Below are 140,824 nucleotides of genomic sequence, written 5' to 3' on the forward strand. Positions count from 1 at the left end.
GCAAGACTGTCTGACACCCAAATGTGCTTTTTTTTATTTAAAGTAATAAAGATTATTCTAACAGAACTTTGTAATAAAGGAAAATATTACTGAACAAGATATTCTGGGGAGAGCAATGGAAGCATTAATTAAAAAATAGGCACTAAGACTCAAACACGGCAGACCTAGTTTAAAAGCAAAAACCAACACCCCAGCATTATTTTGAGAGAACTACAGATATTGCAGTTCCACAATATCTGTTTGTAATTTCTGTATTTTCTTCAGTCAGAGCAGGAATTATGATTAATGCCCTTCTACAGGCCAAAGAAGGGACAGAACCTTACGAGGACAGCGGTTGTCAGGAACATGACCAAACACGTGCACGTCCACGTCTGTGAGGACAGCGATCTCGACCTTGCACACCTCCCTTATTTACAGGCAGGGAACTTCTCTGACTGCTTGGCAATTGCTTCCTTATGAACTACTATTAAAAGCCCAAGAGAATTAGATGCATCATAAAAAGAACTCAATGTTAAATGCAAGACTCCCAAGATATTATCTAAAAAATACCCCAAACCAAAAAACCTGTGTACATAGGACCTGAAGTATTAAAATTGTCAAGAAAATCTGGTTTGCAAAACAGTCTTTTATTGTATCCGTGCCACACATACTAGTGAAAAATAACACTCCTAAAAAGGGAAAAGAAAAAGAATGCTACCTTTCCACAACATTTCTTTTAAATAAAACTTCAAGTACTCTTACATTAGTACAAAAAAAATTCCGATCTATCTGCCCCAACAGGCCACCACAACACACAGTAGATAAAACACAGTGGTTACAAATGTCTTCTTTTGTTATTCTGTGACAAGGCAAATGGAGGAAATGTTTCTATGAAAAAATACTGTGTGCGTAGGAAATTGTCACAATTTTCTTCCACATGGATACAAATAATGATTATACTTGGATTTGAGGCCGTGGGGGCTTGAAATTATATAACAAAATAGAAAAAATGGAAAACTAATATCCCCTACACCCTGTTTTAAAGGCAGGCACTACCAAGATTAAGGAGACTCCACAGTGTTGGTAGAGGATAATTACTGTACAAGCCATAGAGCTATAATTACCTTAAGACTAAAATAAAATGCTACCATCCTCCTAAGGCATAAACAATAATGTCTGCAAACAATATGTACACATCATACATATTTAAAACAAGACTTAATATAAACAATAATGAACAGTATATACATGTCTCAATTTTTCTTCACTGTCTTGAAATACAATTTAACTACACAAGTGATGCAGCAACATATATATAAATGTACTTGTAACTCTACAGTAAAGTTTAATTTTTAGTGCCTTCACAGCACATCAGTGTAAACAGTTTTACTTGGCTTTGTTTTATATTTTAAAACATTCCTTGTTGTATTTTCAATATTTAAAGCAATTTTCTAGTTCTTCCTTTTCACAGAAAACGAAGATTCTGAATGCTGTATAATCATAAATAATTCATAAAATTAAATACATTCACTAAAAAATAAACTACAAAGTAAAAAAAATGAAAAATAGATATTTATTGAAAGGGAAAAGAGAACCATTTCCCCAAGTAGAGCTCTGGTGGTTGAATATTCAGTGCGTTTTGATAAATTGCTATTGCACTATAACACCCCTTTCTTTGAAATTCTTTGGGTGTGCTTCCCTGTTCTACCTAAATTAGTTTGTTAAAACACACAAACCAATAACCAAGGGGCCATGGTTGCTGTAGGAGTGAAGCCTTTAAAACTAGTATCACAACTCCGTGATATTTTGAAGGAAAAAATTAGTTACGTATGTGCCTTGCACTTCCATGTAAATATAGTTCACATTGCTGGTCTTATCAGTCCTCATTTGAAAGAAGGAAAAAAAAAAAGAAAAGAAAAAAAGAGTCCTAGTAGCTTCAGCTCACTTTGAAAATCTCTGTCCATTTTTTTTCAAAATATTTCCTCATGTTATGGCCAGCCCTGCCTATGTCAGAATCATCTTCATTGAAAGTTTCACAGTTGTCAAAAACAAGCCTGACATCCAGCGAAAATGCTTCAAGATTAGGGTACCTAAAAAGAAGAAAAAAGTGAATGATTTTTGGAACACAGGGAATCACAGAGGAAAAGTATTTCAACTAAATGAGAAAATATTTAAGTTAGAATTTAAATTAGAATTTCTAACAAGAAAATGAACATCAGTGAAAGGAAATACTCTCTTGTCACTGTTTTGTTATTTTCCTCACAAGTTTTGTAAGGTAGAATTTCATGCCTGTACTCGAAAATAAACTTCTAGAAAATTAATTCCTCCCTCTCTTCAACAGCTTTCTAGCTAAAATGCTATGGCTGTTTTTCATTTATGCATCTATTCTTGCATTCAGGGTCCTTTCAAAATGTTGAATAGAGCTTAATTAATCTAAATGAGCAACAAATGTGTGCAAAAAAAGGCTGCCCAAATAATCTTGTGATCACTATCTTTGCTAATTCTTTTTATTATCCTGAATATACCCCTGAATGGCCCAAAGAGTGTTCTACTATTCATAGGAACTATTAAAAATAATAGAAGTTACAAGTCTAGTGATATGAGCACATGGGGAGCATTTAAACCTCATATTCATGGGAGAAAAAGTCTGAAGAGGTTAAAAAGCTCCTTGTGCTATCCTAGGGAAGTTGCTGGTGGAGCAAACAGACACTGCAGAGGGTCCATCTTCACAGATCCATTAGAGCATAGGGATACTAACAAGGAGGGAAGGTAGGCACACAGAGGCATGGAAGTGTGGTCTTCTCTTTTAAGAATCCATGCAGTTTAATTTTAGGACTATAAAATGATTAACCACCATTACAGGAGCGTTACCTACAACAGAGCTGGCATTTCACTCTACAGCCACATCATTTACAGGGACTCCAGAAGCTTAAAGCCTACACAGCTGGTTCTCTTTGACACGCAATAACAACAAGGTGTCTCCATGAAAAAAGGTTCCTTTTGATTGTTTTGGTGCATTTGACCTGGTAGTTTTATTGTTTTTCAGCCAGTTCCACACATTCTCCTATCCAACATGCTATTTCACTTGGATATGGCAAAGATAAAAGCATACAATGAAGAATTTTTATTTTGACTGTAAACATAATCGCAGATGTGTCAGAGCAGAACAACATAGTTTGGCTAATTTTAAACATGTATTGTATTTCAGTGTTTAAATATTTTTAAAATGTAAAGTACAATTTACAATAGGTTTACTTACTGTCCACTACTTAGCTTGTCTCTAATGGTAGAAAAGTCCATAGGTTTTTTAATAACTTTCTTATAACCAGGAACAAGTTTCAAGTTTACAGGAAGTAAGAAAGGCCAGGCATCTTCATGAGTTTCCAATTCTGAGAGAATCATACTAAATAAGATAAGGTTTCGAATCAGTATTTTTATATTTTATTCATACATTCACAGTGTTTTCACTATTACATGAATTCCTATGAACTGCCAACTATTCATTTTACAAAAGGAAAACTTTACTCTGCACCCTGTTGAAGGCTGAGAACAATGTACATAGAGACAGACAACTAAGTAACTAATACAGCATTAAGTTCTTTCCAGGCGACCTATGTGAGATGAAATTCTAATGATCAACATTCCAAAAGAAAACATGGTCCTGCAACTACGATCCTCAGTGTAAACCATCTGCAAACCAGCTGCTGAAACGGACTTTCCAGGAGTGTGACAAGGCTGAACAATGTCCCTCCCTTCTGACCGAGCAGCAACGCTGCCACAGCAGATGGTTCAGGTGTGCCCGTCTGGACGAAGCAGACATTGTCTTTGATACCCTTGAGAAAGGTGTCAGTGCTGCTGGGGCTGGGCTTTACTCTTCTCCCAGAAGACACACGTGTGTAGGTATAAATACATACACACACACACACACACAACGTGTATAGTACATTTGTCAAAGAACAACATTCCTGTTTCCCAGAACAGAGAGAAAAAGGGTCAAGTACTGCTTGTTTCAGTAAGACTTACCCCTAAATTTAGCATCTGACACTTTACCTGCATATAGCCAGGTCCTTGGAGTCACCATCTCTCTTAGGTTTTTTAACAGCAGTACAAGTTTCTTGCTTTAACTGGCTTACACAAACATTTTCATCCATTTTTCTTTTTTTAGGGTCTGTTTTTCCTCTTTTTAAGGCAACGCTTGTAGTTGCAGAGTCTTCATCCTCTGTTTCCCCTGCTAATTTCCTGCTTCTCTTTTGTTCATTACTTTTTTTACCTTTAATTTGAAGTTTTTTTATCTTTAGAGTTTGACCACTTGCCTACAATAGAGACAACTGAAATAAGTAATAACCTAGAAATTACAGAAACCTCTGTTATCACTGATAGACAATAATGAAGATCAGAAACAGAAGCACCAAAACAAATTAAATATTTCATATTAGAGATAATTCACTTTTTGCTCTTCTCTGAAGACAAATAAGGCTGCAGAAATTCCTGGTACTCATGACCTAGACTCTCAGCTTGTGACAATACAAAAGCACTTGGCATTCAAATTAGTACAACAATACCTCCTAACAACCAAGTTGGCATACTTTTAGACAAACATTAGTCCATTGCTACATGACTGATACAAACATACAAAAAAAAAAATCACAAAGTTTTTTTCTGATTTTTCTTTTGAAACAGAACCTGACACATTGGTCTGTCAACACTTAATGATGAAATTTCAAAGACAAATACTGAATAAATTTTAAAAAAGAAATTAAAAAATATGGCATTGAATAAGCATGAAAATTCTGACCTACTTCCATTTAAAAGCCAATAGTTTAGAACAAATAAAACTGTAGCCTTTACTGCTACTAAAATACAAGTTAAATAAAACTACTAATTTCATAATTTAATGAGAGCTCCCCATAAAATATACAGACCTTTATTTTCACTGAAAAAAGCACTGGTAGACCTGTAACTCTACCACATATAATAAACCAGTCACTTGCTCCAGCCCCTCCATCCTGACAGGAGTGTTACCTTTGCTATGCAGGCAGGACAGAACCAGTCCCCATCTGGGATAGTGCTGATCTTGGGTCTGTGGCAGTAGGTGTGACAGCCTTTATCACAGCCATCACAAAGGAGAAGCAGTTCCTCATTATCTCCCTTTCGACAAATTTGGCAGTACTGTAATTGATGAAAAATGGGTTTAATTCAATTTTTAAAATTTGAAACACATAAATGGTACCTAAATTACCCTTCTCCTTCAAACATGTAAATTCACTCTCAAAAATACTTTCATTTTACTTCAGTCAGAATCTGCTAATGCTCATACCCATAGAAGAATATGTGGAGTATGTAAGGAACTAAATTAAAGGCTACATTTGGGGAACATCTTGGAAAAGCAATTTATTTATTATAAGACCAGTGTCTCTAGAGCACAAAAAAAGATGAGCACTTTTTATAATTCATTAATGTCAGTGAGAAGTAAAGGTACACCTATCAAAACCTCTTGGCCCAAACATACTATCTCAGAAATCTTCTCTTCATTTATGCCCATACTGTGTATGAACATTGTTATTTAATAAAGACAATTTATACTTTACAAGGGCATTCCCACATAATAATTGGTAGGATCTTACCTAAGGGCAACCATGAACAAATGCAGTAAAGCAAAACAAATGATCCCAGCACTTCCTAAAATTCACACTAACTTACAAGTATCTAAAGGACTGCCAATTTTCTTAAATGCATTGTGTGATTTTGCTAATTACCTTCTTTTTAGACATATTTTTCACGAACTTAAAAAATCTTCAAATATTTTCACCAAATACATGATTAAACATATTAAACATACACCAGTATGTTTAAACATACAGCAGAATGTTTATTGGTATCACAGAATACTCTGAGTTGAAAGGAATGCATGAGGATCATCAAGTCCACCTCTTCAGTGAATGGCCCATACAGGGACTGAATCAGTGACCTTGGTGTTATGAGCACCCTGCTCTAACCAACTGTGTTGTAATTAAATGCAAAGAATATTTAAATGAAATTGAGAGGGATACATTTTTTTCTGAATAATATATTACTTCATGTTGAAACGTTTCAATGCCTTTTCAGGTGCTCCTACCAAATTCATAAGCGTTTTGCACTAAAGCTATTGCTTAAAGCTAACAGCTATATAAACTCAAAAGTACAGCCTGACATTACAGCCTTTATTTAAATCATCCTTTAATTGTCCAGATGTAATTAGAATTTATATAGGAGTGACAGAAATTAAAAAATTAGGAAAAGGACCACAAATGGAAGAATCACTTTTGCCACCCTCTACACAACACTGATCATACTTGATCACATCATAGTCACTACTGCTGTAGTAATAAGTTTTGTGCTCAGGAATTTGAGGTTCAGAGGTCCTTGAAATTTTGACATATCCCCTTCGTGTGCTTTTTTTATATATGTAGTTGACACAGATTGACCTGCTGAGTGTACATGGAAACAGGTATTTCAGCTTGTCTCTTCACACACTAATTTGTATGTTCAGTTGTGAGAACTCTGCATGCAAAGAAGCTGCATATTTGGAGCATCTCAACTTTCTGAAAAATGAAATCCTTAATGAAGGATATATGATGTTGAACCTCCATAAAACTTGCGTCATGGGTGAGGTTAGAAACACTCCATTAGAACGAGTGTATTTCATCAGATGGAGCAAGATGACTTTTACCTCTATGTCATCATCAAAGAATAATTACCATCTTAAATAATGTAACCATTTACAAGAGCTTTCTATCTTAGCAAGTTCAGGATGCTGAATTTGGCAATCAAGGGACAATCTTTTCCATTAGGCTTATTCATCTGTGCACAATGTACAGTTTAACTTTGTGAGGTTTTATGTGAAGTAATAAGAAATACATTAACTTAAAATGTCTGAAGTTGGAACACAGGATATAGCAAACACAGTTTAGATACTTACAACTTTCATAATGGATTTTTCCCATGCTATTGATTTCTGTAACTGCTGAATGCACAGAGCTACCTGGGCAGCACTGCGTGCTTCTGACAATGCCCTTCTCCACACCCTTAGCCCTGGAGCAATATCCTCTTCAGCTCTGCATTAAAATACAAGCAAATTAAGTAGGTCACGCCTGTGTTTGTTCATGTTTAAATGTGAGACAATCATTATCACACCGAAAGCCAAGCAATGACAAAACATACACAGCCAATAAGTATAAGGTTTAAGCAACTAAATTTGATGTAGTGCACAGACTGTGGCTACGTGCCTCAAAGCTTAGTCACAACCAGTTAAATGTAAGATAACTTTGCAAGAATATTAACAAACATAACAAAAAATTCTTTACAAAGCACCATGCAGAATAAGATGATCCGTATGGATCACAGACATACAAGAAAGTACATAGATAACAGGCAATAAGAAAATAGGCTCCAATTAGCAAAGAAGCACAATAATTTTTCAAGTTAATCTCAATAACCTACCCGTCACCATCACCACTAATAGATGGTGCAGGAGCAGGGACAGTAACTGTGCCCACATTATCCAGTTTGATCTGAATGGTGGTACTTAAGGGGCTCTTCAGATACCTTCGCTCTATGTTCCGCTCCAAGTCAGCGAGCCTGGTTACAGCTATATCTAGAGGGTTGTCACTCCTCCGCTCTAGAGAGCTGGCACTGCCTTCTCCGCCTCCAGCACAATCTCCATCGTGCTTCTTGTGCAATCTAGTAACTGACTTATGTTCACGATATACCAAGTCGTCTCTCTCTGATGCAGGTTCAGGACACAGCCAACCCTATGTCAATAGAAAGGTTTGGGCATTTATTGGTTGCTGTTAACTCAGTGTGTAATCAGAGGAACTGTTTTATGGAATCAAACTAAGTAATTGAAGCGCTGTTTCCAGTAGATCTTGGTTACTTGTAATCCATCTGTAGAGACATTTTCCAAAATATCCAGAAAACTAAAATAATTAATCAAGAAACACAAGCATTACTGGACTTTCTGAAGGGACCTTTCTGCAACAGTCTGCATTTTTATCCCCTTGTGAAGTATCCTGTTCTCTTGGCTGAAACATCAGAACAGGTCTACCTGTTCATCAGGCTCAGGAGGCAGTATCAGGACACAGGAAATTAACATCCATCTCATGCCAAAAACTAGATCCCAAACACTGCACCTGTACTATAGCCAAACATATGCAATTTGATAACCTTACACCCACCTTGGAAAAATTCCAAAATCTAGAGAATTCTTAACTCTATCACACTCATAACCATTACATGTTCTCCATGGCTCTACAATACTCAAGCAAATTATTCTCATGTACTTGTAGATATTTCTGAAAGCATTAACAGCAAAAATCACACAAACCAGGCAGAACTGTGGCAACCCCCCAAGAGTTAAACAGTCTCTGTGAAATACGGTCTTTGCATTCAGAGAAGGTTAACAAAATGTACATGGAACTGCACTGTAGGAGAACGTTCTCCCGGAACTGCCATTCTGAACATCTTCAGCTGAAGACTGAACTGCAATAAAATGTTTCAAACACAAATCTCCATGATACTGCACAGTGTATTTATTTCATTTGTAGGCAATTAGGATGGAATAAGAAGGCACTTACCAATACACAAAGACTGCTATCTGCTTTAAATTCATACCACTTATTTTAAAGAGACATTTTACTGAAAGTTGGTTTTACCTTAACTTGTAAACTAGCTGATGCAACTCTCCTCTCTAGATCTTCCACCTGCTGAAGAACAGCAAGATCCATCTCCATAGCTTGCTCTTCTACTGACCAGTTTTCCACAACATCCCGAGTTACCTGGTTATCTTCATTTTCATTGATATCAATAATTGCAACTGTATTTGAGAATCACATTTTTATTATTTTAATTAACATTACAACTGCACTGGTAAATTCAAGCTGATTTACCCGTCACTCCAGTCAAATGCTGAAAAACTGTTGTGAAAGTATACTATTCTTAAAATACCCAATATGAACAACAAATTCTGTATGCTTTCAAACTTTCAATTTAAGGGCAAGAAGGGGAAGGAGAGGCCAAGTGTTAAGGAGATGGAAAGAGCTTCAGAAGGTTACCAAAGCTTAAGAAGGTTACTTATATCACGCAAACTATTTACATTACATGGCATTTCTCTAATACAGTAAGTTTCCAGAACAGGGCTGGTGAAAATGCAGCTACAGATGGGGAGACCTTTAACTTTTTTCTCCAACCATTACTTTAACTCTCCTGCTAAACATACCCCAGGAGAGTTCTATGTCTGTTGTCTGGTGCCCCAACACCATGTGTAACATAAATATCAACTACATACCATCCTTGTTTTTGATGCAGGCCAGAGTGATATAATCCATGTGTTTCTGTATCTGCTTTTGTAAGGCCTTTTCTCTTATTCCCCTGAGATGCAGCACTTTAAGCAAAGATTTTAGGTCCTCTGGATCAGTAATCCTCCACCATCCATACTGCATTTCTAAATCAAGACAAGCATATGAACACTTTGCAGGTGCTTTTTTTATGTGATCACACATGATCAGATTAGAAAATCAATAGGCAAATTATTAAAACAATTGTAACATGATAGAGACACTGCAGAAATTATCACCTTACTGTTGCATTACACTTACCTTCTGGTATAGGCTTTGGGTTAGGAAAATCTACAGGCTTGGCTACTTCAGCTGCTGTAGAAGGGGCAGAAGCTATTTTTTCAGCTTGTAGTGCTGGTGATTCACTTTTACTTGCAGGAACACTAGATGCCAAGAATGAGTTACCATTCACTTCTGATAATCCCAGCCCTGATCCAAGAGCAGGTAAAGGAGATGGAAATGGAACATTTGAAGTAAGAACTCCTGTAGGCCATCCACAAAACTGAAGTCCCATTATAGGTAGTCCTGTCTTCATCTGCTACAAAGTACAACTACCATTACTATAACCAAGAAACCTGAATTATGATTAGGATGCTATTTGTCAAACAATACTCAAAACACAAAGAAAGCCTTTACTCAATACTTCAGTTAGTTTCAGAAAAACTAATGTAACACTGACATGTAATACTTATTAGGGCCCTGTTAATGCTAAAAAGCAATAGCCTCTAAAGGTAGGGTTTGGTGTGTTACACTTCCAAGAACTAGTTTGTATTTACTTGCTTTTCATTTAATACCAGTAGCCGACACTCTAAAAGCCAAATTAATTACTGAAATGCATGTACAAAATCATACATTGGCTTACTCAATACATCATAATCTAGTATTACAAAATTTCTCTATTTAGTTACTAACATTTAGAAATAGAAAAAAATAAAGAAATGCAGATATAATGATTGCAGGTCTGTGAAATGATTTGTATAAAGAGACATCCTGCGCAAATAAAGTCTGCAAATTCAAGCTATTAAAAAATTAATTTATTTACCTGCAGCGGTGACAACGCAAAAGGACTTAATCCCATGGGACTCTGTGCAGAGGCTGAGCCCAGGAGAGGAGATGGAACAGGTGACGGGGAGTTTGATGGTGGATGTGACTGAGGAGTGAGTGGAGCTGTAGTAGCTGGTGTGTCCACATGGGTGACTGAAGTGTCATCACAGGGCACCCGTGGTAACAGGCTGAACCACTGCCTGCTTTTCTCAGTAAGAGTCTTTAACAACTGATCATTTGGAATTAGTGGAGAACTGTAAAACTTTCCTGTCCCACTGGCATTAGGACTGAAAAGATTATTAGACTCAGGCTTCTCGATGGAGCTTTGTGATGCAGGGGGTTGAAGACTGCAGAGAGAGTTTTTTGAGTTATTTGGGTAAGATAATGTGCAGCCATTTGCTGCACTGCCGTTAGGTTTTGGGGACATAGTATCAGACTCAGGTGGCATTTTTGCTACCTCTAACAGTTTGCTTAATTTTGAAAATGACCCCGGCTTTTGCAAAAACAGGTTAGTGCTGTCCTTTTCTTTCAGATTTTCCTTTTGCTCACAGTGAGTTGTAGCTAAGCAATGCAATTTTTCTTCTGATTCAAATTCTTCTTCTTTGATATGCATACTTTCTTCCTTTTTTAACTTCTCTTTCTCTTTTGCAATTTCTTCTAGACCTAAAAAGGTGCAAGAAACACAGATTACCTGTAACAGATCAATTATTTTATGAACTTTTTATAATCCTAGTTTGAATTAAAAATAGCTTTGTTTTTGGCTCAACACATGTTAGATTCCCATGTCTTTGCTGTTGTTGCTATTAATGAAATCCCTTCTCACTTCACAGCACACTTTGCAGAAGGAACAAGTTTCTAGGCATACAGATTTAAACACTACTAAACACCTCTAGGAAAAATCACCTCAACATGGCTAACACACTACTGGATTCAACCAGTACTACATCGGAAGCAGTTTGCCAGTGCAAAGTCTGTGAACAGGACAAATTTTTGCCAACCTCCATGCCTCATCAAGAAGCTTCTCTGGTGATATCAAGAGAGTGCAATGTTTTCACCCCTAAGTTTATTTTTGCAACTGATTGTTTCAATAAACACACAGCCAACTATAAAATGGAGAACCAAAATTCCTGTTACAAAAATATTTGCCAAATACCAAAATAACATTAAACATTTTACTTCTTTCAATACAAATCATTAACAACTTTAACGGTGCAACAATATCAACAGTCTATGAAGTTTAATTCTCTTTCAAGAGCCACCCAGCATGACTGGAACTCCACACAACTAAGCAGACAGCTAATATCTAATCAATTTAAAGTACAGCAAGCAGAAGCTGATTTAAAAAAAAAAAAGTTTCTTCAAACATAGGAGGTGCAAAAGATCTGAAAATCTAGCTTTTATGAAAGGAAAAGACTTTTTTTTTCTCTGCACTACTAGTCTTTCTTAACCGTTTCTCTTCTACCCTTATACTGACTGCTAATTCAGACAAAAGGTCTTTAAAAGTATAAAATGCTTTTAAATAGAGAACTGTTAGCTTAAGGGGAAGGAGGTAGAAAATCCAACTCCTTATTTTATGTTCATCAGATAACATAATCACAAATAAGCACACAGCTTTCAGTTCATGGCAAGCGCATCTACAAATATTTACTTGCTTCTGAAAAACGGTAATTTCTACCAAGAAGTTACATCCCCTCCTATTAGAACTCCAATATGTGTTCATAGTTATGGTCTGTATCAAGATATAAACAATTTAGGTATCAGCATAAACATGAAAATGACTACACAAAAGGGATAGAGAAGTTTTGTTTAAATGGACAGACCATTCAAGACTTTATGTCTCCTATTTCCAAGGGTTAGGGTTACAGAATTAGAAATAGATAAAGTGTAGAATTTACATAAAGAGGCCAAACTAAGAGCTGAAGGGAAAAGCAGGTAGGTGAGAATATAAGAATACCTCTGCTTTCCTTTTCAGGGAGATTAAACTTTCATTAAGACAACATTAAAAAACAGGTTTGCCCTACAGCTCTTGGCTAAAACTTTGTGTGGGTTGGTTTGTGTGTGTTTTTTTACTATTTTAAGACAGGTAAGTATATGTAAACTATCTTCTTTGTGTATCATTTCCAAAGTGTTTGGGAATTCATCAGGTTAAAATATAATGAAATATGGCAAACCAAAGAAATGCAAGCAGCACATTCTGTATGCAGCTACTTGTGCAAAACTCTCCTAACACAGAGCATAACTTAATGTGGAGCAAGAGACAGAGGGGAGAGCACTTTTTATGCTACCCATTTTAGAAAGAGAACTTGATCATGATTACATTTAGGAGAAGTTCTAGGGCTTATTTTTGGACCACAAACCAGGCTCAAATTTCCTACTATGCTGTACTGTTACAGTTAATTAAACAGCTCTCTAGAATGATGTAATTCTCATGAGATCATTCAATTCTGATGTGCATCAGATCTTTTTCTTGTTATTTTTTAAAGGAAAAAATGTGAGAGAAATGAGGTTTTGGTTCACCTATATGAAAATTAGGAAGGATTTCTCTGTGGCCAAAATGAAGGTTTATGTTTAAAAATTCTAATACCAACAAAAAAGTCAGGTTAATACAAAATTTCTGCATATATCCAATTAAAAGTGTGTGAAAAATTCAACCACAGTTAACATACAACTGTCACAAGCCCAAAATTACATTTTAGTTTTAGCAAAGTGATTTCAGCGATTGCTGGCTAAAGAAACATCAATTGGTAAAATACAGACACTAAATCATGTGGCTTATTAGAAAACAAGGTACTTCACTTCATGAAAGTAATTGTCATATTTTTGCAGACATCTATCCTATTTTCATGCACAGAAGAGTCTGTGCATTTGCAGAAAATCTGAGGATGAAAATTTTTTCTGCATTCTATGGTCCTCCTGATTTTCATACACAGAGATCATTGCCATAGGGAAAGGTGAAATAGTTCAGAATCAAGAAACTTTGCAGGTAGGTAAAAGCATAACAGGTAGAAGTATAACAACTGAAAACTTCCAAAATACCAATCCTTATTTTGTACTACCTGATCTTTCATAACCAGAAAGAGATACCAGAGAACCACATAAAGGCTGAGTTCTATTGACAGCAGCCTGAGGGCATCTGGCTGAGGGTGAAGACCTTGCTGCACAAAGCCAGCGCCTCCAGAGACGGGCAGCATGTCTTGGCCTTGTATGCCTGTGTGTGCCACCATTCCTTTATTGCTCTTACCTTCACCACTTTCCATGCCTTCTACAAAAATACCACCACACTGGGGCAGGATCCAGTACCGGCGCCTGTAACGGTCCTGACCAAACATCATTGAACGCAAACAGTGGGAAGCTTCAAATAACTTCTTTCTGTACTGGCTTTGTTGCTATTTAAAAAAGGGAGAGCATTATAAATCGGTGGGCAGGGAAAAAAAAAATCTCATTATTACAGAAAACATCTGGCTGCCAGACTGAACAGAAGTTCAAGGGTCAGACAAGGAGGCCCTCAGAGACTCGGGATAGTGGTGTGTCTGTGTGTATCTGTGTGATATTCTACTTGCAATCGCTGCCTTGATGATTTTACTTACAAAACTTCCTTTTAAAAAAATCCATTAAAGCACTCCCTGGCTCAGCCCAGGTTTATCCTCTAAAAACACACTGCAATGGTGCACCTTGTCTTTTTATCCCTGACACTCAAAAAGCAGTGGATTAAAAAAAAAAATCACTGCACAAGAACAGCTGAAATCCTAATAATTACACAGCATCAGCAAGTGGTAAACAGAGCCCCGAAGACAGATGATAATGCAACTATTTATGGGAGACTAGTGAGATATTTTAACTGTTCATAAAAGAATGACAACAACAATACACAAAAATAAACTCTGTCTTTGAACATAACACAGCTCTTTAGGGGGGGGCAACAAGAACTTCAGTTAGTTTATTCAGTTCTTGCTCTGCTAAATTGACACTGATGGGAGTCAGGTGGAATCCTGGACTGCTAATTTACTGCAATTTGGAACATGAGAGAAACAACACATGAAGTCTTAAATGACAAATAGGAACAACACATGAAGTCTTAAATGACAAATAGGAACAAGTCTTAAATGACAAATAGGAACGAACATGAGAGAAACAACACATGAAGTCTTAAATGACAAATAGGAACAATAAAAATATGGGTCATGAGTACCCCCAAATACAGTATTATAACTTTCTCATTTACACTGCCCTTCCAATTCTATTGCTGCTTCTTTCAAAATGTGAAGCCCAGACAGTTCTGTACTGGCTTGGAGCACAACGTTAGAAATCAGCATGAAAAGAAGGGCATGAGAACAACAATCCATTGTATAAGTGAAGCCATTGCTTCTCACATACAAAATTTGTCATCACTTTCTAAGATCAACAAACAGGAATATGTGAAGTAGATCTGGATAAAAATTACATTATTCTCTGAAGTGCAAATATATTATCAACTATTACTATTAACTGCCTTTTGAGTGACGTCTACTTAGTGCCACCGGACAAAACTCACAGTTCAGGTGTCACGAATTGGAGCGTTATTCATAGTTTCACAAAACAAGAGTAGATACTTATTTCAATTTATATTAACTTGGAGCATTGAAATTTATGTTTAATATACTAACTCATAACACCCAGTGATCACATTTGTAGTAGAAAAAAGAGTAATGGTCTCTCACCTTTGTCAGTTTTTCAATCTGCTTCTCTAATTCTTCAACACTTGCTGTCTGATCCCCATCATCCTATAATCACCAAATATACTGTCACACCATATTTATTACAAGATAAAATCATACCACTATGTCTTATCATTATTACAGAAAAAAGATGTAACAGAAAATGAGAGGAAAATACTAAAGAAAAAAATAAGTTCAAATTGTGTGCTTGTGCAATATATTTCACTAGCAACAACACAATTGAAAAGAGAATACACCTTGAATATTTTGAAACCACCCAGACATGGACAAAGGAGAAAGCTCATGTTTGCTGAAAACTGGAAGTAACTCAGTTTGTGCATGACACAATACTATAGAATTTAATCTTAGTTTCTGTGAAGCTTTTTAGATAGTCAAAATAATTTTAAGTGTTTCTCATGCATGAAATAATGGCGTCCCTTAAAATCCTATCAGTAAATCTTTGGTCAGTCCACATTTGCATTTTATTTCAATGTCTACATGAAATTGTAGACATTGAAATTATAACTCTGCTATAAAAGTTACAGCATCAATCTTGCTGATTTTTTAAGAGGAATGAGTTCATGATTTAAGTCTGTGGTTGCCTTCTTCTTGCCTGTTTAGAGTCTTTTCTATGACAAGAGTTTTAATTTAGTTGAAGAAAACCTTTGGAAATAGTAGTAAATTTCCAAAAGAATATGGCCAAAATTATCTCCACCATAAGATACCAGTCTTGTATTTCTTGGCTTCGTAAAAGTGTACCAGAGTAATGCCGTCTGAAATACTACATAGAATACAAATGCGATGAATTTCTGGTAGATCAGAAAATTAATTTCTGTACTGTTACTGGAATTTTGGCTATGAAATGCCCAGTGCACCAACATAAGAGATTGTACAAGATGGAAAAGGATTGAGGGATCAACTTGAGATTAGAAATCTAAATATTAATCTTTTAAAAATTCTGAATTACTTTTAAATACTTTGGGCTGTTCTTCTAAGGTAGTCTCTTAAATTCATACAAGTTCTAGTACTTGAAATAAATCCACAATAGCAGCACTAAGGGCTATTCCTACACTAGAAATTAGCTGGGTTTCTAATTAAGGGTGTATGCAAACCTCTGAGTTCACGTATGTTGGATACATGCATTGTTCAAGCAGTCTTAAAAATCTTCGAACCTTGTATGAATGGATCATTTTCTGGCAAACAGAAAATACCCAGTGCTGCATCAAGTGCTTTAAAACGTAGTATTTTCTATTGCTTGTGCCTTGTATCAGGTTCCATCCAGTGGAAGCCTGTGCATTTCCATTAAAAACCAGCTCAACAAGGTAAAAATCTAAAAATCTTTCATTGATACTTCCTGTATTATATCTGACACTGATAAATAAAATTTATCATCTTGTGATCAAATCAAGTCAGGCAGTAATCATGTGGGGGAAGTTGTGAAAAAAATGCACAAGAAGATCACTCAAGCTTCAAAACAGAGAATGTTAAAGGCAACTGCGTTGTTCATTTTTTACATTTTTACATTGTTAACAAAATAATAAAAACTAATAAAAATTTCAAAACACTGGAAGTAAGTTATTCTTCCCTCCTTTTTATGGCAACATTTTTGGGAAACAGTGCCATATTACAGAAAAACAGAAGGAAAACAAGTTTTAGCTTATTTGCAAATAAAGTTTCACTATACTGACAATTCCCCACCTCATCCTCACAAACTTCTGCCTTTTTTCCTTTTTTATCATCTTTGTCCTCTTCATCCTCATCATCTTCATCTGCCTGGTCATCACTGTCATCATCATCATCATCGTCGTAGTCACTGTCCCCTCCCTTCCGCCGGCGCTTGCGGCCGGGCGTGGGCGTCTCCAAGGAATGGGGTTCCTCGCCTCCGTCCCCACTCCCCGCAGCATCTCTTTTACCAGTTTTCTTGGCATGAATGATTCTAAGCCTTGGAACACATGAGAAAGGGTGAAATGATGGATTATGGCTGTAGCATAAACATACCTCTCTTCCTATGAGATTGAAAGAAAATCATATATTTCAGATTTGAATTAGAGCTTCTGATCTATCATGACACTGTATTTTCTCAATATTTATTGTCACTAGTCAACAAGAAAAACTGATGTTATAAAACCCTTACTACTCGTGGTTCTGTTCTGAATAGACTTTGTTTCTCCCAGGTCAATTTTACTGTGTAGCTGTTCAGAGGAAATGAAACACAAGAGGGATTTTGAGAAGTCAGGAAAGACGATATAGAAGAAAGAACCATTTCAACTTCTTTATCTTTTATTTAATGCACTTAAGAACATGATGACAAAATACTTGTGTCTGAGCCAGGGAGAAAAAGGCAAAAATCCTCACTTGGAAGTATGAAATTATATACATTGCATGGCAACAGCAGGTTCTACTAAAGATTACTCAAACTGTCATTTTTCCTTTTATGAAAGAAAAGGGAAACTTACATACCAGTTATTATGGTTGTAGTAGACCTCCTTCTTCTATAAAACCCCTATAAGACAAGATTCCACACAGCAAAAATTACAGTTCCACCTATCAGGGAGCTTGCAGGCAAACATGCTGAACCACAGGAGGTGTATATAGCCAGGCTGAACCAGTCACTTATCACGCAGACCAAAAACGCAACTGACTTAGAAGAGATTCATAAACGTGTAGAAAAGACAAAGATTTTTAAAGAGATGACTGAAGAAGGTAGGATGGGAAAAGCAGAACGGTAACGACAAACACAATTACCAGGACGTAATTTTTCCTTGTCGTACTCCTCTCTTCCCATCCTACAGAACAATATTCCATACAGCAAGTGGCTACAAGTACAATGAGTGCTGTCCAAGTACTCGTTCCAGGGAATACTGACAAATGGACCAGCCTTCTTAAACACTGATAACCAGAGCCAGTTGTCAACAGCACAAACTGAAATGAAGGTGTCACTGTTCAACTGGGAGCAGCGCATTTTTTAGAAAAAGACTGTTAGCCAAGAAATCATCAAAGGGACTTGAAAACTGCTGGGCTTTGGTTTCTTGGTATGGTTTTGTTATTGCTGTTGTTTTGGGTTGGGTTTTTATGCACTAGTTAATACAACTGGAGAATTTATAAAATTTTATCCATTTATTTTTTCCATATCAAGGGGATGTTTACCTGTTTTAGTGATTTAAAATATGTTTAAAAAAATCTCAAGCCTTTCAGTGAATTTGGAAGCAAATAACATTTTCAGGTATTGTGCAAAAACCCTCAGTCTCACTGCGCATCAATACCACTCAGGCTTTTGATTAAGTTTTTTAGAAAACTAATTTCCTTTTCAAGAGGATAACTTCAAGCTTCTTCACGTAGACTGGAAATTCCTGCCAATAAACAGGACTTAACTATCAAAATCACTAGTTAATGACTGGATTGTCTGCTGCAGTGCTGGATGATTTTAGAGACAATTTACATACACTAAGATGATCTTGAAGACAACTCAGTAATAAAGCTGGCAAGCGAATGACCTGCCAACACCTCTTTCAAATACCTAAAGGAAATCAGAAGAAACAAAAAAGGCTACTTTTGCTGAAAGCAAAAATAAAGATGTAATGTTGTCAAGCACTAAAGGAAGCTTGCACAATACTGCAAATTATCAAGCATGCAAATGAATCAAAGATGCTCTTCTTTGATAGCACCACAAGCAGAAGAAGGCAGCAGTCCCTACTCAAAGCAGTGCAGAGGCAGAAATGAATGCCAGCATAACTTTAAAAAGGTACAGTTATTTCAAGAAGCAGCATCATTTTTCTGTTGTTGCCTAGACATATGGCTCACTGAGAGAAGAAAACCCTCACTTAGGAAACTGTTCTGTCTTTCTCACTTTCAGGTATGGACCAAGCGTGCATCTGCAACTGCTGAGAGAATCATAAAGTCTACTGACCTATAAAAAGAGTGGGCGGCCCATCAGAGAACCAGATGATTGACTTAAGCCTGCTCTAATCTCATCTATAATGCTTACTAGATCACAGAAGGAAAATTCACCTTCTGATTTAGTGTTCATGCCTTCCCCATAATTTTTGCATGTATGTAGTAGGTAGTACCAAGGGAAAGAAATTCTGAACATTGTACTTTTCACATAATTCACCTTGCATCTCAAAAAATTAAAGTTTGGTAAAAAAGCATTAGCATCTCCTACCTAAACTCAGGGTGTAATTTCTCCCCTTAGGGATGCCGCTTTTCACATACCATCAATCATTTAGAGTTGAAATGGTTTCATTCAACAGAAATTAACTTACACAGAGCATACAAAAACACTGGCATGTGAAAAGAATACTGTTGCAGTGAAAAACTTAAGTCCTTTATAAAAACGAATTATTATAATCAATGAATTATTAAACCAAATTATTATTACCTAATTCTTTAAGAGGCAGTATTCCATTTTTATTCTGTTTTATGTTGATCTCGCTACAAAAGAGATGCCAAAGAGAAGCCATGTAATAGAAAAGGAGATGCTGAGACTTTGATTATCTAGTTAAAAAAAATCACAGAATCATCTCAGGTGAGAGTCTGACCACAGCTGTCACACAGAAAGCACAAAGAAAGATGACTTGATCATATGAGATAGGTGCCTTTACAAAAAAAGGGATTAGTACCAAGATTCACAGCAAAATGCAATAGAGAAGGAATTAGATGCAACCTCTCATTGACGATCAGCTAAGCAGAAACAGTCCAGGCAGTTCAGAACTCAAATTTCCAACCATCTGTATTACACTTATTAAGATCCTTGAGGGAAGGAGGAGAAAAGGAGGGAAGAGCGGGGAAAGGGGTGAGAGGCAAAGCATCCCTTAAAACAAAATACAATGATTCTGTTTTCCAACCTGGGATTTTACTGTTGCTTATTTGCATCTGTCAAGAACAGGCTTTTGCATTTATTTTTGCCCTCCTTCCCAGCTGAGAAGCTTATGTCCTTAAAAAATGAGAACATAAGTGCAAAAAAAAAAACCTCCTTCATCGAACACATGTGATGCAGATAGAATCTTTTCTCATCCCCCTTGAATATACTTGTAGCCAACCTGGACACAGTGGTTTGAAGATTAATGACAGCAAACACTGGCCAAACAGGCTGAGATTAAATAAACCCATTCCTCAGCCTCCGTTACTCATCCCCTGCGCACTTCCAGCAGGAGGGGCATGTGCTGAGGGGCACGTAAAGGTCTGCAGGCATGTGAAAAGAGGTCACAGCTCTTGATCACACAGCGAGTACCCAACTAACCAGTTATTGCCATGCAAAACTCTTTGGGACTGGGATGCTTAAACATTAGATCAAGATGTGAATGGATGGGGAAGATAAAATGTAAGAATGAAGTCTGGAAGCAGAAAAAAATAGCAAAAAGACTGATGTGTACAGATTTCATTTCAGAGAAGCCCCAGAACAGTTGTAAGGGTTTATGGAAAACATAATTGACATAATAAAGAAGAAAATATTGTTTAAAATTGATTGAAGAAGAGTCTTCTAGAACCTTCTTGGAATTCATCAGAAAAAGTGGAAAACTCGAAAATTTTTAATCAAAGATCGAGAGAGGTGAATCAAGCTCATTGAATTCAAAGAAGCAGAAGAGCAACATTCCTGAGCTCTGCTGCAATACTTGCACTCAAAAATAGGGAGAGCACTACTAGACCCCAAAATCCACACATGAGGCAGAAAAACTCAAGAAATGGAAAAATTATTGTAGCAAGGAGGATGAGCTTGGGACTTCAGAGTATGATGCTCACTACTTGACAGGGAAGAAATGAGAGATTATAAGGAAAAGGGAAGATCCTACATCTACAAGTACTTACAGTTTGATGGAGGGAGAGAAAGACTAAGCAGGCCCTAAGAAGACAAGAACAGGGAAGGGTCCCATTTTGCTAATGGTAAATTGGCTACATCAGAACTTCATAAACACTTCTTAAACCATATCCCATAGAGGGGACACAGATGAAGACAGGGAAAAAGTAAGTGGGTTAACCTAAAGGTTAAAATACATTAACTCTGTGCAGACTGGGATTTGTAGTATTAGTAGAGAATGTCTTTTTATTGGTCTAATTTTTTCCTCTACCTCCCTCTTGTCCTTCTTCTTTACTTCTTTCCTTCTTCCTTCTGAGATATATTAAAGGGAAAAAATGGAGACATAAGATTAGAAATGAAAGTACCTAAAGCAAGGACTAAGAAAGGATTTACCATTCCTAGCAAGAGGTAAAGATGACAAAGAAAAAAAAAAGCAGAGTCTGGCTATGTGTTTTTACCCCCTGTGATTCATTAACTTTATGCCGTCCAGCTTCCTGATAGTTGGAGCCAGTATGGTTGCTGTATGGAATTTTGTCTTGTAGGATGGGAGAACAGTGAATATGAAACTGACAACCTTTAAGAAGTTCAAATTTTACCTTTAACAGAAATATAAGAAATATAAAAAATAATCTCAAAGCTTGCATTCTACATATGATCCCTAGCTATAGGGAACGACGTGACATTGACAGATGAGAAACACTAAGATAACATAAATTAGCAAAATTCAATTGGCAATTGTTGTATGAAAATCACATTGTCTTAAAATGCCTTTCAGAATGAACACTGGAAATTATAGTAGGTCCAAATAAACTTTGATTATGTCAATAGCAATTTTATGGCTCCTTTAATATTCCAATTAAAAAGTTTTTTGTTTCCTCCAAAGAATACAAAATTAGACTTGACTTCGCTCCAAATCTGAGTGACACTACCCCTCTGAATCTCATGCATCTTTAATAGACTGTAAAAGACTGGTGCTGCAACATCCTAAACTCACATACGTCTTAATTAAGCAGTTTGATTACTAATGTCTTGGTAAACCTGTAACTTAATCGGCTGATTTTATGCTCAGAACCAATTTCCTATAGAGCAGTGTATGTGAACAAAGGCAAAAAAGCAAAATATGGTAATATTTAAGGAAATGAAACTTACTTCCGAAGTTTGCCTTCAACCATCCATTTATCTCTCCTTAAGTTTGACATATAATCAATGTTTTTATCAATTTCACTGTCAAAGATGAAAATAATCCATTAACTGTGAACTTAGGTATCTTTTTTCTGATAGACATTACGTATAGACATTTTTCCCTCAAATAACTATCTTTTGAGAAATCCTTAAAATTCAAAATAAAAAATTTTAAATATAGGAAATCACAATACTAGGAACACCAATGTAGCACACTGCTGTACTTATGTCAGTCTTTATCCCCAACATCACCTCAGCTTTCTTTCCACAAGGAGCATGGCACTCAACATTTCTTTTCATAGCTCTAGTTCAGAGTCAAGCCTCCAAATGTCTTTGCCACAAAGCATGTAGCCCTGTGATGAAAAAATAGTTACCACTGGTACATCTGAAGTATTCTACCTAGGATCTCTGGGACCTACAATCCAACATTCACTTTTCACTGCAGAAACTGAAGAACCAAAAGGAGGACTTTGGTACAGTCACCATCTGCGTGCCCATGTCCGAGACATCCCAGCCTCAGCAATTCAGCAGATTACCGTTGTTTCTATGATCAAAATATAGAAACTCAAGTTCTAAGTGATCATTTCTACAAATAGGACCTAAGAGTCATCTGCAACAAGAGGAAGTTTCTTTCTATGATGAATTTGACTGATACACATGAACTTTCTTGAACAGTTATGCACAGCACTTGCACTGCCCACTTCTGCTATCTTCCAACTTCGCAAAATCTGAAGCATCTCTTCCATTCCTGCTTTACGCAACCCTGATTAACTTTTGCAGCACAGGGTACCAAACCCAGCAGAATACACCAAGAAACAAAGCAGCACTCAATTAGGTCATGAAACACTTCAGCATAGACAGTCTGTGGAAGAACAGGCCTCCCAGAAAATGGCATTTCCCAACTTTTTGTTCCACATTGGTGGGTTTTGACAAGTTGTTGAACATAGGAGGGACTTAAAATTATGAAATACTATACACTACTGACCACAAATGCAACATATACACCTTCTTGAATTACTACGATGATACATCAAGCTTGCCACCTCAGCTTATGACCCTACTTAAAGAAACATCTTCAAAACATCTTCAAAAACAAAAGGAAAAAAGGGAAAATAGTGTACTGCAGAAGCCTTAAACAACTCTTCTAAATTATTCCCTAGAATACCTACTAAATTTCTTGGCAATCAACCTCATCTTTTATTCCTAAAATTGCTAGAGAAATTTTGGTTCAAGCTTTGAAAACAAAATTACAGACCAAACATGGAAAAGTTATATTCTTCCATCATATCAACAGTACATAAAGGTAAGAAGCAGTAACTCAACCAATTTCAGCTTCCATTGTAAGAAGAACATAAGTAGTCTCCCTGTAATGGAATACAGTGAATACACAGTATTTCTGAACTACAACATTTTTATGATCTTATTTTCACACACCTGTTTGGGAAAAATCTTACCTTACTACACTTTTGCTGCAGGCTAACTCATTGACCAAAAAAGCAAGTACGGATGCTTTCTGAGCTGGAGAATGTGCCTGAAAAGCTTTTGTCTTCAAGCTCTCTGTCAGCTCTGTTTGCCCACAATGAGCCTCCATGAAAATCTGCAGAATCTCAGACACATTATCTCGATTGATACCAACATTCAGTAAGTGTTCTCCAAGAATAGTTTTAGCCTAAAAAGAACAAAGACATTTCAGACAGTCATGTTTTAAAAACACCATTTTCCTTTGTAGGCTATTTTATTGTTCATAGAGGACGATATGGGTTTCTTTGCATTTTTACATAAGTATATCAAACATGATTATTCTTTGAGACTATTCAAATGTAAATCTTAAATCCAGTAACAAATTAGAATGTCTTCACCTCTAAGTTTTTAAAAACAGAGATAATATTAGCAATAATTAAATGGATTACATGTAAAAAGGCATGGTCCAACTGAAAATTGATGAATACTGCTGTGCACAATGATACTGTGAAGAGCTCTAGAGTGGAAGAAAGCTGAAAAAGAAGGCCAGTAAGAGAGAGAGTCATGACTGAATTGGGGTTTTGATGCAGTGACCTAGACAGCAGACGTTAGGGAAAGAAATAGCAAGATTCACTGAGAATACAACATGAGGATAAGAACGCAAAGGAATGGATGGAAAGGAGTTAAAAGACATGGCCACAGATGTGACAGTGCCCTACAGAAGATCCAAATAAAAATGGGATGTGTGTTTGTGTGAAGAGAAAATGCATTGAAATTTATCATGTCTGGAAAATGGGAAGGCTGATGGGACACAAAGTTTTGGAGTAACATTAGAACCATGACACTGAAGAAAAGAATTAGGAAAGTCAAAATAAATCCATAGGAGAGAGGTGTCAGAGACGCATTATGAAGAATGCATTTGTATGTACAGGGTGTTTACTATGGATTTTTTCTTTTTACCTTGTATCCTGTACCAAGTCCAGGATCGCACACAGCTGCAGAGACAAGTTTCACAAGCAAGTCCTGTACTTCTCCCATGCTGTCCCCTATGTTGAGCAAACCCTCTTGAAGAACACTCAGGGAGGGAACATCTATGGCCACATCAAAGCCAAGAACTTTACCAAAGTTACGCAGGAACTGCACTACCATAAGACAATCAGAAAACGTGCTTCCATCAAGAACAAGGCCTGGGATGCGAGGCAGCTCTGGGAAAGGCTGGAAAGCAAAGAAAAAAAGTGAAAGATTCAGTAGCATATTTCAAAAGAAATTCTTTTTATAACAGCTGGGAAAATTGATTGACACTTCCTTCTGACCTAGAGCATGACAATGCTGGAAGGTACAGGCAACCTTCCTTCCAAGGGGTATCCTGCACCCCTTGCCCATTCAATGCTGAAACACATTTAAATGTTCACAAATTATAGAAGGCAAGAGATCAGGAAGTACTTCCTTTTTGGCCAGGAGACACTGTAAAGATCTGTTCTGAGTCAAATTACTGTAAAAGGTAGTGTAAAATTATTTAAGGGAAAAAGGGAAGGAATTTCTCTGGAACAGACTTTGAACCCAACCTTCGTCAAGTCCTTACGGACAAAAACTAAGAAGTTGGAAGACTGGGAGAGTAATTCTTTTTGAGCAACAGGTTGTAAGAGTTCTCTAGATAACTATACAGTGCCTGTGTACTGAGACATGATGCACATTCCTGGTGTGAAAACAACTTGAGTAAAGAATTTTTAAAGGCAATCATGTTTTTAGGAAGCAGGCCTCTTTTTGTCGGGTCCGGCTGTCTGTCTCTGCCCCGACACGGGTAGGGTGGTTCTTGGGTGGCACGCGTTTCAAAGGACGAGTCTGGACTCTTCAGCTTTTCGATCTTCTGATTGTTTATTGTTTCTTATCTACAAAATTTTCTGTCTGCCCAACAGAGGTCTGATCTGCAAGGCAGCCACAGGCACTCTCTGACCACCCACGGGGCGGTCATGTCTTTTTATACTAAAATCTACCTACATGATATTTACCTTTATTTTCCAATACTTTTCACCCATGTTAGCAAGTGCACCTTCACCATAAACTAATCCTCAAGTGCCAACATCACTACAGAAGATGGAGGACAAGAAGAAGAAAGAAGAAGGACGAGACACGCCCTGATCCCTCCATCTTGTCTCCATAACCCCCCTGTACCAAAAACCTTAAAGTTTATATTTCACCCTCTAAATGTGTCCCTTTTACACCCTTCACTCTAAAGTGATTCTCATGTCCTCAAATTCTTGTCACTTCTGTGGATGGATCAAAATCAAGCCACCAAACACTCTTGGCAACATTCCAGGATTTCCGAGACCCCCAAGGGTTCTCCTGGCATCTCTGGACATCGGGAACGATGTGCTGAGATCCCACATCTTTTAAACAAAAAACTTTTACATAAACATATGCTACTGTGTCGCATTCTAGTATCTTGTATTTGTATATATTTCAAATAGCTCTCTAATTACCTCAATTAAAACTTGAATGCTTTGAGTGTGACTGCAAGAAGAAAGTTATTGACAGAATTATAAAATACAAAAACAAGAAGCAAGAAAGTAAGTCTATGTTGTTGTGATTACCTTCTGGTCTGCTAAGCACATATCTTCATTAGGCTTCTTTAGCTCCTTTGCCATTTCTAATTCCAATCTTCGCTGTTCCAGTTTACGTTCCTTATTTAATCTTTTTTCATCACGTTTCTCTTGCTTCAGCCGCTCTTTTTCCTTAAGAGAATTAAAAGGGAAAAAAATAAACCCCACATATTAAACTTACAAATGAACAATCTAAGAATTTGAAGAGCACTAGTTCTGTAACCTTAAGAATCGCCACATCAATTAAGGAACCTGCATCAACGTAAAGGGGAGGGAAAAACTAGAACAAAATCACTGAATTTGTAAAGCAATCTAAGATTCACTTTTTTCTCTCCTGTCCACAGAGACACAGGTTTCAAGTATGTTTGCAAAGAAAAACTCTTTGACGTACCATTTAAAAAAGATGACTGAGTGAAAATATGGCAAAGAATTGCCATGCAAGGCACCTGATTTCAAAGGCCCTGCTTACACCCCAGTATTGTTAATCTGCACCTGCTACAGCAGAGACCACTCAAGAAATCTCTCTGAACAATACATGGCTGAAAAAGTCCCACAATACATAAACTAGACATGAATGCCTTATAAAACACAACCAATCTTTTCAAACACAAGTAGCTTCTGGCCTTGAATTACCATACACTTTGCATGCAACCTAAAACTGAACATTTTGTCCTTTATGTCTTATATGCACAACAAGAACACACGCATCATCAAGTGAGAAGTCAAGCACCTACTGTCTCTTCGACACCCTCCACAGTGGAGTCACACCAATACTACACCAACTCTGTAACATGCCAAGACTATGAACCTAGAGCTCCCGTGGCCTTTCCCATCCCCGGTGCCAGGGTTTCTGCTGCCAATCCACTGTCCTGATGACACAACTGCCCACACCCCCCCAATATCAAGTGTAAAATGTATGGAATCTGCCACACATCAGCACCACCTGTTCAGAGCACAGAACTGTGTGTATAAACAAACACACGTATGTGTGTGTGCCTCCACTCAAGAACCTGATACAGTACAAAACTGAAGATGCTGCATGTGCTTTTCACCTGTGGACACAGAAGGGCTAAAGAACCAAGCTAAGATGCCTCCCATTACTCAGAACCACTCCCTACTATTCTGTTAGTTTAAGAGGTCACTCTAGTCTCTTCCATTTACTACCACCATATTTTGCAACAATGAGAGTATGGGCGATACTAAGTCAGGGCTCAGCTGCATTTGTAGGTCAGTATTAACCACTGACTTCTCTGGAGAGTTCTGGCAGGCCCCATGACTTTTTATTCTTCCTTTTGATTCTACATGGAGTATTATCAGACCACTAGTGACACCTGTGGATAACCACTGTGAGTGCACAGGGATCATGACTTCTACTACTACAGTCTTTAGTGGATAGCAAGATCGAATTTCATATTACACACAAAGAACATATTTGGACCAGTAAATTTACACTGGCAGAAAAAAAATGCACTGACATTCAGAACTACCCATCTGCCCACCTGCTTGCTACTCTACAGCTGTGTAAGCACCCTCTGTACTGCCCACGCAGGCCCTCTTTATCTAGCCTGAGTTCATAAGAGACATCTTGTATTGAAAAATCACAATACACTAAAGCAGCACACAAAATCCCTAACTTGATGCCCTCTGATTTGCTTTTGGAAACTGATTTATTGCCTTTTATCTTAGCCTATGTCAATGTCCCAAGGTCAGCTGGCATTGCTTACAACTTGTTTTTGCCAATTTGAAATGCTCTACAACAGAAGAAAACCAGAGATGTATATATGGATATTTATGTGTCCACACAGTAATTTATAGTTATGATTAAAACTGAAAACTTCAGGCTGCACTACGTTTCATAAATCTATTTAAACATTACTTCTACTGGTTGAAATAAACACTGTTCTATATCTGTTAAGAGTAAGAATACATTTAGACCACTGGATCAGACTAAATGACCATTTAGCCTGGTATCCTGATTTCCAACAGTGGAATGGCTGCTCGGGGTATCATCTTCCTCTACGTCCTTGTAAGGAAGTATTATTCAGTTTTTCTTGGGTTTGGTCAGTCGCTTTTATTGAAATTTGCAAATACATCCTAGAGAGAAGTTTTAACAATTTCCTTAACAACTACTTGCTATAATGATGCCTATCTTATTTCAATATCCTCATTATCTGCACTTTATTTACAAAAGTTTCAGGATATGGACTTAAAAAAAAAGGATACAGAAATACATAAATGTAAAGCAAAAAGCAAATGAGTAATTGTGGGGTTTTTGTATTTTACTTCTGTTTCTTCTCAAAAACATCCAGAACTCTCAAAACTGGGCAATCTGTGCCAATGTTTAACCATCTCTCTCCAAGTAAAAAAGGTTTTTAAGTTTGAACAGAATTTCCTGTATTTCAATTTGTGCCTAATGTTTCTTGTCCTACTGCTGCAATGTACACAAATCAAATTATACATAATGTAAAAGGACACTGCTCTTCTACAGATGACTGCAGAACAAAACTACGAAAACTTCAAACTTTCAGAGTTAATACTCACTTCTGCTTTTTTACGTGCTTCCATGGCTTTCATAAGCATCATATGTTGTCTTCTCCGTTCTCGTTCCTATTGAAGTGGGTAATATTAGAACAAAACTAAACCGCATTTTCAAATCAGTAAAAAAGTGGAGTAACAAATTTAGCATTAATAGACAAGTCACAGTAAATACTAAATATAGGACAAGAATGGCCAAGTCTGTGCATGTTTTAGTTCAGGTTTAGAAAGCAAATACAAGAACAATCAAAAGCAAAAAGGTAAAGCAATGAACATGGAGACAGTGTAAATAAGAAGCATACAGATTTACTTATGGTCAGTTGTGATGCTCCTTCATAAGCTGGCAGAACAAAAAGCATAATGGTTGGCTGGAACAGGTCAGTTACCTTACATCTGCTATGACGGAACTTGCAATTTACTTCTTCAATAGCCAATTCAGCAGAAATTTTAAACTGGTCTTTTTCAAACATTGCAAGTATTAACATTTTTCTAACCAAGCAACAAATTAACATGATTAATTTTATCAGCTCTAGATCAGTTTTAATCAAGCCAGTAGTGGTGCATACACATATGCAACAACACTTGCATTTACTGATGCCTGTCCCTCAGTAAATTATGTCAGTAGCTTCAAATGCATTAAGGAGCAGTATTCTAAGGCACTAAGTACAGGGGATTTTCCTTCAGCTTAACAGCTGAAGAGCAAATCTTGGCCCCAGTAAAGGCTATAGGAATTTTATCATCTAATTTGGTGAGGCTAGGATAACATTCTAATATTTCATTGTATATTTATAACGTTATGTATTTACCACCAACTGAAAGCTATTTCCTCAGTATCTTACAAGGGGAAGACATCACCCTGATTTCTAAAACAGGTTAATTCAAATTGTATTTAAAATGTCTAGATTCATTCCCAGTGAATGGGACAAGGCTTGCAAAAATCATCCAAGTGACCATCCTAGTGATTTTGCATCAATCCCTGATTTTATATACTAGTCAAATTTTTACTGGGACATCAGTAACATAGATCCCTGGTTAAAAACCACATTTAGTTATTGCCACATTCAATTTATACACATGTTCAAGACATGGTTTTTTTTCCTTAACAGACAAGACAAGCAGATGTATGCAATGCACTGTGCTGTAAAGCCATGCAGCAGTATGTAATATGACAGCAGCCAGTGCTACATTTTATGCATTGCTATGACAACCATATCACAACCAAATCACAATGCGGTGTTAGATGTACAAAAATAAACATACCCATACCATATCTAGTCTATGCCTCTCCAACTCCTGGTAGAAAGAGTTGGCACAACATTATGAAACAGAAATCACAAAGTCATAAAACCACTTTATAATCCCCCAAAAGACCCCAATACCAAAGCAAAGCAAAAAATTGTAAGGCAAAAGAAAATCTGTGCAGGAATCAAACCCAGAAGTTTAAAAAGGGAATATTTTGATGATTCTACCCCCCCCCATACAACTGAAAGCAGTAGCTGACAACTGGCATTCTGTCTGTTTGGTCAACCAAACTTATACCAACCTGGTGCTTCAGAAGAACGGCCTGCTGCCTTCTCATCTCTTTCTCCTTCAACAGAAGAACAGAAGCGTATTTTTTTAAAACATCAATCAAAATTTACTTACCAAATTGCACAGTTCTGCCACACTAAAACAGCACATCTGACTTAAATTCTAACTTACAGAGAAGTATACACAGTATACATGACAGTAAGTCTGGTGAGTTGGGAGTTCCATGTTAGAACACACCTAGAATGCCGAAGCAGCAATAGTGCTTATATACACACACACAGACACTGCATTTTCCAGTATTTGTAAAAGAGTTCTGTAGTTTTGCATGCATTACAGCCTAGAAAAGACTATGCTCACCAAGAAACAACAACATTTTTCCATACAGTGTGCTTGAAAGAATATTGTGAATAATGTTACTGCAGAACATTTTGTTACGCAAACCATGGTAATGGCATATAAAGTACTGTCTCTGTATATCTGTGTGTGTATGCCACACATACACAAACTCCTCTGCATATGCTTCATGGCTTTTTATAACAATACATACATGTCATTATTTGCTGTACAGCTGTACAGCTGCACAGCTTCATTATCAATGAACAGCCTCCCAAATCTATTGCTTTTATACATCCACATACATTATGTATAACACAGTTCTTGTTTTTGGAGCTCTTCTAAACTAACCTTTATTCGTTTTTCCGCTTCCAATAATTTGGCATTTGCTGCTTCTTCCTTCTTTTTCTTTTTTGCCTGTGCATGCAAAACAGGTCACACAACAGCACAATCACAACTTGAAAATAATCTGACTAGAAGCAAAGTTATGTATCTTTAGAAGTTAAGAACATCATCACTTATTGCGTACATTGCAAGAAATCTCTGATGCAGCTTTCACAATCAATCAATTCACATTTCAGTTACTTTAAAAAAAATTCAACCAGAATTTCAAACAAAAAATTTCAACCAAAATTTCCCACTCAAAACTGTTTCATCTGGCTATTTTAAGAAAGCAGGTACACACAGAAACGGCAAAGAGATTACTATTAATTTTTATGTCAATGGAGACTTGAAAATTAGCAATCTATCTTTGCTAGTACAGTAGCAAACCTGTAGAGTATACTCTAATACAGCCATAGTATTTTTAAACCCACTGCATTTCATACAGAGCATACCCACAGCATTGTATTGTTTTAATATCCTACTACTGCAAACTTTTTCTCTAACTAAGGAATTGTTTTGCTGTTAACTTATGTACACACAAGACTATTCTGATAGAAAACCGTGAGCCCAAGTGTGAATACTTGTAAGACTATGGATCACAGTTTATGTTGATCTTTTAAGAAAAATAATTTAGGACACATCTTTGAACTGGCCTTTGGAAATAAGGTCATTAGAGCTGCTATATTTAGTTACACTTCTAACTACATGTGTAACTACTAAAATACATTTTAAAATGACAATGGAAAAATTACATTTGAGTCATTATTTTTACCTCCAAAATTTGCTGAGCTCGAAGTTCCTTCTCCATTCTAATTTGCTGAATTCGCTTAATTTTTTCCTACAAGGGTAAGAAAGTTACTTCTTTAAAAAATATATATAAAGGAAATTATACTTTTATAAAAAATACATATACTTTTATATACTATACTGTACATACTATACTTTTTTTATACATTTACTTTTACATTTTTAAAATGACAAAGTTTATACATACTTTTTTGTTACTGACTTTCAGCCATTTTAGTCAACTGTTCCCATATGTTTAGAAATTTTACTAGTATTAGATATCTTCCTTTCCCTGAAGGAAACCACGTCTAGTTATGCATGGGTGCTCATGTTTAAGTTGTCAAAGTTTTTATTATTTTTTTAACACCTTCAAGAGGACCAGATTAATGACCAAGTAAGGTAACTAGAGTATTCCAATTCCAGCTGACAATGGTGAAGCTCCTTAAGAATGAACAAAAGGGTGAGCTATGCCATGAAATACATGATGTTTTGAAGTGATCTCTCTGACCAAGAAATAGCAAGGGCTGTCCAAGCACTGAGGCGTTTGTGCCTCAGTTCTTACAGCCTCTTTCAGGCCATTATGGTCCCACGGGCAGCACAGTGAGCTGAGCTCAGCAAAACCCAAAGCCCATGCTCTGTCAGCCAGGAACACTCACCCACATGAAACCTGGGTAACATGCTCAGCTAAGTACACTTCAGCTGCTCCACATATTTAAAGCACTCGGGTAATTGATGCTAATTTTGGAGGCTTTAGTATGCAGTTTAGTGATGGAATTGTACACATGCTGTAACAAAAGAAGTAATTGGAACAGGAACCATGGGTACTACAACATATTTAAGCATGTTTCATCATGGTGAAAACGATGAAGTTATGCACTCCACAGATGGATGCTGGGCAACCATATTCTAATATATCCTTCTTCATAAATTAGTTCCTGAAATCTGAACCAAGTCTGATTACATTGATTGAAAAATGCAATCATAGCAAACACTGGAATCATTTCACACTACCTGTGTTGCATAGGTTTGTCTGTTAAATTAGCTATTAAAAATTCATTAGCACATTATTTGAGATTATCTCAAAAGAGCTGACTGAGCCCCAGTGACTAGGAAGGACCATTTTGAAGGAAAGTGCATCCATCCAGCTAGACTTCCTGTAAAGTTTTAATAGCAAAATCCAGATCATGGAATAGCCCTGCAAGCTGGGGGAAGCCTAGACCAGAAGCTTGAAAAGGAGCTCAATGAGCTTCTCTGGAACAGCAGATGCTTTCCCAACAGTGAGGGTAAAGCCCATCTGTACATAATACATTGTTTTCTTGTGAGCTGGCCTGAGACTCTGAGAAGAGGGATCACTCTAAAATTTTACTCTCTGGAGGACATAGTGATACATAGTGATACATACAATAAAGTATATACGTAGAGATGTATATACATAGTGATGTATATACCAGGGTCCTAAGAAAAGATAGTCTATAATATTTAACAGTAAAAGAGCAATGACAGATGAGAAAGATATACTAAGTTTCCTGACAAATAGAGCTGCTACATGAAGTCTAAACACCAGTTTATGAGCTCTGTAAACTATTGAGAAGTCCAACATAACACAACCTTATCAATAAAATTAACTCAAGAGGCCTTGTGCAGACCGTGCAGAACTTTTTCCACGTGAAGCTTCCATGTGAAGCTCACAGCATGGACCTTAAATCTCTATTATCCCTCATTATATTTTAAATCAAAACAGTGCAAAAGTTGAAAGCATGTGCTACACCCTCTCACAGAATGACCAGGTTGGAAGAGACCTTCAAGATCATCGAGTCCAACCCAGCCCCAACACCTCAACTAAACCCTGGCACCCAGTGCCACACCCAGTCGTTTTTTAAACACATCCAGGGATGGTGACTCCACTCCTCCCCAGGCAGATCATTCCAGAACATTATCACCTTTCTGTAAAAAACTTTTTCGTAATATCCAACCTGTATTTCCCTTGGTGCAGCTTGAGACTGGGACCTCTTGTCAGGCCTGGAGAAAGCGACCAATCCCCCCTGAGCAGAGCCACCTGTCAGGAGCTGCAGAGAGTGATGAGGGCACCCCGCGTCTCCTTTTCTCCAGGCTGAGCACCCCCAGCTCCCTCAGTGGTTCCTCACAGGGTTTGTGTTCCAGACCCCTCACCAGCCTCCTCTGGATGTGCTCGAGCATCCCAAGGTCCTTCCCAGCTGGAGGGGCCAGACCTGGACACAGCACTCGAGGTGAGGCCTCAGCAGTGCTGAGTACAGGGCAGAATGACCTCCCTGCTCCTGCTGGCCACGCCATTCCTGATCCAGGCCAGGATGCCACTGGCCTTCTTGGCCCCCAGGGCACACTGCTGGCCCATGTTCAGCAGGCTGTCAGCCAGTACCCCCAAGGTCCCTTCCTGCCTGGGCACTGTCCAGCCTCACCTTCCCCAGACTATAATGCTGCACGGGGTTATTGTGGCCAAAATGTAGGACTCTCAACTCCATAAAGGTTAGAGTTAATAAATACAGAACAAACTTTTCAGCAGAGATCAGAATAAAGAACTGTCTAAAGAACTATCAGAGAAGAAAGTACTCTGCACATTGAAATAATGAATTTTATCAGGTTACACATCAAGAAGGAATATGATGATGACAATTTTGATGACATCAAGGATTTGATGCATTTGACAATTTAAAAATTCTTGCTCCCTAGACCCCTCGGAATGTAAGGACCACTTGAAAATCATAGTGTGCTACTTTTCTTTAACAAGTATGGGTTGCCTTGAGAAGTGGACAGCTTGAAACTGTCAGGATCTACAAAAGAGCAGACTGGCTGAGGCTGGGAGGGACATCTGGAACTCACCTTGTCCACATCCCCCTGCCCCAGAAGGGTCGCCTAGAACCAGTTACCCAGGACCACATCCAGGCTGCTGTTGAAAATCCATGTGGGAGGCTCCACAGCCTCCCTGGGCCACCTGTTCCAGTTCTCAGTTGCCATCTTGGTGACAAACTGTTTCCCAATGTTCAGAAGGAACCTCCTGTCATTGGGTACTTCAACTACTAAGTCACCTCTTTGCAACCTCCCCTCAGGTACTTAGCAACATTAGCAAGATCCTGCTGGGCCTCCTCTTCTCCAGGATGAACAGTCCCAGCTCTCTCAGCCTTTTCTAATATAACTCATACATGGTAGAGTGACAGCTTCAAGCTCTGTATCTACTACAATGAGCACTATCATAAAAAAAAGAAAAAAGGGAAATATTTAAACAGTTACCAACAAGAATTAATTGTTATCTATTAAGGGAATATTTAAGGTAGCCTGAAGTAACACCAGTTCTGGTTTACTACTCAAAAAAAAAAAAAGAAGCATGTCAGGATTTAATACCTGGATTTCAAAGATGTGAAAGGGTTTACTATTTTCATTTTTTTAACACCTCAAGATGTCACAAAATCACAGAGCATGCTGAGCTGGGAGGGACTCATCATGATCATCGATCCAACTCCTGGCCCTGCACCGACACCCCTACAATCTCACCCTCTGCCTGGGATCATTGTCCAAATGCTCCTGGAGCTCTGGCAGCCTTTGAGCTGTGACCATTCCCTGGGGAGCCTGCCCAGTGCCTGACCACCCTCTGGATTGGTCAACCTTTACTCTGATACCTAGCCTAAACCTCCTGACTCAGCTCCAGTAGTTCCCTCAAGTCCCGTCACTGGTCACAGAGAGCAGAGATCAGAGCTGCCCCTCCAGAGTTTGTTGAACACCACAATGAGTTTACCTTCAGTCTCTTCCAGACTGAACAAACCAAGTCCCTCAGTCACTCCTCTTAAGCCTTCCCTTCCAGTCCCATCCCCAATCCTCGCGGCCTTTTTTGGATAGCCTCTAATGGTTTACTGTCCTTTTTATATTGGGGTACCCAAAGCTCTCCCCAGGACTCAAGGTGAGGCCACCCCAGTGCAGAGCAGAGTGGGACACACCCCTTCCTTTCTGGCCAGCAAAGCTGGGCCTGATGCCCTCCAGGGCAAAGATTCCCTCCTGGGTGCCAGGGCACTGCTGACTGACACCACCCTTGCCATCAACCAGGACTCCCAGATCCCTTCCTGCAGCTGCTCTTCAGCCCCTCATTTCCCAATTTATAAACACAAGCAGGATTGTCATTAATGTATTTGAAAAAATTTTTTTTCTGTTGTCCCCCATAATTCTGGCAGCTTAAACTACAACTGAACTTTGGCCACATGAATTTTCTCTCTACACTGCAAGCAGCATCTCTGTCTTCTTCCCATGTCACCCATGTCACTTACAGGAAAACCAATACTAGTACTTTTTCCAAGTGTTGGGATGCTGAAATCATATACAGACATTGAGGGGATGTAGTATGTCCAGAGTAGAAGGGCAAGAGAGCTGTGGAAGGGGCTGGAGCACCAAGAACAGCTGAGGGAGCTGGGAAAGGGACTCAGCTTGGAAAAAAGGAGGCTCAGGGGGGACCTTCTTGCTTTCTCAAACTCCCTGACAGGTGGGTGCAGCCAAGGGAGGGTCAGGCTCTGCTCCCTGGAACAAGGGACAGGCCAAGAGGAAATGGCCTCACATTGTACCAAGGGAGGTTTAACTTGGATATTAGGTAACATTTCTTCATGGAAAGGGTTGTCGAGCTCTGTCACAGGCTGCCCAGGGCAGCGATGGACTCACTGTCCCTAGAGGAACAGTGTTGAAAGATGTGTTGATGTGGCACCTGGGGACATGGGTTAATAGTGGATTTAATGAAGTTTAGAATTTTAATATATTTACAATTTTAATACAGTAATTTTAATACACTGTGTGCACTTTAAAACTAGATTTAAAACATACGCTTTGTAATCAGGATACTTAGTAATTTACGAAATATCTGAAATACACCTTACTGAGTGATAATGAAAACATCATTTAAAGAGCTTATTTAGCAATTGCATAATTTACCTGTTGCTTCATTATCTTTATCTGCTCCTTTTGCTTTCGCTTTTCTTCAGCTGCCATAATAGCTAACAAACAAAAGCAAACAATTCAGCAGAACACACAAGAGACAGGTAATTTTTCATAAACACTTTTCAAAATAATCCCCTAACATGCACAACTTTGCACAAGTAATACTTACCTTGCTGTTTTTTTGCTTCTTTGGCAGCTCGTGCTTGTTCCTGCTTCTGAAGCTTTCTCAGTAGCTTTATTTGTGCTGCTTGCCTAGCTATTTCTGTTACAAAAAGAAAATATTAAGTTCATAAAAATAGTGCTGTCCAACAATAAAGATACAGTTCATGTTCCAGAGATTTGTATGTTGTAAAGACAGAGCAAACAGAGGATTTGTTTTGCACACCCTGGCATCTACAAAATTTTTCAATGAACTACCGTTAATGGCACATCATGTATCAGTAACCATGTGAACAGTGCAAATGAACATGGATACTTTCTATATAAAACAAATACTGGTTGAGGAGGGAAAATTATTTAAGTGACAGAATTATACCAATAATGCTGGTTCATTTTAAAACCATTTTCCTCTTTCTTCTAAAGCAGAAAACATTTGCTTCAAAACTACTAAATCAACATTTTATTCAGAAAGCATGGAATTAGTTTTCCTTACAAGTCACCTCAAGTAATTATGTAATAATTTCTTAACAATGAAGTAAGAACACACTCACCTGGGTCACATGCCTCTTTCCTGTGTCTACCTAAAGTCAGCCATTCTTATGCTAATAAGTAACCTCCTGAAGCATTCTACTACCCTGTGATAGCATTTCTGAAATTTGAATTAACTGTTTATGGACGCACTCATAGAAGACAACTGCAGGAAGGATTTTCTGGAGGTTGAATTTAGCTTCCTTTTCAAAGGACTGAGGTCCAGGACCTGCGTGCTTGAACTCCCCAAAACACTGTCAGCTTCTTGTGCAGTAACTACAGAGTAAGCTTTTAGACACGTCTTTAAATATGCACTTCCTTCTTTAAAACCTATACTGATAAACCATTTACTGGTTTATCAAAAAGTCTTCAATAACAGCATATAACAAATACCCAAAATAAAATGCTGTATACTAATATCCTAGTGAGACAAATCACTCTCCTATAGGAAAAATATTAACTCTTTACATACTGATACCCTCTCTTTGTGAAAATATGAACACAGTTCTTACCTTGAGCTTGGAGCTTTCTCAAAAGCTTTGTGTCAGCGTTGTCCAGAAATTCACCGCTTCCAACATTGGGAGGTCGGCCCTTGCGGCGCCGGGCCCTCGACTCCTCTCTGGAGTGCTGCCTGTCGGGGTTGGGGGGTCGTCCTCTACGCCCTTCCATAGCTCTGATACGGGGAAGGACTTCCTCTTCTTTCAGAAGACACCACTGCACACCCTTTCAATTGACACATTTCACAAAGAAGTATTACAAACACAGATTAAAATAACCCGAAGTCTAAGGTGAGCTGTAGATGTTAAATATGCAAGATGTATTATTTGGGCAGGACAATTTCTTGTTGATGCACAGAAGCTATCTATTGAGAGACTATCACTAAGAACTTCTATAAATTCCACCACTAAGAAAGATTTTGAAGACTATTCAAACATATACAAAGTTTTCACCTAGTAGATATGCCATTACTGTTATTTTTAATTATTTCTCATTAAATCAAATTGTTCAACACTTTCTAAAGGGCAAAACAGATTTTTCCTAATTATGTAAACTCAACAACTTCTGCTTTCATATAATATTATGAATAATATTCTGTTTTCATATAATCCACTGTTCAACATGAACAAAAAAATGTGTCAAGCTATGAGGTGCTGTTTTCCAACAGAGCGTGTTTACAGAAATTCTGGCATACATAACAAGCAAAGGCAGTAATGTATTTTCAAATATTGCTTTTGAGTGTTGTAGAGCTCAACAACTGAGCTGAAAAACCACAGATGCATTTTAATCATCCAGTTTTAGTTAGTACAACTGAATTCTCCCCTCATTCGCTGCAAAACAGTTTCTGCACCAGCTTGAATCAATGAAAAGTACCTTCTAAGCATCCACATATCTAAAGCTACATGAACTATATTCTCTAACCAAACAAAGCATGCACTGCAGTATTTTGAGGCATCACGAAAGCAGATTCTAAAATAGTTTCTTAATAAAAATAACCAAGTTAATCCTCACAAAGGAATGGCTTTATTTAGCTGGCCACTGAAACTAGAGTTTATTGTGTCTACTGAGCAGAAAATATGTACCATCTAGGTAAGCCTGTTTAATTGAGTACCAGTATTTCAAAATTTTAACCTCTTTTACCATTTCCCCAAGTTTTTGACAAATGCGGCAAAAATCTGCAAGCTTAGCATCCTTTAGGACTTCTTTATAACTTGCCTTAAAAAGGCAAGGTTTGTAAAAAATTTTGAAAATGTCTGCCTAAAGCAAGAAGAAAAGTTGGTATTTAATGAGTTTTTTAAGTTACCAGTTCAGAAGAAATAGATTTAGAGTGCTTTAGTTTTCACACTTATATGCACATAAACCCTAAAATCCAATTTACTGTACCACAACATAAATGATTTCTGCTTTTTCTTTTAATTTGTCTTTCAATTATTTCTGCTCGTTCTTCACAATTACAAAGGCTTTGCATAACTTCAGCGAAAGAAATGGCAGTTTGTTAATGCGACATTCAGATTTCAAAAGAGTTATCAGTACCTGCAAAGATACTTATCTAAAGTCTGAATCATTCCCAGTTAAGACCATCCCCAAAGTACAAGTCACATTTGGTTTGCACACTTTCCAAAGGGCTTTGTTATTAATTATGTTCTGAAAATGCACTGTTCAGAACCAAAACCGCATCATTAATGTGTTCCACATCATCATGCACCACCCCTAAGGACTTTAACCCAAAATATTCACCTCCACCACTTGACTAGAAGTTAATTATCTTACTATCTTGAAGAGTACTACTTAAGTGTAACTTTTATTTCTCTGCCTAGTACTTGAATTGCAGTTTATCACAGGTTCAGTTTATTGAGGTAGATTTAATACTTGTACTTATGAACTACACCAACTTCCAACCTAGAAAACCTAATCTCATAAAATGTACATGCCAAGGGAGGCAAAACAGAAATCAAAGAAGAGAAGGAGAAGCAGTGATAGTTCAAAAAATACCTTAGAATGGCAATGGAGATTGCTCTTGCCCTGTATTTGTATTTTCTGCAGTTAATGATACTAACAATAATTAATATGCATCACAAAAAGTAAGAGGTCTATCAGATCATTAGCACCAGAGACCATGTTGGTTATTACATTTTCCTAATGCCACCTGAAAGAGAAACTAGAGGCCATCAAATGAAGTGAGCAATGGTTCAGTAAGCAAAAGGAGCAGGTGCTTCAAGGGATGGGAGAAGACAGTTTAATGCCCTGTCAAAGGCCATTGCAGATGCACAAGTTTTCACAAGTTTAAGAGAGGACAAGACAAAAATAGTCCAGAACAAAGCCATAAAGGGTTAAGCAAGAGTTGATTGACCATCTATATTTTGTGCTCAAACAATTTTTAAAATCTAACCCGGAATACATTTCTATTAAAAGAATGTACAGTCAGAATGCTCTATTAAAAAAATGTACAAAAACTCTGGGTTTTTGACATTTCAAATATAAAATACAGGGGTTGTGCCTTAACATAGGACAATCACAGGCTTCCATAAAACTGAAGCTTTGCTACTCAAATATTAGAGAAAAATGGGAATAACACTGTGAAATGTTGTGGTGCATTGTTCAAACTAATCAAAATAATAACTTTATTCAATTTCTCACCTTCAAGCATCTACCCATGTACCACAATACTGTGCTGCCACCAGGACATTTGCCAAAAAGACACCAGACAACTATGCATGAAAGCAGAATCAAGTTCAAATCCTGTTAATCAAGCTAATGAACAAAAACACAGGCACTTTGCAAGAAGCAAAAATCCACTTAAATTTCAGATTAGATTTCTGGGGAAAAGTTAACAACATTGCTTTCCAAACTGAATTGCAGAACTCAGAATAGGACAAAGACTCCTATACGTATTACTTAAATTCATGAGGACCCATGTTTATTCCATCAGCCCATATCACATTCATATCAATCTTTCTAAATCACAGCAGTTTAAAGCTTCCGAGTCCAGTCACTGAATTTTCACATTTGCCAAACTTCAATCGTTCTCCTAATCCTACTCCTTTGTGGCCCACTTCTGACAGATATGCTTCTGTTACAGTATTCAAACACTGCTTTGAATAACCCATAATATTTGGTGGTTTGCATACCACAAGAGAGAAACACAGGCACTAATAGAAGCAGGAAATCCTCGTACTTTTGCCTTGCTATAGGTAAATCTTTAATAATACTGATTTAGCCTTAAGGTATTTTTTTTCACATCTTGTTTCATCTTAGAGCTGTGTGAAAATTAGCCCAGCACATGTTGCATGTCTCAAAAGATGACAGAAAAGTATAACAAAGGAAGGGAAGAATAATCACTAAAGGCTATAGAGAATAATTGAAATTACCACAAAAGCAGAAATAAAAACTTCTGGAATTACCTCCAGACATCCATGAGGATATGATTATCATATATTATTTTGAATCTGGATGATTCAAAAAACTTTGGTAAAGAGGGTGCAAGCTCTTTTTATAAAGTATCAGTACCACATACTGTTTCACTAGGCAATATTATCAGCCTGAGTGTAGCTCCATTGTTTTGTAACTCATCATTCACACATAAAATGTAAACACATCTTAGCACATTTGACAAAGCTGCCCTCAGTCTCTTTTTCTAATAAGAAAACTTCTCCTTTGTCTACCCAAGTCTCAGTGGAACCTATCAAAAACCACATCAGTACAAAGTTCATGACGATATGTACAGCAAACTAATGTTCACATTGCCAGTCTTGCCTGTAGAAATCTTCCCCTCACACTGCCTTCACTCTCAAGTTTTATAAATCACAGGGCAAACTGCAAATCAACTAAAGGGAGAAGACAGATATAACTAAAGAAGGGGACAAGACTAATGAAGTTATACAGGTAACAGACAAAGAAAATAGAACAGGGCAAAAAGAGAGCCGATACCCTGCCATTACAGTATATCACAGTAAAATGAATTATTTCAGTCAAGATGTGCAGGTACATAATGAAGTTCATAACTACAGTTGTAACTGTTGAAGACCAAACACGAAGCAAGTTTAGCAATGTTTTAGCCTGTAAACCAGGAAGCACTACCTAGAAGTAGCTGCTTACCATGAATTCAGTCTTTAATGCTTTCATTAAAGACATTCAATTTCATTTCACACTAACATTACATACTTCTACAAGGTATTACAAGAACATCAGGCTTAACTCAAACCTGAACTCAAGACTGCTGAGAGCTAGTAACATGTTCAGAACACTTATACCTTAAAGAAGCAAATACCTTCACTGAGAAAAATAAAAAATTTTCATGCACATCCTGAAGAAATGGCAACACGGCCAAAATACAGTAACACAGCATGGCACAAACACAGTAACAATTTCCTTAAAATTTTAATTTTACTTATCCTGGTATGGTTTATCTACACACCATCTAACAGTTATACCACTGTAGGGCATAACTGGTATAGTTCTGCATCCCCCTCTGTAAAAGTGTCATGCTTTAGGATGCACAGAGTATTCTTGATACAGAAGACACCTGTATATAAATATGCAATTTACATAAATATAGATATATAAACACACACATACACACATACATATATTATGAACACACTAACAGAGTGGGATTTAACATCTACACATAAATTACCATTGATACGAGGCTGTATACAATAAAAGAAGAAACAAAGTCTTAATTCAGAAATACCTGAATGCTAAGATAAAATACGCAGCTCTGAGTTTTCAAACTAGACCAAGCCAGGCTCAGAGCTGATCATTAAAGCACCCTCTGGGCAAAGCCACTGAATGTGGTTCTCAACACAGCCCAGGATCAAGCTCTCCATGTCTCAATCTAACTGCTGTTAAGAATACGTGCAGCTTTTAGAAATATTTAGCTAAAAACAGGTAATGCTTCAGATCGTAGCAAAAATTACTTTACCTAAACTTAAGTTAATGCTCCTTGGATCAAAAACTTTACTTTTTAAAAAGTGGATACCTGCGGTCCATCTCTGGCTTCATAGAAGTCACCCACTCCTATTTTTGCACTGAAGCTGAAATTGTCCCTTGAGATATCCATTATTCCATTTCTGCTGAGATACTGAAAAAATCACATATTTTTCCACTTCAGCTTGTAAATAATTACAACCCAGCTTTGATGCACAGCTAACTTTGTGACTGTAATGTTTTGCATGTTCTGTCAAAGGGATACGCATTTATAAGACATCAAATCAGTAACAGACTGAGTTACATTACACCTCACATCACAGAAAATAAGTACCTCTACTGGAGAGAAAAAAATTACATATTTCAATTGCAAGCATGCTTACTAACATTAGAGCACAGAAGTTAAAAAGTTAATGTACCTTTACTACTTCAGGATACTGTCTCAGCTTCTTTCCACAAGGTGCAAAATATGCTACTTCTCCTTGAAGACGACCACCAAAGTTTCTTATTCGGGTTTCTCTTTGCCAGCTAGAGTAATATGAAATAGTTGCATGCAACAATACACTTTTTAAAAAACAAGTAATTTGTGTCAATTTAAGAATTCTACAAAAAAAGGAAGAGGAAAATGTGACTAGAGTATCATAAATCAAACATCAAACCAGAAAATTTTATCATTTTAGTAGATTATCCAAACAAACTAAATATATGAATTTATTGATATCAAGTGACTTACATATTACCAGATTTTAAACAGCTTAGAACTATACTTTAGGGAGTTATTTGGAGTCTATGTCAGATCAGATCATTAGGATTAATTTCCAAAGCAAAACCACTAAGAGACGGGTCATGTTTGCAAAAGAGCAAATTTAATGCACGAAAACTAACACATGAAATATGCTGACACTTTTTAAAGAGATTCACAGTCACTGGGAGTCAGAAATCTAAATTGCTGAAGCTCTCTCCTTAGTATTCAGCCTCAAAATTTTTTAAACTCATTTCTTTACCAATGGATTTTTGAAGGCATTATGTCCCTCTAAGGAAAGTCAGGTACATACATAACGTACCCATAATCAAGAGGAACACGCAGCTCCCGTTCATCTGCTACTCTTCGTCTTTTTGAAATACCTAAAACAGAATCATTGATTAATACCTAACAGAGCTTACAAAAGAAAACATGTCCCAAAAATGTACTTTTTATGTTTCTATCCCCAAAACAAAAGAGAACTGTTTTTCCATTCTTGCCATTACCAAGAAAACTAATGGAAGTGTTCTTATGAAATACATTTTCCTCTAAGTTCCTGTAACCTCATCCTCTGAAATTGTAAATAGAAAACCTAACTATCCCATACCTATCTGCTTGTACTGTTTAGTGTTCTCAAATATTGTTAGTTTAATTCCTTGCAAGCCTGTTTTTCTAGACAAGATAATGTAAAATTTTTTTCAGTGAAGAAGATGCAAATAAAAACACACTTTACTTTTAAGATCCATATTCTAATAGGTTTAGTCTTCCTAGAGCACTGCCTATAGACTGCAGTTAAATGCCAAAGGCAGAAAATTTTCAGAACTAGTCTGGCTTTCCCCAGTTCAAACAGATGTTGTGTTTGGTGCTTGTCAAGCAACTGAATCAATAGTATCCCAGAGACAACTGCCAAATATGAGTTTTTTAGTGTGAAAGGCTTTCCTTAGGCCTCTCAGACAGCCACAGGACATGAACTATGCACACAGACCAACTTGTGGTGCATTTCCCAAAAAGGTAGTGTGGACCTTCTGTCAAGAATGTGACACATCCCTTCCCTGGGAAGAGCCGGTACCAGGCTGGCCCCGGCCCTGGCTCAGCCTCTCCCAGCCCAGCACAGCAGCAGCACAGCACTGGCGTGAAGGGACCCCTCGAAAAAGCACCAAGGAAATGTCTGTGCTCAGATCCCAAAATTCAGACACAGGTCTGCCCTCTTAGCCTAACATGAATGACTACTGCATTATTTGGAATGGTCACAGTGCAGGGAAGGAGGCTGCTTTTCCAAATATAAGTGAAGTAGAAAGTCCAGTGCAAAACAGATACAGAGAAGAGACCACAAGACTCCTTCAGAGACCCTACCAACTCTAGGCAAAAGTTTCACAAAAATATTTTTGTGGTATTGTGTTGATTCATATTAGGTGATTCTTAGGTGTAGTATTATTATACATAAAGCAAGGACATAAAATTTATTCTACCTTCTACTCCTGTAAATGATAAAATCTGCTATCAGACTTTTCAAAACATCCTAAGTCAACACAGATTCTTGAGAAAAACATCATCTTTTTAATTTACTATTTGGATTACTCCTAATCCATATGAAATCTTTTATAAACTGTACAGTAAACAAGCCTGCTTCTGGGATAAATATTAGGTAGATTACATTATACTTCTTCAAAGCTAATGGCCTTGTATAACATGGAGTGAAGCTCCTATTCCACTGAATCCAAATATAAAAAACTATTCATAAACAGATGTCCCCATTTAAAAAAATCTGCTTACACCCATGTTAATAAACAGCAAGTCTCTAATTCAAAGTAAGAAATATGTGATTTAATTTCATTGTTACCATGCAAATAAGAAATGTGACTTTCAAAAATGCATTCTTTACTGTAGCCATAGCAATTTCTAAATCTTACAAATTGTCACCAAATGATGGATTATAAGAACTATATAATATCAGGCAAATGCTCAATGTACTTTCTATGAACTTCTAAAACAAAAAATCTTTGCGCAAAATCCATAAATTCTAATGAGAATTTTGAAAGACTTATTAGAAAATTATGTTCTAATAAAATATGGTTAAAAATTTTGTTGAGGAAGGGACAAAAACTGAAGATTCAGAACATAAACCAGAACATTCAGAAATCAGAAGAATAACTAGTTTAAAATAAAATGGAGAATGCCAAAGACTTAAGAGTTTTAATGTAATCAATATCAAATCTGGATATTTAATTCTATCTCCTCTAAATAATTACACGAGTTAAAATGTCCTCGTCTAAGTGTAATGTTCTAGTCTGGAGAACTTGCAATTTGGCTGACAGATCTTAATGACTGCTGCAAACACCCATGAAAAGATCACAGAGTCACCCATCAGCCAAAGTCAAAAGGGACATCAAAAGACACCTGATCCAACCTTCCTTGGGAAAGGAAGCTTTGCCAAGATTAACTTGCACCCTGACCAACTGGCATCTGAAAACCTCAAGTGAGGGTGACTCTGCCACATCCTTAGAGTGGCTGTTCAGTGAATCACCGTTCTGAGGGTAAAAACCAGCACCTGGACTATTTTTGCAACTACTTTCGCAACACATGGACCTTAGCTATCACATGGTAGTAGTATAAGAGAAGACAGTGAGATACCACAGTGTGTACTTGGCGTGAGGGTGGAGGCTCCTGTCCCGAGGAACACTGCAGGCTGGGACTCAGGACACAAGGCAGCTGCTGCCGAGCTCGATGTCTTGGCTACTTGGAGATTAAGCGGGGCAGAATGAGCTGTAAGACCAATGGAAGAGCTCTTCACAGAGGATGAAGTTTTATTCAGTTTCAGCGGGGCCTTTTCTCCCTCAGTGTCAGTATCCGATTCATCTTGGTCCTTATCCTCATCATCTTCCTCCTCAGACCCTTCTGTATCTGACTCAGAATTACTGTCAGACTCTGTTTAAAGAAAGTGCGGCAAGAGGCACATTATGACTTGGAAACTATTAGCAAGTACATTAAAGTCCTAACACTTGTGAAGTCTTTTCTCTTATTATGCATGCTTTTTTAATAACATCCCTTGAGTATAAATAGGAGGTTCTAATTAACTACCTAAGCTTTAAAGCTACTACAAATATGACAGTACTAAGTAATTCTGCACAATAATACACTGTTCTTTTGAATGGAAACAGATGAGTGACAGAAGCTGCAGTATCTCAAGACTGTTTACCCCAGAGTGAGCTACAGCTAAATCCTCCCGTTAGACCAGCAGCAGCTGGACATTACCCCAGGAAGGGCATTTCACAGGCGTGAAATCCATCATGAAGAGGAAGAAAACAACAGAACTGGATACGGGCTGAAAGGTGTCAGAATCAAAAGTATGGCAATTTGGGCAAAGGAAGAGTAAGAATTGAGGACAGCCAGGGTAAGGAACTAAAGGTGAGATACGATCCTGAGATAAAAAGATTAGTACAGGGTGTGTGGATGAGAGGGGGAAGAGAATGATGAAGGGTGGAGGCTGGACACAAGGGATATCACCACAAAGGACAAAGCAGTGACTGTAAATACAGTCAACTCTTTAAAACAGGCCTTGTCAGTCCAAATTGCATAGCCTGGTCTGCAGCCCTTAAAACTGTCCAATAACTTGCTCAAGGACTACTGTGCTCCTGAATGAGGCACAGAAACACGCTCTTCTTGCCACTCTTGACAAAGGCCCTTGTTTAGGCCCTCTCTGGCTAGGAAACCTGTTTTGCAGCTGGTCTCTGTCTGCCAGGATCATCAACCATCAATCAGCCTTAATGTCAATCCCTTCCTGAGCACTTTGTCACATCAAGCTGCAGGCTGGGTGACTAATGTGGAAGGCATGTCTCTGACAGCCTTTCCAAAAGACTAAGGAGCCACCTCCCCAGCACAGCTGACCAAGTATCTGAACACCCCAAACATGACTTTTGGACATGACACAATGGAGAATGGGGACATGTGCTAATTTCAACAATATGTGTAGGGCACTGTGGGGGCCATGCTGGCCCAGTATTTCCTGCCCCTATTTTAAAATATGGTGGGAAATGCATGTTTTCAAAATGCAAAAAAATTAAGTTTCTGCTTTTCCTATTAAAAAGGTTAAACCACCTGATTGGCTATCATCAGAATCATCTTCTTCATCGTCCTCATCTTCATCTTCATCATCGTCGTCATCATCATTTGAGTCGTCAGAGTCTTTACTGCTGGGGGCATCTGAGTCTACCCCTCTGAACTGCTCCACCACCAGCTTTGCAGAATGAAGGCGGTGTTGTGGTTTTACTGCATTTACTGCATTATTGCTGACTGCTTTATCCTTTCCTGAACCAGGTAACACAGGAGAGGTAGAGGGCATAACAGCTGTACGGTTACCAGTTGGCTTTTTCCCACATGCACTCAAGTTTATTGGCAAAGAAAAGGGGGCACTACTAGAAATGGCTACACTTTCATTGATCTTGGTCTGGGGTTTCGGTTTCGTAGTGAGTGCAAGAGGAGCCTCCTGGATGACGCTCTGAATAACTCCGTTGGGTTGGTGATTACCTAAAAGTGCATTTGTCAGGAATGGGTTAGAATGGTTGTTTTCCAAGGACGTGAGTTTTTGATGAGCTGGTGAACTAGATGTTGGTTTGGGGCTTGACAAAGCTGCGATAACCTTCTTCAGGCTCTTCGACGATTCCTGTTTCTTTAGCTGTGCTGGGAATGTCTGCTTATATTGTTCCTAAAGAAATAAGAAGACAGAGGAATAAAATGTGGAAGTGTTTGTTTGTCTTTATTTGGTATTCAGGCAGGTAAGCTCTAGGAAATTTTAAACATCTGCTAAGCCATTTTTAGAAAGCCAAAAGCAGATACTAGGTACATCAGAAGAGATGTGTAATTACTGGTTACACAAGTCTTGCATGATTTTTTCACTGTAAATCAAGTAGAAAAAGACAAATTGAACTCAAGATGAAGTTGATTCAAATTATGCAGGGAAGTTTGCTCACCTGCTACAATGCTCTAGACAGAGACTTTCATAAAGGTATTAATCATTCTGAAAAAGGTCATTTTTGGAAATATACTTACTACTCTTGTGTATCAGCACAGGAAAACCTCTTCTTATAACTTAATTTAGTGTATAAAAATCCCATTAGTGAATGTACAGCTACCTTTAACAATTTGTTCACTTTAAAGCACAAGGTAAATAAAACACACTAATGGCCACAATACTAGAAAACCAACCGAGGACTCTTGGTATGGAAAAAATTTCTTTAAAAGAATGAGGGAAAACGTATTACTCAGAAATGCTGTGATATGTTAACTGTTTAACTGAAAGAGTACCACTTGAAATTATTCATGTAAAACTTTGTAATAGCCCAGAGATGCATGTAAAGCTTACAGTGTCTTTAGTCTAAAGACTCTTCTAAAGAAAAAAACCCTCACATCATCTTCAAAAGAAAATACAATAACATGAATAAAGATGGTACAGTTTAAAAATAATTTTAAAAAATTAAGTCAAAGACAATACATGCTTGGAAGTTACTAATATTTAAAACTGAATAAGAAATTATGAAGATCTCTAAAACAAATATTCACACAGTGTATACCTCCAGTAAAAGTTTAAGAGAAATCAAACTACTAAATGTGTGATCTATCACCAGCTAAAGACTCATAAATGTGAAAGCAGAAGCCTCTTTCAATAGCAAAGATGTTTGTTATCATAATTATAATTTATTTAGCTACTCCTGGTAAGTGATAAGCTTATTTGAATTTTATGTAGTAATAAGAAATTGGAAAGGAAAAACAGTTTTTATCTTCTAGTCTAGCAATAAAAATTAAGGATTTTTCAGTTCCCACTGAGGGCCTGTGAGTTAGCTGCAAATCAGAATTGAGTTTACTACTCCTGAATACTACTAGTTTAAAACAAAATTTGAAAAAATAAAATAATAATAATAATGAGAATTGCCTCTGTAAATGTATCTTTAATATATTTATTTTTGTATATATCCTGAGCCTCGATGTTTGTAAAATGACAGATTTTTATTCTCTTCTAATCCCCATTCAAATCTCACTGAACAGAAAATTCATCAGCAGTCACCTTAATTACCATTAAAAAATAAATAAACTGAGGATCTAAAAATTCTAGAAGCCACAAACTGTTAAGACAGACATATAAACTTATTGTACAGTCCTGACCAGTAGAAAGGAAGATAAATTGAAGGGAGGGTGGGCAGGCCCTGGCACAGGTGCCCAGAGCAGCTGGGGCTGCCCCTGGATCCCTGGCAGTGCCCCAGGCCAGGCTGGACCCTGGGGCTGGGAACACCTGGGACAGGGGGAGGTGCCCCTGCCATGGCAGGGCTGGGACAGGGTAGAGCTTTAAGGTTCCTTCCAATCCAGGCCTTTCTTTGATTCTAAAAAAACTATTGAAATGGCCATACTGAGTTTCTACAGCTATCAGTGCTTAAATACCTGTCTTTAAAGAGCAAACAAAACTCAACACTACAATGAGCACGTTTGGGGTTTTTTTAAATGGGTTTCAGCTTCTTTGTTTAAAATAGGTGATTTCTATTACTTTGACTTGAAACTATCTAACTTGAAAGAAAGTGAAGTCATGCTTACATACTAGATAAGTGAAGTATTAAATAAGCATTTTCACTGAACCTAGAAGCATAGGAAAAATATCCAGGCCACACAATTTACTTATTTTGATATTTACAATTTTCTTTTTTTGATATTGATTTCAGATGCACATTGTTCTTAAGAGATGCATGACCCACACAACCTAGTTCATTTACACCATTCAGAAATCCAGATCAACTCTAAAAACACTAACTCCCATGATTATGAAAATATATATACTTATAATATTAATACACTATATTTAAAAGAGTTTGATGGCACAATGTTATGCCTTTTTAAGCAGATGACACAGGTTACAAATAATCAAAAACTTCACTCACCCGTTTAGATCTAACATCGCTGGTCAAAGTGATAGATTCTTCAGAGGTATTTTTATTCCCTGCTTTGAGTAGATCAGGGGAAGGAACTATGAGTTTTAAATAGGTCTCCTTTTTGGCTTCATGTACCAAAGACAAAGGTTTCACGTGAGGAACCAATCCCGTAGACTGTATTACACTTGTGTGTTTGTTCACAGATTCCTCCTTTGCCTGAGAGCTTTGAAAAATAAACGGAAGCTGCTGTGACAAAACCTGAGGCTGCTTCTGCTGGGACTGGAATGATGAGTGAGTCTGGGAATCAGACACAAGAGGTATCTGCTGGTGTGTTCTTTTTTCTTGAGACTTGTCCTGTGACTTCTGTCCATCGGTTTTTGCATCTGTTAAACCACTATGCATTAGCACCTGCAAAATATTTATTTTTGAGTGTTCATTACATAAGTTAAAGATCCTTTTAAAAAGGCTAAACATATGATCAGTCTTCCTGAAACAATTACACTAGTCTTGGCAGAGGATGAATAATAACTTTTAAATCAGTCTTGTAATATATTTATTGTTCATTTTCAGTTTTTTCCCTCAGATAGTTTCAGCATGTTACAACAATGTTTACTAGAGAAGGAGGAGTATTAAACCATGGTTGTTCTTAAATGTATTTCTGACTGTAAACCTAATAGGATACCAAAGATTCCAATCTTGCTGTTCTTCTACTAGGGAAAGGTAGGCATTCTACTAGGAAAAAAGTAACTGCCAAAGCAATACCCACAATGATATATTTTCAATTCACTACCTGCACACAGTACTTAATTTCTTTGTACTTCCTACTTCATAAAAAAAGATGTCTACCAACTGTAAACTCCCTGTAAAGAACTGCAAAACAAAGACATGCATGCACACAAAAGAACCAAAAAAGCGCACAAACAGAAGATGCTGAAGCAAACCTAAAATGAGTATTCTTAGCATTCATTAATGTGCAGTTAAATAATTGTTGACTATTTGTTCACTGACGTGAGTAGGTCAACTTGTCACAAACAGCTTGTAGAAACAAGACTGTGGACAGGAGAGTGAGGTGTTGTACCTTGTTCTTGCTTTTGTGATGTGCTTCATTTTCGGAATCAGATTCATCATCTTCACTCTCTTCAGCACTCTGGTCCTCCTCCTCCTCCTCCTCTTCATCCTCCTCTAGGTCCTCAGAGTCACTACTACTGACACCTTCACTTGAGGTGTCTGAAGAGGAGCCCGAATCACTGTCGCTGTTACTCGAGCTTTCCACTGCTTTTTTTCTGGGCTTCTACCGGGAAGATGAATTCTCTGTTAATGCTTCCATTTTAATCTGTTATGTAATCTTATTATGACACATAATCTTTGAAACAAAGAAGAGTGAGACTTTGGAGAAAAGCGATCTGCAATGCCTAAAGAAGAAGTGCTTCACAAGGTGATGAAAATTAAAAACTGGCCACAAAGTTCCACTGAAGTCTTTTTCTGACCACTGCTGACATCACTACATCACAAATTTATATTATTTGGCATAAAATGCCAAATTTAGGTCCAAAACTTGTGGTACAGGTTAGCACAGAAAGAACAACAAACATTAGGTTTATCAAAAGTTTCAGTGATGCATTCATTTAGCTACTTTCACAGTATGGGCTGTACAGCAAAATAGAGTTTTGAGGACTGAAAAGAATATGTTCATCAAATTGCTTCTGGGATTTGCTTCTGAAAAATGGACCAGAATCTGCTGAAATACTCTGACAACTACATTATATCGAAAGTAACTCTAGATTTTCATCAACTGTAAAAACACTTTGATATCAGCTTTGCCTTTTTCTTTTTTTTCTAAAACGAAATAAATATTTTAGCAGGTTTTTTTAGATACCATCCCCAAAAAGAAATTACAACTAAGGTGATGACTGATGAAATCAGAAGATGAATACTAAAGAACTAAAACCCTAAATAAAAGAACTTTTAGAAAAGTATATTAAAAGGTTTTAAAGTTAAGACATGCTTTTAAGAAGAGACAAGTTTTACACTTAGAAATTTAAAAGCATAACATCACTTGTACAAAGCTCAGCTTTAATAATCATAATCATCGTCATATTAGAGTTCTCATTTGGAGTAATTTCCATGTTTTGATACAAAAGGTTGTTCAAATCATTACACTGACAAATGCCATTTACCTCATAAAAAGTTTCAGAAGAAAAGCAGCTATGAACATCAGCATATCAAGTAAGATTAGGAACAAAAGCTCCATTTCAGTATTTCAAAATTTACTCCAGGAACTTAAGAAAAAGTCAACCTGATATTTATCTGCATGAGACAAAGGACTTAAAAGTCAAGATATGGAACACAATATTCTTAAGAAAGGTACTTGCACATCAAATCCATCCTTTTACAGCACCTCAGTATTTAGTCAATAAAACTGGAGTTTGAAATCAGTGCTTGCATCAAGAAATCTATCAACAGCACCAAATTTATACTTAAAGATGAAAGGTAACACAAAGGAGAAGATAACAATGCTGACAGACATCCTGACAGAAAATGGGGAGGGAGGAGGAACCAAACAACAAACCAACCAACCAAACAAAAACACAAACAAACAAACAATGGCCAAAAAGAAGTAAGATTTTCTGAATAAAGCAAAGAGCCAAAAAGTACCTTTTGGGAAGGTGTTTAGAGTAGTAAAATAGAAATGTATTTGGTACCCTGCCCAACTGTAGTAATAGTCAGAAATACAGAAACACTATCTGAAAAAGCTTTACCTCTGCACCACAGAAAGAAAGATAAATTTTGCATGTAGATACCCAGGATAAAAAAGCAGAATTTTAGAAAGAGCCATTTTTAACATTTAAGCCTGAAAAAAGTCAAAGATTACCCAAATACCTTTAACTAGCTTAATACTTTCAAAAGGTGTCAACTGTTGAACACGGAGAGTGTTTTAAGAGAAAATATTCTTAGTAATTTTCCTATTGTCCATATACTAAACATTGTATATCACTACACAATTATAAGCAGCCATTTCGGTGCTAACCCCTATTTTTACAAAGATACATCAAACCCCAGCTGTCCTTTGAAAATGCCAACCTCTCCCCTTCACACATTTGGACTTGGTAGCTGAATGTAGTTCAGTAACAGAAAGAAAGCAAGAAGGCCAATTCACTCACAAAACAAAAATAAATAAAAAAAGAAAAATATTTTGGCCTAGATGGCTATCAGTAGAGAATTACTCCCTTAGCTTTTATTCTGGCAGTAATCCCCTTCCCAGTACACCATTTTCTGTGTTTTGCTTCAATAGTTTTGATTCCGAGAGCAGCAAAATTCTTAGAGTGCTTAGGTCAGTATATAAGGTTTACTAACTCACTGAGAGCACTCATGTCTTTCATATTAGATAGCTAAGATTATTGCTGAAACACAGCAGTGAATAATAGTTTTTCTTCTGATAAATAGAAAATGGCTTACAGAAAAGCACTTTTAACATCTAAAATTTTCTGTTTTTATAAGACACATGAAAACCTAATTAAATTCATAGAAATAATCGATAATATTATAATTGTAATACCAATATATATGCATATATATATACTGTAATAAATAATATCAAATACTGGTGTTAAAAATACAATTTTTTAAAAATTAGATAAATTAAATGAAACTAGATGTTGGACACCGCTATTAACTTATTAACTAGTGAAATTAGCACTAATAGTAACTTTTTGTTCATAAGTATGTCAAAAAACCCCAAACAATTTAAAAAAATTTCAAACACCAATACACACAAAAAATCCCTACAGAGACAAGGAGACAGATCGTGCTCTAATAGATCAGAAGAACCCAAAACATTCTGTACTCAGAAAGAACGCTTAAAAATGCTCCTGTGTGCAGAACACTTATCATGTCAAATTTTTTGTCTGACTCTTCAGTTTCTTTCAGTGTATCTACCTTGTCTTTGATTTTGTCAGCTCTGGTATCCAAAAGCTGAACTTTGCTTTGCTCCTGGTTGTATTTGCGTCCTCCAGCTCCTGAGGTCACACTTTTCACTGGTCCTGCCGATGTTGCAATGCTAGCGGAGAGCACGGATGTGCTGAGAGCTGAGACTGCACTGGTACTGCTGCCATTCAGTGATCCATTCATACCTAAAGATGACAGATTTACAAAGTGACATTTAAAATAAATCTGGAGTAACAAGTAATTTCTTTGAAATGCTCCAGTCACCTAATGTTCCACAGACATGTAACAAGATCCTAGATACTTACAAGTTACTCGCCACATATATTAAAATCTGTCATCAATGTGTCACTGTGATTTGGAGTTATTTTAGTTTAATCATCCATGATTTAAAGGCCAAACACATACTTGGTATGTATCATCCTTACCTAACAGAACCCATTTTTTTGAACTGTTTAGGAATGGGAAGAATGAGGAAAGTAAACGTCAAATTCCACATCTTTCTGGATGTGCAGAAGTTCAATATGATAATTTCCAGCCATTACCTTTGTCAGTATTATTCCGACTACTTTTTCCTGTAGCTCTTGAGTGGAATGAAGCAGAATCATGATTCTGTGCAGGAGGAGCAAACAACGTGGGAATTCCCAAGAGTGGTGGGAAAAAAGCTGCCCCAGGACGAGAGTGTGTGTCTGCTGTTCGCCACCATTCTGAACCGCAAAGGAAATAAAAACAAACTTCAGTTGTTCTAATAGTATATTTAAGTATTTCAGTAAGCATATTGCTGTGCATAATTCAGAGCAGATTTACTAAATCTAGAAGTAAAAATAAAACATTAAGGAACTTCTCAATGACATACATTTCCTGAAGCAACTCTGGTCTTAAGTCATTAAAGCCATGCTGATAAAGATTGCAATGCAGTTTTATTTAAATACATTCTGAAAATTAATACTTACTAGAAAGCTATATGACACTGATCACCCCAAAGTGAAACTGCTAGTCTTATAAACTGAATCAGTATTCACATATCACCCTTTAACATTTATTATTATCTCAGCACTCTTCCTACACTGGAACTACGAAGTAACACAACAGCTTTCAGTCACCTCTGCAATCTGAGTCTTGCAATACTCCGAGGCCTCCACCACAAAACCACATCTGAAGCTGTTCCCCGTGAGAAGACCTATTAAACAGAGGAACTGCTAGCTACCCAATGGTAACTCTACAGCCACTGCAAGAGGTCTCTATGCTTGAGTTTGACACTGCATTGCAAAAAAAACTGCCTCTATTTTTTTCCTGTAACAACCCTATTCAAATACCCCAGTATCAACTGGTGATCCTGCTTCTAACTTCACTATGCGTCATGCCATCTCTCAGACTGGAAGGTGGGAAGACAAGATGAAGATCAGACGTGATGAAGAGGTGTCCTGGTTCCAGCCAGGGCAGGGTTAGTTTTGCAGTCATTGGGACGGAGCATGGCCAGGACCCAAAGTTTATTCAAGTAAATCTCACATCGCTGGCAGGGGAAAGGGACTCTCTTCCAGGGAGAAGGGCTCTCTTCCCAGCAGGCGCACCAGTGGCAGAAGTCAGTACTTGTCTATTGTTGGGCTGGGCGGGGTTCCATTTGAATAGTTTGTTTCTTATATCCTCTGACAGTACTGCTGATGTTAATATTTTTTTTCTTATCTCATGTCTGTTTCCATAAATTGTACTTATCTCGACCTGTGACCTTGGCTTTTTATGCCTCCAATTTTGCTCTCCAGCCCTCTTCAAGGGCAAGGGTGGTGGTGAGAGGCAGGGGAGAAGTGAGTGGCAATGTGGTCCTAGTGGGAGCACTAAAGCTAGATTGAACCAGACTAAAAATTACATGCAAAATGTAAGCATAGTTAGACCTGTGCTTACCTTAAACAGTAAGGATATTGAAGTCAATACAGCAAGGAAAATATGTGAAAAGGAAAATGAACAGAGGAAGTGACCAGGAAAAAGTAAATAGAGAAGTTATTTGAGCTGCTACACACTGGAAGGTTCGGGAAGGGCAGCACAGAAGAGAGCAGGCAAGTCAGCATGTATTCACAGGGTAGGACAAAATAAGAATATTAAGAATATATAATAGCTAAGATGACAGACAAAAATCAAAGGCCTAGAAATTCTGTAATCCTGGTAGAGGAAATCTCATAGGAATTTCAGAACTAACCTTCAGCTTTAGAGATAGCCTGAACACAAGTATAGAAAACAAATAATGGAATTCTCAGACTGTAAAAGCATGCATAACCAGAAGAACAATGTAGTCCCTAATGGAGATAAAAAGCAGGAAAAGACTGACACCAAAGAACATTAAATTCATGCGTGCCATCCTTTAATATAAAGACCATTCACATCAAAAAGGACAGCATAAGAAAGACCAGCATTCCCTGTCTTCCAGAAGACTCCCGTTAGCAACAAAGGCCTAGGGCACACTGACCATGCTTCTGGTGGAGTTCTACACACAAACCATTAACTTACTAATCCTGCTCCTCCCTCTACATGTTTTAAACATTATTACTGTGTTTGTGTATATAAGGAATAATTCTGGAATGAATTCCTGACTGCAGTAACTCATCCTATTAGGTGTTAGGAACACAAGGTCATTCACTAGGATTTTTCATTTATTAGCAACTACAAGGTAGCAACTACAAGGCAACATAACGGGAATACTACATAGACAGTGCAGGGAAATTCCTCTTACTGATTTGACATTTCTGGTTCAGGTGCCGTTTTTTCCTTCTTCCAAGACAAGAAGGGATTTTCACTTCATTGATGCTAACTATTGCAGGTGATGTGTAGAGTATTTCTTTAAGCTTCTGACATGAGTTTAAAAGCATCATGTTTCAGGTCTATGTTTGCTGAATTTAGTTCAAATGGCTTTAACATCACTTTGTAAATTATCACAAAAAAGACCCAAAAAACAACCATAACCAACCCACACCTCAGTTGTGTATCTTCTTCCACAATGCTTCTCTCTCACAGACCACAGTGGTGATTCTCAATCATGCTGATGAGCAACACTGCATTGCAAAGTTTCATAATACTTTGAAGAGTTTCCGAGTCAAAAGAATCTTTGAGATTGTTCATCAACATTCTTCATCATAGAGAAAGTGCAGCTAACTGTACACTATACTACACACTATAACAGCCTTGAAAGAAGACATACTAAATGTGCTATCTGAGCCATTACCTAATGTATCTAGGAAAGAGAAGCCATCCATTTTAAAATACACATTTAAGCATGTGGAAGAAATAAAACACCAACAAAAAATGGTGGAAGTCTTGTAACACTACACTGAACTGTAATGACATTTCCCCTCTTTCTTATCTCATGAAAATACTAACAGTCTGCTTACCAATTAATTATAGTATTTCCTTAATTTTCCTATTTTAATGTTCACTCTTCAAGTTACTAACTTACTTTACACATGCTCCACATAGGTAAATTTCATATTAAATCTCACTCCTTAACATTCTTGGCTTAGTTTTAAATAGGTTAAATATTTTTGAGCACAGTTTTTGAAATTCTACTAACCACTGCACAGATAAATGATTGAAAGCATTATTCCAAAGGGCAAAATACATTTCAACAATGCTGGTCTCTTACTAACTCTTGTGCATTTATGTACACCATTTTAAAATTGTTATGGATCTCATTAAGGAGAAATGGGGAACTCCAAATAAGACTGAACAATTTTGCTCTAACAAAAACAGCTTCTGGTCTGGGAAAAAAAAATGTTTTGTTATTTATTAAAAAGTTAATGAGCTTCCCTTTCTTGAAAAATAAAAATTAAAGACTTTCCAGCTCTGATAACATCAAAACAATACAGCTTAAATGTTCAGCTTAGAATGGTTTCACACACTAGTATTATTGCTTTTCATAAAGACAAAACACTGAATTATGGTTTTATTTTGAGAAAAAGCTATTGATTTATATTCTTCCAAAGTTGATAACATTCTCATGAGGGTGAATGTAAACCTCTTTCCAGAGGCAATTTACTTTTCCAATGCACCTTATTTTCAGCAATGGGTGAATAAGAAGAAATCAAATAAAATCTCTGTTTACTTGATTAGAATGTTTTAATTATTCAGGAACTAGTGCAAATTAACCAATTAAACTAACAGTATGTGATATATTCCACAATGGTTTCACAGAGGTGCTTTGTCTTTCTGACCTGGGAATATGCCAAAATAATTTACTTGTATTTTAATCTCCCTGGCAAAGCATAAAGACTTCCAGTTCTAACTCATCATGTATCATGGGCACCTGACACGGTATGCAATCAACTTTATTGCAGAGACTACTTAATAGACTACTGATTGCTGCAAAGAAAATAAAGAGATCTTTTTGGGCTAAAAAGAACCTCTCTAATCTCATGCATTAAGATGCATTACCTTCTCTTAGTAAGAATAATTGCTTATTCTTAAAAAAAATATTTTATTAGATACTAGAAAAATGCATTTTTAAATTTGAAGATAATTCAATTATCTGTTTGACAGACATTGATGGGTTTTTTAAAATATTACAGAGTGCAGAACACTGCAGTTTAGACCTGGCTAGTATATAGTCTACCTTGGCTACAGAGTATCGTGTAAATTCAAGACACGCAGGTGGCTGGCAGCATCAACACTTCGGGAACCTTTCCTCAGTGGATACAACAGCAACCACAGTGCACTGCGTCAGCAGCGAAACAGACCTACTCGTAAATAAAACTGATGGTATCGATAGTAAACTACATTCCAGCTTGCTTTTAGGAAGACAAAGTGTCCTTGAAAAATTATGTATGTTCTTAAACATCAGATGCAGCCAGGCAAACAATCTGACCATCAAAAAAAAAAGACTGCTGGTAATTACTATCAGTCTTTTTAACTATTAGCTACCAGACAGAAATTACACTTTTTTAAAAATAAAAGATGAAAATAGAATGTTTAAAAGGCCCTTAGTAAAGAACCAGCTGTGTTTCCTAATGAAGAACAAAACCGACAGTTTAGTACCTTTATTACATTATTCATCTGCTTCAGTCTTACTGTATTTTGGCAGACCAAATACATATCCCTATAAATGCACAGAACCTTAACAGTAGATACAGAATTACATGATGTAATCTGCACACAGCAAAAGCAGCAAGGAGAGGTAAATGAGTCACAGAAATGCTCAGGTTAGGACTATACATTCATAGCCATATGGAAATTTACTCCTGCTACATTTTAGGAACGACCAAAGAAACCCATTTCAAGTGGCATGGGCTAATGAATATAGACCAAAAATCCTTTTGGAGATGAGTCTTTAGTGGGGTACTGAAAAATGAAATACTTCGTTATTTATTCCAGAAGAGTTTTAGTTAAGAATTTTCTGGCTGATTTTAGAAAAATTAAAATAAATAGTTGAGACATAACTCTAGGTCTGGAGACATTCTGGTTTCAGTTTCTTGGGGCAGATACAAAACAAACAAACGCAGGATGATACTGGGGACTTGGAATCTACTCATTACTTATTATCAAGCTGTATCAGTTTGGAGAATATACTTTTGCTCATTTTGCTGCAAGAACAGAGTTTTTTTCTGAAAACAGGGGATTACCATTAATTTAAGCTGAAAAAACTTCCTATTTACCATATATCATTCAAAAATCAGGCTAACAGAAACAATGTTCTCCAAAAAAAGATCTGTTTATGAACAGTTAAGTGAGAAACAGCAGGGAAGAGTTTACCGTTTCTTGTTCTGTGGATGACGTTTGCATCGTTCCGCTGAAATGGGAGTTTCAATCACAAAAATTAGATTCTTGCATGGAGAAATCTTCCATATATATTTCTGATTCAAGGTAAGATATTTCACTCTAGTCAAGATTACCCAAGACTGTGACATTGTGAAATTTATCTTTTCCATTTCAAGCTCCATTAGAAGAAACTACTCATCCAAATGTAAAACTACAGTATGGGCTGGGCTTAAAAGGTGAGAACAAGATGTACGTTCAAGAAGCTGATTATTACAACTTAATCTGAAAGTGGCGCAGAGTTTGCTAGATGAACCCTTTATTTGATCCTCACTCTCAAGGCAGCCTTGCAAACTGAATTTTTTTTCCACATATTAAATAGTAATTTTTAATCAATTTCATTCCTTCAGTAAGTAAGTACTATGTAAAATGTATTCACAGCAAATGAATGCCACTTGGCAAAACCAAAAACCTCAGACATTTTTCTTGGATGCATCTGTGCAACCTTATTACGTTTGACTTGTAATAATAATTACAAGCGCTGACAAACACTAAAATTACATTGCAATATAGACTTGAGTCATTTTTACCACACGTGTTGATTGTGGAGCTCAGTGTCGCGGCTCCAGAGGAAAGGCCACCCTTCGATACTTCTGAAGTTACCGACGGTGTAGAAGATGCTGGAGTGGAAGCAGCTGTAGTAGAGGAGACTGATGATGACGTTAACCGCTCTCCAGACTCCATATCTGGAAGAGAGAAGATAAATATCTGTCTTCTATGGCAGCAAGGGAAATCACAAGGGACTATGGGACTGTCTGTGCTGACTGTGTCTCAGGATCTGCACTAAATTCTCAAGAGGTTCCCATGAGACCTTCACATGAGAGGTACATCCCATTAACAGCACCCATTGGTCAGGGAACTCAGCAGAGCTGCAGAACTGTGGGAATTTGGTACTGCTGTTCAGAGTTACATCACATTTCACCTTGAATGCCTCTACCACACCCTGTGCTCAGGAGCTCCACTTCAGCTCAGGCTGGACGGAGCCAGCCCACCACTCTTGCAGCCTGCCTGTGCCCCTGCGTCTTGGCTACATCACATGTTCTACCTGCTCTCTAGGATGGCATCAGCTCCCATTTTCGGCTACTTCTCATCAGGCAACCAGATGGATGCTGGGCATGACAGATTCCACTATTCTGTCTAACCGTGTGACCAGCATTGTGCTGGAGAAGGCAAAAGCCCTGCCTGTGTAATCCTCAACTGCCAGCTTACCCCTCCTTGCAGAACAGCCCTGCTCTTTGCTGCTCTCTGACAGCCAACTTTAAAGAACCGGTATTGCATGCCAAAATGTCCATATCTAGACTCCTAATTTAAGAAAAAACCCAGCAATTACGGTGAGATAATATGAGTACAAGAACTCCTGTAAGTTGCTAGGAGTTTTTGGTGGTGGTGGTGGTGGTGTTGTTTCCTGGTGAGCTTTTCATACAAAATAAGACATTTATCTGTGCCATGAATTGTCTAAATCCAAAGCCACCAGACTTATCTCATGGAGCAAGCATGTGTATTTTAAGAGAAACAGACAGTAACATTATTATTAAAAACACTAGAAAAAGTGTTTGGACAATACTCAGGGACATCGTGTGGCTCCTGGGGACAGACTTGTGCAGGGACAGGAGTTAGACTTAATGATCTTTGTGGGTCCCTTCCAACTCAGCATATTCTGTAAAGTAGTTTCTCAAATACTTAAGAAGTGCAGCCAAGCCAATGATGTCTTTTCACAGTGGTAGCAGCATCAACAGACTGTCTGACTCAATCTGCCAGAGCAGCAGATGATGGTGAGTCAAGATCACAGTATAAATAAGGTGGAGAAAAAATTCCAAAGTCCCTGTCCTATTAAAAATGCCATGAGACTAAGCACATTGAACTCCTAACTGGGAAACTTCCAAGAAACTTGTTCCTGTCATGGAGTCTCCCTCATGGACACAGGCAATACCCTTTCTCAGATTTACACCTGAAACCTGAGGGGTAAGCACTGAACCTAAATCAAACAACTTATAAAATCTCATTCCCAGCGAGAATGAGATTTTGTAAAACAGAATGCCAAGTACATAAGAAAGACACACTCTTCTAAATTCTATTTTAAACAACTTAGAAAACTGCTATGTTAAACAGCACTTCTGATCCAAAGCTGTATTAAACACTGACTTCACAAATGCACACTTGAAAGATAGCATAAAACCTGTTACCTGCCTCTCCAGAAAGTAGATCCTTGGTTGTCTCAGACAGTAAAAATGAAATTTAAAAAGCCACAGCAAATACAAAAGCAAAATCAATGGAGAAACACAAAATACTGTGAAGATACACTGTACCCATTTCAACTAAATTGTTCATTCCTTGTCACTAACAGTTTTTATACATTGCAATTTCTGTGCATGAGGAAAGTCTCCAGGCTTTGCAGGCTAGCAGAACAAAGCATACTACTTTGGGAAAGTGAAAACTGCTAACATGGGAGGTACAGTCTGTCATACAGAATTGCCTACCCTCTGTACCAACTGCAAACAGCCACTCCACCCTCAACAGCACCTAAAGATTTCACTGCTTTTACTCTTTACAGGCCAATTTATCATGAATCAATGTCCTAGGGTGATGTTATGATGCTTGTATCCCCAGCCATGTGTTCTGTTTATGCTGGATATTATATTTTGTGTCCCCAAGACTGGCTGAGAGAGAAGGCAGGGAGAAGAAGTGCAGATTTTTGTTATCAGAGACTGGACTCCTCTTCCACAGTCTGCGGGAACACTGTTGATGTCTGGGCACAGATGGGGCAGGACCCCATGCTCCTTTTGCTTTTTAGTTAGTTAGTTAAGCTAGCTGAGACAGTCGGAGCTTTCCCTGGACTGTTTTTCTTTCCCTTTTCTTGGAACCATTTGGACCTGCTCCAGACCCAAGGAACCCAAGGAAACACCAAGAGCTCACACTTTGCAGCCTGCTGGGGCCTTCTCTGCAGCCTTTCCCAGTGCCGGAGGGACTGATAACAGAGCAACTACCCACCAGAGAGACTTTCTGAATTTGTCGTCTCTTCAGAGCAGCAAATGAGTTTTGTCATCTGGTATTGTTCATTTTTTGTGCTGGGGAGTGCTTTGCCTGCTAAATAAACAGGTTTTTTCCTCTTGTCTCTGAGGAAAGTCTTTCCCGAACCAGTTGGGGGGAGGCCAGATCTTAACCCAGCAAAGAGTACAGCTGTCCAAGCCACGAGCTGCCTGTTTCTCCAGGAGAATGTTGTGAGAGACAGGATCAAAGGCTTTGCTGAAGTCCAGGCAGACACATCCATAGCCTTCCCCTAATTCACTAGTCAGGTCACCTGGTTATAAAAGGAGACCAGGTTGGTCAGACAGAACCTGTCTTTCCTAAAGCCCTGCTGGCGGGGCCTGCTCCCCTGGTTTCCTGCATGCGCCGCCGTGTGACCGCACCCAAGATGATCTATTCCATAACCTTCCTGGGCACTGAGGTCAGGCTGACAGGCCTGGAGTTTCTCAGATGTGAACATCTAAAGTATTTTATAAATAAGCATAGTTAAGAACCACCTACAAGCAATCCATGCTTGAGTCATAAATAAGAAGACATCCTTGGCAAATCAATACTTTTTAAATACAGAAAAGTAAATATAGCTATACTCGCAAGCTTTTAACTAACATAGGCCATCTGTTTGATCAAATAAGAACTGGGAGAACAGTAATAAGCTGCCCTTTTAAGGCTCTCCTCTCTCTCTCACTCCCACCCTGCTCCTTTTATTTCAGTTTGCAGGGGTCCGAGAAGTCTTTTTGAGAGGGTGCTTTTTCAAACTTTATTTTAGCTGCTTGTTTAATGTCTTTAATAGAGAAATGAGATATTGGGATTTCAGAATTATTTTGAATGGAAGAAATTTACATTCTTCTCCTAGAGACATACATAGTTTTGATTTCAAACTAAGTTAACCCTTAATTATGTTTAATTACTCTAACCACAGCAGATGGCTAACTCCAAAAGAGATAATCCCCAAAACAGTCATTAGACAGGATCAGCAATAATTACACTATAGACCTAATGCATTCTGTGACTAAAAAGTCCATACCAGTTACAGCAGATCCATATCCTTTTTAACCTCAAGTATAAGTGAGACATTTGGTTCATTGGAGTTATTTTGTCAGTCAATAGTTATGAACTGCCATGACTGATTATTAATCTCTCATATTTGTAAAAGAGAAAAATCATTAAGTAAAACTAAGAAGAAAATTACTTTTTAAAATTTTCCTGGTGTAGTGATTTATGTCAGTTCCTCTCAATGCTTTGCCTGAAACTCCAGATATTTTCCCAGAATTTCCCATGGTGAATAATCATCATTAATGCAACTTAACCCAATGAAAACAGAAAGTAATCTCTTAGTAAAAAGGAATGAAGAAGGGAAGTATGTGAAGCTTTACACAGGAAAAATGTTGTATTTTGGGGGGAAAAAATTACTAATGTTTAGTAAAAATAGAAATACTAAAAAAAAAAAAAGATTTACTGAAGGAAACAACAGTCAAATAGTTTTCAAATATATCAGGTTGAAATTTCTTTACAGTCAATTACCTACCTATTCTATGCTCAAAACCTTCATGGAAATGTACCCTAATGCAGAAGAAAAACCCTTTTCCTACTCTTATCCTATCAATGTTAGCAGGAATGTGTGAATACTATGAAGTATGTTTTGAAGACATCTAAACACTAAACTCATCTCCAAATTCCAATTTAACTTCTACATTCCCATGTACTGCTTCCTTGTTTCAATTATTACCTCTAACACAGTGAAAAAAAAGTTGGGTAAAAATACGCTTCAGTTTTTCTCAACGACCAAGTGAAATTTGTAACAACTTTATGATCCCAAACTATAGAAGAGTCCCACAATACTGTGTTCTCTTGCCTTACAGCAAGGTATTTCACTGCGTCATAATAACGTTGTCAGTCTGCCACTAGTTCTTGTATCAATGAGTGCTCCACTGCCAGAAATATTGCAGGTGATGAAGGGAAGCACATCAGAGTCCCAGAACACACAGTCCAGCACATCACAAATGCAAAATGCAGTGCCCAAAAAGGTCATGCTCAGAAGGTAAACGCAGAGCATGGGTGCTAGCTCAGAGGTGACTCAGCAGGCCAAGCAGTACCTGTGCATTCCACACCTTCCACAAGGGCCACAGAACCAGGGAGGAATGGGTTCAAAACAAGTGGTGTGACAAAAAACACCCACAAAACAAGCAAGCACACTGACCAAACCTCAGGTGAGAAGGAAGTGAGGTACCCACAGGAATGGGTGAAGCTCCTTACAGACAGACTATGGACACCAGAGGCTCCCACTGATGCTCCGTGCTCTGCCGACAAGGCCTCGTCACAAACCTTCCAACACACAGTCTACTACTGCTATGATGTTTTACACATTGAGATTTTTAAACTCAAATAAAAGTGCCTATATACTTAGTGAGATCCACTGTCTCAAATATTGTACAAACCAGAAAAGCCAAGTTAACTGCTACATATTGCAAATTTTGCAGAATGTCACTGCAATTATGTCACTTTCAATAATTTGCACTAAGTACTTTATGTAAAATTCTCGGGGAAAAAAAGCCACCATAACAAAACTTCTTTTATTGAATCAACAACCACAATAAAATCTTTTTTTTTTGTCAATCAAAAGCATGATTGGCTTGTGTTTCAAAGATATCACACAAAGACACTTTTATGCATCAATGCATAATTAATACCTTACTGCCAGTTATACTGTGTGAGGCAGACTGTACGTTCCTGTGATATGTTCTAAATGGGCTTTATAGCCTTCCCCTGACTCACATCACCCATATTCAAACGGTGATGTGACAACTCATTGTTTATCACATTAGAATCCACAACAGTGAAAACATTCCTAAAATCACACAGAGATTACAATTCCATATATATTTGTTTTAACTGTCTTTACCCACATCAGGTGACTTACTAAAAGCCACTTCAAAGCAGACCCAACTCTTAAGCTCAATAAACAAGTAACTGTGTTGCTTTCCACTAGAAATAAACATAACTTTGAGTATTTCTGCACTCGCACATTTTGTAATTTTCATGATCATGGTAAAGAAAGAATAGTTACAAATGACAGAGGGCATTATAATTCACTTAGTTTACATTCCATGGAGGGAGGAGGGGCACACAGGTCAGGTTAAACTACAATCCTTCATAAGCCTCACTTCGGGACAAACCTCAGAATATATTTCTGAAAGCTGCATAATGCTGGGCAAAAAATCTAGCCTATCCAATCTGTACCACAAAAAGTGTACAGCCATAATAAGTATCCATGGGGCAACACAGCACCACGGAGAGGTACTTAATGTTGAAGTGACCCAAGCCTCCTTAAATGTTTCAAATCCAGAGTAACAAACTAAGAGTCTGGTTTAAACCAATATATAAACAGAATCATAGGATGGTTTGGGTTGGAAGGGACTTTAAAAGCTCATTTCATTACACATACACACATCACCCCAGGCAAGGGACACCTTCCACTGGATGAGGCTGCCCACAGATCCATCCAAACCTGGCTTTTAACAGTGCCAGGGGTGGGGAGATCACAATCGCTCTGGCCAATCTGTGCCAGTGCCTTACCACCCTCAATTTCTTCCTAACATCTAATCTAAGCCTACCCTCCTAAAATAAAATCTATCTGCATTATCTGTTATTCTGTATGAGGTTATCAACTTTATACATCCATGTTTAGCAGTTACCACTTTTATTAAGAACACACATCCCTTCACTTATTTTCACTTCTATGCTGGGTTTGGAAAGGAGAAGCTAACACCGTCACCCTCAAAACACAGAAGGAGATGGGTGGGATTAGCTTCTTACACAGATGAACACACTTTCAGTCAGGAATGCTCACCCTACAAAAGCAGCTGCCCAAGCCACTTCTTACAGTACAGCAAATTTCAGATGACAAGAAAGGAACCATCCTGTAAGTTACTTTTACCAACAGAAAAACTGTGCAATTCATCCAGTTCAAGAAGAGGAGCAGTCAGGATGCAGATATCAGGGTGGCAATTGTACAGTGCAACTCTGTGCAGACATTAAGGCTTATGGACATTCCGCTCATGAAGTGGAGATGATGGCACCACACACCTGTATTCCAATGCTTCTAAGCAGACTCCAAACAGCAAATAAATAGTGGTACCACATAAAATTGATGCAAAGTCTAGACTCTTGTCATAACTGCAGAGGCTAAAATAATAGCATCTGAAGAACATTCAACAGCAAAGATTCTCTGGCATCGGTTTGGTAAATGCCCCAAAGAGGGAAACTCACCAGATTTTGTCATTAAACTAAAACAAAGGATTTATCATTTCAGAAATGAGGTTTTACAAATCCTTCTGTTCCTAAAAAAAAACCCAAACCAACAAACAAATGGATCACTGCAATATTTTATACTGTCTTGGGATGAATATCAGTTTTTATTTTCATGCCTAACCGTTCAACTTAAATACATGTTTCCAGTTTCAATGTAAAAGCCCACTCTTCCATTCCCCACATATCTTTTTTTTTAATGTTCTCATTATGAGACTTCAATAACTTGGGGTTCATTTGCACCAGATTCTAGTTTGTGAGGGCACTGAGCAAACTATCTACAACTACCTCTATGCCTTTAAAATTATAAAGTATTATTCAATCTTTGCATACCGATAATCAATACAACATTTTTTAAATACATAGCAGAAATTCTTGCTTAGGGTGGTTCTGACCCACCCTAAGAACAGAAACCCTAAGAATATAAATCCTATGCAACAGTAGTTCAAAAATCAGTAAAACAACCGGGACAGCTGATGTCAATGCCTTTCTTTTCTGTGCTTTTTCAAAATCTGAATTTTAATCCGTCAGAGGCAAATTTTCTGCTTTTGAGGTGGTATTCTGCCACTCAGAAACTTAGCTCCTGTTTAGCCATTATATAGTACACCTCTTCCCATAGTTCAAAAGCCAGACTTGATCTCAAGCTCAAGATTGAGGCTTAGCTCCAATTACAGGCACTATCAGAGCTGGAGAAAACATCTACCGAGGGGGAGTGCCCTGCTGAACCTCTGACAGCAAAAGCTGCCACAGGCTTGTCTAAGCATCATTAAAATTCAACAGTGCTTGTGCCAAACATGCTTTTTATAGTACTTCTATATTTGAATCTTGCCTAACTTCGCCAAATAATAACAGAAGGCATGAAACCAACACCTAACTTTGTGGAGCCTAAAGTATTGTCTCTAATATATATATGTATAAGAACTTTCAAAAGGAGTCACAACAAACAATATGGTTTTCCTACTTGGTATTATTTTGCTTTATGCTAGGAAAAATAACATAAAGAAATTACTACATAGAGAAAAATTCAGTTCATCTTTAAAAATATGATCTAAAGGAAAATTATTTTAGGGAAAGAATAACTACAAATCTAATATCTGTTTGGGTGTATGAAAGCCATGTGTGTCAAAATAACGAGTTCAGAACAAGTCCATGGGTACTGCCCAGTAAAAAACAAGATGCTGAAAAAAGGGTTCTTTTACCCTGAAGTCCTGAACTTACAGACCACGTATACTCTAACAAGTACGCCAGGGCAAGGATGGTAGGCAAATGGACCATTCCTAACAAATGGTCTAGAGATTTTTTGGGGTTTTTTTGTTTGTTGGGAGTTTTTCATTCTAACAATTTAAGTTATTATTCTAGTCCTTCAAACACTGCTAAAAACTATGACCACCAGCATACTCTGATGAGAAATGAATTATGGATACCAAGTCAGAGTTTCAGGAAAGCATTCAGGAGAAACAAATATTTTCAATGTGTTCCTGTACCAGCCTTAGGCTTTGCAATGGGTCCTGATTTTGTTTTAGAATAGCATCAAACTTCAGTCTGATTATTCTAACACTAATATCATTTTATGTTTAAGCAAAAGACAAAAACCCAAACATCTAAATTGTACATTAGGTTCTCCAATGCCAGCGAAAACTTGTTTTAGCCCATGGGAGAGAGAAGAAGTCTATCAGCCTCTCACATCAGTGACTGAGTTCTGGCACCTTGACTAAAAAACTTATCACTGAGGAATGCTAATTCCTCAGTTTTGAACTTCTAAAAGCATCTTGTGGTGTCATCTTGAAGGAATGTAATAGTTCCCACTAATTGGCTGAGACACACATACACGGTTTCCACATTTTCATGCAGTCACACTCTCATGGTTCTTTGGAATCCCAGAACCAGCTCTTGAAGGAAGTGTTACATGCCATAACAGCCACTGTTTTGAGTCAGCTTCATCACTGGCATCCATTCCCTTTTCCAAAATATCTTTCTTAGGTTATTTGTACATTGTTTCTTCCAGTTGGAAAGATATGATGATTTTTTTTAAACCTGAGACATTTGAGCAAAACAAAACCCCCAGAAAACAACAGCAGAGTCCACTAAAGTATAGGTAAACAGAGTAACTAGAAGGAAAAATAATGGGCACTTAAGACACAAAGAAATAAAATTAAGCTTTAACAGAACCCACAGCAGGTATTACTGTGTCAGAAGACCATTCTGGCTGAGTCCATTCACAACACTATTTTTACAAACCAAGCAGATGCAAATCTGCCATCTTGATGTTATTTACAAACCTGAAATAAGTGCCTAGACACAAAAAAACTGACAGATCACAATTTTATTTCTATAAACTGGAAAGAAAGAAGATAATAGGCCATCCATACTTCCATCATCGAAACAAAAGTACTATATCTAGATATTAAGCTCTAACAAAGCCACATGCTAAACATTACATTTTCCTACATGATTAAAGAACACTGGTTAAAGCACATGAGTCCACTTTTGCTGTACACCATGTGTTGTTTTCTTGAAAAGCTTGAAAACCCTTTAAAGATTAACAGTGATACACATTGTAAATGAGCCATTCTTTAAAAATTTGAAGGCACTCTGCAAAGGCAAGCATTCAATGATGGTCATATCTGACAGATAAAGCTGGGGCTGTCTTATGGGGTGTGGGAGCAAGAAGCCTAAGCAGACCCAACTCCTGCTAGCCAGCTCTCAATTGAAGAGCTCCATGGGGACCTGTGCTGGAGCCAGGGCTAGCATCTGCCCTTCCCTGCACAGCAAAAACACCTGTATCCTTTGGCCACTGCTGCCTCCCACACTTCCCTTCCCCCAGGCAGCCCGGGCAATGCAGCTCCCCCAGCTCCCATCAGGGCTGTTCTACCTGCTCTGCAGGAATAAGTTCTGTAAATTAAGCTGAAGCTTGAGCCAACAAGGTCAGCTGTGAGGCACCAAGCTTTAAGAGTGTCTTCAGAGGTAGAATATGCAAAAAGATTACAAATAGCAAGGGAAACCTTTTCAAAACACCCAGATTGTAGGACATTGGAAAGAACAGAGCAGGGGTACAAGAAGATGGCTGGACAGCAAGGAAGTCTGCTGGAAGACAATATATACGTTTCGCTGGTCCCCAGACTAGGACATTTCATAGACATAGTCAATATTAAGCACTACTGAAATTATCTGGAATATCATACTATATAAATTTTATCTATTAACAGCAGCAATTCAGTATTTTGTTAAAAAAAATCAACAGACTCTTGTTTTGTAAGAGACATTAGGATAGGATAGTACTCCGGGTCACTGGGCTTCCAAATTAAATACAAGTATTAAAGGGCTTGTAAGGGAGGCAGCATTTGTACAAAACCTATGGCTATCCTGTGAATCCTTTATCTTTCAGTCAGTGTTCTCAAGATGAAAAGGTCATAGTTTCAGAGAGAATGGCACTCATTCCTCAGCAATCCTCTGAATATAGCACAAGTATTTGGGGGAAAAACAGTTCAAATCAATGGCTTCCAAATACCAGGTCTTCACCACCCCACAAGATGAGAACCCTTTAAAAAAGTAATATACGTTGAATCCCTCTTCCTTTCTTCCCCATGGCATTTTTCCTGCCTTGTTCTCCTTAAAATAGACCTGTATCTACATGCTCTAGCCACTCCGTTGTCCACACCCTTTTCTCTATAGCTAACAACTCATGTGAACTAATAGGTCAAGTATGTCCAAAAACCTCTTTCTACCTCAAGCTGAAGGAACACTGTTCCTCACCTACTTATTTTTCTCACAGAGTGAACAAAACAGATTTCTCATATATGCTGTGTACTTTACAAGTTTTTTTAATAACAGCTGTTTAATTCAATGTCTTTTTTACCCATCTATTATAAAAAACATCTCTTTCTTTTAACTGAATCATATTTTTTCTCCATGTTTCATTTTTGGTTCCATTTTCTGTTAACATAGTGGATATATTGTGTTACTAAATGAAATTATACATCCTTTTAATTGCATGTAAAATACAATAATAGAAAAATGGACTTTTGAAGAGCAACAATTATTTTGCTTAGAAATTCATTAAAAGGTTTTTCATAATCTAATTTATAAAAGGAGAAAAAAGTCTTTGGTACCAAGAACACAATATTATTGTATTATTAATTTAAATCAGAACTGCAAAATTTAATTTAGCCCTTTTCTAAGCTTCCACAAAATGACCAAGAACACAAATTGGTACTATGTACTATAGGATGCCAGTAGCATTCATCATGGTACATACAGCACTACTGCAAATGCTATGCCATTTATACTAGCGCAACACAAGACCAACCTTAAGAAGAATAAAATAATTGTAGACCCATGTAGAAAGCCAGGTAAGATCACAAACACTCTGTAACCATTGTTTGACAACAAGAAATCTGTTAGACTGATAGTCTTGAGAAAAATAAGACCACACCCGGGTACTGAGTGATAGCTCACACTCACCTGGTCCTCAGCAGCAAGAGCCAAGAAATTACTTAAAGTAAAAATAACACATCAACTCTAATAAAGATAGAAACAGCACTCACATGATCATATAAGAAAGGTTGACAAAATGGCTGTTTTGCTTTATTTGAAGACTAAGTTTCTTAGACAGGAAAACAGTTCTGGAAGTGATAAAAATATTATGAAAACAGCAATACTTTAGAATTTGCGTGAAACACACATTCTATGTCACTGCATTTGTCCAGTGAGTATTCATCAGAATTTTTCATAAAGTTAATACTAGTTTGCTGAAACCTAAATAGACTTCAATGGTTTGGGGTTTTTTAAGCTCATGAAAATCAGAATTTTTGCTCATCACTACTGCCAGATAAGCATTACAAGAAGCAGCAGTTGTCTCAGAATTAAAAAAAAAAAAATTTGCTATTCTATACATTCTTTTTGCATTCTTCAATCTATAAACATTTCAAACTATTAACCCAGGGAAGGCCAGGAGGGGCGGAGGGGGGGGGAAGGAGGGGAAGGAAGCACAGAAGAAAAGCACTGAACACTTGGCATTACAGGAGAATAGATAAAGAACACAAACAGCTTACTGTGGAGAGGGGTTTAATCAGGAAGTAGCCATTATCCTGTCGCTACAGAGCAGTGACAGCACTCCAAAACAAGCCGAGGGTTTGGTCTTGGAGGTTTTTGTTGTTTGCTTTCTTTTTCAGTCAAGAAGGAAGAAAGCACACATGCTATCATGTCCGAGTTTGCTGAGCCCAAAGGTCGCCAGATGCCTATTGTCAAAAGCTATCCTGAAAATGAAATCCAAGCAAGCATTGACAAAGCTATATTTAAGGAAGCATCTAAAATCTACCACAAGCTCCCTCTGTGTTACACACAAAACATGGCTGTCTTATTCAGAGATTAGCAATTATTGTAATGAGATACTGTCGGAGAGGGTCAAACAGCGCTTCCTGCAGTTTACACATCTTGATTTCCTGGTAAACAAACTGAAAGGCAGGTGGAGCACTTGGATCACCAGTAACACAGCTGCTCACAGACCAAAACCAGCTCAGGAAAAGTATGCAGCTTTATCTGTACTTTAATTACATGAAGGGAAAAGGTAGAAGAAAAACATAAAACCAACTGAACCATAAAGGAAAGTTTTCCCACAGTGTCACATAAGCATCAGTGCCAGGCTGCATTTTCTCGTTTATACCAAGCCCAAGGAAAATATCGCTATTTTTATGTAAATTATGCATATGTACACACACACACACACACACACACTCTCTCTCTCCAAAACAAACTGCTCCCCAAGTTGTTTTTGGTATGTAAAAGTGCTATGAAACTATACCCTGAAACAACCCTGGAAAAATCTGAAACTAAGAAAAACAAACTCTAATCACTGCATGCGAATTTAAGCACAATTAAATCTACTAACAATATGCAGAAATCATAAAAATTAATTAACACAATTTTAGAAGAAAAAAAATTCAAATTGCTTTTCTTGAAACTGCCAAAAACTTTTCCTCTACAAATCAAATAATCGCATATGGACTAAATATATGGCAGTGACTCAGTGAGAAGAGATTACAGGTTGTCCCCTACCTATAATCATTCCAAAAACTAATTTCCACAAGCTTCAGTTTAAAAACTGTATTTTCATGGTGGAACTGAAGAGGGTCCTAGGTTACTATGAAAATTAAAAGGGGAAAAAAAAAAAAGCAACCACCAACAAATAAATAAGAACACTCCCCACCCAAAAAAACCCTTTGACTAATAGAATTAAAAGCTCACTTCTCCTAAGCAACTAGAATAAAGTATTTGGTCCAAAAACAGAATACAGAATTTCTGCAAGAGATCAATATAGTTAACTTATTAGACAATCTGTTTATACAAGTGAAACTGTTACAGTGACCAAAAATAACAGCACAAGCGCCTGAACCACAACATGTAATCCAAGAAAAATCATTTGTATGGCAGTAGAGAGATGCAAAGATACTAGGGGCTGGGGGGCAGTGGGTCAACCAAGGAATTCTTCCTCTCTCAGAAATCCAGCAGCATCAAAGACAACCTGGGGAACACACCAAAGTAACATGTCTGAAAAAACAAATCAAGAAACACAAAAGTTTCTAATAACAATGTTAGAAATACATGGCAGCCATTTTTCACAATCACGAAAGAAAAAGAAGAAACCCATAAAAAATACAGAAAGCATTACTGGAAAGATCAAGAAATATGAAGGGGTTCATCTGTATCAGCAAACACTGACAGTGAAAATGCAGCCTTTGCCAATGAAGGAATGATTCTGTCCTCACAATCTCCCAAAGATACATTAAGAGGGATCTCTACAATTAAAACAACACACCAAGAAGAATTTTGCAGGCTGTGATTGTTACAGACCTAACTAGTGCAGCCACAATTTCCTCATCAGACACTTGCATATTAACTCATTGCCTTAAGTTAAACTACACCAAAACTTCAGCATTTCATTCACACGATTTTTTGTTTCCTGTCTTACAAAAAAGTAGTTCTGTCAAACCATGTGCAGGTTTTCTGAAGAGAACAGTAGAATTCCAAACCATCAAATGAAAAAAGTCTTTGCAAAAACAAAGACTATCAGCAGCACTCTTCACAGTAGTCTTAAAATAGTTTTAAAAAGCAATATATATTGTGTTTACTTGGGGTAGTTTGGTACTAGTATCACTGCAAACAAGCTTTCACTGCAAGATTTAGGAGACCATGATCTGAATCCTCAATCTGCTAATATCAGAAATTTGCATGCTAAAATACAGCTACGATTAATTTGGTTGTTGTATGACTCCAGGACAATCACATAGAATAGTTCTACGTGTTAAAGTAATAGCTCATAAATGATGATTTTTCTAAAATTGTTTCAATCCATATTGCTCATAATGTGAAAAATACTTAGTGTGGAACAGCTGTTTACTGACAGAGCAATGAAGGAGAGAGAAACAAAAACATGCCACTGGAAGCAGCAAAACAGAAGGTCCGTACTTATTTTCCGAACCCAAGGCTCAATCAGACCGTAGTCCAGTAACAGTCAGTGAAGCACTGAAAGCACAGATTTTGTTTCTATCACTGTAGCCATCAGAGAAGCTAAATATACTGAACTACAACCCACTGCCTCCATGTTAGTCAGCAAGAGAGTAACAAAGATTCAGCAATTGTTCTCAGACAGAAGTTTTACAGGCGACCAAAACACTGGTGGTCAAACACCTCAGCTTCACAAAAAAAATTACACGTTTATAAAACTGACCTAATATGATATAATAAATGAACTACTCCAGCTGTATCTCAAATACTTATCATCCCCTGCCCTCATGAAATGGCATGGCCTCAAGATGTGGAGTTACTGTCTTCGTGAAAGATTTCCTTTTCTTAAGAGTATCACTTTCTATACAGCAAATTCTAAGTATAAATATGGGTACTGAATACAACACTAGCTATGGGTATGCTTAGGTAAACTATATCAAATGAAAAAATTAAAATCTTTACAGAACAATACATATGATAACATTAAGTAAAATATTGAAGGGCTCCTCCACTGAGATTTCAAACACTGCTCATGGAAATTAAATCTATGGTCATAAAGAAATTACAAAATCGTGAAAACTTCACCTACTAGATTTCAGTCTATCTAGAACTACCTATATTCATTGAGGTAGCTCAATTCCACAGATGTTGATTTAGAACGTCTCAGTTTACCCTGTGATAAAGAAATATAAAAGCAGTTAAGTCATAAATGTTGCTTACACACAGTTGAGAAGAACATGTAATCCCTATGGAACCTGCAGTGAATGCTAACAAAGCCAGAGATCTACATTTTGCATCATAACTTGATCCAATTTCAAAATTGTTGCAAAAACCACATGTTCATACCAGAAATACTTGCTCAAAATAGCAAACATTTATGAATACAGGCCCAATACCTGAATCCAGCGTCATCTGTGAACACAACCTGCATCAATGGTGTTGGAGAGCATAAACTTCCTGCAGTTTATTAATTCAACATGCTTATTTATAAAAGTTTCAGATGCAGTATTAAGTCTACCTTTTGCTTCTAGCTATTTTATCTGGAATACTCTGATACTAACTGCATGGACCAATAAGGAGGACACAAAAGGGATAATTCATTACTTAAGGAATAACAGTGATTCTAAATAATCTTTTTATTCAAGAAAAATCTAACAAGCTAATAGAAGTGACCTCCAAGTAAACTACAAAAGATTGGCAGGAGGACAGAAGTGTCCACAAAGGATAGGCCCAACAACCGACTTTCTCCCCCTCATTCAGCCTGAAACAGAAGCCTCAATCACCATTTACTCCTCAGAGACCTTCATGCAATGGCACACCAAAGCAAGTCCTACTTGCATCCCTGTAAATTCAGACTCTGACAACATTTACAAGACTCAGTAGCATTTTTTCCCTACATATGCTACTGTACGGAGCCCACTCTTGAGTTCTGCTCTTACACTGAGTACCACTAGTACTCATTGGATTGGTCTAAAGTTTGGTCCCCAAACTGGAAACAAAGATGCATCACAAGGGACAGATTACCTTACTTCAAATAGTTTCTCACCACCAAAAACAACTGCATCAACCAGTCGTTAAAACACATCAGCTGACAGTAAGGAATCTGCATCCTTACAGTGGTTATATCCCTTACCAAAGCCAAGGGAAAGAGGTGTCGTTTCCCAAGGAGAAGAGAGGCAACAATCCTCCCTTTGCTCTACCTCCTACATAGCCCAGTCACATTTTTAAGTCATATTGCTCACGATTTGGCTTTATTTTAAAGGCCCTTTGGTCCTCATTGAATTGTTTATAAAATGCATGAACACTGCACCTGTCAATTTGATCCTGAAACAGGATCCTGCATTTGAAATGAACACAGCAGCTACCAGTGAACATTACTCAGAAAGAGCCATATTCTACTCTTCCTATATACATCTCTACCAAAACCAAATTGTTTCAGTTCACATAAGAAGCCACACAAAACCCCAGAAAACTAGCATATTCTTTGCATTACCTTAGTGCCCAAAATCATTCTTCATGCCAGCTCGTTACCTAAAACTCATCACAGAACTACAAAAAATCCCAAACTATCACTCACTTAGTGGCATTGCAAACATCTGCCACTAGATTTCAACCCCACAAAATATATATACATGGAATAAATACTCAAAGAGCACAGAAAAAAACCTGAATTTCAATACATTTTCATTTTCCTGTATCAAAGCTTTCTCATGTACTCCTTTTCATTCTTAGCATTACTAAATGGTTTTAACTAGCAACTTGGAAAAAAACAAACTAAAAAAACCCGAAACTAAACCATATCAGGATGTCAAGGAACACACTGTCCTATGTACCAAATAATGTAATTTCATAATAAAGTTGATATATCTTACCATAAAGTTTTGCTAGCATTTTTCAATATAATCTATTAAAATTTAGTCATTTGAGTTTTATGAGATTTGACACCAAGTTAAGGTTTATTTCCATGTCCTGCATACATTACTATCATCCATTTTGAAAAGCATTACAGAAACCAATATTCTTGATTTTCTTTACATATTTTCTTTACATATGTATTTGGGGGGGATAAATTCAGTATTAACTGCTATTTAATAAGATTTTGGAGAAAAGATCACATAGGTAGAGAAATGCACATAGAAGTAGAGTTAAACTGCTATTTTCCATTAAAATAACCATTAATTTACCACATTATTGGAAATTTGAAAATAAATTATTTTGAAACTATATTTCAGAAGTTTTTAAAGCTCGGAACAACAATAAATATATTCTTTATCTATCATCAAAGTACATATACACACACAGACACTCTGAGAATACAATATTCATTTTGCTGCAGAAGAACAGACATTGCATAACAATGAGATTTGCTAATGAAATCAGCCATCAACCTGGAATACATTTGTATTAAACCAAGACCTCAGTGTCATTTTCTTTTTGCATCATTTGTTCTCTCATTTTTCGACCTTTCAAGTACTCTATCCTCTTGGTTTCAGTGCTTCGAGTACAGCAATACTGCAAAATATTTGAACACTGTATGTACAACGCTTATTATTTTACAAAATTTCTTTCTCTGCTTACTACTAAATGCAGATTCTAATTGCATAGCTTCTATCAGCATTGCGAATGTACCCTTGAATGAAAAATCAACGGGTACTATAGAAACAAAGGAGTTTTATTTCCTCTGTAAAACTGCAGGAACATCTAATAAAAACTGGCTGTCACTTGGAACAAACTATACTTTCATAGCTCAAGTTGCACACCCCTTAATACAAGAATTTAACAGAACACCGCATTTTAGAAAAATAGCCTCTCTATTTATCTAATGATTAAACAGGACAGAATTTAGCATCATTACATGAATACAGGTGTATTTTCTTTGCCTGAACATGCAAGAACATTATGAAAAAAATTAAAACAAACCAGCAAGCTCAGTGACAGTACGTTAAAGTATGCTGTATATATAACAGGTACATAAAACATTTTACTGAAAAAGAGATTAATACAGAATGGAATTATTTATTCTACTCCTCTGAGGTGACCATAAAAAATTAAAAATTACAAAGGTGTTTTAAAAGACATTTTTCTCTCATTATACCAATATCATATTTTGGTTTTGCAGGTTATAGGCTGTCCTATACTTCATAGATAAAAAGCAATCTATTTGCACCCCTAGCTCCAAAAGTATTAAACCTATGTTTTGAAATCACCCCGAAACTATTGAAACTAGAATACAGCGCACTAATTTTTTGTACTGTTCTCATTTTACAGATTTTTTTTTTCATTGAATTAATACAAATAACACATTGTGACCATATGGTACTATCAAGTTAGTATTATTGTTGATAAGCTCCAAAGTCATACCAAAACCTAATACAAAACAATAGGGAACAAATGTTTGTGGACCTGTTTGGTAGGGTTGGCTTTTTTTTTGCAGAAGCGGGTGAGAGAGGGGGGTCACACATTACATGGTGCTTGCTTGGGTGGGCATGAGTGTTTTTCCTCCTTTTTTTTTTTTAATTAACACTACAAAACCCTAATTCCATGAAAAGGAAAGGGCAAATAATTACTTACTCTAGTATACAAAAACTGCTCACAACTCTCATGGAATAAATGGAAGCAATTTGTAATTTATTTCATCTGGGGGATGTAAGGAAGCCATTCAGTCATTCTATAGTTACAACAGCCATCCCAACATCAAAAAAGTCCAAAAGAAAGTTTAACTTCTTTTATGCCACTTTTTAAAGTGGCATAAAAGACCACTGAAAACATAGAGAAAAGTAATTACATGTCAGAATATGGACTTAAGCATCCCTGGAGCAAGTTGTATCAAACGGTCTCTATACAGCTCAGGAATACTATCAAGATACTGGACATAATGAACTAGGTAACTAACTGAAAGCAAAAGAATTTCCATAAACTGTCTTTATGGAAATTAACTTAGGTGCTTGTTAACTTAGCAGTGGAGTGCTATGTCATATACACAGGTGTAAGAGCCTTTGAAAGCTGAAGGCATAAAACACATGGCCTTATTTTTTCTTCCATTTTCCTCAGTTTTAAAGATACGTGGCTACAAGATACAAACATCCAGTCATAAGTCATATGAAGAGGTCTTACTCTTATTCACACACTACCACGTCCTAATAAAAAGATCTATGAAGACTATCACACACTATCAAAAATGCTTCTTTCAATTATGAAGCATTTGTCCTTCTGCAATAAAGCCATCCACATTAGATCTCAAAACGACTGAAGCTGAAGAGATACAGGAGGCATGATTAATTTAAACACAAGGACTATATGACCTCTAGGCTCTGAAATAAAGAAGTTCTAATGCAACAACCCTGACCCTTGAAAGTGATAGGTCATTTTCTTCTGTGATTGCTTTCTGAAACTCTTAACAGTTGTCAACTAGGCTAAAGAGTGGCAGATGATAGCTGAGAAAAGCTTGCACTTTTAACAATGACTTACTGCCATGTCATATAGATCAACAGTCCAATTGAGCATTTTCTACAAGATCTTACAGGCTCTTGAAGCCACATACAGCAACTGACATCACTGGCTTTATTAGTGATCAATCTAGTGGATATGAAAGCTAAGAATATAGAAAACTGTTAAATGATACAGTCTTAATTCAAATGAGAATGACAAGATGTGCAAATTTACTGTACATATGAAATATGTGATTCTGGTACATCACTGTTGACACTAGGCAATCATGCATATACCTTAAGCACAGAACATAAAACTTCACAACTCACACAACTTGGCATAAATTTCATAGGCATGAGAACACAGAAACCAGTTATTCTACTAATGAAAGTGAACCCTTATTTTAAAAGTATTGACAAGAATATAGATGAAACTGTATCAACACCACATAGAATAAGATAACGCCAGGTGCATGCTAAAACATACTTGAATTTTTATCAATAAGAAAAAGCATTCATCCAGAAATTTATTTATTTGTATTTATTCTCTCTGAACTCCAAAGAGGAAGCTACTTCAGTATATAGTCTAAAATTCTATATCTTGCTGCAATAAATCACAGATACAGATACTCAGAGTATGAGTATATTCCAAAATTTAACACTGTCCATTTTATAGTGTTTCAAATATTCCGGAGAATATTCATAAACATATACATGCTGACACACAGAATACACACATATACATATCCAGTTTGCATATACTGGTTTTGTGTTGTGCTTTACTCGTAGTCATATGCATGCACACTAACACCCACACTTTCAGCATTACACAGTGCTTACTTAAATGCTATTACTGGCACGTCAATGCAGAAATTGTAAGCATGCTTCAAAGCTTACTTTTAAATACCTAGCAATAAAGCAGGCTTATACTTTTTTCACAATGAAATACTACAAATTGTACTGAATTACAATGACTACCATTTATCTACTTTTAGGGAGTAAAACTAGAGGACAATTTATTAAAGCACAGGAGGAACTCCTGAACACTGGAAGGTCACGGGCTATGTGCTGAGCTGCTAAGCAAAAGTGTCTCTGATGTTGCAGAGCTGCCATTTTTCTTCCTTGACAAAGCCTCCATCTGCCACAGAGCCATTTACAGCCTCAGAGTCAGAATATCAATGATTTCCAACCATTCCGCAAGTATGCTTTCACCTTGACATCACCTCTGTAAAATATCTAAAGCAGGTAATACATATAACCCTCAACTATCTCTAAGCCCATGCTTTATTCAATTGATATGCATTTAAGGTGTACTCTAATACATAATTTCTTTACTTCCTCTGAATTGTGCAAGAATATGAAAACTAAATTGTATACATCGTTTTCCCTGTTGTGTTTGCCCTAAAGAAATTACCTTTGAAAAATCTAAAAAGAAAACCTTTGACTATTGACAAAACATGTAAAAATTAGTTAGAAAATATCTGTATTTACATAATGTACATGCACACCATCACAATTTACTTTATTCTTTCCCTTATAAACAAAACATGCCTGGTAAGATACTTACTACACAGAATAAACTATCACAGCCCCACTGAAACTAGCAAAACTACTTTCAGCTCTTGATGTATAAACAATCTGATTTTTTTTTAAAAATCCAGATTAGAGATAAATCAGAAGAGGAAAGAGAATCCTGACTTACTAAAAGAATACCTAATGAATTAGGTCCTCAGACAAAACAGATTATACCTGGATCAATAAAACTAATCAGGTACACATATATATATTGTTAAGCATTAACATATATATACACGCACGTACATGCACACGTACGCTGTCTGTCAAGTACAAGAATACACACTCCATCAGGCTCATTACAACATGACTTTAATGAAGGCATTCATAGATAGTAACTTCTGGAGTCTGGAAATGCAGATGAATGTCAGTACTCTAGACTAATTTTAAAATGAGTGAAGTTGCAGCTTGATTTTATAGATAAACTGGACCGCAGAAGAAACAATTTTGTATTACAAATATGTATGTAATCACATATGATAGCCAGAACTTCAAACACTGCCATACAAACCCTCAAGATGCTAAGTATACAGGAGCAAAATATTTGAACACTAGATGAAACTTGCGAGCATCTTTATGAAAAAATTACTTCATAACACCTGTAAAGTACCTATTTTACAATCTCAACTTTTGAAGAATCAAATGTATAATTATCAATGGTAGTCTGGGTAAATAGCAAAAAAAACCCACATGCAATACACTTCCCTCCTTGAACTCATAGCCTTTACAAAGACCAGACTTTTTTGAGCTTTCCTTGAGTGAATTAGTCAAGTCCTATTAAAACAAGCTTTCTAGCTGAAACAGGAACACAATACTCAAAATGAGTTACCAGCAAGAAAATTCCTGAAGACTTAGATTGAAAGAATAAGGTGGCAAAAATTTACATATGGAAAAATATCTTTTCAATAGTCAACTAGAAATGTCTTCTTAACCTGAAAATCTAAATTTCAGAGCTACTGTATAATAAGACTCTGAAATTTAGTGAGAAAAAATATTTCTCATTTCCTATAAGTGGACAAAGCTTTATTTTTAAATGCTAAGAACAGTTCCTTCTGTAAGAAAGCCAAAGCAAACAAAGTGAAAACTCTAATCTAATCATATGTACTTGGAAAGATTTCTGAACTTTTAAATTTTTGAAGGAACTGTGAACAACAAAAATACTTTCTTGTGCAAACAGAATGTTGCTATTGCAAAGATAAATCAGCTGGTCTAAACAACACGGTGATACTACCAAAAACTGAATTTACATCTGAGCTACTCCAGTTGTCATCTGTACATTAAAGTTTAACAAACCATTTACTCCTCCTAACAGTGGATTTACAATACTAATTTAGAATCTGCCCCTCAGCAGATAACCATTATTAAATCTGGTTTGCAGCAGAAGCATTAACAAAGTTGGGAGTAAGTCTTACAGAAACTGTCAGTAAAGGGGCTGTGTGCTTTGTTTTGGTTTTTTAACTGCCTTCCTATTACAACTTACAACACATCAAATGTAGACTATTAGTTTAAAAGAAAACTATAATAAAAAATAGGTGTTCCACAGATAAATATGCAGTTCGTTAACTCTTTCCTTGAAACTTTCAGTCCTTTTGTAGTTTTACTTTGGTAATTTTAGTTGCTTGATCTAGCATGGCTGTTTTACCCAACAGAGGCATCTAAATACATAGAAGGATATACAAGTACATACTCACTAACCAAAGTTGCAGACAACATACAGCAATAAACTACTTCCAATTTTTTTATAAGATGATTTTCTAAAAATAATTACATAGAAACAAGTAGAAAAAAGGTACAATTGTCCTGTATTTTATTTATGCTCAGTATAATTACTGCAAGCATATGAAACTGTTGCAATCATATTATCTTTAGTTTCTTTGTCAATGTTAATTGTTAGTATACTAAAGTGAAGATGTAATTAAATCTCCAGCTGTTACACATGTACGAAGAAAGCAAATTCTCATGTTCTGTGGGGGATGGCATGTTTTGGAAGCTTTTAAATTTTTTTGGAGCTTGCTAAGCGTATATCCACCTAAACAGTTAAAAAAAACCCCAAACTGCCACTTTTCAAACATTATTACCACAAACCATGAACAGCCTCCTTTTCTAGTCTCAGAATGACTCTGTTTAGAAAGGACCATAAAGCCCATCGCATCTCACCCACTGCCATGGCAGGGACACCTTCCCCTGTCCCAGGTGCTCCCAGCCCCAGTGTCCAGCCTGGCCTGGGGCACTGCCAGGGATCCAGGGGCAGCCACAGCTGCTCTGGGAATCCCAGCCCAGCCAGGAATTCCCAGTTCCCAATGTCCCATCCAGCCCTGCCCTCTGGCAGTGGAAGCCATTCCCTGGCTCCTGTCCCTCCACCCTTTGTCCCCAGTCCCTTCTCCAGCTCTCCTGGAGCCCCTTGAGGCACTGGAAGGAGCTCTGAGCTCTCCCTGGATCCTTCTTGTCACAGACATCCTTTTGTGAAAATTTTTTCTTTAAGATTTTCCTGCTGAAGCTGAGAAGTTTCAGCAACAAATGTAAACAATTATTATCTGCTGCTGTAGAATGCAACAAGTCCACCTGTGATTGGCCCCTCTTAGATGTTTATAATTAATAGCCAGTCAAGACTGAGCTATCTCGGAAAGAGTCCGAGAGAGCTGCCTTTGTTATCATTCTTTTCTATTCTATTCTTAGCTTAGCAAGCTTCTGAAGGAACCTTTTCCCTCCTCTTCTTTTTAGTATAGTTATAATGTAATATATATATCATAAAATAATAAATCAAGCCTTCTGATCATAGAGTCAACATTCTCGTCTCTCTCTTCATCTGCAAACCCCTGTGACCACCAGCACACCTTCTCTTCTCTAGGTGAACACCCCCAGCTCTCCCAGCCTGGCTCCAGAGCAGAAGGGCTCCAGCCCTTACATCACTGTTGTGGCCTCCTCTAGACCTACTTTAGCAGCTCCGCATCTTCCTTGTACTGTAGGCACCAGAATTGTTTTGAGGGTAATATAAAAACAGAGATACTTTTTCCATAACCAAATGGACATTTCCAGTAATTCTCTGCATCTTTTGGAGTAATTACATGATGTAAAAAGGCAAATACAGCTATGTATGTAGATGCTTAAGTTAACTTTTGATGAGAAGGGGAACAGTTGTGGAGAGGGAGCTACTGATACCAATTCAAACTGCCGTAAAGCCATAGAACTACTTCTATTAACCCAAAATCACCAAATTTTTCTTCTTTTTTTCCTCCTTACTTCTCTGTAACATGTGTTCCAACTTGTTATCAACAGTTTCTCATTAGCTGCCCAGACTTACCAAATTTCACTTCCAGTTCAATAATCCTGGTTTTTGTTAATTTTCTTTTATTCAGAGACATAGAAGCTGCAAGTGATAAAGCAGATGGTTTTATAAAAATAAAATAAAAACTGTTTGCCTAACTTGCTTGTTTCTGCAAGTCTTCTTTTATTTAGCTGCAAACAGGCTATTATTTATCTACATTTAAATTTCAAGTAAGGGCTTTTCTTGGCAAATTGCTTTCATATTTTAAACTGAAATACATGAAATCTTTCATGGGTCTGACTCACACTCATTTTTTGTTGATGTTTGCTTTCACACTCATAGTCACCAATTCCAAGTAGGCCACTGAATACTTTGTTACTGTGAAAAGAAAACGGGTAGTTTTCAAAACCTGTTAAATCCCTACTTAAACTTTCTGTAGGACACTTGATTTCTGAATTTTCTAACATGTTGCTTTTCTTTGCTCTTATTTTTCCCCCCTCTGCCCTCCCCTCCAAAAAAATGGGGGAAAAATCCTTAAGTGTAGATCTCACCTATGAAGATGCTTCTGCTCATCACCATACTCACCCCAACACCAGTATTCCTGTAATGGCAACATCTCTCAAAAACATGACATTTACCTTGTCATGACAATTTTTGTCAAAGAGACCTCTCTTCTTAATTTCATAACTTTACTCTAGAAAATTTTGCTCAGCCTTCTGCTGATCTTTTACTCTGAACTCTTTTTTTTTTAATTATAGCCATTAATAACTTGCTTAGTTACAACCATATAAAAATTTTTTGAAAGTATTACCTGCATAACTTTCAAGTCCTGTGTCAACATTCTAAATTAGCTGTTTCCCCAAATAAATTGGGACTGTTAGAATTCACCACTGCTGCCTTTTGTACAAATAAAAGGAGCCACAATTAGGAATTTAAAAAATTTTGTATTTGGGGAGTAGAAATTAGCATCCACAAGAACTTCCTATCTAAAATGGCATCACTGTAACATGAAAAAAAAAAAAGAAAAAGAAATCTCACCAAATTAAGAGACCAACCAGCAACACCACAAATGACATCACAGAAGGAATTACTACTTGCCATTTTTCCCTATCTTTTCAAGCTCTCCCTTAATTGACCTATTTGTTACAACCCAAGGCACACTGAAGTGCCATTTCTTTGTTTGGATGCAAGGGTTATTATTGCTTCATAGCAAAGACAGTATGATCTGTAAGCTAAAGAATTGACTGTACTCACAAAAATGTTAGAGATTATTAAGGATACATTTTTTTATTATTATTCAGAGATTTGATATTTTTCATCTCTCAGAAAATAATTAAGCATGGTTGGACAAACACACAAAGAAAATAAGCTGGCACACTGAGTTAGTACTAACAGTCAGCATCAAAATGAAGTTTGTTGAAATAAAGATATCTACACCTGCCTATTGTTTCTCTTTTATTTTTTAATGCCTACAAGAAAACTCATCAAAAAGCATAAATCTTTCTGTAAATTCCTCCTGTCCTTCTCCAACTGCATACTTAAAGGGAGGAAATTCATGCATGTCAACGTGACCATTTATGAAGCATTTTTCTCATTTTCCTGAGTGAGGCACTCTTTTCTTCAGCATTCATCCTGATGACTCCACAGAGTAACAGTGGTCAGCTGCTGCCAGCAGCAGTTCTCACTCCACACTTGAGGTCCAGGAAAAACTGCCCCACAGAGTAGGACTTGTTGCCCCTATGAGTAGGACTCATCGATAATAACTCCCAGAACATTAAGGAGGAAGGAGCCTTTGTAACACTTGAGTGTTCAGAAGTCAGGACAAACTTTTAACTCAAGCAATGCACCTGTGTTCTTAGTAGAATTCTATCTCCTTCCCCAGGTAAAGGACTTTTAAAAAAACAAAATTTTTCAAGTCAGAAAGCTAGAAGGTTTAGCTTTTCAAAGCCAAACATACAGGTAATGTTTAATACCAATTATGTATTCCATCCCCTTATCTTCTGCAAAACTGGAAGCTTCTTCCATAAAGTTTCTACATCCTTCCAGTCATTGGAGGCTGGGAAAGTAGCACTCTCAGTACTCCTATCCCAGCAAAAAACATTACCCCATTAACAAAAAAACAACAGGGTTAAGCTTTTAGTAAATGAAGGCTTTTTCACTAAAACCAGCTCAGGTTACAGAAGCTGGCAGTACATTACCACATTACAGGAAGTTTCACAATAGCTGATTCTGCACTAAACATTAAATACAGATAAAGCCTTCCTATTTCTGTTATTGCAAATTATTTAATTACTTTCCTAGTTCTGCTTTTTGATTTTTTTTAATGGTTCAGGATGCTGCTCATGATTTTGAAATAGCAGGCTATCATACCTCCCACCCTTACTTGCTCGCCCATCACTGCCTGCCAAGCAATGTGTTCACTAGAAAACTGTTCTTTTGAACTTTATTTCACTTGATCCCTCCAGTTTAGCAGATCTGCTCTCTTCATATTAACCTATTCGTTCTTTGAATTTAGCAGCTGCAGGTGGTGCCCTTGCCATTCCCACAAACATTATATTAAGACACATGTAGTGGCTGCCACAGCTTCTTCCACATTGAACAGAAAGCACTTCTGAAACTTGAGCCTTTTAAATTTAATCTGACAAATTATTTTAACCAGCATGCAAAAATTATTGGTTTAGGCTTTTCTTCCCTACTGTCAGCGCACATTTCACCTCTACTAACTGGGATGAGGGCCAGAAGGTCGCTATTGAGACATAAAACTCCACTGTTATCGCCCAGTCTAGTAAAACAAGAAAACTCATGTTTATCATCTAGCAAAATATCACGTATTCTCTGACTGTGCAAAAGTTGCTAAAACTGATTTTGGAATTAACCTCACAGCACAAACTCTCTATTAGTTTTAAATACTCTGTAAACTGTACAACAGACATCAAACCTATTAAAGGTATATACTAAAATTATCTAATGCTATCTAATTTATATTTCAAGCTTACATACAAAGTAATCCAGAAAGAATGATAACAGTATTATGTTAATTGTTAAAGACCTTCTCAACAGCTAAACCTGAAGTCACAAAAATAATTGCACCCACAGACTAAGTTTTACTTAGACTAATCCCTAAGTTTTAGCTGAGGCTGTACTTAATGTCTGGCTGAAATCACGACCTGCATGAAGAATTTAGCACTAGGCCATTCAGTAAATAATATTTTCCTTTTCCCTGTATGAGTTATGCTTCTCACAGAACTATCAGAATGCTCACTGCTACAGCTTACTTACTATGACCAACATGGTCAGTTGTGTGACATTGCTGTTCAGCCACCTGAAAACAGAAAACAACTGATGATCAACTGAGTCATCAAGCAACTTTTGCAAGGACAAAGACACAAACAGAACAGTAAAATTTATTTTAAAAAAGTACGTGAGGCATTTCCAGCACACTGAAAGCACTGTGTACCAGATATGAGCCATTACAAGAGGAACAGTTGAAGATAAATGTTATATAGTAACACTTTATTTTTTTGCAACCATCTGCTTAAATACACATACCCATTTTACTATAACTAAATTGTGAATGGTACAGTACAACAGGCACCCCTTTGATAAACACAGTAAGCCAAAGGAATCTGTCAAAATGCAAAGTAATTTCCAAAAAATAATGGAAAATGTTATTTTTTTTAATAATGGAACCAGAGTTTCATTCCATTAGCGATGCTCTCTAGCATGCAGATTTCAAATTCTCCTCATGCTATGAGAATTCAGAAGCATCTGTGTGTCAGTACACAATCCACACATATTGCACTGAAAATTTAAAACTCAAAATAATTTTCAGCACTTGTTTGGATTGTTTACTTCCCAGACTTTTTTTCTCCCTGGGCAGATCAAGTTTTTCTGAACACCTAGCTCACACACAGTGTATAAGACACCAAAAACAGCAAAACAGATGCAACATTTCCATTTCAGAACAATGTTATTGTTACAGTAGTAGAAATCCAATACTGTTGGGGTTTTCTGATTTTTTTTTTCACTGAAGACATGTAAAGATTGAGTGAAATTTCACAGCTTCGTACTTTAAAAATATCTTCTGTAAAATTAAATGTGGACTTGCTTTACAAAGCCTAGAGGTGCTCTCTTCAGCTACACTGACAGACAATTTTAACTAAGCAAAGAGGCATCATTTGCCTACGTATCAAAATGCTAGAGCAAAATGGCATTTCAGGATTTTTCTCTGGGTTTGCCTTGATTAGGGCTTTTAGATGGAATGCTTTTTAGAAAACAAATGCATAGAAAAACAAGTATTTTTACTCTAGATCCTTTTCTACAGCATCACATTTGCTGGGAGCATAAAGCTCATCTATCTCACAGTGGCACAGACAAGAAAGCACACTAATAAGCTAACACAAACAAAACTTCAGTCATCTATATGAGTAAGAACTTCTTTAAAAGTTAGGCAAGCTAGCTAATTTAAATCTAGGTAGGCAGTTGCATCAACAGCAGCCATATTTTTTTTAAATGTAATCTTAAATTACAACCTGGAAATGTGTGGGCATTAACTCCAACTGTTTTTTTTTTTTGTTTGTTCTGGCCACCAATGTCAAGCTAAACTCCCATGCCTGCCAGAAAAGCAATAGGTATTTTTCTCCCTTGACAAAGGACAACCAAGAACAAAACACTCCTCACAACAGTCAGTGCGACATCAAGAACCTATAAAGGAAAGGTATCATGTTTATTCTCCCAAGGGGAAATCTGAACATTGATATTCATCTTCTCTAGCCTACTGTCATACTTTGACACCACCAAAAAACCCCAACCTACTGGAACCAAAACAAGGGAGAAGATAGAAGATACCACACAGTAATTAGACAATTTTAACAATTGGAGCACAACTTGACACTTGAGAAAGGGGAAGCTTCGAAAAGTACACATTTTGCTACACTCTTAATCGTCCTGCTGGCTGACTAGAGCTCTGAATTGTCTTCCCAAATGCAGAAAACACAAGTGTATTTCCTTTCTCAAGTTGGAAACATGGCACTTCCTGCATTAACTGAAGCTCAAAGCTCAAGTACTTGCTCTCAGCTAATATTCTGCAAGACTACATACATTTCTGTGGCACTGCTGAATTTGGGGTTTGGGATCAGTCCTGAAGGCACTGAATAGTCCCCCAAGACCTGAACTTTGGGACAAAGGTTAGAGGTTCAGCAGAAGGCAGCGAGAAAAGTTCTTAAGGCTCCTGCTTGCCACTTGCCAAGAATGATAACCAGCTGCTTAAGCACCTGGCAGGCGGGGATACTGCACAATCACGGCTTCTTCAGCCTTGAATCAAGTCATGAAATAGTTTTAAAAACAGGGTCTACTATGGCTCCCTGATTAAAAGCACACAGACTGGTTTTGGCCCCAGTGTCCAATGTACAGAATAAACAGATGCCCTAAATGGAAAACCAAGGTAAAATTCAATAGCAAAGATATGATTTAGCATGAACTGAAAGAAATTATACAACATTAACTTCTCCATACAGTAAAAAATACTCGAATGGACCAAAGAATATTGTTTCAGATTAAATATTCTCTTTCTTAACATAACTGCACACACACAAACATGACAAGCTCAGGATTAACCATTTAACTGTCCAATACTGGAAGTCCTTGAAACTAGTTTCTTCTTCCTTTCAGTACTTCCAGTTATTCTATTAAGGCCCTAGAGAGAAGCATTTGTTTGTGGTTTATTTTTTTGATTTGTTTTTAGAACCAATTATTAGAAAGTGTAAAACAAAATATCCTCAGACACAAACAAAATCCTAATGCAAATTAAGAATAAAAGGCCAGAAACAGCCAACATTCCATACTCAATAACAATGGAGAGAGGTGGAAGTTGAGTATTTAAAACAAAAAACAAAAACAAACAAACCTAAAACCACAACAACAACAGAAACCTGAGAGTGGTCAACGGAGAATGCGACACTTACAATGGACGAGAGTGATTTTATTGTTTTCAAATTTCAATATTGACTATGCAACATTAATGTAACCTAATCAGGCTTCCCTGCTTTATTTCCTTACTGTGTAAAAGGTAAAGACAAAGGAAGCTTCCTGTGCTTAATATTAGCATATAAATGAAGCTAATTAAGGTGTGACTTCAGTGGGAAGTCAGGATGAGGTGAATTCCCACCTTTGTTACTCTTATCACTTTGCAAGGTGGGTTTTTAAGCAAGATTAGAATAACTCGTTTACATTATGGGAATGGCATCTTCTCATTTAAATCCAAACTTGTATCTGAAAGCACTGCAGAATGCAGCAAAATAAAACGTTTTCATAAAGCTGTGAGGGAAGACATTTTCTATCTTGATGGCAATTTGCTTATTTCTCCAATGCAAACATACTACTAAAGATATGCCTGTCTTCTAAAAACTTAGCACCCTTCTTAATTACACTGCAAACAAAGACTGAAAGACCACTGTTTTGAGGTTACACTCCTCCTGGTTTTCATTCATTAATTCAGGACTTGTCTGCTCTAAAAGCTTACTGTGACAGGAAAGCAAATGAAGTTGTAGCATTTATAAAAGACTGAGAAGGTGAGATTAGGGAGCATTATCAATCTGTTTCATACTTCTATTAATATTTGTAACCAGTAGTTGCCAAAAACCCTATAGAAAGAACATTTGATAAAATGGGGGGCCCTTATTCCTTTGAACTTACCTGAACATTTGAAAAAAACTGAAGCAAGTTTCTCTATGTAAGACAAGACACGCCATTTTTGGTATTTTTGATCATTTTAAAAGCAGAAAAGTCATCAATACCTACCAATGACTAGTACATGACAATATATTTCTTGAAAAGCCCTTCCGCTGAATAGTCAAAAGAAAGAGAGAAGTCATGGGCCCAAATACAGTCTTAGAAAAGTACCCTGATTTAAAAAAACAGACACACATACTTCTACAGGATATTTTAAGACTCATCTCCTCTGGTGAACTAATGTTGGAGAACCAATCATTCAAAAAAATAAATTTAGAGCAAAAGATCAACCAAAAAAAATCTCAGAAAATGTTGAAACTGCCAAAGCCAAATTATCCCTTATGATTTCAAAAACTGATAGTACAACAGGAGTTGAGTATTGCATCATCATATTTATACATCAGTTGGTATGAAGAACATTTAAGTAACAGAAATCAATTGCCTTCTCCAAGACTTTGGGTTCTGGGTTAATTTCGTTTAAAAGATTTATGTAGTTGGGTTTTGACTGCTTGCAATTCTCCCCCTGCCCTCTTCAACAAACCAGTGAACCAGTATGGAAAGGGCACAGAACTGAAAATAACTTCTGGGTCAAATTTACTTCCTTCCTACCCCACATCACACAATTCTTCTCATAATAGATAAAATATCACCTTTGAATTTGGTTTCCTTCTCTAATCTTTACATCCTTCAGGTTTTCATCTTAAAATTGCTCTTCATCAGCTTGACTCTATTTGCTTGAATCCTGCAATTTCTGTTTTTTGGGAGCTTGTGCACCATGGGGCACGAGTATGCAAGGTTTAAATTTTGCTAAAACTAAAGCAGTTTAAATTCTTTCAAATCCTGGTATAAATCTCCACGTTTTCTCATATTATTATTTTATCAGTCCTCAAAAACCTACCCACTCTTCACCTACATTAGACAAAATTCTAGAAGTGGGAGAAAAACTAAGGCCTTTACCCACATTTTAACTTTGTACAAACAGAATGAAGATAAGAAATGTTTAATCAATTTCACTGTACTAAGAAATCATCTTTTCAGCAGCAAATGGGAGTTGTCCATTTTTATGACTAACGTCCTAAGTGCAAGAAGCCATACTTTTACAGTGAGTATGGTAGCACTGCTTTTTGAAAGCAGAAGCCACACAAGCCCTTAGGTTAGTACCTGATTCTGCAGTGGGCAGACTATACTACTCTGTCGTAGAGGAAATACGGAGGTTCGTTAGCTGCTAGAACGGTGCACACAGGAACTATGAATTGGCCCCAAACTGCCTGACTGAGGCTCACACATAGTTTCACTCTATGTTTTTTAAACAAGTAATTTGATCATTTCATATTCAATCTCTCATATTCAATCACTGTGTACAGAGATCCACTTACACAGAATTGCTTAGGTTGGAAAAGCCCTCCAAGACCATCGAGTCCAACTGTTCCCCCATCACTGCCAAGGCCACTGCTAATCCACGTCTTCAATGCCGCCGGGGACAGGGACTCCATTACTGCCCTGAGTAGTCTGTGCCAGGGTCTGAAAACCCCTTTCCAGGGAAGAAATTGTTCCTAACATCCAATCTAAGCCTTCCCTGACACAAAACTGTACAATCATACCAAAGTAAATACCTTCTAGACAGAATCCTTATTATCCTCTGAACTGTCATATTTCTTTAAGTCTCTATTAATTTTAACTTGTTTGTTTGACCATCTTCAAATACTTGAAAAATATTAATAATTCTCATACAAAAGCAATTGTTCATTATTTGATCTCCAAATGCTGTAAAATCTCCATGTCAATCTTCACTTTGTGAAGCTCAAAGACACTCCTCCTTTGAGCTTATTTCTGTTTCAGTGTAAAAGACTGCAAAAGCATAACCATCAACTGGAGGCTTCATTTAGTTCAGTAATATTAAAAAACAAATTCAACTTTTTAAAGTCCTTTTTTGCATTTTTCAGGTAAAGTATGCCCACAAAACATGCCACTTCTTTGCATAATTATTCTCTAGATCAAGCTAAAAAGCAAGAAAGTTCAGGAAGCTGAGCTATGGGGGTTTATTTACATTGTTGACCATTTTGTGCAGCTCGACAAGGTGAGATTCCAACACCTGGCTGCTCAGAAAAAGAAGGCACTGTGGAAGAAACAAAAGCTGCATGGACTGTCAAAGCTCTGTCAGCACATCGGACACACTTATGCCATGAACCTTTCCACAACAGGACTTCTCACTGTTATGATGGCTGAAAGCAAAGATGTCAGCTGTGACATGGCCTACATCATAATTAGGTATTTTGATCAAGATTCAACACTTGTGAAAAAATGATCTTTTAGCAAAGCTTGCCCAAAAGTGCTGAAAGGCTTTTGCATCGCTTTAATTAGTTTTCATCAACTCCCACATTCTACAGACATGACAGATTTTTTCTCTGACTCAGCACTTCCAGGTATCAGCAGGCACACTTAGGACTAAAAAGCATGGCCATTCTATAGAACCTCCCTAAGTGTCACTTCCATACATTTGAGAAACAAAAATTGTGTCAAGGCTATTCTCTAACAAGTGAGGACATGTTGGTTAACAACTCTACACTGCCAGTAGAATGTGAAGGAAAAAACATTGTCGGTAAAAATTCAAAACTGCTCCTCTTCCTGTTGTCACCTTCAGTAGAAGACTAAAAAATATGAAAATAATTTTTTCTTCTAGCAAAGTGCCATTTCAGCCTTTAACATCCATTTCAAGCTAAAGAAAAAGAGAAAGTCTAAGAATTACTGCACTAGTAGGACTTGATCCTCTCTTTGAAGACTGACTGCTACTTTGAGACTGCATATTTGCTGCAATCTTGCAAACAAGAGGGGAGCAGCAAGACATGGCTTCAGTATTCACATAGCTAGCTGCTCCAGTCTGCCAAAAAGACACAGTAACTGCTTTGCATAGTGCCCCAGTCACAAAGCTTCACTGCACCATACATGATTCAGAGACTCCTAGACAGTATTATAAAGGCAATAATTACACAGACACAAACACAGCTGAGAAAAGACAGAGAAAGCAAGAACAAAAAAATCAGACAAAGGAAGAAAATAAGAAAAAAACAAAGCTATCAGAAAGTTTCAAAAGCCTTTTTTTTTAATTAATAGATTGAGTTACTTAAGAACAAAAATGCAATGCAACCATAAAGTCTCACATGAATTAAGTGAGACTATTAGGATGAAGATGATGATGATGAAGGTACAGATACCTTTATTAGGAATTTGTTTATCACAGCACATAGTTAAGTCATATCTAAAATGTCAGTAACTTTTCTTAAGTTTCACAGCACTGAAGTCCAGCAACAAATGGTTAGAAAAGGTATGGAATATAGATTTGATTCGCAATTAGATTATGTCAAGTACACAAGCTAATATAAGAGTCTTATTCTGAAAACTGCAACAAGAAGATAACTTTTTCCACGCAAAGATATTATTTCCAGGTCCTTAAAAAACAGTTTGATCTCCAAAACTGAGATGCTGTGATGTGACAAAAAACATTTTGCCTCTTCTCCAATAAAAGGAATTACCAGCTGCATGCTAAAGCATTTCAACCAAATGAAATTGGAAATTAATTGGTTATCAAGCACAGCTACATTTAAACATCCTTTGTATCAGATCTTCTGCCTTTATACTTCTACATCAGTCACAGAAACATTGCCCTGCCTGTCTACAAAACCATTAATCCAACTTGTAAAAACAAATTTTCGAAGATGTATGTGTATATGTGTGTGTGTATATATATATATATATATATGTGGGCACCTTCCACTATCCCTTGGAGGTTGCTCCAAGTCCTGGATACTTCCAGGGATGAGGCAGCCACAGCTTCTCTGGGCACCCTGTGCTAAGGCCTCAGCACACTCATGAGGAAGAATTCCTTCCCAATATCTCAGCTAAACCTGTCCTACCAATCACCTGGCGTTTAGAGCCCAAGATACCATGCCAGAAAAAGATTCCCCATATTGTGTGACACTGAAGAGTTAATTTAAACCTAATGCAGAAGCAGCATTTTTGAGGCAGAAACATAGATCCTGTTTACAGTTTCTTGTAATTAGTCTCTTGATGGACTATCCATACATAAAATAATTTTTCCACGTAAGTATACAAGAAACCACATAACCCGAAGCAGGTAGGACATAATGGATTTTCATAAAGAAGAATTCACAAATTAAAATCTGGGGAAAAAGAATCCTAAGTAATGTATTGGAAGGCTTATTTGGCAAAGAAGCACTGGAGGACAAGAACAAATCCATTTCCAGAAAAATATCTTAGATAATGCCAGGATCAAACCATTTACTACATATCATTACTTATATTTTATAGGTGCATCAGATGAAACAGGAACAGATTTAACAAATAAGAGCATTTTAGCAATAGAGATGGCTTTTACCTATAAATAAACGTTAAGGAAGAACAATAATCTATTGCAATTCTAAGTCACTCTTGCCCAAGATAGTAGTACCTTCCTTAAGCACATATGTAACACTTTTTGACACTGGAATATTCTCACAGGGACCTACAGTTTCCATCTATCCACAAATGAAGTCAACATAATACAATATAAAAAAAAACCACACCATTCCCTTTCAGTAGGGCAAACCATTTTAGGCTCTCACTCTTCTTCCAAGACAACAATCAGGCTCCTGCACTGGCAGCTGCCATACAAAACAACCAGAATAACACTTACTTCACATATCGCATAGTCCTTAGCAATACCACATTCCTTCTTCTCCATTTCCTAATGCATACTCCTCCATTCTGCTCTTGAGAATGAGTCTGACTTCATGCTTTGACAGAAGAGGCACATGTTCACATCTGACTTGGATAGCCTTGTATTGAAAGATGCCAACAACAAATGTCTAGTAATATAACTAGCACAATAAGGAAAATAGATCAGGATTCAAAGAAGCTGGGATAATAAAATACCTCATGTCTCATTCAAATTTTCTTTTTCTAATTCAATTTTATCTTCATTTTACAATGTTCAGTAAAATACTTTATTTACATTAAAAATCTTGTAGTCCTCTTTATCAGTTTACATAACACTACATTTAGATCAAAACACTTCTTATTAATCACAAAAATTACAAGCTAATGAATCATAGAGTATGTTTCCTAGTTACACGTCTAGTACTAGGCAGCATTACTTTTCAAAACAACCGCTAAAAATGAAAAAATAGGGGGTTTCATTACAAACAGGGGTTTGTTGGGGGTTTTCTGTCTGTTTTTTGACACGTATTATATTTAAGCTTACTGCCTTACAAAACAAGACAGTGCAGCTGATAAGCTAACTTTAGCATTGCAAAGACCAAAGGGAAACACAGGTTTTCTTAATTTCAAAAATCACAGTATGTTTATATACATACATACACACATGCATGCACTTTATGTATTCAAAGGTGGAATTACAACCATTGAAAAAAACCTAGTGAACACATTTTATCAAATTAATACAGTAATTCTAATATATTACTCCTCTGGAACAACAAAAGGCTTTAAATTGGTCCATGTATATCAAAGGCAATAAAAAAAGCCTGTATCACAAAAAAACCCAACAGTACTAATGGACATCTTCTGTAGCTTATCCCTAAGTCATCAGGGCATGACATGAGCCACCTACCAGGCATATATAGTTGATTTAACAGATCACATGGTAAGTACCAACATGCTACCTGAAAAAAAATAATAATCCACACCAGTGGTAAAGGCTATTCCACAGATTTTTCTAAATACAGAGTCCTGCTACAGAAGGTTCATTTCCCTGAAACTAAAAGGCAAAGCAAATCCTGCAACAGAGACAACCACTAAAAATTCTGGAACAGAGAAATTATGTTGCTCCTTGCTAGCATGCAAAATATAGTTGACAGAATGGAGCTACACACACAAATATTGAGTATTGTGTTTAGGCATGGATAAATTTGAATGGAAATAACTGTTGGTTTTCAGGGAAAAAACAAAGGAGAAAATTTTATTTAAGGAAAAATCAACCCTTCTCCCTTTCCCCTCAGATTTTGGGTAAGGGAGAATTTGACAGTGTAAATATATGAGGTAATCCATCAAAGACGGAACTGAAGAACTTCCTACTAAGTTTTATTATAAAACAATCTCTAAAAAACAACCCTTTTTATTATTCTGAGGAAAAGCAGCAAAGAGAATGGAAGTTTAACCTATAATACTCTGGGTTCCCTGTGCTCACACAGTTCAGCATGAAGTTACTAAAAACATCTGTGTCGACATTCTCTCCTAACATCATATAGAAGCAGCAGGAAAAAACCCATTTTGTACTTGACGTAGTTGTTGATTTTCTTCAGGCACACTTTTATGGAGTCCTCCTATCTCAGGACATTGTGCATTAAATCTAAGAAATTGCAGAACGACAAACAGCTATCTTTTTAAAGATCACATGGATAGCCTGTAATTTAATCCTCATACATTCTATTTCAATGAATCCTAAAGACCCCAGAATTTGAGAGTCTTAATTCAAGACTGTAGCAATATTCTATACTTCTGGTCAAAACTCATGACTCTGCATGCTCTCCTAGTACCATTCTGACACAAAGTAAGTTTAAATAGTTCACCAAAACATCCCAAAATATAGAACAAGTGACACACAGGATCACAGAGTGGTTGAGATTGAAAGGGAGACCATCTTGTCAAAGCCTTTGCTGAAGTAGTCACTTGGAATCAGTTGCCCAGGACTGTGTCCAGATGACTTCGGAGTATTCCCAAGGGTGAAGACTTTGCTACCTCTCAGGACAACGTATGTCAGTATCCTCACAAATAAAAAGTGCTTCCTGATGTTTGAGGGCAACTTCCCAGAATGGGTCAGTTTGAAAGGGACAGCAGAGGGTCATGTGGTCCTGCCTCCCTGCTCAAGCAGGGTAATCCCAGAGCACATGGCATGGAACCTCCTGTGTTTCAGTCAGTGCCCATCTTTGTCCTGATCCACTGAAAAGAGCCTGGTTCTGTCCTCTTTGCACCTTGCAGACAGGTATTTCTAAACAGCAATGAGATTCCCCTGAACCTTTTCTCTGGGCTGAGGAGTTCAAACTCTATTTCCTTGCAGGTAAAATGCTCCACACCCTTCAACTCCTTAAGGGCCATTTATCAGATGCACTTCAGTAGTCCCATGCTGAGGAACTCAGAGCTACACACACAACTCTACAAACCTCGCCTCTGTCCTTCAGCACGAATTTAATTGCATTTTGAACAGTGAAATGCCATAAAGAATTTTGGTAACAACTTACGAATTGTAGTAATTTATTGGAACAACGGCAAAGCCACAACCAACACCAAAAAAGGCTTCAAGCATCTGCCCTTTATTGTTCTTCAGTCCAACCTTTTATATTCTTTATCTTACATGCAATTCCACCTGTGTGTCCCCTGTACCCTTTTGTCATTGGTCAGTACACCTCGGCACTCCACGTCTCACTGCCTTCAACACTGGTCACTGTCCAGCACAACTATAGCCCATCAGGGATGAGGCTCAGCCACAACTCCACTCCCAATTACCACAAACTGTATGCTTACAACAGTAATTCTTCTGGCAAAAAGATTTATGGTAACAACTAGTTCAAAGAAACAAAAATTGCATACCAGTTCCACTGTATTAATGAACAAAAAATACTGAGATAGTGTTGTGCCAGCAAAACAATGGACTACAAGATACCACTGGAAGTTGAAAGTGTAATGCAAGGTAGCAATCTTACCCAGTTTAAAATAAAATTGATAATTAGGTGTGAGCGATGGGCTCTGTCAGGATTCTCCACTGCCCCTATTCCTTCAGTCTTGGTGAAGCAATTGTATGAATCTTGGCCACATAGACAAGGGAGAAAGTAAACCCAAATAACCCTGTGAATTGTACTCAGAAAATACAGTGTAAAAATAAGGAACTACTGGTAGTCATAATTTTTTACTTCAAACCATTCACATGTATTACATTCATTATATTAGCATCATTCCAGAACAAATGCAATGTACCAGACATTCTACTAGGTTTCTGCAAGTTGGAAAGCTAACAGCAGCCTGAAGATACTATAATGGGTACCTATTTGAAAATCTAGAACTTGTGTTTCAAACTATTTTTCTTCTGCTTCCCTACTCTTTCTGGGCAAAAATAAGCTTGCAAGTATTTTCTTCTGCTCTGTGAGCTTTCAAGTTCAGGATAAGACCACAGTTTTGACAAGATAACTTAGGAATCTGTAGAAGGAAGTTGATTGTCTACTGATTAAAAGACAAAATACTGTAAAAAAAAGGCCTTAAAACTGTGTGGAAAGGACCACTACAGGTTATGACATGATAAGAAGCCACAAACTAGCAAGTCTGAATTAATTGTTTCTTAGAAGAATACCCCTGATTTTTCATCTCCTAAAGGCTGGAGCTTGAGCTCAAAACTGAAACTTCACCCCTGCTTAGCACTAATTTAACTCTGCTACTAATGGAATTCAAAGTACATCTAAGAAGAACATAAAGAGAAATGCTACATATTTTTAAAATATCGCCCTAAGTATCAACCAGTATCTGAGTATCTCAGACAAGAAACATTGAATCAGATTAGTAAGAATCCATCATGGAATAGTTTTTTGTTTTTAACAAACTACATTTATTTAGAAGGAAAGATAGTCAAGATATAAGTTTGTTCTAAAACTCACTTTTGGTTTGATATCTACAGATCGCTGATCATTTGACCTCTGCCTTTTTCTTTATGGCTCATAAAAAAAAAAAAAAAAAAAAACAGAACAGAAAAGACGCAACAGGCAAGTTGAAAATTAATCATCCTGAGGCCATATGCTTTTAAAAATGCAACTTCTGATTATTTCATTGATTTTTATATATAAAATAATCTATTTACAAGAAAAAAACATTAAAAAAGGAACTTAAATGTCTTGTTTAAGAAACTAAGCTTCTCTTCAAGTCCCTTAGAAATTGTAGTCTTACACTTCTGTTCAAAATTAAATTTATACTGATCTAACAGCAGCTGACTTCTGTTCAACAAGTGAAAACATACTGAAACCTGTTTTTCAGCAATTCTATAACTTATTTTCTAGCATCCACAGTACTGCCACATGCATGAACCAGTATGATTTATACTACAACAAGAGTAGCTATCTATGCAGGCTTTTTAATATCTGATAAACAAGTCTGACTCCTGTTAGTCAAGTTTACAATTTATAGGATGACAGTGAATCTTCTTCATCACTGAAATCCAGTCCACAATATGTGGCGGGGTGGGGGGCGGGCAGGTGGTGGAGGAGGGCAGACACCTCACCTGCCTTAAAAAATAACTATGACTATATATTTTAAAGCTTTGTATTTTTCACTTGCATTTGACTACATAAGTAGTAGTCATTAAAAAAGGAAGCAATAAAAGCAGGTCCTGCTTTTATTAATGAAACAGCAATCAGCTGTCTGTAAGCCATCCACGGGACACATGCACATAATCCATTTCACAGGGCACTGGTACATTCACAGACTTCAGTTCTGAAAAATCCTCAACTACAATGAAAGCTAATGCAAATGCTTGTTCTCTCATGTAATACTGCACTGGAAAGATAACAAGTCAGTACAACTTGTGCTAGACTATCTGTGCGCCCTCAGTAAGAAATAATGCACACATGGGAATGATTCTAAGGTACTTTCACCAACAGAAATTACTGGAGTACTTATTGCTCATAGTTACGGATGTCAACATAATTCTAGTCATGCTACTTAAAAGTGACCAACATTTTCTAACTGAAAATACTGAATTTATCCTGAGAACAAAATTTTGATCCAAAGAAAGTAAAATTTAGTATCCACTATCTGCATTCTACTGTGCACAAAACCCATGTACAAGGTATCATGAGAAAGCTTTTTACTACAGGTCTCCTCATGTGCTTTTGAGGTGGCTGAAAAAATTCTCCTGTGAGCAGTGTGTTCCTATGATGATCCTCTGCACTTCCCTACTGCCATAAACCAGACCGCATGAGGAAATGCAAGTCCAGTTCAACAACCCACTTGGCAAGGACAGTGCTGACAGCACATATACTTGTTGGACAGTGGGCACACACTGAGGAATCAGAGAACTGCTTGGGGCATCGGTGAAGGAACATTAATACTGGCCCTACCACTTCCTCAGCTGGCAGGTCTAATCTGTCCATCTTCTTCAAGACAGTGATTGATTTTCAAAAAACTGTAGAACTTTACTGTTAATTATCTAGCCTACTTTCAATTATGTCTGAAAAGAAATGACGAACAGAAGTTACAGCATGGAATGGACAGGCACATGGACAAACAGGTAAGCCCAGTCATAAAACTTTACATGTTGACAACAGGTACCTGAAGGGAAAGACACATGGAGCAAAAAAAGTAACTCAGCTTTACAAAAAGATCCCATTTACATGCATTTCAAATGTCTCCCAGAACATGTAACAGAGATCATTCCTTAAGACAATTGCTTATGTATTTATTTTAAACACACTGCAAGGTATAAAAAATACCACAATTATAAAAATTAAGCATTTAGAGGCCAAGAAATCCTTTTAAAGTGATTCCCCATGCTTGTTTTAACATAAAGTCCTTACACTATTCACGGATCTCTCAGAACACATAATTCATTTCCATTACCGCTAAAAGACTGCAGGCTACATTTGAACACTGCTCTGTATAAACTACTTACATCAACACAATAAACTTTCCAATATGCTGTATATCTATAACATCTTAACTACTAACACTGAAAATTTACTGGCATCCGCAAGTCAAAAGATTTACCTCAATCATAACCAGAAACAGGTTGACATAGAAAAGCATCTCCCAAAAAACAGGCAAGTATTCAAGCTGCTCTGTATCCTTCTCACATATAAATAAAAGGAAAATGACATAGCATAATCTGTTCCTTTCAGTTCCTAATACCAGACAAAAAAGAGCATTTTATAACTGACTGCACTTAACATTAGTTTTAAGCTAAAGTGAGAGTGAGCTCCTTCCTTCCCCACATGCCCTTTGACTGTTTCTTTGTATAATGAACACACTACATTTTTCAAATCATAAAAAAATAGTTCAAAACTAGCCCTCTGTATAAGGCTCTACCATGGAACCAGTACTTCCCATTCTTGCTCAAAAATATATTTGGTTCCATGAAGACAACTTGCTATATACCCTCTAAGCCTTAAAGGGGGAAAATCAGGCCTGAAAAGCACTTCTAGAAAAGAAGAAAAGAGAACTGCAGAAAAATATAGTGTTAATACCACAGTTAAAGGCTGAACAATAAAGGACCCTTGCTAAGTCTGTTGTCATTTTAGTAATAGATTCTTTCCATATGCATTTTTTCTCTTTTCTACTCCAAAATTTACTGCTCCAAAACTCTTACATGCATTAAGTGGCAAGCATGTAACTCTAAAAACCCTTCAGATATTTTTTATTTGGCAAATTGTTGGCAAGTTAAAACAAACAAAAAAAGACATGAAAAACATCAAACAGAAGCACTTCAGTATGTCATTAAAATGGGGCATACCCATTTTTTGTTCAAATATACACCTATTCTAAAACCCTATCCTCTAAATCCTCCGTTACATTTAAGGTATGACTAAATCCAAGTGCACTCTCAACTAAGCTGCCAGAAAGATAATAACTGTTGGAATGTATTTCTGTGATTTTTTTCAATAATCCACAGTATTTCACTCCCTTTAGTCAAGACTAGGGATCTCAACTTTCTTCCCATTTCTCACACTTTCTTTGGGACAGTAGCTTTTTAACATGGTCTCTGTTGACAACGCAGTGAAAAAATCTCAATTGGTTAAGTGTCAGCGATTACTAAGAGGAGGGTAGGTGTGTAATCACCTAATATCAGAATATCCTGCATTGAACATCCACAAAGATCACTGAATTCAACCCCGACCCTGCCCTGGATACCCCAACAATCCCACCCTGTCCCTGAGAGCACTGTCCGAACTCTCCTGGAGCTCTGGAAGCCTTGGGGCTGTGACCATTCCCTGGGGAGCCTATCCAGTGCCCAACAACCCTCTGAGGGCAGAACCTTTTCCTGATACCCAACCTAAACCCACCTCTGACACAGCTACAGCTGTTCCTTCAGGTCCTGTCCCCGACCATAGAGAGCAGAAATCAGAGCTGCCCCTTCACTTCCCCTCATGAGGAAGCTGTAGACCCCAATGAGGTCTGACCTCAGTCTCCTTTTCTCCAGACAGAACAAACCAAGAGACCTCAGCCATTCTTCACATGGCTTTCCCTCCAAACCCTTAACAAATTACTTCTTTAGACTCCTGTGTAAGGTAATTTCACTGAAAGAGCCAAAATGGAAGCGTCTACTGTTTCTAATATTAGACTCAGTAACTAAAACCACTCAAAAACCCAAACAGGAATTCTCCTTGCTGCTTTGAAAGCTCCTACAATCGTGCTATGAAGAAACTGTTTCTGGCATTACAACTGTTGTAGAGGTTGGGTACCCCCAGGGACCTACTGAGCACCCTTCCACCCCACTTCTCTCCTAAACCACACAGTTGTAGTCTCAGTTACCTCTGATCTAGCTCTTTCTTCAACATTGAAAAGAAGCAGTGAGGTGCTACGGGTAACTCCAAGAAAGAAAAATGATCAGAGATGCAAAGGAAAAATGCTGGTTTGCATTTCTCACAGTTTATCCTTTTTTCAATTGCTGTAACTACTCAGACAAGACCAGAGCTCTAAGGAATGATAACATCTTTTAGTAAATCAACTGATACAGCTTGAAAAACTAGACTCTTTCAGGCACGTATGTTTGATATTTTTGTCTTGCTGACTAACACAGTAAGAAACCTCCCTTAATGACTTCCCATTTTCCTGGATCCATACATATGAAACAAGAATTTATTTACAACTTTCCTCAGCAATACTTTCTTTACCTGCTAGCTTATAAATTAGTAACAAATTAACAACTTACAATGTACTGGATCAAAAGATGTATGGAGAGCAGGAATTCTGGGCTCCCTTTTATTCCCAGAAGAACTAAGGATGTTAAGAAAACTGACTTTTATTGTCAAAATTATTTTACTCCTTATAAAAGTTCCAGTCACTAGGCCAAACAAAAATACAGAAAAGTTATCAAACTATTCTGCATAAGCTTGATTTCTCACTGAAAAGCAAAACTGAATGTGGGGAGATCAACTTTACATCACGGCTTATATATATTAATAACTAATATTTCTAAGTATGTACTTTTCACATCGTAATAATAGATAAACATACCTTTATAAGAGTACAGTCATTCCTAATACATCCATTATTTTCTCCATGGGATACTCAAAAGGACTGCTTACTTCTATTTTACTATACCTTAATTTTGTGTAATACAATCACATGTTATACTTCTTGGTTTTCCCCCAAAACCATTGGGTATACAATGCATGAAAAAAAAATATATCAGCAACTACAGTGTTAGCAAGGTAACACTGGGTAAATCTAACAAGGATTTCTTATTCAGAACAACACACGTTACAAAACGACTACAAAGCTTGGCTGATGTCACATTTTTAGTCTTTACATAACAAGATTTCATGTTTAAGATGTATGTCACTGCTCACCCTTACACCTTGTTTCTTCAAAGCACAGAGTTTAACATTTTATTCAGCATTTAGTTAAAAATAAATATTTAATACAGAGGTTGTTCTACGATGCAAGCACAGCTAAAATGAAGGGCCTCTGTGGCTTCAGCGACCAGATTTCAAATGCAGGTAAATCAATAAAATAGAAAGCTCAAGCACAGTCACCATGTGTGAGTAGAATGGTTTATAATAGCTTGCAAATGACTATGCACTTGCTGTAACCAGCTGTTCTTAAATTATGAATATGCAACCAATTCATGTTAAAGCCAAACCCCAGCACCATTTTTACAGGGAAATCCTAGTAGTTTTTTGCTTGTTCCACATGTTAGTTCTGTTAAGGCTAAATACAAACAGCAGTAACTTTGGAACAAATAGGACCAAACTACTTGCATTTCATTACTAAGTCCATTAGCACAGCAAGGGTTGTCAATCTTTAGAACTCCCCTAAAACAGCACAGGCAGTACAACAATGATCTCCAAGCCAAAAAAAAAACCTCCACAGCAGACACATGAGCCCCTTTGCCAAGTTTTTGCTTCAGCCCATCAGCCTGTCTACCCTGACCTGTTTGAAGGCTTGCATCAAGCTTCAAACACTTAAAAACATCCATCATAAAAACAAAGACAGGACACTGAATTATACAGTATTAACCTCCAGGCTTTGCATACAAAGATGTAAGATTTATTTATGTCGTAGCACGTTAAGAGCTTCAGCACACTGTTCTTTACACCAAACCAGCTGCCAATTTGATGAACCTCTCTGCCCTCAACAGTACAGTGTCTTTGATTAATGAGTGCATGCTTGTGGAAAAGTGCGAGAACAAAAAATGGGGCAAAATCCACACAATTATGTCCCTGTGCACCAGTGGACCACTGAAATCATTTTTGTCCAACTGGCTTCCTGTTGTAGAAAGACTGAGGGCTGAGGAGGTGGTTGTGGAATTATTTTGCTGATTATACTTGGATACTACATACCACTCTTCTAAAATAGATAACTGGTAAAATGGACTGCATTGTTTATGAAAGAAACTTTCAGCATTAGAAAAACATTAACTCATTAACACAAATCGATTTATAAACAGGGTCACAATCCAAAAGCATCATCTATGTGCTCAGTGAAGAAAAAAATACTCTCAGGAAGATCTCAAGGTTTTATCTTCTAATCCAAAAGACTCAGGACTGAGGTTCAAGTTCAAGAATAGCTAGGCAGATTATTTTGTGCCTTTAAATTACTGTATTAAGTATTCTAAAGAAAATCTACCTTATACTTCCTGTAATTTACAGGAATAAAATATACTGGTAGGGTTAATCATTACTCAAAAAATGAAAATTTTTCATTATCCTTTCCAACAATTCCAGAGCAGAACTAAGTTCTGTGTGAGGCTCCAAAAAGACAACAGCATTATCAGAACAGTCACTGTATTATTTTTAAGCCTACCGTCTTTCCCAAGGCTTTACACTGTAAACATTACCAGTGACAAATACTTAAATTTAGCAGCCCCACTAATTGCTAATGTAAAGAGTCCATCAGGTAGAACAATTTTTCAGGTAGTTTCTTCTTTACATTTTTAGTAGTTTGAATTTTAAGGTTTAGGGTGATTCCTCCCTCAGCAGCTAGAAAAATCTCTGCAATCTCTTTTTGCAAACTACCAAGGCTTAACCCATTCAGCTCTTTACAATGCCTGACCTACATCAAGTGAAAGGAGTCTTATTTCCTTTACACACAGAAAACAAGACATTCAGGAGGCCCTGAAGGGCTTGGGTAGCAAGGTAAAAGGAGAGAATTCACATTAAAGGCAACAGGCATCATACAGACACAGACAAGCCCAGCACATTTTTTCCTAAGTTTCAGAGACGATGTTTGAAAGATCATCTGCCACTAAGCAAAGTTTTAAAATGTATACTTGTTTTGATATTAGTTTTTTTTCCAATGATCTGAAAGATATTCCAAAAAAAGAGAAGGAACTGTTATTAGGAATTGTGTCAAATACATAAATTAATTCTGTTAAACTAAACTGGGAAAACCCTTGTATCCTTTCTTCCTTATTGCTACATTAAAAAAAGTGAAACAACCATTACGACCTCCTCACACTCCAAGAGTTTCTTTCTGATGTCTCAAGAGCTGGTCTCATGAAATGCTAACACCACAAAATAAACCACAATTTCTCCTTCCCAAAAAGAAACAAAAATCTATTTTATACCATAAAATTATTACTTTTATTATTTATTTCCATTTAAATCTGAGCAGAACTTTTATATTGGACTTTAACAAAGTATACTTGTTGGTTTTTTTTTTTTTTGTTTTTTAAGGAATGGCTGGAGTCCTGGCCACTATATAACAGCAAATTTAGGACAGTAAATAGCTTAAACACTAAAGAACTTGGATAAGAACACAGTGAATAGGTGAAACTCTGTGCTAACTGGACTATATGTTCTACATATCTCTTTACCACTTAAAATTGTATGATTAAGAAACAAAATAATGGCAAAATACTGCATCTTGCCTGGCCCTTCTGCAGAGGCTGAATGAATACATGGTCCCAGTTTTGTTTAATGACTAGGCGCTGCATTCTGCTTACCTACCCATAGCAATTACTCTGTGGGCTAACAAACCACACATTTCCGTTTTCAAGGAAACAACTACCCAGCACACTACAGATTAAAGTCAGTGAAGGCAGTTCTTTCTTCATCCTCTACCACCAACTACTTGTGATGTTGGTAAAAGACTAAACCCTTCAAGAGTCCTTATCTCTGTAACAGTGAAACCAATACTGTCTTGCTTTCATAAAGCCCTAAGAAAGACAAACTAAAAACTAATGAGAACGTACTGTTTTCCTCACACGAATCTTCTGGTGATTTCTTTCTGGTTTGTTTGTTGCTATTTACAATAAAAATGGTTTTAAAGTAAAAATGTAGTAGCATAACAAAAAAAAAAAATCTTTAAAAGCATAGATGTCCATTTAAAAAAAGGATATTTCATTTCTTTCTTTGATGCAGCAGGGAAGATCATATGTACCTAGATTCCGAATAGTGCATAATGTTCTTCAATGTTCTTCAATACAAACTTCCTATTTCTATAAAATATGTTGACCAACATATACTTGCTTGCTACATTTTGTCTACATTCAGAATGTTGTAAACTACCAAACTATCATAAAAATCACTGCTAACCTTGACAACTGCTTCAGTGTTCCTTGTGGTGACAATTAACAATCACAAACTAGTTTATAATGTAGTATGACATAATTCACTGAATGGACTGTAGTAAAACTACAGTATTAACTCAGAAGTTGATCCATATTTGGGAGAAAACTGGTAGACTATAGGAATCTTCTTGGGGCCAAATTATCTACGTGATGAAAACACTAAGCATCACTCTTAGTACTCTAATGGAATAGTCTGTTTATTAAATTAAAAAAAAAATCAAACAAAAAAACCACATTCCACCATTATTTACACTTTTAAGTTTCATTTAAAGATAACTATACATTAGCATCTCGGAGACGATCACAGTAAAGGGATTTGAACACAGAATGTTCACACAGTGAAACCCTCCATGTGCCAGAGGGAGGAGGGAGGAAGGGTGTAAGAAACTGCATTGCTGGTTATACCTCCCAACAGTCAAGATCTCCTATTCCCAAATATACCATTATAAGAAAATTATAGAACTAACAACAGTGAGGTATTCCTTCCCCTTATTCTGGGATATGAGAACGGGTGCACAAGCTTCATTTTCTTTGCAACTCTGATATTCTACGTCTTGCATAGGAACAAAAAGTAGCAACAAAGACCTTAACAATTGCAGTTCAAGCTGGGAGGGACTGTTCTACTTGAATTCAATGACACCACTAATGGCTTCTTAGCAGTTTCATGAAATCAACCAGCTGTCAAATCGATGCATCAGAAGGAACAGTTATGCACTCCCAGAAGAAAAAAGCAACACATCAGGATGTTTTGCAAAACATCTGCTCCCTTATAATGCAGTTCTACAATAAACGTGCAAACAAAGAAAACATGAAAAAGGGCAACAGGACCTATAGGAAAGGCTTCTATTACCTTCTTATTTGCATTTTAAGTGTCTCCCAAAAAAGACCAAAAAAGTCTAGTAGATCTTTCTTCTTAACATAAGGTCAACATAAAGATTAAACAAATATACTACAGTGGTCAAACCAATGCTCTTTCCCTCCATGTTATAAAGATATTGTTAGTTTACCTTTTGAAAATGCAGAACATTTTATTACATGTTCAAGAAAATCAAGAATTTTTCACCAAAAGGTATGAAGTATGCATTTAGTTTTTTTCCCTCTCACACTACTCAAAAAATTTTACAATGGGATTGACAATCTACAAGAATCTTAAAAACAATTACCTTTTGTGGGAACACAGACCTGTAAGGAACCCAGCACAGTGGAATTTAGTTTGAGAAAATAATTTGGATGAGAAATACCAGTATGCCACGGTTTAGGACTGGTAATCTCCAATTCGCTGCTCCCACTGAAACCATGTGCTGCTCATTCACTCCCTCCCCTTCTTCAGTATGGAGAGGAGAATTGGAGGCACAAAAGGTAAAGGTCTCGGATTGAGATAAGAATAATTTACCGGAAACAGCAATGGGACAAGAAAACAAAGAGTAATAGCAACTATACCAATGACAGAGACTACAAAAAAGCGTCCAAAGATTCACACGGAAACAACAATACCCTAGTTTCACTTGGAAGAAAGCCCTTCTCTCCCCAAGAGGAATAGAGTGCCTTGCCTGTCCTTCCCACCCCCAACGAACAGAGGTAAGGTGGTCAGAACCACTGGGTGCTGGCCATGCCCCTCCTGGCTGCTGCAAAAATGAACCCTGTCCTGGCTGGAACTAGAACACGGTATCACAATTCCAATTTATTTTCAATACAGAATAGTCACAAAACCTTATACTGTGCCATTCAGAACAGACTTTGGATCAGGAATGAAAAGGAAACAATACCTGATCCTCTAAAGAATTTTTTTTACTTTCCAGAGAGTTCTGTTTATGAACAACTTCATCACAACCTGATATGGATACTCCTCTCGCTTGCAGGAATTGGTAGACCCAATGATTAAGCCAGCATCACCTGCCTGAAGTGAACATAGTATTTCTTGAATACTGAAGATTCCTTAACGATTCCTATATTCCCTTCTCTACATATACTTTACAAAAATTACCTTGGCTACCATTTTCTTAACATTATGTAGTTTACTTTGCAGCATTTTGCAGCATTTTGACAAAAATCGTATGTGGTTTATTATGAGATGTCAAAGCTATACTGCCATTTTCAGAAACTACTTATCCTCTGTTGCTTATCATTTATAACCAATCCAATCTTCTAGACCTTCACTGCACTTATAATTTAGAATCACCTGCTGCACATGCTTTCCACTGTTTAAACATTTTCATTTACTCAGCATTCACACATACAGGAAACAGCAAATCCAACCACACTTTCTGATGCATTTAGGAAAGAAAAATAAAGTAAGCATCTGACGCTTGTTCTAACATAACCTTAAAGCTACTTTAAGTACAGCATTTAATACTGACTTGGATAGAAAGTCTTGATGTACAAACAACTACTCCTATTACTTTGTATGTTAACTGTTGTCAATATTTTCCCCAATCCTGAAGACTAAGAAAATGTGAATTAAATACAAGTAGTTTCATGTTCTCCATAGTGTGACTTTAAATATGGAGCTAGTCAAACAAGCATAGAAAAAAGGATGGAAAAACAAAAATTTATCTACAACAATTACTCCTTACCAATTACATGTTTCACCAAGTCATGTGACCAGAAAAACTTTCATAAGATCAAAAAAGGGCAATTGAGAACCAAATTAACACGTTGAACAATACCTTTTATTGTTCTCCCTTTCACAACAGTTGATGCAAAACTGTAGTCAGAGGAAAAGAGATTTGTTGTTGGGTTTTGGGTAAGGAGTTGTTGTAGGGTTGGTTCTTTGAATGAGTTGAGTATAGTTACTAGGTTTAGCCACACACATTATACAGCACCTGGAACATAACCCAAACTACATGTAATATTTATAGGTACATTCCAGATGGAACCTTTTAATAATATACCTTAATAAGTTCTTTGCTTCCAAACATACCTCCAAGTCTGTAATTTAAAAATGGAGGTCTGTTTAGCCATGTTCCTCCTGCCAAGAAGACTCTGTTTATTTCTCAGGGAAGATTCTGTACCAAGTGTTTCATGTAAACTTCACATCAGATTCATACTTTCCATAAACAAAACCAATGCAGATCTCCAGATAATTTGTTATTTAACATAGTAACTTCAGAACGTTTTTTTTAAATAACCCAACAATTAAGCACTGCACATTAAATGCTAAGGCCAGGGCAGAAAAAAAATAAAGGGGGGGGGGGGGGCGGCACGATTCTTTTCCCGATATGAAACTAGGCACCAGATAAAGAAGCATATTCTCAGTGTCCCCTGTACGTGCGCTCACGACTAGGAACCTTTCTCTTTAAAGAAGTGCGGTTTACAACACGTTAGATCAGGGATTCCAGGGGAAAGCACAGAGTCTTGGACAAAAATCCCCTTAAACTTTACATGACGTCACTATCTGTCCTTGTAACATTCCCTAAACTTTAATGTTTATCCAGAAGTGCTTTCAGGTTTTCTACGCATTCCCTCCTAAAAGAGACGGTCAGAGTTTGAAATAAAAATTTGCCCAAGATGGCGAAAGGCTTGTTGTTTAGAGGGCAGAAAAATGGAGGATATTGTAATATACACAAAGGGATAAATTTCAACAACTCGGCCCAGCGCTGCAGCTGCTTGTTTCTCTTCACAGGGACGGGACACGCACAAAGCCGCGGACAGAGGGGCCCGCAGCGAGCCGGCTGTGCGGAGCGGCGCCCGCTCCCGGCCCGCGCCGCGCCCCGCGGAAGGGAGGGAGGGAGGGAGGGAGGGAGCGGCTACTCACCGCGCGCGGGAGCGGGAGCTGCGCGGGGCCGAGGGTCGCCCGCGGAGGGGCATCGCCCGCTCCGGCCGCTGCCCCGCGGCCGCCCCGCGCGGCCCCGCCTCGCGCCCGCCCTGACAGCCCCGACCGAGGGGAGCGAGGCAGCGCCCGCCGCCAAGAAGGGAACGGGGCGGGAGGGCCGCCGGGAGCGCCGCCGGGAGCGGAGCGTACCACACAGCGCCACACAAAAGAGCCGCCCGGTGGCCGCTAGAAGCCGCCGCGCCGCCCCGGAGGCTGCGGGCGTCCGTCGGCAGAGACGTGACCGGCACCGCCCGGCCAAGGAAAGGGCGTGCGGCCATGAGCAAAGTTTAAAATTGCTCGGAACACGGCCGTCCCGTCTGCAGACACCCCGGCCCCGGCCCTTCCCCGGGACTCACCTCCACGCAGCCACTCCGCCTCCCGCCCGCAGCCCTGCCCGGGCAGGGCCCCGCAGCGGGACTCGCGCTCGGCCCACACAACAAAGGGGCGATACGCACCGGCAGGGACGCGGCCGGCGAGGCGGGCGCTACTCGGGTTGGGGAGCCCTGGCGCGGTAGAACACCATCCTACTGCAGCCGCTCACCTGGGAGAAGCTCCGCCGCTCGGTGCGCGGGGCGCGCGGCTCTCACTCTCCCGCTCTCTCCCCTGCGCTGTGCGGGCGGCGCGCGCCGGGCCGGCCCTTCCCGGCGCTCCCCGGAGCCGGGCGGGGGCGCGCGCGGGCGGCGGCGCGCACAGCGCCCGCCCCCAGCCGGCGGGACCCTGGAGGGGGTCGCGGACCCCGCGCCCCCGGTGACGTCACCGCCGGCGCTCCCCGCAGGGCTGGCGGCGTGGCCGGGCCGGGAGCGAGCGGGTGGCGGGATCGCGGATCTCGCTGCGGGACCTGCGCCCGCCCCCGGGCTGGGAAAAGTTCTGAGCCACGTTCTTCACACAGCGACCGAAAGTTCCAGTCCACCTTGGGTCATTTTTTAATGATGACTTTATCGGTCGGGGGAGAAACCAAGTTGCCCACCTTAAGAACCTACAGATTAAGTTCAGGTTAAAAAAAATAATAAATCAACAATAGAATCTGTGGTGTAAACGACTGACGTCTACGAAACAAAAAAAATAAAGTGATCCACTTCTAAAAGGAGACATTTTAAAGAAGCAACGTTCCAACTTTTGAGTTCTTGAAGTACTCGATAGAAAAAGAAAGCAACAAGGGTGGCAGGATGAAATTAAAATCAAGGGGAAGTATTAACACTCACCAGCTATTCACACAAGAATTAAAATTAAAAATACATCTTTTAAATATAAATCATCTCGCCTTGCCTGAAACAATCCATAGAGGTTGTTTGTAGGAAATTAAAAGCTGTGCTTCCCTACACCAACCCTTCACACTACACACATGGTATCCTCCTTTTTTTTCTTTTTTTTTTTTCTTTCTTTCTTCCTTCTTTGGCATAGTCTCAAACTCAAGCAGGGTTAAAGTACACTGCTAGAGCCCAAGGACTGCTCCCTACAAACCATGACTATAACATCATCAAGTTAAACCACAGTGCAATGAAGAAAATCTAACTGTTTTCAGTATGAGTTGGTAACAACATACTTGCAGAATTCAAGAATATGTACAGCTTGTTAACCTTATTAAATACTACATATATCCATTTTAAAAATCAACAATATTTCTAAATAAAGTCGATCTATGCATAAAGAAATATGCACATGTAGAAAGATGCCATTGTCTTCTGTTTTCTCTTCAGCCACTGGCTGCGATTTTAATTGTGCTGGAGGATCTTCATTAGTATTAACACATGGGGAGATTTCACAAAGCTCCTTCATTAGGGGGAAAAAAAAAGCCTGGCAGACTAGCTCTTTTTGCATGCAACGAGAATGTCAGCCTTACCTCGGTCATTTGTAACATAATAAGTGCAAGCACAATGATTGCAGTGCAGGAGCACTGGGGGAAGGGCAAAAACACTGCCGAACACGGATATGAGGAAAAAAAAGCTTCTCATTACAGAGTAAAATTTGTGCTAAAAATTAGTGAAGATGATGTCTTGTGAGACTCATGCTAAATACATTAATGTGCTGATATGTTTTTAATTATTATTTTTGTACCAGGCTATTTCATTCCAAGGATTCACATCCAGCAGCAAAGGTTTCCTAGCATTTATTGATTTTTTTTTTTTTTTTTTTTTTTTGTCTACCACATTCCCGGAATACAGATTTTAATCATTTCACTACACCGCACTTAGAAATTTCATTAAAAAATGGAAGCTTCCATCCCCAGAAAGGCATTTAATTTCAATGACACACAATTTCTTTTAGCAGCAAACTGTCTCAACAGTAAAAGCTGGCCTAAGGTTCAAATGCATAATTTAGTCCAAAATTCTCCATGCTCTGCATTCCTTTGAAGCTATAATTTGACTAACTACCTAATAACTGTAATAAGGACAATGATTTCCTTATAATATACTATTAACCCACATTTAATTAACTCAGAGGCTGAGCTCTGTACATGTTTGATTGGGTCAGTACCTCTCTAACCTCAAAACTTACTAATAATGGTCTAAAAAACAGTGTGGGGTAAGAACTAGTACAGATACAATAAACAGCTGCTTTGCTCAGAATGTTATCCATCAAAAGCTCACAGATTGTGCAGTACAACAACACTGTCAGTCATGAGATTACAGAGTTTTGTAACGGGGAACAAACAATGGATTTAGATAATTCACTATCAAATTTACTGGATGTTTGGTGCATATTTAATACTGCTGCTTGTAACATTTAAAAGAAATTCTAGTAATAATAGAAATTGTATTATTACAACCTCTCTAAATAACCATTGTAAATATATATTTTGTTGTTACTAAGAGGAATTATAGTATCTTGTGACAAATAAAAATATGTGCATGTTTGGACAATGTTATGTAATCTTTATTTTCTGTAATGCTCAGCAGGACAGAATTTAATCTGTGAGCACAAAACGACAGGTCCCAACACATATTTCTCTTCACAAAGTTCAGTTAACTATCCAAATTTACACCACTGGGTTGTATTTGTCATCAAAATATGAAAAATATCTTTCTCATTGTGCTGAATATTAATTTGGTTTTTGGTCAACTATTTAATGTAGTCTTAGGTAGCTATATAATATTTTATAGTCTACACCAAAATATGTTTAAAAAGTTACAGTTTTTCCACTAGTCACAAACAAATCAGTTTTACTACTGCAAAACATACTAAGGTTTCAAAAAAAAACATGTCAGAATTCCTTTGTTTTAATATGCTTATTCAACAGAAGCTGTTGCTAGTGGACATTACTGATGCCTTTAAAGTGATTAACTATTACATCAGAAAGGTCCCTAGCTTTCAAATTTGGCTGTTCTCCCTCAGGCAGTATGAAAGATGGAATTCTCAATTTTAAAAAATGCAAATTCAACCTGCAGCACATATACTACAAAAAGAGCGTTCTTTTATTCTTTTGCTTCCTTTTCAGGATGAATTAATTACAAATACAGTTAGCCTTTGCATTTTCAGGCTTCCAGTGTAAATACCATGAAAAAAAACACACCATGCCAGAGTTTTGTAGTTCCCTTAGTATTTTCTGCTATGTTTTTTGACCCTATCATGATATTTTTTTTTAACTACCTGCACACATCAATGCATTCCTAATCTTAACTGCTGAATCGGGAGAAAAAATAATAAAATAAGCACCGTATTTACAGACATGTAATCTCATATTTGAATAATTACACTGATGTCACAAGGGCCATTTACATACCATGCATAAATGTCTGGAAGGTCAAATCCAAAATTCCTGTGGGACCACAGAGATAGAGTTCACTGCAATGATCTCTCCAGAGGCACAGACAGTTCAAAAGGTTTCTCTCTTCTGCACCACGATGCACAGGCTAGCAGCACAGGTTTACAGCTCTTCATTTGTAGCAATCCAGATGTTTGTGAGGCTACACTAAAGGTAAAACTCACACAACATTTCCAAACTCTGATCTTGTAACAGGATCTGTTCTAGACAGACCTTCTTATACACCTAAACAAGCAAAATGTCTTTGAAGTATTTTAAAGGGAGATGCAGTATTCACTAAGGACTAGAAACTATATTATAAAATTCTGTTAACAGGTGTCCTGTGCACTGTTTGCGAAGCATGCATTTTATTATCATAAAATAGATTAAAACTGATTGGCCACACTGTAAGGACCAGCAGGAAGTTACTATCAATCAAAAATAACAACATTTTTACAAGGCTAGTAGGGCTAGTCCATCCCCAATGAAGGGTTGAAGTAGTTAGCATTTAATGAATACTATTAATAAAAAAATTAAACGGTTGATTTTAAAAAAACCCTGAATACATCATTCAATTGTGATGTGCAATTTGTTTTTAAAACATTACATTCAAAAATATTGCAAAGCCTTTTTGCTGCATTTGCTCTGTGTTTAGGAGGTTTATTGTCATCACAGATACCTGTAAGCATTTGCAGAGGTTATGCTACCACTCTCTGACAGCTATTTAAACAATTTAGCATGTCTAAGTATCCCTGGCTTTATGCTCTTATACATGGGGTTTTATTATGCTGTCCTGGAGTGGTCAAATGAGTATCTACTTCACTACAATGAATGAGGGTCGAAGTACAAAAGGCCAAGGAATCTTTAAAAACATAAATAAGTTTATAAAAAGTATAAAACTAATTTAATAGTTCTGCAACTGGATCGATATGTTCACCACTGAGTTGCTTTCATTAATAAATGCTGTGTAATTGTTGAAAATCATTATGAAGGGAAATTTTGTTTTGAAGTTGTGCAGAGGTGCTGAACTAAATTAATCTACAGAGCAGTCATAACTGGTGTGCAGAAAACACAGATTTGAAGTACCAAAATAAGAACTTCTGAAAGATGGAAAATAATCTAGACTGCAAGAATCTAGACTTCACACATTCTATAAAAGCCTAGAAATCTTCCTTAAGGAGTTTCTGCATCAGCCTGTGTTACAGACAACTTACCAAATACACTGCATAGAAAGTGCACTCTTCTTACAACACATCTCACTGGGAGAGAGGTGAAAGCAGCTATGTGTTATTTCCTGTCACTCATAAATTGTTAAAAGATACTTTCGCTCATCTTAAGAGATAGAGAAATCTGTGATCTGTTCTGCCAATCCCATTTCAGCAGTCTCATACTCCAACCTTGCCTTCCATAGCTCCTCCAGCATTTCTTTCATGTCCATGATCAAAAATAGTATTTTTATTAACCAATTAAATCTCTAAAAGTGGGAAATGCCAGTTCAATCGAAACAGTTAAAATATTAATCCTCTGGAAGTAGAGAGATAAAAAACCGTACTTCACTAGGTGCCTTCTGTACGATATTCCTGTCAAATTTTACAGTCAAAATATCTGGGTCTGACTTGTACTCAGAACCAATGTTGGATTTTAAGTACAAGGGTGCTTTCAACTGCAAGTTGTTTGGGACATATATCCAGGATGTTATATTTACCCTTGGAATTAATGAAAAACAAGGTCATTTTAAATGTTACGGTCAGGCAATAAATTACCTCCACATTAGAAAAGACTTAGGTTTTTCTGTTTGACTGGAAGAGCACCAACCTCACCGACAGCAATGTTAGCAAATAAGGTATTGAAAATCTTTGATTACTATGACAGCTCATGTTGTTCTATCAAAATCTTTGCAAATTAAAGTGTCTAAAAGACATACATAAAAACAAAAGAAACAGGGATTACTTTTGTAAAATTTTTTCACTAGGTGCTTTAGAAGAACTAAAGCAAGGAAATACTAACTGACAAATTCAGTTAATTTTTTTATCTTCTTCCAAAAAATTGATGCTTTTTGCTATTTAGGTATATTTGGCATTTTCCCTTCCCTATGTAAGTCTACAAAATACCTTACATAACTACTTGGTTAATTTTCTTATACCTACAAAGGTCTCTTCTTCTGGACCAAAACTACAGCTAGTTTGATCAAAGAATGTAGTGTAGAACTTGCACCCACAAGTGAAAAGAAGCTCTTTCAGGGTGGAACGCAACAGCTGTTACATAGCAGACAAGACTACACAATAGTTTAGGACAGGAAGTGATGGCATCTCTTATCAAACTATATTTAAGCAGGAAGTAATTTTATGTGATTAGCCAACTTGGAACCTGGCCAGGTCACAAGGATTAAGAACTCTTGCAAAAATTTCAGCACAGCCTTAGTTAATTGCCCTTGAACTTAATTTAAAATACAGCACATTATTACTGCATATATAGTGCTGCATGCACCAAAAAGACCTGTGGCAAATTATTTTGTCAGTATATACATTTTCAAGTTGCACTTAGGCTATTAATGATGTTGCCTTTAGTGTACTTTTAATAATTTTATCTATAAAACACCATCCAGCCTTGATTACCTTTAAGGCTACATCAAATGTATGCATATTGTCTAGATGATTTTTGTACATTAAAACAGAATAATGCAGAACACCAACACTGTGACAAAACAAAGATTTTTTAGTTGGTTGGGTGGTTGGGTTTCTGGCTTGTTCTTTTTTTTTAAGAGACACATGCTGTTCAAGTTTTATTTAATTAAGGTCTCATATGCCTGCAAAACCTATTGTTTCAAAGCAGAACCTGGCTTTACTTACACAGTTCAGATTCTTCAGTTTCTAGCTCTTCTCTTAGTTTATCCTTATCCTGTTTGCCACGTTCCTAAAGACATTATAAACACATTTCTATATTTTAAGACCTTGGTGATGCATCCATAACCAGAAAATATGTAAAACGGAACAGGGATTACTGCAAAAAAAACTAAGCTGGAGAATAAATGCACTGACACTTCTCTTCAGCCATTGAGTTAATGACTTTTACAACAATGCCACTAATTGAAGGAAATACAGAGGTCTAATGTCCAAGAATGTCCTTAGCATAACAGAATCAACCCATTAGTATATTTAATTTCCCTCCACCAACATCATAAATTATATTCTATATGAGAGCTATATTGAAACATAAAATATACAATGGCTCTTAAAAGTTATATTCATACATTGCCTCATGAACACTAACTCTTAAATTTAAAAAATACTAATGATTATGTCCTTTTTATAGACAAGGATTGAGGTAGACAGAACTAAGAGCTGAAATCATAAGCTTGTGATTCTAAATCCTGTGAAATTCCACCTTCCAAATATTAAAAAGAGCTTCTTAAAAATAGTTTTGTACCATAATTAGTTGCATATGTTGATAAAGAAATACACATTCCCTAAACTAGTTTTCTAGGAATTTATAATAATATAATTTGCCAGAGAGTTCAGAAATCATATTCCTGAGTGGAATACTATTGCCGTCAAAAAAAATAAAAAGTGATTTTCTTGTAGCCATGTCTTCAGAATCTCTTGCTAATCTGTTATTTCTTAATCTGAGCACATTTTCTGCATCTTCCGTTTGATGTCACATCTATTTGTACTATCTTAGAACTCTCAGAACATTATCACCATTCATGTCACAACATAACCCAAATAAAGATCAGGGTTCTTTCACACTACAGAAAGCTGAACTACAGATCCAGAGATTATTATTGCACCTATCTGATTATTAACCTGAATATTTTATAGTGTTTCTGAAAAGACTGCACCATGTAGCATAGAAATTTTAAACTGTTTTTTTACATAAGTAACTAACATTTCTTTGCAGGGAAGCATGCATGAAAAGGACCTTTTCTATACTACTGAAAATTCTAAACGCCCTACATTTATTGTTACATATTTGAGGATATCTTAGGCCAAAAAAAAAAAAAAGTAACAAAAAGCTACTTAATGTAACTGGAATAGTAGAAATCGGGCATTCATGTGTTGATAATACAAAACTTCCAGTCTTGGCCTTTCCTGTACCTTTTCACTTCTCTCCCTCCAGATTATATTAACTTCCTTTGTTGAAAGCTAAAAATGCATAAATTTATTACTATCCACTACAGAGATCTCTATGACAAAGCCTTACCTAAATCACTTCCTGGTGTGGTAAAATGACTGATTTGTGCTTCTGTGAAAGCTCATAAGAATTATCATAAGTGGAAAAGGTATATCGTGTTTGAAATTTTTATGACTATAACAGGTAGTATTTTCAAATTAAGTATGTCATTCCAAATTTTAGCTTCTAAAAATTCAGGTTTCTGATCACATTTTGATCATAGAAATCAATAAATATCACTTTGATGCTTCTTGTGTCTTTATGTTTTAACATTAACAGAGAAATAAAAAAAAAAAGCCAAAAACATTCCAAGTGTCTAGTCTTGAATGTCTACATTAACTCATACTCAGCAGATATAAATACAGCTGCATTTTATGCATCTCATAAAAGATTGTGTATGTTCATGAAATGCAAGAGTTAAAAATAACCTCGATGCTTTTCCCAGTATTTTTAGCAGTTGATATATACTTAATTCAATCTCATTTTCTGTCATACTTTAGCAGTTTAGGAAAAACTTTAAACAGTTATTTTAAAAAATACATTTGTTTGTTTGTTTGTTTGTTTGTTTGTTTAAGGGCAAATAGTGGAATACCTCTAGAGGTATTCCTGCATGACGAGACCCTCCATCTTTTCTCCGGCTTCACCATATTAATGGCCCTTGGCCCACACTCAGCCGCGGCTGTAATTTCCGTCTGTTGAAGACAGTGCACACATGGGAGCCGACCCGTCTGTTGGCAGCGTTACACCTCAGAGAAGCAGCACGCCAGAGAGCGCCTCCGGGCCTCCACGCCCGCCGAGCCCAGCGCTGCCCGGCCGCGCACTGTGCGCCGGCCCTCACGGCTCTGAGGCCCGGCCTCTGCCGGCCGGGGCAGCGCGGCGGGAATGTCACCGCCCGGCGCCGTGAGGGGACCCAGAGACGGCCCGGCGCCTCGGCTCCCCGGCGCCGTTCCGCACGCCCTCGGGCCGCCATAGCCCGCACCGGGCCCGTGAGAGAAGCGACGATGGCTTGTAGTGATGGCCTGCACTGGGGCCCGGCCTGCAGGTGAGCAGAAATGGCCTGCGCTGGGGCACAGCTACGAGGGCAGCCGTGGCCTCACAGCCCGGTTGCACAGCAAGGCAGCTTGGACAGAGCAGACCCTGCCTTTTAGAGTTTGTGCTCCCTCTGCCAGACTAGCTGCAGACTGACTGAAGCACTTGAGTCCAAGTCCCATCTTGGCTATTAAATTATATCGCTGCTTTCAGTTGGTTTTTGCCCATACAAATTTGACTGAAGGTGACCTCATGCACAACTGCAGTGGTTTATTGCACAATTAAATTTTCTCACCTACTTCACTGGCAAGGATTCTTCTTCTTCAAAGAAGGCAAATAGGTACTTGCTTCTTAAAAGGCTGTGTTTTGTGAAAGCACTATGAAGAAGCTGGAGTAATTATTAAAAGCAAAGAATTATTAAAAAGGCTTGATCTCTACTTGATGTACTATCTACTCTCAAAAATCCATGTTGGTAGAGGCAGTTCAACAAGATTTTCCAGCACTGAACATTGTTTAAGAGTGAGAACAAACTGCCAACAACAGGCAATTTTCCATTGCCGACTAACCTGAAATGATCTCATTCTGTATACTTCAGTGCACATAGAAGACAGAGACGAAATCTGTAGATGCTGATGACAGCAAGAGGGAAGATGAAGGTAAGTCTCAGACAACTTGAAGAGGTAACTAAATAGTATCATTATAGTTCTTCAGTCAAGAGGTCTAGATGATGTCAAGGAAACTGCTAGCAAAGAATTCCCATAGTTATATTTGAAACCTATCATTAAGCAAGTCCTCGATAGTCTGTCTTTTCCTTCATGGGTATTTATTAAGAAAAGGTGTTTACTGAGGGTTCACTGAACTTGTGAGCCCATTCTTACCAAGCAGTAATTTTCTGTAATAGACAGTACAAAAGTATATGCTTCTGCTGTTAGACCTTGAGCTATGCATTATTTTTTACTAATATTTTTCCGGTCTCTCTTAATTAAGTTACTTCTTACGGTAGTCTGAGACTTACCTTGATCTCCTCAATTGCGGTCACCAGCATCTGTAGATTTCTTGGCTGTCTTCTATCTGCACTGAAGGTAATGGAACCAAAATAAGTTGGGGGGTTGGGGATTGCATGTTCCTTGGCCTAGCCAGCCTAAGCTTCCTACACAATTTGAGGAAGTTGAGAAATAAGGCTTTTTGTTCTCAAGTCCAAATAATAGTTGTATTTCAACTAGGACTAAGTTGAAATCCCATCACAACTAGTGCACTAAACAGCTTAGGTCTTGAAAGTTTGGCTTGATGCAGTCAGCCCTGGAAATTAAATCTTCCACACCTGCCCATATGTTCTTAATTTGAGTGGACATGAATTGGTGTTTATGAGATCCCCTTCAATCTGATCTGTTTGAACTGTCATCACATTCTGTTGTTCCAGTTGTGTGAAATCACAGGATGGTTTGAGTGAAAGATCATCTCATTCCTATGAATGTTAAGATGTATGCAGAATAGTAAGTGCAGCTACTCAAAATTCCAGATATTTTGTCAGTGCTCGAAAATCCACACCAGAGGACAGTACTGGGGTTGCTTATATGCACAAGAGCTTCATCACAAAGGACAACTACATACTGATGTGTATGTGTAAGAACACTCCAGGGCAGTAGAGATTTGGATGGCCAAGAAAGAGGCATTTGGCTTCCTAAATTCTGGGTGGCAGTTATTAAAAAATAAAAAAGAAAGAAAGAACAGACTTTGGAGGGGAGCAGGGAAAATCGACAACCTTGATTTGTGTTCTATCAGTTTAAATTTTTTGAAAAACTGAATAGACAAAAATCTAAGATTCATCTTTCTGAAGGGGACTACAAAGTTGACAGCTAATTAAATGTCAGTCATCCATGAAGCTGAGCAAGCCTAAGGACTGAAAATTAACATATTATAGAAATAATCCTGTACTACTTGATGGGCCTTACATTTTACTATTATAACAAAAAAAAATATTTTCAAGACCTCACAGACAAGCTCTCTGAGCTAAGAATAAACAGGACTAAAACTCATGCATGACATCAGTTTGGCCTCTTTGTTCTCATGAGCTTATTATTCTAGTGTAGTTTGTTGGGGTATTAGGGCAGTAGACAAAGGCGGCAGTTATCTATTCAATTCCTGAGCCAGTTGCTGCAGAAGTTGGACCACAGAATGAATGAAATATTGAGTTGTTGCTCTTTAAGTTAAGGAAAATGAAAACCACTCAGGAAAGCAGGCCTTCTGTCTCAACCTCTGACATGAAATGTTTTTTTATTAAACTGAAGGTTCAATAGTTAATCTTTATTACCTAAATAGGTAGTTTGACCACCTGTTTTCTGAAAGTATCGGGTATTTACCAACTTCCATTCACAGAAATTTAGAGCTGTTTTCTGAGCAAAGATCTTCACCAAACACAGATGCTTGACCTGAGCATCCAAACTAATTAAGCAAAGTTGGCAAATACATATTGTAATATGCCACATATGAAAACTGATAAAATCATTCCTAATACATATAAACTAGCATGCCAAATCAGGACTACTTATTCCAGAATCAATTGTTACATAAACATGGTCTCCTATATGGCCTAATGACCATATTATGAAGAATAGGTTTAAATTCATGTCTGCTCTTGTTCCAGATTAATTTTCACCTGTAAAAAAAATCATTACTTAGAGCCTACTTCTTGTCTCTGAATTGATAAATTCCTCATGTACCTTAATAGTGTGTATGTTATTACCGTACAAGAAGTAGAAGCTCAAAGTCCTTCATTTTGCGCACACAAGGAGCTTTGATAATCTGGCTTTGTATTTTGACTTCGGTTGCTCTCCAACAGATCACTTGATTAACAGTCAATGCAATAAAAAAACACATTAAGATTTATTTAAAATACCTCCTTGTAATCCAATCTGTATTGCCATTGCTACAATTACAGAGCAGCAATTTGAGACCCATAACTAGAGAGGTGTTTCATTAAAGATTCCTGTTCTCAGAGTGCTGGCATTTTTGACAGAATAATTTTACTTTTGCATCTCAATCTAAAGGTAATTTTCATTACTGTTGCTTTGTAAGCGTGGCAAATTAAATCAAAAATATTTTCTCTAAGTCCTCATTCTGTGAAAAGGTAGTAGAATCTATTTTATTTTGTCACTAATTTCAGGAATATTTTTGTCTCTAAAAGTTAAATATTTAGTCTTTCATAAGCTTAATTCTTATTTAAAAATCCAACTTGTTCAAGGAAAGTGAATTTAAAAATAGATACTTTAGTCTAAAAACTATGTAATAAGCCCTGCATTGATTCTATGCTCTATCTCCTATTAACCTTCTGTTTACAGCAGAAGCTGTAATGTGGCCTTCTGGAGAGGGAAAAGAAACTAGGCTTTGGTAGTTCCACTCGCCATAGAGCTATTTTAATTTGTGTTTACTGATGTCATTAAAAGAAATCTGAATATTTTTGCTTGCACAAAATGCAGGTTTTCAGCTAAAAGAACAGTCAAGAAAGGGGTTTTGTCCTTTGACTCCTCTTTTATCACAGTAGTTCTGTTTATCCCATGATCCCTTCAGTATCCTTTCCAGGACTGGAGACAACATGTGTTATGCTAATGTAAATCCGTGAGAGTTGGCTGGCCAGGAGGCTTGTCCCAACCAGGATATACAGCATATGCATCCTGCATTCTTTTCTTCACTCAAAGTATCAATTCTTATTACTCTCCTTCATGCCTGGAAAGATACGACCACCAAATGAGACCTCCAACAAGTTTTCTTGCTATCTGCTTTTACTGCTCACTCAGGATCTCCAGTTAGCATCTCTGTCACAACAAGCAACTTCTCTCTTTGTTCAGGCTCAGATCTAGTAATCTCCACTCCTACACACCCTGAGTTTATCACTCAAATAGCTACTATTATTTTGAAATTCGCTTTTGCACAGACACTGATTTTCAGGAAACTTGCAGGAACACAGATTTTTATCTGTCCTTCAAAATGGGTTGAAATTGGTCAAGACAGTAAACAATGGGACTGGCAGGGCATTTGTATGAGCCTCATTTCCTTGGGAATGCACAATTGAATTATGTCTCAACCATGCTGGTGCAAGCCCTGTCACCTCTGCAGGGGTCAGTGGCTCCAGATACAGGGTAAGCAGAGATAAGCAGTTGCCCCCTTTCAGAACACACCTACATCAAAGCCTGTTGGTCCATCAGACCTGGGCACATCCATTGCTAGGATTTCACAAGAAGTCTGTAACAAAACACTGAAATTTATGTATGCTAACTGTTAACATCAGATATGTAAGTATGAAAGAAAAAGTAATTGGTGAATGGCTTACATAATTATTCCTATCTTTTTCAAGTCTAAAAAGGGTGACAACCAAGAATGGCAGAGGTTGAAAGTAAACCTTACTGGAAAGGCAGCAGGAGGCAGATGTGTGCAAGGACAAAGGAAGAAGGCAGGCAAAACCACACAGGTATTTTTGAGAGCTGTGAGTTTCTTATATCTGCAAAAGATCATTCACAATATAAACAGAGGCATGTTGTGGGAGGAAAAATTACTTAGGGCTATGGAAAGAAATATCTTAACAGAATTTGTTTCAAATAATTTTTAAAATATTTACTCTAATCTTCACTTGAAGTTAATTTCCTCAGCAGGAGCAGAATTCTCAAGGTGTACTTTAACACAAAGCACTCAAACTAACAGACTGGCTTACTACTTAAAACTAAGCAGGTAAATTGACTTTATACAATACTCAGGTGTAAAACTCTTTTAGCAATCATCTAGACAAAGGAAACAATTGCCACGTGCCATAAATAGTTTTGGAAAGGTTTCATTTTGAGTAGGTAATTGGTAAGAAGGCTGCTGGCTCCTGGCATTTCCAAGTTTCCCAGCAGTATGGTACTAGCTGCTTTGCTGTCCTTAATGGATGCATACAGACAACTGCACACTCCTCCAAGAGCATGTACATATTGCTATTTTTTAATTGCAGATCATTGGATAAGATAGTGAGATAGATACAATTTTTAATGCAATACTTTTAATACAAAATTAAGATAATTCCTTCAAAATAATGAGACTGTTTTTTCAATTTTTTTCATTAGTTCTAAGCTTTCTTCCATTAGCTTTGTTTTCATATGATAAAGACACAAGTTTCTCATGTTTATTCTTTTTCACTTTGACAATTATGATGGTTTCTCCTGAGTCTTGATTTGTTGGCTCTAGCAGGATATTCCTTTTCGTCATTATAAAGTACCGGTGGAAAGAAGCATTTATTTGGCAAAAGCAGGCAAAAAGTAAAATAAATAGTTGGTCTAGTATAGTGTTAAACAAGCTACCCTACTTCGTATTTGGAGGACTCCCAAATCAATCCATATGTATATACAACATAGAGGAAGCAAAGAACACAGAAAACAATTTTACCAACTTTAGAAAGAGAAGTGCAACAGAATTTGGATGGAATAAGCAGACTGTGATTAAGTAAATTGTGCTATTAGTGGTTATTTTTTCCCCTTGTCATAGTGTTATTTTTTCTATGGGCAAAGGTCTTAGCTTACAGTGCATGACTTTTTTCCAAATGCTCTATCAAAAATACTGCCAGGTCTTAGCACGTGAGTGAAGGTGAGCACAGAAAGCCCCACCAATGTCACCAGTATCTCAGGTCAGGATAATAACTACCCATCTGATGAAAAGTCACTGCAAGAAGCACCAAACTTATTAGTAAAAAAATTCTTGGAGAGGCATAATTTAACCTTTATTTTAGTCTGAGGCCAAACCCAGCAGTCTGGATCCTTATAAAGCACTTAATATTATGCCAGGTAAATAGGCACCAGTGACCCCAAGGCTTTGAACATCGATTTTATCCAGACTTCAGAAATCCTGTGTGAATCTTCAGATGGCACTGGGCTTTTATAAGTCCAGAACTGTTGTCAAAATGACCTGTGACAGAAATTCTGAGAAGGTGTAACATGCAGGCTCATTTCTAATCTGGTTGTCTGTGGCCCTTCCTTCCTTCCTTCCTTCCTTCCTTCCTTCCTTCCTTCCTTCCTTCCTTCCTTCCTTCCTTCCTTCCTTCCTTCCTTCCTTCCTTCCTTCCTTCCTTCCTTCCTTCCTTCCTTCCTTCCTTCCTTCCTTCCTTCCTTCCTTCCTTCCTTCCTCCCTCCCTCCCTCCCTCCCTCCCTATTTGGATTCAGGGCCATAATCAATGTTAATTGCATATATTGGTTTTGGATAATTGTTGAATGGCTCTTTATCATAAAATAAACATTACCTGTAACTGGTTATGTTAGAACTGGCAATGAGGAATGCAGACCGATGATTTTAAAGAAGTACACTGTATTTGTTTTCACCTCTCACTTTCAACTGATGGAACTTGGTTATGGAACTAAAGTTATGTGTTTGCTTTTCTCTGCATTATTTCCTCATATGATACTGGCAGTCATGCTTATTTACTAAAGTAAACAAAAGAACCTATAGTTTTGATAGCTATGATACTAAGTTATTTAACTAATGCCATGAATGTGCCTTAAATGATGAGAAATTACGAGTATTTTTACTGTATTTGTTTTTTATTTTAAGAAGGGACAATAATGCAGAGGCTGTATGTGTAACACCTTCCAAAAATAAACCACATTCTAAATTTAATTGTGCTAAGCGTAATCATGGGAATCTAAATGTATTAGCGTAAGAAATTTTAATTCTGCACAATAAATAGAAGCAGGCTGAGTTATGTTTTAAAAAATGTCAGATATAAACTTTCTTTTGTGAGATCTTTATTTTGCTCTCCAGAGTTAGTCAAAATCTGGGATTTTGACTTCACAGGTAAGCAAAAATCCATAATTTAATCCACTTTTCCTCAAATGTAAATATTTTTCTTACTGAATGTTAAATTTCAGGCAATTACTTAAATTCCAGGCAATATTACTTGTTCAGCAAAATGCTAATTCTCGCTGTACTCTGAGATTAGAAGACACATGATCTTGAAGAAGAAGCAGGAGACAGTTAAAAAATCCATGACCAATTTCAAACCTGACAATTCTTAATGGATTGAGACTCAGAAGGCATAAAGTGGCATCAGCCTTTATGACTAACTGAAATAGAAGTCTCTAATATTTTATGAAAAGAATTTTTAATATTGATAATGACATAGAAACAAGGTGAATCTGGTGTTTTCCAGTCTGGTGAAATTGCATGCATTTACAGGGATGCAAGCCTTATTAGCAAGGGATACAAAGAAAAGTAGTACATTTATTAGAAGATGCAGATGCCGTGGGTATTTTCAAAGATTAAGGAGGCTAACTTATCGTATACACTCAGCTATTTCAGTGATGCAATAGGTGACCTTGTCCTTCTCATATAACTGCCAAAAAGTATGCACAAATTACATAATAAAAGCAGCATAATGGGTTGCAACAAAACAATTTCTCAAAGGGTATTTAAAAAATTGAGAGTACTAGGATTGGGGTGATGCAGTTTGTCTTGCAGTGTGTTCTTTTCCCTCTTTGTACATCACTGGGAATCAGTTAATCAATAATAATTCAGTTATAAAATTGCTTCAATGTGTTGCTTTCCAGAGCAAGATCTACTCACGTGAACAGCAGTCTTCACAAGAGAATGGAGAAATAGTGTCCTGGGATACATCAAAATCAGTTGTTACTGCAGCCCAAGCTGTCTGATTATGATTTCACCAGTCAGTGCTACTGTGTCAAGTGGTGCTAATAAACGGTTACAACAAGGGAAAAAGAAACCGTGCTGCATTAGCGAGGGAAATGGGTACAGAGAGAAAAAACCTCATATAATGTGATTACACAATAGAGCAACTGAGCCTGGGATATGTTTTAGAAACTTACTTCTAGGTACATATGGGTATTTTAAAGTAAATAAAATATTGTGAAAGCTTTTTTTCTGTTTTGTTGGTATACTATTGCTTTCTTTAGGTTTTGTACATGACATCTTGGCAGTGTATCGTTTCAGTGGTTAACTGATAAATGCCACCCCCACAGGATTGTTTCCAGCCCCATCTGCTGGTCTGAAACTCACCATTTCCAGCGAATTCTGGAGTTGGCTCTGTATTTGATTCTGGCTAAATTCTTCTTATTTTTAGGCCTGAAAATTCAGGTAAAAGCTAAATACATTTTATTTAACCAGGATTTTTTATTTTCCAGGATTTCTAATAAAGCAGTAGATATTTTACAGATATTTAGCAATTTTCCTCCTGCAGGGTCGATATATTTTATAACTACGACATGCGGGCCCGGGCCCTGCGGGGGGGACAGGCGCCACGGGGTGGATTGCCGAGGTACAGCCGCGGTTTGCCTCCAAGCGTGACCTGAGACTTGCGCTGCACCACAGAGTCACAGAATATTCTCCGTTGGAAGCGACCCGCAAGGATCATAGACCCCTTACGCGCTTACACCTCAACAATCTTTACAGTGGTCTCCTGTACCTAAGGATTAGAATTCGGCCTTTAAAAACATGATCACCTTTTGCTGAGAGCACTGTCCATCCAATGGAGAAATAGGCTTTCATAGTCTCCTGTGCTGTTTACTCACAACTTTGAATGATATTGGGGTTTAAGACTATCTTTGATTCTTCTTCTATATTGTAGCAGCAGTTACCTCAAAAATATCCAATGGGTCATTACAGTTTATGTATGCTTCATGCTACAGATAATATGAAAGAAAGTATTATGAAGGCATTAGCTAAAACATGATGGATCACGTAGGAAGCATCAATAAGGCAAGAGAAATATGTTCAACAAATAACTATATATCTTAGGGAAGAAAATATAATAGATCAGCAAAAGAAAAGTGTGATTTCAAACAATTTTTCTATCTGGATTTTGGATGAGGCCTTCATTTATGCCCATTAACATTCCAAATAGGTCCTTAATTTTTGAATAATGTCTTGGATGTGAAAATCTGTACGTAAAAGTTGTCTTTTTATCTAGAGGAACAGTTTGTTTCTGTGAAAAAAACCTAACTTTTCTTGTGTGAATATGTCTGATTATTAATAGTAAAGGCAATGGTGTTTTAAAAGAAATAATCCTATTTCCTGGTTTCATGAATATTGAATGATTTTCAATCTTTTTCTACATAACAGCTTAAAATGACAGAACCCACCCTCCTTATTTTCTCGTATACACAACCTAGCCAACAGTGTAAGGACATTTCATAAAAGATAGGGAGAGTTTTCCTAGAAGGAGACTGAACTTGATTTTTACCTCTCCTAGGCAAGGATCAGTTGATCACGAAGCGATGCAGTTCTTGTATTATGCAGTAAATTCCTCTTACCAATCCAATTATGTAAGAATAATCTGGCAGTCCTGTGTTTATCCTAATGATGTTTTTCCTGAGTTTCCAACTGAGTATTTGCATTTGTGTTTCTCATTTACTTCTCATATAGGAGCATCAATGGCTGTTACACTTTCAATTCCCAGCCCGTGGGTGCTGGGTGGCAGCAGCTCAGCTGGAGCCAGATGATGACAGAAGGAAATGGTCCCTGTGAGCTCACCGTCGGTGCGGCCTCACCACGCGGTCCATGTGCGGCACTGGGCCCCAGCGTTGGAGAATGACATGAACGTCCTCTGATGCCGCTGGAGGAGGCAGCCGAGCTGGTGAAGGGCTGGAAGGCACCTCTTGGGAGGAGCAGCTGAGGGCTCTGGGCCTGTCTGGTTAGGAGAGAAGGCAGCTGAGGGGCAACCGCTGGGCTTTTTACCAATTCCTGAGCAATGGACATGGAGAGGCAGGCACTGTGCTCTTCTCCCTGGGATCCAGGGACAGGATGAGTGGGAATGACTCAAAGCTGTGCCAGGAAAGGTTCAGACTAGACATGAGGGAACATTTCTTTACCAGGAGGGTGGTCATATGCTGAAATAGGTTTCCTGGAGAGGGAGTGTATGTCCCAAGTATTGAAGAGACATTTGGGCAGTGACCTTAAAAACAAACTTCAACTTTTGGTCAGCCTTTGAGAAGTCAGGCAGATGTACTAGATGATTGTTGTAGGTTTCTTCCAACTGAAATAGTCCATTCTATTTGAAACCTTTTGGCTGAGTATAATGTCCTTGTTTTAAAATGTCCGTCCATTCTTTTTGGTTTTCATAAGTAAATTAGATGGGTATTAATTAGAACTAAGATTTAGTGCATTTATACAAAAGCATTAGGACTATGTACATTTAAATAAAGCAAATTAAATTGCTTTCTAGTTTTGCACAGGTCTCACTGGGTGTCGCAGACATCTTTTTGTGAAAATCCTTTCTTAGGATTTTTTTCCTTCTGAGAAGATAAGAGACCTCAGAAACAAAATGTAACCAATGGTTATCTGCTGCTGTGGAATGCAACAGGTGCATCTGGGATTGGGCTCATCTGCTTGTTTGTAATTAATGGCCAATCACAGTGGAACTGGCTTGGACAGAGAGTCTGAGCCAGCTGCCCTTGTTATCATTCTTGTCCTTTTCTATTCTTAGCTTAGCCAGCCTTCTGAGATGAAACTTTTCCTTCTATTCTTTTTAGTATAGTTTTAATGTAATATATATCATAAAATAATAAATCAAGCCTTTTGAGCATGGAGTCAACATTCTTGTCTCTTCCCTCATCTGAAAACCCCTGTGAACACTGTCACAATTGGGAAATACAGCATACATTATACAAGCAACCTGACTGTAGGCTTCTCAGTATTTCCGAAATAAAAAAATTACTGTAGTTAGTCCAGAAGAGTGCCACATCTCAAGGTAATCAATGAATAAAAACAAAGTTACATTTCCAAACCAGTGAAAACAGATATTCCAAATTTGTTTCCAGAGAAAACTGTATGTTTTCAATAAATTATAAAATATACATTTTAGTATGTGTCGGTGGTATCCAAGCCCAAGTTCCTATTGCAAACTTGGGAACACAGTGCTGGTACAGACAGTATCTTCATATCAATTTTATTTTTTGCTTCTTTTAATACCTTGTATTACAAATATTTATGAGCATGCTAACCATTATGATTTTTGAGAAGATCCATAAGCCCCACAGCATATCAGAGCTGTTGCTTGATAATCAGTCTAGAGAGCTAAGAAAGAGTGTCGCAGGCTGTCTTATAGAGGATATAATATTTGTAAGTATAAGTTTAGTATTAGTCAGTTACATATCACTTATTTACTTGAGTGAAGTCTGCAGAACCACTTCAGTAATCACACCACTAGCAGATACTAGACACAATATTAGTTTTACTAGAATCTGAAGAGATGTCAGTGTCTGCACAGGTATCCTGGTTTAACCTGGACAGACTTCGTTTTCTTCTCAGTTGCTGGTCCAGTGACTGCTGTGTTTTGGATTCAGTATGAGAATAATATTGATGTTTTGGTGCTTTTGGTTGTTGCTCAGCAGTGCTCATCCTAAGTCAAGGACTCTTCCTGTGCTCTGTCAGCAAGGAGGCGCACAAGATGCTGGGGAGAAGCATGTTGAGGACAGCGGCTCTGAACTGGCCAAAGGGATACTCCATACCACAGAGTGCCACAGGACATGACAAGCCATGTTAATATTTATGAACTACAGGTTCTGTAAATGCTTATAACTAAAAATTCAAATTACAGATTAATAAAGCCTCTTATTTGGCCTTATCATAAAGCAGAGCAATAGGGCTCAGGAGCTCAGTCCCTGGGCAGGGACCGGGTGCCCGAAGCTCGCTCACTCATGCCAAGGCCGCAGGGCTACCATCTAGCAAGCATGGTGATTATCAGCTCTATAGTGATTGCAAGCTCTCAGGATTTCAGCTCTGCTTGCTAGGTAGTGGTGCCCTGGGCTGGAGGCTGCAGCAGACGGAGAGAGAGGAGAAGGAGAAGGCACAGGCTGTTCCACGGAGATGGCTTTATTTGGGGAGGTCCGTGAAGGGTCTCTGCTCTTCTTCTTTCTCCCCTAATGGGGTACAGTATGCTTCTTTTATAGGGTTGGAAAGGATCCAAGCTTGACCAATGGGTAAGGGGTTAACATGACATTGCCTTATAGGGTTACAGAGATAGGTTAAGGGGTGGAGGACAGGGAAACAGGAATTTTCTTTTGCTGTTTCAGCATTCCTATTGTTCATATCCTCCATGGTGCTTTTCCTAAATCTATGGGGTTTACTACAACAGATTCTAAGTGTGAACACATATGAAAGGACTCCAGTGACACAGGGGCAATTTCCTAGGAAAAAAAATTACATTATATCCTTTCCCTACCGATGAGCTGATGCAAGACAAATGCTTATCATCAGTTCTTTATACCAACAGTTGTCTGTGTCTGAATTTTGAACCCATTTGTATGCTGGTCTTTGTTAGGAGCGGTACATTCTTCTCTGTTGCCAAGAAAACCTTATTTTGCAGTGATTTGTCTACTTTTTTGCATTGCACATGCCTCCTGTACATAAAAGAAGTTGGAAATACTCCAAACAATTGTCTCTGGAGATCATGATCTCTGACCTTTATCTGCATGTAACAACAGCTTAAATTCCACATTTTGTTCAGCATAGGATTCACACAAAAGTCTTCTAAATAGGCTCTACCAGCTTCTATTCAGAGCTGCTCCCATTGTAAAAGCCTTTTCCCCCACAGTTCATTGTTTTAGAAGTAAAATGTTACTGGTTGTATTTTTAGAATTTTTTTATCCTTTACATCTTTAATTAGAAGTGAATATGCTAATAGTCTGCCATGCATTTTCTTTCTATGACTTTCTGCAAAACACGACTAAACCATCAGTCAAAACAGTAAAGGTTTTTATGTTAATATTAATTTGAATAGTCGTTTGAAAGATGCAGTTGTTTCACTAACATTTTAGTTCCCATCTACTCAACAAACATCTACAAAGAAAGCAGATACTTCTAGCTGTGATAATTTCTTGTTTTGACGGCGTGTAGCCAAATCTCCTTTGGCTACTTTTAGAAGCAATAGATTTGTTATTAGTTTCAAGCTCTAAGAATGAAAAGGTTAAGTGCTACTTAACTATATTAAGAATCTGATTTAAAATGTAAAATCCAAGTTTTCTTATTCTAAATGTGATGTTATATATTTGTTATTTAGGCTGTACAGTTTGGATAAAACCAATTCATTATTTATAGAAGTCAAACATTGTACAAAGCGTCTAAATGAAAGCCTTTCATATTGTATTTGATATTTAAAATTAAGAGAGGGAGGAAAAAAAAAAACAAACAGAAATAAACTACTTGAAGCTGTGGAAGACAAAGCCATTCTTGTTTCCCTAAAACCCAGACCCACCAAAAGTTATAAAGTTAATATTCATGTGAAACAGGATTTAATTATTCCTGAATCTTACATCCTGATTTCCACGATGAAGAGCAGAGCCCTCTGAGTCACTGGGGTATGACCTCTAAATGGAACACAAAAAAGCAACAGGCCTTGTACTCTATAAGGACTATGTATTTCTCCTAAGGCTCTGACCAAAAACCCTCAAGCAAATGGTAGCTGCAGGGTGGGAACATGCTACCTCACTTGCAGCACTCACAACTTGCAGTCCCATGCGGGGTAACCCTCCCCTATCCTTTTCCCCTCTGCACAACTTCTCAGGCAGTGGGTCGAGGCTTTTAGAACTTTTCTGGATCACACATCCATCCTGGCATGCAGGAGAGGACAAAAAGTGACCCTTGAGACTGCGGATAAAAAGAAAGAAGTGAAGGTTATTAACAGCTGTCACTTCCTTTATGCATTTTGAGAAGATAGCTTCACTAGCTGGAACACAAAGTAACACATCTTTTCCAGATGAAGGTCATATGATCAAAAACTAATCCCTTTTTATGTAAGGCACTGCATGTGAGACACCCAATGGGTTTGGGCACACTATTAGAAAGGAAATAATCTAATTAATTTGTTTCAGACTTGCCAAATTTCACACGAACTTGCCTCAAATGAAAAAGCTGTATGTCACTAACCAGAGATTCAGATTTCAGGTTCAGTCCTTCCCGGCAGGAAGATACAGATTTATTTAGGGGTATGTGCATAGCAGTAATAGAGCCATCTTCCCAGTAGAGCTATCAAACTCACACTTGTGAGAAAGAAAAAGTCAGTAGCTGACAGAGATTTAGTTTGACACATTTCCTACTTATGGAACATTCAAGAATAAACAAACAAGTCTGCCTATATGAGATCAGAAAATGAGCATCCAAGACAGTATCTTTTTCCAACAGTGTCTGTGTGGTGGGTTAACCTTGGCTGCCTGCCAGATGCCCACTAAACCACTCTCTCACTCCACCTCTTCAAGAACTCAGGGGGAGAAAATATGATGAAAAATTATGTGGCTTGAGATAAAGGCAGATCACTTACTAATTACCATCAGGGGCAAAACAGAACTGACTGGGGGAAGATTAATTAAATTTATTGCCAATTTAAAATTGAACAGGATGGTGAGAAACAAAGCCAAAATGAAAATCAATCTCCCTTCCCTTCCCCTATTTCCCAGGCTCAACTTTACTGCTTTGTTCTGACTCTTCTACCTCCTCTCCCATGAGCAGCACAGTGGGGATGAGGAATGGGGATTGCACTATTGCAATAAAGCATTCCTGTTATCAAAACTGTTTTCATCACAAATCCAAACCATATGAGCTACTATGACCGTAGGAGCTACTATGAAGAAAATTATCTCAGTGCACACCAGCATGCGCCTCTCTACCACACCTTCCTCTTCCTGCGCTTTCCTTCTTCAGCATGGGATCCCTCCCACAGGGTACAGTCCTTCACAAACTGCTCCAGCATAGGTCCTTCCCATGGGCTGCAGTTATTTAAGAACTGCTCCCTCCAGTGTGGGCTCTTTTCAGGTGTACAGTTCTTCAAGAAGAGATTGTTACAGTGTGGGTCCCCCACCCCACCCCATTTCTCTTCCACCTAGGCCACAGAGATCCTGCTAGAAAACCAGCTCCTGTCACCTCTCCCTAGACCACAGTTTCTGCAGGTGGACTGTCCTGGTGTGGAGTCCTCCATAGGGCACAGGGCCTCAACACACGTCACCATGGTCTTCCTCATGGGCTGCAGGTGAATTTCTGCTCTGGTGTGTGGAGCACCTCCTCTTCCTCCTTCACTGACCTTGGTTGTCTGCAGGATTATTACACATTTTTTTCACTCCACTTTCACCCAGCTGCTCCACAGTGTTTTTACACTTTCTTACATTTTATCACAGAGGCACCACCAACACTGCTGATGGGCTTAGCTTTAGGCAGCAGTGGGTCTGCCTTGGAGACAGCTGGAATTGACTCTGTTGGACAAGGGGGAAACTCCCGTGTTTTTTCACAGAAGCCACTCATGCAGCCCTCCCACTACTAAATCCTTGCCACATAAACCCAATACAAGCTAATAGCAGATATCCAGTGAGAGTATGGGAATAACACAAGATACAATGAAGGCAGCTTCTCTTTACAATCCAGCATATGGAGTTCTGTTCAATCCTCCTTCTGGGAAGAAGCATGAATTTCATTCCAGACTAAATCCTTAGGTGTCTGCATTTCTTCATGGCCTGTAGTGATAAAACCCCAAGTACAAGTTACAAGTGCTTAGAAAGGGAATACAGTACAAATGTGACGTCGCCACTAAACCACTATTAGTCTGTGGTGTGCCTACACCCTGAATAATGAGTTCAGTTACAGCTACTTCTGACAGAAATTATCTAGTAGAACCAGAAAACTAAAATAAAGGATGTTCAAAGTTACAGAAGAAGTCACAAACTAAAAAATGGACTAGAATCCTGTAACTCAGGAGAGGCAAAACTCAAAGTCAAGATGATAGGTATCTATAAAGTCAGAACTTGAAAATGAAACAGTTATTTGTTCTTTGTCTTATTTCAGAAATTGGGAAGTATCAAATTAAATTATCAGATAGTGAGCTCTAAGAAAACAACATGAGAATCCATTTTTTTTACACATCACAAAGCTAAATTCTGGAACTACCACTACAGGATGTGTCTGTGAGGATAAAATAACCAGTCATCATAAAGATGTGTGCTACTACCTGTCTTTGATCTATAGCTCTGAAATGCAAGTCTGGTATTTGGTGTTCCTTTCCACAAACTCTGTGGGTGTCCAGTCTCACAGTCTGTGTAACACGGGCAGCACCTATCACAGCACCAGTAAAAAAATTAAGGTGACAAAAATACCTCGTTAAATATCCCATGAAGTCAATTTTCACTTCTCAAACTGTTTCTGGCATTGGCTATGTTGTGTTCTTGTTATTTCCAGTCCCCTCTGTGTGAGGCAAAGGTGAAGATATGCTGTCTCAGCCCCATGTGAGTCTCCCTGATAAAAACCTCCAAGAATAATACCTTATCCAAATGCAGGACTGTCACCTCATTTACCTTCTCCTCCCTTCCCATCTCTGCCAACTGGTGGCTCCCTATCCTTGGTCAAAACAAAATCCTTTCATTTTCTCCTTCAATTTCTTTATCTTAAGCTGGTTTAAAATGGGCACAGTGGAGCATATAGGGCCTTTTACATGTAAATCACTTTTCATGTAAATTCTAGCTAGGCCTTTGTTATATTTATGTACACACCCTTTAGTTTTAAATGAATTATTTTTTATTTTTTAAATGCACCACTGTATCTACCACATGTGCACTGTAAAGCAAAACTAAAAAAAAAAAACCCAAAACCAAAACAAAAGAAAAAATCAGCCAGATGGGGAGTTGAGCCACTTTCCACAGGTGAAATACACTTGTAGTACATACAACAGTAGAAACAAGGCCTATATGCCTAATCCTACACATGATTCATTAAGTCAAATCTACTTGATATTTATTTTCTCATTTGTTTAAGGCACAAGAGGAAGAGATTTACTCTGGTCCTATTAAGTGCCCAGCAAAACACAGATGTTCATTTTTATTTTTTCCTACTGGAACCTTAAGAAAGGGATATTAATCTCTTCAATCATAAAGCAAGAGCAGGAGAGAGGTATAGTTTCATCAACAGTTGCAAATGCTTTCTGGTTTTAATTATGTTTTAATAACAGTCATTTTTTTCTACCCATAAAAGTGTTTGACATAATAAAAATTAAGGTAAATCAATAAATTAATTTGAGACAACTTTTGAGACAATTCCACTGCCAATTACAGGAAAAGCAGAATGAACTCCTTGTTGAATGTACTGTAATAATAATTCCTGATGTTTTGCTCCTCCCACTTCCTTCTCTGCTTTAACACTGAATTAGTCACCATGTGACAATAACAACAATTATGTTGAATCTGGATTCCAGTCCAGATCATCAACACGGAAGTAAAACATTTTGTGTTCCTGCATTCCTCACCCTACTTACATACTATCCTCAGTAGCAGAGCTCAGATTTTGGTAAAATCTTACACTGCTATTATTCTTGCTCAAAAACTCTTTCAATCCCATATATATATTTACAAATATATATATGTATATGTGTGTCAGTTTTGTGCAACTATTACATTCTTATAATAGGTATATAGAAAGACAGTTTAAGGCTATCCAAGCTTTTAGTAGCTAAAATTTCTTGCTAAAGGACAATAAACAAAGACATTTTCATCTCCAGTGGAGTAATTTCCACTGCTCTAGCCTGGGTTGAAGACATCTTCCTGGATAGGAAGATGAAAGAAAACACTGATGTCTAAACACTCTCTTTTCTCTAAAACGTGTTGGGACTTTTCACTATTAGCTTTTTCTATTGCAAAAATGAGAAACAATTGACACATGTGATTTAAGGTGAAGAATTCTTCCTATTTATTAGGAAGGTATACACAAGGCATACAAATATTTAGATTTTTCTTTTTAAACATAAAAGCTATTGGAAAGGGAAAATGTAGTTGTTTCAGATGTCTGCTGAAGTTCTGAGTAGTTTTTTTGTTTTAACTTTATATGTCTCTATTTAGAAGACTGGTTATTCCACAGAAATGAATGAAAGGGCATGTAGGTATTCTGAGAAAACAAACCAACCGAAGCATTCTGATCAGTGTTCTTTAAAATGAGCAGTAAGAGCTCCCTGGTGAATAAAACAGAACTAGAAGTACAATTTTGTGCTTCACAGAGCTTTAGTCTTCTTCCTGACTTGGAACATGGGAAGAAGAAAAGAAGTAAAGAAAGATTTTAAAACATTGACACTTTCTATAGTATTAGAATTCCAGAAATAGTAATTACAGGGAAAAAAAAAGAACTCATCACCTTTATAAAATAGAGCTGAATAATTTTTAACTATTCTAATGATTTCTGTAATTTTAAGTACACGTTCTTTTAGCTTCCAAAATATAAGTTTAGCCAAAACCTAAAATTTCAAAAGAAGATACAGGTACACTTGATCCATCTACCCAAGATATAGCAACACACATAAAGTTAATCTGTAAATGTGGTTTAATTGCCTTTTACTTTACACTGATGTGATTCAGAAGGCACAAAGAAGCTTCTTGATTAAAATAAATTGGTAACATGATAAAATAAATCTATTTATGCTTGAAAAAAATTCTCAGGAACACTGGACAATGATTTTAGATGGATATTAAAAAAGTATAAATTTATAAAATAAAACAACAAGAAGGAAAGGAAACCTTTTAATATGGGTGTGCACCACAGTGTTTTATCTCATAAAACTGGGATCCATATAGGCCAAAATTATTTCAGCTTGATTTTGATAAAGTTAAAAAGTATTTTAGTTTCAAAAAGCTTCCCATATCAAAATTAGGTTTTAAGTTAATTTCCTGTATCAAAACATTTAAAAGCAGTTATTTTAACCTTGCCTCAAAAAAATTACTAAGTTCAAAGTGCCTGCATTGTAAAGTCTATATACATATTTTGATAAATTATTTATTTCTATAAGAATTATGCCATGTTTCTCACTGTCAGTATTACAGTAGTTTCTTTATGGCTTAATCTGTTCTAAATTCTCTGCAATGTTTTTTTTTGTTTGTTTGTTTTTGTTTTTTTTTTTTTTTTAATATCACCGTTTATCTTACAGTTTGGATAGAGATCACGAGACTTTTACGGACACCATATTTACCATATTTGTTTAAGCTATGAACTGTGATTTGGATTTATTTGCTGAGGACAACTTTCTGGTTTACCATCCCCTTTCAGAAATCTTTCTTGTGTAATGTTTATCTTAGACAGTTAAACATGAACTCTGCTTTTCTTCACATCCTAGTTTTCCTTGCTCTGTAAAACCTACATGGTGCAGACTTACTGTTTTAGCAAGTCAACCAGGAGCAACCCCACAACCCCGCACAGCAGGCTAGAAACCAGGGAACCTCTAATACATTTAGCGTCATGCTCAGTAGCTCTAGTGCACAGAGAATCAGAGAACCTCCTGAGTTGGGAGAGACCCATCAGAATCATCGAGTCCAACTCCTGGCCCTACCCAGACACCTCTACAATCCCACCCGCTGCCTGGGAGCGTTGTCCAAACACTCCTGGAGCTCTGGCAGCCTTGGAGCTGTGGGTTAGGGTTAGGGTTAGGGTTAGGCCACTGCTCTGGGGAGCCTGTCCAGTGCCCAACACAAGAGTCTGCAGAAAGAAGAAAAGGCAAGGGTTCAATTCATTAAAAACAGCCCCAGGAATGGGTATAGAGTCAACCATAGGGACTATCTTAGTCCTTGTTCTAGCTGACACAGTAAAAAGAACAAGTCCATGTGTAAACTAAAGTAACACTTCAGCGCAGAAAAAAAAAACACATTAAAAGGATGATTTGAGATTGTTTTGGTTTTTTGTCTTGTCTGCAAGTTCTTCAACCTATTCCTTTTCTGCTGTCTAAGCCACACACCCATGGCAGGCAATGTATTTTAAAAACTGTATTTCATAGTGAATGTTGAATAAATGGATTTCTGTCTCAAGGATGCATTTTCCTTTTTCTTGGACACAATGGCTGCTATC

General features: G+C 37.5%; 1 protein-coding gene across 14 annotated transcripts; it reads right to left on the reverse strand.

Moving 5' to 3' along the window:
• Positions 1-605: 605 nt before the first annotated feature.
• BAZ2B (bromodomain adjacent to zinc finger domain 2B) lies at positions 606-112,758 on the reverse strand. Of its 14 annotated transcripts, none has more exons than XM_077181830.1 (36): positions 112,604-112,758; positions 60,673-60,828; positions 54,895-55,056; positions 54,344-54,537; positions 51,486-51,698; positions 50,417-50,815; positions 48,021-48,198; positions 46,128-46,421; positions 43,819-43,879; positions 43,174-43,282; positions 42,807-42,908; positions 37,840-38,050; positions 36,810-36,902; positions 36,635-36,696; positions 31,680-31,745; positions 30,875-30,940; positions 30,204-30,248; positions 29,921-29,953; positions 28,667-28,732; positions 26,117-26,257; positions 24,486-24,740; positions 23,519-23,733; positions 22,032-22,106; positions 16,787-17,030; positions 15,092-15,154; positions 13,636-13,780; positions 10,393-11,057; positions 9,612-9,888; positions 9,302-9,457; positions 8,670-8,830; positions 7,459-7,769; positions 6,938-7,073; positions 5,002-5,148; positions 4,030-4,292; positions 3,239-3,382; positions 606-2,069 (listed from the first exon to the last, which is right to left on the reverse strand). In XM_077181830.1, the coding sequence occupies exons 2-36, from the start codon at positions 60,824-60,826 to the stop codon at positions 1,916-1,918; spliced, it is 6,060 nt and encodes a 2,019-aa protein (XP_077037945.1). In that variant the 5' UTR covers positions 60,827-60,828; positions 112,604-112,758; the 3' UTR covers positions 606-1,915. The 14 variants fall into 14 exon arrangements, with proteins under 14 accessions (XP_077037945.1, XP_077037939.1, XP_077037938.1 ...); XM_077181824.1 differs by having other exon boundaries at positions 46,140-46,421; positions 47,592-48,198; XM_077181823.1 differs by having other exon boundaries at positions 9,612-9,885; positions 29,927-29,953; positions 47,592-48,198.
• Positions 112,759-140,824: the final 28,066 nt, after the last annotated feature.

Source organism: Agelaius phoeniceus, chromosome 7, assembly GCF_051311805.1.
Source record: "Agelaius phoeniceus isolate bAgePho1 chromosome 7, bAgePho1.hap1, whole genome shotgun sequence".
NCBI lineage: Eukaryota > Metazoa > Chordata > Aves > Passeriformes > Icteridae > Agelaius > Agelaius phoeniceus.

Excerpts from the sequence above, each read along its gene's own strand:
- BAZ2B (XM_077181818.1), bottom strand. The coding sequence starts at position 60,826 with ATGGAGTCTGGAGAGCGGTTAACGTCATCATCAGTCTCCTCTACTACA. Across the intron at positions 38,051-42,806 it reads AAGCCAGAGATGGACCGCAG|GGTGTGCAGTGGTGTCTTCT; the intron begins GTATCCACTTTT and ends GTCAATTGAAAG. Across the intron at positions 22,107-23,518 it reads TGCAGCAAAAGTGTAGTAAG|TGAAATTGATAAAAACATTG; the intron begins GTAAGATTTTTC and ends CATCTTTGACAG.